General features: G+C 37.7%; 18 protein-coding genes, 1 non-coding gene and 1 pseudogene across 37 annotated transcripts; 16 read left to right on the forward strand and 4 right to left on the reverse strand.

The window, feature by feature from the left end:
* On the forward strand, positions 1,995 to 7,661 carry LOC18783030 (heat shock protein 90-6, mitochondrial). Its single transcript, XM_007214904.2, has 19 exons — positions 1,995 to 2,341; positions 2,437 to 2,625; positions 2,712 to 2,785; positions 3,024 to 3,149; positions 3,239 to 3,332; positions 3,422 to 3,505; positions 3,710 to 3,853; positions 3,962 to 4,075; positions 4,174 to 4,311; positions 4,404 to 4,508; positions 4,888 to 5,028; positions 5,127 to 5,219; positions 5,309 to 5,386; positions 5,621 to 5,875; positions 5,963 to 6,065; positions 6,177 to 6,351; positions 6,444 to 6,549; positions 6,647 to 6,736; positions 7,066 to 7,661. The coding sequence occupies exons 1-19, from the start codon at positions 2,234 to 2,236 to the stop codon at positions 7,288 to 7,290; spliced, it is 2,442 nt and encodes an 813-aa protein (XP_007214966.1). The 5' UTR covers positions 1,995 to 2,233; the 3' UTR covers positions 7,291 to 7,661.
* On the forward strand, positions 8,461 to 11,708 carry LOC18781692 (OBERON-like protein). Of its 6 annotated transcripts, none has more exons than XM_020559430.1 (4): positions 8,461 to 8,577; positions 8,855 to 8,943; positions 9,500 to 10,658; positions 10,879 to 11,708. In XM_020559430.1, the coding sequence occupies exons 3-4, from the start codon at positions 9,524 to 9,526 to the stop codon at positions 11,502 to 11,504; spliced, it is 1,761 nt and encodes a 586-aa protein (XP_020415019.1). In that variant the 5' UTR covers positions 8,461 to 8,577; positions 8,855 to 8,943; positions 9,500 to 9,523; the 3' UTR covers positions 11,505 to 11,708. The 6 variants fall into 6 exon arrangements, with proteins under 6 accessions (XP_020415019.1, XP_020415021.1, XP_007217170.1 ...); XM_007217109.2 differs by lacking the exon at positions 8,461 to 8,577 and adding an exon at positions 8,604 to 8,755 and having other exon boundaries at positions 10,879 to 11,504; XM_020559432.1 differs by lacking the exon at positions 8,855 to 8,943 and having other exon boundaries at positions 9,506 to 10,658.
* LOC18783541 (histidine kinase 2) lies at positions 20,818 to 30,798 on the forward strand. The gene is made up of 14 exons (XM_007217590.2): positions 20,818 to 22,030; positions 22,985 to 23,248; positions 23,787 to 24,305; positions 24,503 to 24,778; positions 25,376 to 25,545; positions 25,665 to 25,877; positions 25,972 to 26,158; positions 26,335 to 26,386; positions 26,476 to 26,705; positions 26,809 to 26,907; positions 27,279 to 27,943; positions 28,507 to 29,010; positions 29,568 to 29,981; positions 30,222 to 30,798. Exons 1-13 carry the CDS (start codon positions 21,722 to 21,724, stop codon positions 29,815 to 29,817), a joined length of 3,738 nt encoding a protein of 1,245 aa, XP_007217652.1. The 5' UTR covers positions 20,818 to 21,721; the 3' UTR covers positions 29,818 to 29,981; positions 30,222 to 30,798.
* On the forward strand, positions 33,476 to 34,990 carry LOC18784285 (glucan endo-1,3-beta-glucosidase 4). Its single transcript, XM_007217332.2, has 3 exons — positions 33,476 to 33,608; positions 33,904 to 34,155; positions 34,591 to 34,990. The coding sequence occupies exons 1-3, from the start codon at positions 33,542 to 33,544 to the stop codon at positions 34,623 to 34,625; spliced, it is 354 nt and encodes a 117-aa protein (XP_007217394.1). The 5' UTR covers positions 33,476 to 33,541; the 3' UTR covers positions 34,626 to 34,990.
* On the forward strand, positions 38,896 to 42,562 carry LOC18784027 (scarecrow-like transcription factor PAT1). 5 transcript variants are annotated; one of them, XM_020558896.1, is made up of 3 exons: positions 38,896 to 39,404; positions 39,516 to 39,621; positions 40,513 to 42,562. In XM_020558896.1, exon 3 carries the CDS (start codon positions 40,620 to 40,622, stop codon positions 42,285 to 42,287), a length of 1,668 nt encoding a protein of 555 aa, XP_020414485.1. In that variant the 5' UTR covers positions 38,896 to 39,404; positions 39,516 to 39,621; positions 40,513 to 40,619; the 3' UTR covers positions 42,288 to 42,562. The 5 variants fall into 5 exon arrangements, with proteins under 5 accessions (XP_020414485.1, XP_020414487.1, XP_020414483.1 ...); XM_020558898.1 differs by lacking the exon at positions 39,516 to 39,621 and having other exon boundaries at positions 40,446 to 42,562; XM_020558894.1 differs by lacking the exon at positions 39,516 to 39,621.
* LOC18782207 (WRKY transcription factor 1) lies at positions 42,614 to 46,695 on the reverse strand. 4 transcript variants are annotated; one of them, XM_020558899.1, is made up of 5 exons: positions 46,439 to 46,677; positions 44,899 to 45,654; positions 44,663 to 44,813; positions 44,403 to 44,561; positions 42,614 to 43,581 (listed from the first exon to the last, which is right to left on the reverse strand). In XM_020558899.1, the coding sequence occupies exons 2-5, from the start codon at positions 45,494 to 45,496 to the stop codon at positions 43,029 to 43,031; spliced, it is 1,461 nt and encodes a 486-aa protein (XP_020414488.1). In that variant the 5' UTR covers positions 45,497 to 45,654; positions 46,439 to 46,677; the 3' UTR covers positions 42,614 to 43,028. The 4 variants fall into 4 exon arrangements, with proteins under 4 accessions (XP_020414488.1, XP_020414489.1, XP_020414490.1 ...); XM_020558900.1 differs by having other exon boundaries at positions 44,899 to 45,697; XM_020558901.1 differs by having other exon boundaries at positions 42,623 to 43,581; positions 44,899 to 45,650; positions 46,439 to 46,695.
* Positions 49,650 to 51,707, forward strand: LOC18781992 (protein DGCR14). The gene has a single exon (XM_007215203.2). It carries the CDS (start codon positions 49,940 to 49,942, stop codon positions 51,449 to 51,451), a length of 1,512 nt encoding a protein of 503 aa, XP_007215265.1. The 5' UTR covers positions 49,650 to 49,939; the 3' UTR covers positions 51,452 to 51,707.
* LOC18781973 (probable serine/threonine-protein kinase WNK11) lies at positions 52,722 to 56,070 on the forward strand. 3 transcript variants are annotated; one of them, XM_020560700.1, is made up of 4 exons: positions 52,722 to 53,142; positions 53,839 to 53,965; positions 54,192 to 54,709; positions 55,376 to 56,070. In XM_020560700.1, exons 3-4 carry the CDS (start codon positions 54,206 to 54,208, stop codon positions 55,766 to 55,768), a joined length of 897 nt encoding a protein of 298 aa, XP_020416289.1. In that variant the 5' UTR covers positions 52,722 to 53,142; positions 53,839 to 53,965; positions 54,192 to 54,205; the 3' UTR covers positions 55,769 to 56,070. The 3 variants fall into 3 exon arrangements, with proteins under 3 accessions (XP_020416289.1, XP_020416288.1, XP_007215749.1); XM_020560699.1 differs by having other exon boundaries at positions 52,723 to 53,142; positions 53,839 to 54,709; XM_007215687.2 differs by lacking the exon at positions 53,839 to 53,965 and having other exon boundaries at positions 52,724 to 53,142.
* LOC18782418 (BTB/POZ domain-containing protein At5g48130) lies at positions 56,486 to 60,135 on the forward strand. Its single transcript, XM_020560954.1, has 4 exons — positions 56,486 to 57,629; positions 57,745 to 57,814; positions 57,914 to 59,059; positions 59,268 to 60,135. Exons 1-4 carry the CDS (start codon positions 57,532 to 57,534, stop codon positions 60,009 to 60,011), a joined length of 2,058 nt encoding a protein of 685 aa, XP_020416543.1. The 5' UTR covers positions 56,486 to 57,531; the 3' UTR covers positions 60,012 to 60,135.
* On the reverse strand, positions 60,237 to 62,100 carry LOC18782948 (thymidine kinase a). The gene is made up of 4 exons (XM_007215774.2): positions 61,772 to 62,100; positions 61,468 to 61,612; positions 60,885 to 61,006; positions 60,237 to 60,756 (listed from the first exon to the last, which is right to left on the reverse strand). The coding sequence occupies exons 1-4, from the start codon at positions 62,008 to 62,010 to the stop codon at positions 60,483 to 60,485; spliced, it is 780 nt and encodes a 259-aa protein (XP_007215836.1). The 5' UTR covers positions 62,011 to 62,100; the 3' UTR covers positions 60,237 to 60,482.
* On the forward strand, positions 70,882 to 76,554 carry LOC18782497 (heterogeneous nuclear ribonucleoprotein 1). 3 transcript variants are annotated; one of them, XM_020559817.1, is made up of 5 exons: positions 70,882 to 71,456; positions 71,544 to 71,664; positions 71,978 to 72,204; positions 72,558 to 73,752; positions 75,962 to 76,554. In XM_020559817.1, the coding sequence occupies exons 3-5, from the start codon at positions 71,983 to 71,985 to the stop codon at positions 75,973 to 75,975; spliced, it is 1,431 nt and encodes a 476-aa protein (XP_020415406.1). In that variant the 5' UTR covers positions 70,882 to 71,456; positions 71,544 to 71,664; positions 71,978 to 71,982; the 3' UTR covers positions 75,976 to 76,554. The 3 variants fall into 3 exon arrangements, with proteins under 3 accessions (XP_020415406.1, XP_020415405.1, XP_007215320.1); XM_020559816.1 differs by having other exon boundaries at positions 70,882 to 71,451; XM_007215258.2 differs by having other exon boundaries at positions 70,882 to 71,447.
* Positions 77,807 to 77,887, forward strand: TRNAL-CAG. The gene has a single exon. It is a non-coding gene; the product is annotated as a tRNA-Leu (tRNA).
* On the reverse strand, positions 77,941 to 79,929 carry LOC18782024 (cytochrome b561 and DOMON domain-containing protein At2g04850). Its single transcript, XM_007217670.2, has one exon. The coding sequence runs from the start codon at positions 79,505 to 79,507 to the stop codon at positions 78,308 to 78,310; it is 1,200 nt and encodes a 399-aa protein (XP_007217732.1). The 5' UTR covers positions 79,508 to 79,929; the 3' UTR covers positions 77,941 to 78,307.
* On the forward strand, positions 80,047 to 82,504 carry LOC18784363 (N-acetyltransferase 9-like protein). Its single transcript, XM_007215917.2, has 6 exons — positions 80,047 to 80,308; positions 80,552 to 80,623; positions 81,100 to 81,187; positions 81,401 to 81,533; positions 81,705 to 81,743; positions 82,204 to 82,504. The coding sequence occupies exons 1-6, from the start codon at positions 80,113 to 80,115 to the stop codon at positions 82,282 to 82,284; spliced, it is 609 nt and encodes a 202-aa protein (XP_007215979.1). The 5' UTR covers positions 80,047 to 80,112; the 3' UTR covers positions 82,285 to 82,504.
* Positions 86,078 to 92,526, forward strand: LOC18782626 (heterogeneous nuclear ribonucleoprotein 1). Of its 2 annotated transcripts, XM_020559818.1 has the most exons (5): positions 86,078 to 86,675; positions 86,799 to 86,917; positions 87,247 to 87,473; positions 87,831 to 89,025; positions 91,924 to 92,526. In XM_020559818.1, exons 3-5 carry the CDS (start codon positions 87,252 to 87,254, stop codon positions 91,935 to 91,937), a joined length of 1,431 nt encoding a protein of 476 aa, XP_020415407.1. In that variant the 5' UTR covers positions 86,078 to 86,675; positions 86,799 to 86,917; positions 87,247 to 87,251; the 3' UTR covers positions 91,938 to 92,526. The 2 variants fall into 2 exon arrangements, with proteins under 2 accessions (XP_020415407.1, XP_007215319.1); XM_007215257.2 differs by lacking the exon at positions 86,078 to 86,675 and having other exon boundaries at positions 86,682 to 86,917.
* Positions 93,431 to 96,669, reverse strand: LOC18782023 (putative MO25-like protein At5g47540). Its single transcript, XM_007217501.2, has 11 exons — positions 96,358 to 96,669; positions 95,793 to 95,954; positions 95,553 to 95,671; positions 95,387 to 95,464; positions 95,193 to 95,286; positions 95,036 to 95,095; positions 94,709 to 94,777; positions 94,469 to 94,567; positions 94,318 to 94,362; positions 94,106 to 94,208; positions 93,431 to 94,014 (listed from the first exon to the last, which is right to left on the reverse strand). Exons 1-11 carry the CDS (start codon positions 96,493 to 96,495, stop codon positions 93,896 to 93,898), a joined length of 1,086 nt encoding a protein of 361 aa, XP_007217563.2. The 5' UTR covers positions 96,496 to 96,669; the 3' UTR covers positions 93,431 to 93,895.
* Positions 97,660 to 102,396, forward strand: LOC18784196 (threonine--tRNA ligase, chloroplastic/mitochondrial 2). Of its 2 annotated transcripts, XM_007217578.2 has the most exons (8): positions 97,660 to 98,188; positions 98,776 to 98,922; positions 99,022 to 99,169; positions 99,608 to 99,861; positions 99,989 to 100,366; positions 100,447 to 100,755; positions 100,993 to 101,193; positions 101,607 to 102,396. In XM_007217578.2, exons 1-8 carry the CDS (start codon positions 97,868 to 97,870, stop codon positions 101,865 to 101,867), a joined length of 2,019 nt encoding a protein of 672 aa, XP_007217640.1. In that variant the 5' UTR covers positions 97,660 to 97,867; the 3' UTR covers positions 101,868 to 102,396. The 2 variants fall into 2 exon arrangements, with proteins under 2 accessions (XP_007217640.1, XP_020415363.1); XM_020559774.1 differs by lacking the exon at positions 100,993 to 101,193.
* On the forward strand, positions 102,807 to 104,553 carry LOC109947949 (exopolygalacturonase clone GBGA483-like). Its single transcript, XM_020559775.1, has 3 exons — positions 102,807 to 103,041; positions 103,180 to 103,491; positions 103,597 to 104,553. The coding sequence occupies exons 1-3, from the start codon at positions 102,910 to 102,912 to the stop codon at positions 104,353 to 104,355; spliced, it is 1,203 nt and encodes a 400-aa protein (XP_020415364.1). The 5' UTR covers positions 102,807 to 102,909; the 3' UTR covers positions 104,356 to 104,553.
* On the forward strand, positions 105,589 to 107,413 carry LOC109948203 (exopolygalacturonase-like). The gene is made up of 4 exons (XM_020560477.1): positions 105,589 to 105,742; positions 105,850 to 106,161; positions 106,341 to 106,859; positions 106,976 to 107,413. The coding sequence occupies exons 1-4, from the start codon at positions 105,608 to 105,610 to the stop codon at positions 107,219 to 107,221; spliced, it is 1,212 nt and encodes a 403-aa protein (XP_020416066.1). The 5' UTR covers positions 105,589 to 105,607; the 3' UTR covers positions 107,222 to 107,413.
* On the forward strand, positions 110,147 to 118,301 carry LOC18784273 (annotated as a pseudogene).

Below are 127,817 nucleotides of genomic sequence, written 5' to 3' on the forward strand. Positions count from 1 at the left end.
TAGACTAGCCTTTAAATCTTTCCCTTTGGATTTTTGTTGCACAGCAGCCGATTCTTATTTATATTACATCATCCAAAATAAACTACAAAAACCCAATTTGCACATTTTAATGCCAAACTGAACACAACCCTTGTGCTATATAAACACATCCAATGCATTTTGCCCCTTCAGCACCAATTATAGCAAAAAACAACAAAAACACCACCAACCCTTCAAGGCTTCAAAGTTCATCAAACTCTGGTTTTCAATGGGTAGGGAAAGTTCTGATCCCACTGTGGTTAGTTCCTCCATTGCTCTCTTACAAGAGAGGTTCAGACAGTTGCAGAAAGTGAAGGAGAGGAGGGAGGAGCAGCAGCTTCTGAAGATGTTATCTGAGACTGATCATCATCATCAAGGGGTTGGCTCAATAAGGCATTTTGAGCCTGCAAAATTCTCTATCCAATCTGATATGGCCAGGCCAAGCTCTCCTGCAGATCACTCACTCTCTCTGGGGCTTAATTTGCAGACTAGACAAATTGATCATTGTGCCATGAAGACACAGCCTACCACAATCTCATGGCCCAACAATACAACAGCTGCCTCAGCATCAAGTGCTTCAAAATGTTTTGACAATTCAGACCTTGACACCTCTCTTCATCTGTAGACAAATCCTGGGTTCACTTTCTTCGTGGCTTCTCCATGTTTCCTTTTTTTGTATGTAATATTAGAAGAGTATGTAACTAATATAACTAATGTTTATTCATCTGAAATAATGAGATAAATAAAAGAAGAAATGGAGCAGCAATATGCTAGCTGCTCTTCTCTTCAATTTTTTGGCCCTTTTGTTGGTTTTGCTTAACAACATTAACAAATCATGGGGACTATAGAGAGATTCATAATCAAGAAAAATGGATTGGGAGGTGATGGGTTTCTTTTGTTCTGTTAAAAAAAATAATAAAAACAACTTCTGAAGATTCATATCAACATATATATGTTCTTTTCTTATATTGATTTTGAGTTTGTGAAGACTGATGGTGATGAACAAAAAAGTCAGCAAGGCCTGCTAGATTCCTCATAAACTTACCATGCAGATGTACTCAGTTAGAAATTCCTAACACCACTGATTGTTTATGCTTTCTATGGATTACTTTCGGAGCAAATACTTGGAACCAGATATTATTATTAGAGTTCTAGCTCTTGCTAGTGTATTTTTAATGAACCTTTCCTATAATAAGCAAATTCTCATAGCAACATGGTCAGATCTTTTAGGAAAATGAAGTGCTAATAAATTGAAATCTCCTGATAACCAAGTTGTGAAGGTTAATTTTCATGTATATGTTAAGAATAGGAATAGCCTTTGAGAAAGAGAAATAAATCAAGGCATAGTGAAATTTCTATTTTGTTATATTGGAAGTTATCATACTTTAACCTATTCCAAAAGCCAACGGGCTTTAGCCCAGTAGAAAATGAATTTCACTTGTAGACCAGTGGTCTCAGGTTCAAATCCTTATGACACCTTAGTATTGTGCGTGCCATATTTGGCTCTCTCCCTACTATCGCTTGTATTAAAAAACATATTCAAAAAGAAAGCAACTATTACTGAGTCTAACTAGGCCGAGAACAGTTGTTATTACTGAGGTGCTCCCTCTTATTACTGAGATTTTAGTTGATGATGCTTGTATTTTGGCTAGGCCTAAAATGTTTGCTATTTATTTCTCCACTTCAATTTTATCCACTTACACTCCTTTTTTAGTTATAAAATGGAGTGTAAGTGGATAAAATTGGAGTGGAGAAATCACCACTCTTATATTTTTAAGTAATAATCTAAATTATACTAAATTAATTTAATTTATGAGAATATAAATTCGAACTTGGGGATTCGATTTTTTTTTTTTTTTAAAAGTGAAATAAAAAATTTCAGTCACAAATGATTGACCCAAACTGATCTGCAATCTGGGCAGGGTATTTAGCTGAGACTAAATGAGTTATTGGGCTCATATCAAAAGCGCCTACAAACCTAACCACTCAAAATACACAATAATAGAAAAATTTTAGTTTCATCATTTTATTGAAGTACCAAATTGCCCTTATCGTCTCCAGAACCTTCCCAAACCCCCTCTCCGCGTCTCTCTATCAGAAACCCCAACTAAAACCCTAACACCTCTCTCCACTCTTTATCCCTCTGTCACTCACAACTCATTGCTCTCTCTCCATCTCTTGGCCTTCGCCATCCATCTATCTATCTCAAACCAATATGCATAGGCTTCCTCGACGCTCCGTCTCCGCTATCCTGCGCCACGGCGGCGCACGTCACCGGACCACCGCTGCTCCAATCTCCTGCGCTTCTACCCACTTGGGTTCGGTGCGTTCTCTATAACTCTTGGGTTTAGCTTTTTACGCTTTGAGAAAATGATTATATATAAAAAATCATCTGAATTTTTATGTGTATTTGTGTAGGTGGGAGAAACTGATGCCAAAGTGAGATGGCACTCAGCGTTGGCCTCTGGGAAGTTTAACCCTTGCAAACCCACGGCTCAGTTTGCCTCCAACAATGGACTGTGCTTTGGCAACCGGTTTGAGTCCACTGCTGCAGCCTCTGATGCATCGGCCGAGCCTCCCGCTGAGAGATTCGAGTATCAAGCTGAAGTAATGTCATTTCACCTGTTGGGTATTTTTTAGATTGATTTTGAGGATCAATGGTTTTGAGAGTGTTGTTTTCTTCATGGTTACAGGTCAATCGCCTCATGGACCTCATTGTTAACAGCTTGTACAGTAACAAGGAGGTGTTTCTTAGAGAGCTTATCAGGTACCTATTTGGTATATCTGATATTATGTAGTATTGATTGTCATTTCTTTCCTATTGGGTTACCTTGAGAGTCCGAAAATTGCGATTGGACAGGTGGAGCCTGAATTGATCATACATTGGAATTTGAGTTAACAGTACTAAACACACATTGGAATTCAAGAAATAGTTGTTGTGTTTGATTTAGGTGGCACTAAGTTATTTAGCGTATGATATGTTGACATTATGAATTTTTCTGCAGCAATGCAAGTGATGCCTTGGACAAGCTCAGGTTTCTCAGTGTTACGGAGCCTGATCTTTTGAAGGGTGGAGGTGATCTTGATATCCGTATCCAGACTGATAAAGACAATGGGATCATACATATCATGTAAGCTTAACTGGTTTTTACAGTATTTTCTTTCCCTTAATGATTCTTCTTCACCATATCAATGGTGTGGTCTTTCCCTTTGTGTGAAGTGATTCTGGTATTGGTATGACTCGGCAAGAACTTGTTGACTGCCTGGGAACAATTGCACAAAGTGGGACCGCAAAGTTCTCAAAGTTGTTGAAGGTATAATAAGTCTTTGAGATATTGTAAGTTATTTGAATTTGAGATCCTGCATTGAGGTATTTTATATGCTTACAAATTTGGTTTATCAGGATAGTAAAGATGCGGGTGGTGACAACAATTTGATTGGTCAGTTTGGTGTTGGCTTTTACTCGGCATTCCTTGTTGCTGATCGGGTAAGTTCTTAACCAGAAAACTGTGAGCTCCTACGACTTTTAATCCGTTGCTTTCTTCTTTCAGTCAAGTGGCTGAATATATAATAGTGTTGGGGTAGTCCTCCCACTCCCCAAGTTTCTGCCTACCCTTTCCATTAAGAGTTGAAACTTGTGTATAGAAATATCTGAACTGCTCGATTGTTATGCACCTCCTGTGGGTTGTAGGTTGTCGTCTCCACAAAGAGCCCAAAATCTGACAAACAATATGTATGGCAAGGAGAGGCAAATGCTAGCTCGTATACAATTCAGGAGGAGACTGACCCTGAGAAGCTTATTCCTAGAGGAACCCGCCTGAGCTTGTATCTCAAGGTCAGTGTAAAACATTTTTTAACTTATGAATAAATAAATAAAACCCTGTATAATTTGCCTATGACTTTGATCTCCAAGCTAATTCTTTATCTGTCTGGCTACTTTCAGCGTGATGACAAAGGTTTTGCTGTTCCAGAACGGATACAGAAGCTTGTGAAAAACTATTCACAGTTTGTTTCTTTTCCTATATACACTTGGCAGGAAAAGGGGTACACTAAAGAGGTAAGAGTTTTTTCCCCATCTTCTCAATGCTTGTACTTTTGTCATTGGTTTTGTATGTTGTATGTTCAGGGAAATTATTGGGGACGATTTCATTTCAGGTTGAGGTTGATGAGGATCCAGCTGAATCCAAAAAGGATGGAGAAAATGAGAAAACCGAGGTACAAAAGAAAAAAACGAAGACTGTTGTTGAGAAATACTGGGATTGGGAGCTCACTAATGAGACACAACCAATATGGGTGAGCCTTAACAGTTTCTTCTTTGTATGTTTACTCTGCTTTTTATGGCAGTAACTTTTTTATGCTCACATGATTCCAATTGATATGTACAGCTTCGCAATCCTAAGGAAGTCACTACGGAGGACTACAATGAGTTCTACAAGAAAACTTTTAATGAATACTTGGATCCACTAGCATCTTCGCATTTCACAACAGAGGTATTTTATGACTATTAAGATCCTCAACAAATGCCACTTGTAGTAGAATTTTGAAGTAAATGTTGCATATTTCTGTATTATCACATGATGTCTGCTTCTTGAGTTGGATAAAAGTTGTGTGGAGTTGACAATAACTAAGTTAACTATGGGTTTTTTTGTTGTAGAATTTTTATAATTGCATATTTGTGGTATAGTGGCAACTATCATGATGTCTTCTTAAGTTGGGTAACAAATGGGTGTTATCTAAATTTGAATGACAATTGAAAATACAGCATTAGTGCCTGAAGTTAGGATGAAATGTGTAGTTCTGTTTGACAATGTACTCGTACTTAATTGCTCATATATTCTGCTTTTAAGTTGAAGAGGTTGGTATTTGCAGGGTGAAGTAGAATTCAGGTCTATTCTGTATGTTCCAGCGGTTGCTCCTAGGGGGAAGGATGACATAGTCAACTCCAAGACAAAAAATATAAGCCTCTATGTGAAAAGGGTGTTCATTTCAGATGATTTTGATGGAGAACTGGTAAACAAAATAAAGACATTTTTACAACAGAGTAATGCATGGTTCTCTTAAATGGAAGCTTATTGGTTCTAATTGCTTTTACATTCCCTTTTGAGTAGTTCCCTCGATACTTGAGCTTCGTCAAAGGTGTTGTGGACTCAAATGATCTTCCACTCAATGTTTCACGTGAAATTCTTCAGGAGAGTCGTATTGTAAGTACATCTAGCACACTGTCGTTTTAACCTTTAGGTTCCAATTAGTTTACTTTAAACAAACTGTTGTTTCTGTGATCTACTTGAAGGTACGGATTATGAGGAAGCGCTTGGTTCGGAAGGCCTTTGATATGATCCTGGGAATATCCATGAGTGAGGACAGAGCAGTATGTTTTTGCTTCTGTTTTCTTATCATCCTTTTTTGTTTGTATGTTTTCAGTCTTGTGGAATTATGGTACAAATTTCAACATCTTGGCAATTACTCCTCAGCCATGTCTTGTTCCTGAGTCCTGTAGCTGTGACTCTGAATCCTGATGTTTTCCAACCCCTCTGCTGCTTGGGGTAGCGAATGATATTGCCCCTCTACGTTCTTTAAAGATATCCTTTGTTGTTTATTGCAGGATTATGAAAAGTTCTTCGAAAATTTTGGAAAGCATTTGAAACTGGGTTGCATTGAAGATCGTGAAAATCATAAGCGTATTGCTCCATTGCTTAGATTTTTCTCTTCCCAAAGTGAGGATGTGATGATCAGCTTGGATGAATATCTTGAGAACATGAAACCTGAGCAGAAGGGTATCTATTACATTGCTTCTGATAGTGTAGAAAGCGCAAGCAATACACCATTCCTGGAAAAACTTCTTGAGAAGAATTTCGAAGTATGTTTTGCCTCTCAAATAATTTGATATATTTGATTATGCTGTTTTATGTATTTATGGATGATTTTTGTTGTGCTATTCTTGTAGGTGTTGTACTTAGTTGATCCAATTGATGAGGTTGCCATCCAGAACCTGGAATCTTACAAGGAGAAGAAATTCCTTGATATTAGCAAGGAAGATCTGGATTTAGGTTAGTTCATTGGAGCCCTTTGAGTTGATCCGATTGACTTGACATTCTTGCTTCTTTGATTATGTTTCCTTTGCTAAGGAAATCTGATATGTATGAATGACCTTTCTGCAGGGGATAAGAATGAGGAAAAAGAAAAGGAGATTAAGCAGGAATATGGCCAAACATGTGATTGGATTAAGAAACGTTTGGGTGACAAAGTTGCCAGTGTTCAGATTTCAAACCGTCTTAGCTCGTCACCCTGCGTTCTTGTATCTGGGAAGTTTGGTTGGTCTGCCAACATGGAGAGGTAGAGTCCCTCTGTTGCTGAATACATATGTCAAGAATTCATATTACAGAACCTGATTGTTATCCTCTAAACTTGTGATTGGACGTTTCCAGGTTGATGAAGGCACAAACTGTTGGTGATACTTCTAGCCTTGAGTTTATGAGAGGCAGGAGGGTGTTTGAGATTAATCCTGAGCACCCAATCATTCAAAACTTGAATGTACGTTTGCACGGAGAAAGCTACTCTCCCCAACTCTCCCAATCTTAGAAGACTATGGTTTTAGAAAATACAGTAACATTTTAATCCTGGTTTGCAGGCTGCAAGCAAGATCAACCCGGATGATGAAGATGCTATTAGAGCTATTGATCTTTTGTATGATACAGCTTTGGTGTCTAGTGGTTTTACCGTGAGTATTCAAGCTTGCTTCACATCTCTTGTTAAAACTGCTCTTAGGATTATATGATCTATAGCAACCATTCTTCATTGTAACTTGACCATTAAGAAATCCTAGGCCCTGAAATGAAAATGCACTTGACCTCGTGGTTTGGTGAAAATGAGAATTGCTTTTTTGGATTTGAAGGTGCCACTATTTGTTGGTTTGAGACACTAACGCTACAGACAAGTATCACTCTCTAGGAATCTGTTGTAGCCCATGCTAAGGATGATGATTTGCATGCTTATTTGATCAATGTTTGATCTTCTTACACATTCAACTTGTATGTCTTGTTGATGCAGCCTGAGAATCCAGCACAGCTGGGTGGAAAGATATATGAGATGATGGGTTTGGCTCTTTCTGGGAAATGGTCTACACCTGTCGCCGAGGTTCAGCAACCAGGACGCCAACACCACAACCCAGAGACGTTAGAGGCTGAGGTTCAGCATCCAGGAACCCCACATCACAACACCAAGATATTAGAGGCTGAGGTGGTTGAGCCTGTTGAAGCTGGTACCCAGAAATGAGGAGCAAGAGGCATTTTTCCTTTTTGACACTAAATTCTCTTTCTCATGCACAAAATTCAGTGGGTAGGTCTTTTAGTGGTGCAGTTGATAAATGTCTGGACATGAGTGTTAGATATATATATATTTGAGGGAGCTGGTGACCAGAAATAAGAGCACAAAGCAACTTTCATTTTTTGGTACCAAATTTTCTTACAAAATTTCAGTGGTAGGGCTGGCTGGTGGTGTTCATATATGGAGACGAGTGTTATGATATATTTGATGGACGTAGGCTGTTTGGCTGAACTCTATGGGATTACTTAATAATCTTATGGTTATTTTGACTAATTCCTTTCTCTTTAATTTGTACTTGTTTTAGTTTGTCTTTTATTTAACTAATGTGCAGCATCGGATTGATCTGCTATATTCACCCCAAGACTGCAGATATTATTTCCATATGACATCATTTTAAATTCCGAGCCTCTTTATTTAGCATCAGTGCATTTATACGCGTTTAGAAAAATCTAAACTCTTTAATTGATCTAATGGAATTTAATTATTTCACATCAGCACAATTGTATTAGATTAAAAAGTCTCCTTTTGCACTGTATCACTTACTCATCTATTCCCCCTTCTCTCCTGTAATCGCATCATAATTATCAAAAGCTGGAATTTGATCCCCAGATCAATTCGACATGGCTCATACCAATAAATTATCTTTTTTAATGTATTAATTTTGACTTAAATATGATATATGAATTAGTTCTCATAAAAAAAAAAAAAAATGGCTCAGAATCCTTAAAAATTGGTTCTCATAGATAGTCTGATTCTAATTTGTTAATGGTGCAGTTTGCAAGGAATATAATGTGAAACTAATATTTATTTTCAAATTTGATCAATCAAAATTATTCAAGTATTAAGTGAGATAAATGTTTCCTAAAATATAATTTTAATTTTCCATGTATGCTACGGCATTTGGCAAAGAAACATGTGCAAAAGTCAAGCAGGCCAAGCAGTGAAGTTACCATTTTGACCTTGACAGTACAACGTGTCGTGAACGACGTGACTGGTCAGCAAATAAAAAACAATACAAGAAACGTGCTAAGCCAGTCAATTCCAACCCAAGACCGGCTGAGCCGGTCACCCCCAACGTTAAAAGTCTTCACTTTCCCGGTAAAAACACCGTTGCCGTGTCCCAGGGGCAAAATGGGAAAACCACCTCTTCATAAAAAGTGAATTAAACTTCCCAATCTGTCTCCGCGTCTGCTCTCGTCTTCTCTACTGAGCTGAATTTCTCTCGGGCTTCGTCTGGTAAGCACTCTCTCTCTCTCTCTCTCTCTCTCTCTCTCTCTCTCTCTCCCCTTCTCTCTTTGTTCCTTCTGTTTGGTCGCTGAGAAAATCGTAGAAAATGAAAGAAATTTTGTTTAGTTGGCATCGAATTTGTTGCTGTTGATCTAAGAATTTAACGAAAAGTCCACACTGAACAAAGGCAAGTATTTATATTAGGATCGGTTCCGTGACCTCTGAATTTGCTGCTTAGCCTTCCATTTATTATTGTTGCTTTAATTCTCTCTGTGAAACGAAGCAGGTTAATCACCAAGCGAAGCAGATTCAACGGCATAGTAGACTTATTGTTTTGAAAAGAAAAAATTGGGGTTTTCTATTGTGTGCAAATTGGTAAAGGTCTGCCTTTTTGTTATATGTTTCTGACATGTTGCTGTTGCTAGAACGTTGTTTCATTTCGTAATTTGGAGATTAGAGGCTTTTCTGAAAATAGCATGCTTAATATTGATAGTCTTACGGCAAGAAAAAGCTTAGATTGGTAGTATTATTTTATTCAATTTCAGTACTTCTGTTGTGATGATTAATTCTCCGGAATCAGTACGACTGGCAGCTTTTAATAGATGTAGTAGAACCTAGATGATATGCTTCTCGTAGCAGTTTGGGTAATCACAGGTATCCAAGCCAGTTTGATGTAACTGAAAATTTGTCAAATCGTCTCACCATGTGCTGTGTTGCTTTTGGGATTTCATCTTAACTGATAGTTGTATATGTTTGTCTGTGCATGCACATGTCTTCTTTTGGGTGCTGAATGCGTGTTGTTAATTCTCAACGATGAGAAATCTTCTATATTTTTTAACATTCACTTTCAGATCTAATATGCAAAATGTCACGATAGCTTTCAGAAGAGTAAAAATGTTAGGGTACTTGGCTGATACTTCTATTTCTGTAGTTGCAGAAGTAGCGGATCTGGTGGATGGGTACATCATCTGGCTCCAATATACACCACCAACCTTCATCAAAGATGCTTCCTCCTCGTCAGCAACCACGAGCTGGGGGACTACAAACCTCCCTCTCCCTTGTCTCTTCAGATCCTCGGCTTTCCCCTGAAGAACCCAGATCAAATTCTGATCACAGGCGTGAGTCCCCTACTGAGAGTGCCAGTTCTCGAGAAACATGGCCTACTGCTGATGCCATAATGGCAAAGAAGATGGAGAATGGGAAAGCAGAAAATGATTGCCCGGAACAATCAGTCATTCGTCGTCTTTCCAGCGCTGATAAGATATCTCTTCGAGACATTGCAAGAGAGCGAGTTGACATAATCTCTGAAAAGATGCATCACCTACCTGATGAGTTTCAGGAAGAATTAAAGAACAACCTCCGAGTAATCCTTGATGGGAATGGTGGTTCGCAGCAGAGAGACGAATTTTTTATCCTGCAGAAGCTTGTTCAAAGTAGAACAGATTTAACAGCGAAGACTTTGATTAGAGCACACAGAGTACAGCTTGAAATCCTTGTTGCAATAAATACCGGGATTCTGGCCTTTTTGCATCCAAATATCAGTCTGTCGCAAACTTCCCTTATTGAAGTTTTCGTGTACAAGAGATGCAGAAATATAGCATGCCAAAACCAGATTCCAGCTGATGATTGTACATGCGAGATATGCACTAAAAGAAATGGTTTCTGCAATCTTTGCATGTGTGTAGTATGTAACAAGTTTGATTTTGAAGTGAACACTTGCCGTTGGGTTGGTTGTGATTTGTGCTCTCATTGGACTCACACTGATTGTGCTATTCGGGATGGACTAATATGCATGGGTGCCTCTGGTAAGAGTGGATCAGGGTCATCCGAAATGCTTTTTAGGTGTCGAGCTTGCAATCGGACATCTGAGCTACTGGGTTGGGTCAAAGATGTTTTTCAACACTGTGCACCTGCCTGGGACCCGGAGGCTCTGACAAGAGAGCTTGATTTTGTTAGTAGAATTTTTCATGGAAGTGAAGACCCCCGAGGGCAAAAACTCTTCTGGAAGTGTAAGGAACTCAAAGAAAAGATAGAAAGTGGACTTGCAGAGTCATCAGCAGCTTGCAGAGCAATATTGATGTTTTTCCAAGGTATATATTCAGTGTACATCCTAGGGAAGAACCATGTGTTCTGGTACTTTCAAGTCTACTGGAATAATATTTGTGGTTTATTAGGAATATTTGAACTCCAACTCTAGATAAATTTTCGTGGAATTTTTGTCTCAATTTTAGTAATCTGCATATTGTTTTGCCCTTTTTTTATTATTCATTTATCTATATTGTCCTGATTTGAAGTATCTTCTTTATGAAGAGCTTGAGGTAGACTCTCCAAATCCAAAGAGCCTGGAAAATGGGGAAAGTGGACGGCTGATAGCCCCGCAGGAGGCCTGTAATCGAATTGCTGAAGTGGTGCAAGAGGCCATAAGGAAGATGGAAATGGTGGCCGATGAGAAGATGAGAATGTACAAGAAAGCCCGAATGGCTGTTGAGGCTTGTGACAGGGAACTCCAGGACAAGGCCAGGGAAGTTCAAGAACTAAAGCTGGAGAGGCAAAAAAAGAAGGTACAAATCGAAGAGCTGGAGAAAATTGTGAGGCTCAAACATGCAGAAGCCGATATGTTCCAACTCAAGGCTAATGAGGCAAAACGAGAGGCTGAGAGGCTCCAGAGGATTGCTCTTGCCAAGTCAGATAAATCGGAGGAAGAATATGCCAGCAGCTACTTGAAACAACGATTGAGTGAAGCTGAGGCAGAAAAGCAGTATCTATTTGAGAAGATTAAACTGCAAGAGAGTTCGCGGGCATCCCAGAGCAGCGGTGGTGGTGGTGACCCATCTCAGTTGCTGATGTACTCAAAAATGCATGATATGCTTTACAATGCCCCTCCTAAGGCAGACTGCCTGCCAAACGAACGCCATCCTTTCAGAAAAAATCCTTGAGGAGTGGTTTCTAGTATGTACCGTGTATTATTTTAACTTCAGTAGTGGCAATGTTACTTTCTTTGGTGAACTAGTTTGAATGCGATGACTTGTTGATTATGACCTGTGGCCTGTGGGCATTTTTATCTATCTACGAAGGCTGGTAGCTTTTTAACTGTTTCCTCGTGTATAAAAATAAGTATATGTTTTGGTGGTGTTGGTTCAGTGTTTTGGGTTTGATTTATTTGATACATATCTTTTTATTATGTAAATTTGGCCTCGTCGTCTCATTTCGATGAAACCATGGGTACCATGGATTCCGAGCACGGAGATTGTGGGTAAGGTTTACTGGAACGAACATAAAGTTCTAAACGCCATAGTGGTGCTAATGCCATGACACCTAATTGTAGAGCTGTTAGAGACATATGGAGTGACAATTTTGGCATTGTTTAAGAACAAGCCCGATCTTCTGGAATGGGTGACGCTGATGATCTTGCTGGGGGTGCCTGATGGAACCAGAGATCCATTTGCAAAATGCAGCAAATGCCCGAAATTTAGTGCGGTTGTATCGAATGGCTGAGGATGAATTCTTGGAGATGATGCAGCACTTGATAATTCCTGATCATTTGGCATGAAGAAGGTTATATTCGTATTTCGCAGCGATTTGGGGATGCTGCTATGTACGAACTGAAGAGGATAACAAATCCATGGTAAGAGCTCATTCTCATGTCAGCCATGGCTGCCTGCAGATCGGTTTCGTTGATTTGTTTTGCAAGCTTAGACTCTCCAACTGCAAATAGGAGAGAGATGAAAAACCAGATGGCCATCGAGTACAACTTTGGGTGTAATTCTTTGAGCTGCTGATGTACAGGGATGGTATAAAATTTATAGACTGGTTTGCATTTCATTCTTTTTTAATCATCAATCAAAGATGATCGGTTGAATGTTTGGCTGCGTTCATTCTGTAAAGGGGTTCAGTTGGAAGGTGATTTATGCATGACGGGCAGGTAGTAATTACGCTTTTTTTTTATTAAAAAAAAAAAAACTTTGATCTACATTTTCTTTCTCTGTTTAATCTAGTGGTCCTAAGTTTCCCCTCTAGTTTGTTATAAATAAAAAAAACACAATTCTCTTTTTATGGTGCCCAAAAAGAGAGTGTTCCAATGATCAGACACAATTAATATCTCAACTGCTGAACAAAAACATTTCAAAAATAAATGTTATGGTTGATGCATAAAATAGCGTTCACTTGTGAACCCAAAGTCTTAAGTTTGATCCCCTTTGCCCAATATCGTTTGTGCTAAAAAAACATTCTTTTAGAGTAATAACAACACAATGTTGACCCTTCCAGTCAAGTGGGCTGCATTCAAATGTGATTAAACGGTTGTTGTATGATTGTTATCTTCTTCTGCTTAAGTAAATATCAAGCTTTGAACATCAATTTGGCTGCATTACAAAGTTTGAATTTGAAGCTTAAGTTTGACCAAAGAATATATAGGTCCAATTTGTTGAGGACAGAATTGGAGATTGCAATCTTTCAAACTCAATATTATAATAGAGCAAAGATAAGAAGAGCAAACATCATGCGTGAGAATGACCCAAAATGGACTGGTTGCCTTTCAACATTAACATCACATACAAATGAAAGACTTTTTAAAGCTATTATTATGGTCATATATCAACATTAATAAATGGAAACTACTTCGATAAATTGTTAATACCAAATTAGAGCAAATTGCATGCTCGAGACATGCGCAAAATAGCAAACAGATAAACGAAAACAAGAATCATGCCAAAGAACAATTGAGTGATTTGCAGCAACCTCAGTCAAAGACGATGTATAACCAAAAGAGAACATGAGCAGTGTTAGAGAGCGGATTTTGGGAGAATGATTGGATTGAGAACATAGCCTAAAATGGGTGGTGATGAACTTCAATCTGAGCATGGCTTAGAAGAAATCACCACAAGAGACTTCTTATTCAAAACGCCTCAGTGGACTTATTCACTAACCTAAAAGGAAAAGACGAGAAGAGAGGAGGGGGAGGAGAGGCAGTGACGCTTCTTCCTCCTCCCCCTTCTATGGAATTTTTCCTTTAGAACTCACAAAGAGAGAAAGCGGCTAGGATTTTTTCAACTATCCCAAATAGGCTTGTCACCTTCTACCTGGTAGTGTGTACTAACTATAAGTACAATAAGTAGCTAATTCTTCCACCTTATTGCGGCTCGCATTAACATTATTTTCGTGACTTTCAATTTAACGAAAGATTTTGTAAAATCATTATACCATGTCATCATGTTTGAAGTGATATTAATCTTTGAAGGTAATCTATTTGAAGCTAGTGAGTTTCGTCTCAATTTTTAAATAAATGACATTGTTTGAGTGGCTAATCATGCCATTTCAACCTAATTACATGATATGGCTGTGCAACAGATTTTTTTTTTTTTCTCCAGAAGAAGATATTGCAAATGTTAAGTTACCTGCTGCCTAATGGATATGGTTTTCACCAGAAAAGCGATGCATGATTAAAATATTTATAAAAATAAATAAATTATACTCTTGATGATTGTTGGTTTAAAGTTAGAGTTTTTTTATTTAAACACTACACTTCTCTTTGTTTACCCCAATTTTTAATTCAAAAATTTCACACTTTTTAAGAAAATTCCAATATATTCCCAAACTACCCCTACAATACACGCCCAGCAGAAAAAATAAAATAAAATAAACTCATCAATGTCACACCTCACACCCCACACCCGCTATCTTGCCTCTCACCACTCTAAGTTCACCTTAACCTCATATTACTTTAAAATATAATTAATAAAAAATAAAAAAAAATAAAAACACTGTTATCAAATGTATAGCAGCATTATTTTATTTTTATTTTTATTATTTAAAAAAAATTATTTTCTTGTTCAACAAAGCAAACCCATGTGGCAATTTCCAGATTATATATCAATCAAAGGTTTAGGCAAATACTGTTTCTTTGCTTCGCAGTCAAGGTCTGGTTTTTTTTCCTCAAGTTTTGTTTCTTTGATTATGATGATGATTATTATTATTATTTCTCATTTGTTTGTTTGACTATGATTTTCCGTATTTAGGGTTTGTGAAGAGAATGTGAGAGTGCAGTAGGTTTCTTGGATTAAAAGAGAAGAGTAACGGAGTTTGTGTTTTTCTAAAACTTAATATGAAGTATTAAGTTTGATGACCTTTTTTGTCTTTTAACACAATAAAAACTTAAGAGCTTAATGATTTAAGTATTGTGGTGAACAAAGAAAAATGTGAAGTTTAAATTAAAAAAACTCTTAAAATTATTCTTGTTGATAAAATAATTCTTCCAAAGTTAATAAATAAATCAAACATTATTGATAATAGCTTTAATTATAGTTGTGAACCTTTGGCTTGGCTGGCTGTAACGTGAAAATTAGGACAATATGCATTTTATGGAAGCTATTCGGACATTCCTTTTCATGGGAAACCCTGTATTAATCATCAATTCCTCAAATGAAAGTCATTTCAAAATTAATAATTCCGCGCAGTTAAAATAATTGCAAGGATACATCATATAATTCCGCTAATCTGCCCATGCTATAACGTGAATGTAGGATTATCATTATTATTATTATTATTTTCTTTATAAAAGACGATGTAATTTTATTAAATCAATAGGAATAACATTACAAAGACCGTAAAGGGAGCCATCCCAATAATAATATGACAGACTTGAATAAAACTTCTCCACTGACTTGAGCCAGCCGAAAAGCTTAAAGCATCTAGAGACAATTACTCTCGAAAGTAATTTTTCTATAATCCCCTCAACCGCCATAATTTTTCCGAATTTAGTCTAATGACATTAAGGACAAAAACTAGCAGCTAACCGGCATGACTTTTATAGAGAGATTAAGAACACCCATCAAACTCAACTAAGTTTCTGAAATCATAAAAGAAAAAACACAGAAAACTCATCAAGTTTCTGGAATTTATTGAACAAAATAAACCAAAATAACAAACTAAAATAACGCTGTCAAAAAGAAAAACCAACCGCACTGCTATTAATCTTCCTTTGAAACATGACATAGAGAACGTCACTTAATTGTTCTTATTTTTATACAAACGATATTTAAAATAAAATAAAAAAAGAATTCACAGAATCAATGATGCAAGAATAACGGCCCTTGATCCCTTAAACTACAAACATCATGCTCATTATTGTATTCTAGATGTTCTTTCAAGTTTCAATGGACAGAGCAACTTATTGTAAATTAATTGGGACATGCCATCAATTGGGAAGAGGAAAGGAACAGTTATGGATTTCTATAAGACTATATAACCATGCATGGGTGACATATATATAGATATAGGTAGGTAGGTAAGCCATGGTATTTATTTTATCAGACTATCATTTTATTTATTTTATTTTATTTTTGTTTCTTATCAGATTATCATTTGAGTTGTTGGAAGACTTTGAATGGTTTTGGAGACAACTAAAATTAATGATTGAAAAATGAGTAAACAAACAAACAAACAAAGGCACATTAAAAAACCCTAAGGGGTTTGTGATTACATAAACTAAGAAATTGAATACTATTAGAGTGCATTTGGAATGTGAGGCTTCCCAATATACAATTTTTAGTTATATTTTCATTATAAAATTGAAATGTTGACATATGAGCTCCTTATTTCATAGCATTTTATGCAGTTATAATTCCAAAGAGAACCATTTTTCTTTGTTTGCTGATTTAGCATGTTGCAGTCAATGAGGTTTCTCACACACACAATACCAAAATGTAAGTCAAGATTCTTTTTCATTGAGTTAGACCCCGTTGGCCAATTCATTTTTATTTTCATGGTTGGATTTGGGTGTTTATTTGTTCAAAGAAGCATCCTTATTTGTCCCTTTTCTTTTGCATTTTTCCTTCGAGTCCAAGGGTGCAAACCATTTTAATGTTATCTCAAACACACACAAGTAACATCATGTTGAACATGACCCAAATTCAGCTTTGCCATCACCCTCTCCACCTGCAAAATAATTAAAACCCATCAAAAGCACATAAAATTTTAATTAAATACACTCCCCTAAGCACCTATATTGGATCCTTCCCTTCAATTTTTGTACAACTCACACCCAAAAAAAAAAAAAAAACCCAGAAAAATTCTCTAATCTTAATTAGCATGTTCCCTGGTAGCTGTTGGTCACCTAAATTAATTCCATGCCTTTTGAAGCAAACATGGAGGTTGGAGAAGAGGAGAGCTTTTAATAAATATTTTGGTGGACGGTAAAGTGCGGCTATACCTATACTATCTACTATCTATACTATCTACAAAGAAAGCAACGGCTATGATTTTTTTGGACTTAATTTAAAGTGGATACTGTTTTTAGTGCTTTCAGACATCTTTTTAGCTTAAAGTCTAAATAATTTTAAAGATAACCTAATTTTGTATTATGGATCATGATTAACATTCATGCTACTGCAAAACCTTTTTTTTTTCTCTTTTTTTTTTTTTGTGTGTGTGGGTAATCTACCCCACCATGCATCTGCCGTCACATGCCACACAAAAGTAGATCGACCTACAAAAATACCTTTCTAAGACATATATATATTTTCAAATTTGCATCATTAATTGGATATTGCTAAAGTTTTTTATTCTCTGCTGCCACCAAACTAATTAAGCATCATCCCATCTCAGCAAGAAGAAACTTGTGGAGCTTCCCCTTCTCATAAATTCTTGACTGTATTTTTTGGGTTTGGTTCCATTATTGGTGAAGTAGGGAGATGCTTGAGAAAGTGTGTTACCTACCTTCTTCTCTTGGCTTCCTTTTGGCCAAAGGCAAAGCATGGGGATGTGGCTTTCCCAAAGTGACATTGCCATTGCTATCAAATTATCAATAGTGGGACATGGGATAAAAAGTGCACACATTTATTCATGCCATACACATACACAGCCACAAGTTCAATCATTTTAAACTCTAGAACACCTATACCACAAAATCCACTATGAGAATAAAGAAACGCTAAAGGCATACGACGAATTAAGTGTATTAAAAAATAAACTCAACATACTCAACTCGAATTTCTAATTCATATTCAACTCGAAACTTACTTTTGAAATAACTCTGTGAGTTCATGTTAACAGAATTCATTAATTGAGCTCAAACGACAATATCAACTCAACCCAAGCAAACAATTTTCTTACCTATTATCGGTGGTAGTATACAACTAGATGTTTATCTCTATCATAATATATCTAGCTTCAATCATATTGTCAGAAATATTCATATGATGTGGCCTTTTAAAAAAAATACTACTTACCTCATTCCCTGTAAGAAGATGCTCATTCTTCCTACGAATCATAATTTAACATATATACAAAAATAATTCATCAAAAACACATCCAAAAAAAAATTACACACATGTCACACTCATATTAACAAGAATTTACGAGCTCACTCATACAAAAGAATGAAGTATTTTTCATTTAAAAAGTAATAATATATAGCTAAAGCGTAAACTTGCCTCAATATTTTTAAATAGACAAAAAATATTTTAAACTCAAAGTCAACATCATCTTCTATTCTGATTTGTTTTTAGCGCAACAGACACATGGCTTTGAACACTCTCATACTCATAGCCCAAGTTACGAAATTGCCCATCATGTTTTCGCGAAAACAACAGTCACGAGATTTTGTCTCCCCAAAATAAGTAGAGACGAGGGAGGCCTGCCTGGTAATTTCAAACAGAGGGGGGAAAAAAACCGAAACGTGTTGTAGATTTTGTCGGGTAGTAAATGGGGTTTGTCTGTCGGGTAAGCCTTGGCCACATATACGGTTTTAAGTTATAACCGAACAGAGACGTTCAGTGGGACCCGCCCACCCCACGTTGTTGACGTGTCGGCCTCAGATTCTTTCCCGGGTTTTTTCTTGTGGGTTTTTATAATGTGCGGCAAAAGTTGGAAAAGATGGTAACGTTAATTTGTCAGAAGCAGCTGTCGTGGCCCCCACTTAATTTCGTCACGACTCTCGAGGATCTGAGCTCTAAATCGGAGCCGAGGATTTGGAGTTTGGCGCCTAGCACGCCGCTAAGACCATGTTTGGTTGCACAACCAGAAAAAGCAAATACCCATATTAAATTAAATTTTTTCTGTTTTTTTAAAAGGCACCCATATTAAAAAGAAATTCAAAATTAGAAATAATATGAGCAAATTTTGAATAAATTAAATTAAATTCTCTAAAATGATTTCATACAAGATTTCCTAACCACAAATTTAACAAAATTTTGTATGTGATCTATAAATACGGCAGAATAAAGAGATTTTTTTTTTTAATCCTCATCAGCCTTACCTAAAAGTTTTTTTTTTTTTTTTGGGGGGGTCAAGACCTAAAAGTTGTATTGGTATCTGAAGTTGTCCCTTTCTCTCTTGTTTAAGGTGCAAGATAAGTCTAAAAATCCACATAAATAAGTAAAAAAGGTTACAATCTAGACAAGAATATGCCATTTGTATAATAATGCTTTTTTTTGTTGTTCTTTTGCTAATGCATTGTGCAATGTATGATATATAAAAACAGTTGTCATATGATTAAAAAACAGTCCAATATCTCTCTCTCTCCCCCTCACATAAGTTTTAGCTTACCTAGGAAAAAAGTGAGAAATGAGGAGTTAAAAATCATTAAAATGAATGGCCATCAAAGTAAATCTTCATTGGAAGAAGAATACACACATAGTGGTGGGTCTAAAGTCCAACTGGATAAAGTAATTATTGAGCCTTAAAACTTGTTGCTTAATGTGGCCCATAGAATGAGGCATTTCTTGGATATGTACTTGGTAGTTTCTATCACTAACAAGTTAAAAAGAAAAGTGGAGAAGATAAAAACAGTGGAGCACTTGATGCCATTATGTCAAAGTGGCTTCAAGCATCTCTCTTCTTCTTTCTTAATTTTATTTTTTCACAAGGATATTTAAATTTAAATCTACCTTTACCTAGCTCCCCATCATCCCCCATAATGCAAAATATATCTCTTAATCAATAAAATACATATCCTATGCAGACGTCATCTATTTTCTATTACCTCTTTCTGCTTTCCTTCTTATTTATAATGGCATCCGCACGACATCCGGATAAGAGAATAAATGCATATATTGAGTAGGGGAGAATCGAATCTAGGACATTAGGTGCAATGATAAATTCTCTTAACCACTTGAGTTACAAGTTCCTTATAATCAACACATATATACTAATTATGAGAGAACATGTGATTTACAAAATTCAAAATTTTGTTTATATATATATGTATATATAAAAGATGGATGAGCCTACAACAATTTCTATTCCAAATCAAACTAAGCCTAGGAAAGTGTAATAATTTTTACAATGGAGCCAAAAGAAGAAAAAAATACAAAGGTGAAAAAAGAAAGGTAAAATGGGCAAAGGTCAATGCTTGACAAATAACATATGCCCACTTGAAATAAAAAGTAGTACAATGTAAGGACAAAAAAAGTTGGGGAAAGAGTTTGTACAATGTTTGAGTTTGATGGCTTGGTTTGGTTGAGTTGTGTCCCAAATTTATGTAGAGACTTATTAATTCTTAAGCATGAATATAAAAACTCCCAAATGAAGGTCAAACTAATCATGGTTTTAATTTAAGTGATTACTTTAAACACTGGTTTTAATTTAGTCCTATTGCTTGTGCATTTTCATAATGAATTTATTCCATTATATTACATTGGAGGGTAAGGTATATAGCCGACACACATATTCATAGATGCCCCCATCATTAAATATATCTTCGAAACACAATTGCAGATTAAGAATCTTGACACATGTACCCATTAACTCAGTTCCCGAGTAATTGCCGATTTTTTTGTTTATGTGTGGTAAAATACTAGACACAAAAAAAGAAATTTATTTATTTATTTATCTTCATATCTTTTTATCAGCAAATAATGTGGGTGGTAACACAAAACAATAGTAAAATAAACAATACTCCAACATTAGTTGAGATCTAAATTTCAAAATTTATTTTTGTTGTCTGTCATTTTCTCTCTGGAAAAGAAAAAAATAAGAAGCAAGGAAAGAAGAAAGAAACTGAAGCCTGGGTGGAAGCCTCTCCTCTTCATTGCCTATATTTACTGAATAAAAAAACACACCTTTCTCTCTCTCTCTCCCACACCTGTACGTCCGTATACCTGCATTGCAGCAGGGGGGCAGATACACCATCTTAAACACTGAATGCTGCAGTCTCTTTCAACTATTACAAAAGTAAAAGAGGCCCAGAGCAGAAAAATGAAGGAAAATTAATAAATCAAGCTTAAAAAAAATTAGAAAATTGGAAAAGCTCTGGTTATTATGTATTGTGGGTAATTTTGATATTGGGTTTTGTTTGCTTTTGCTTAACCTTCCCCCACTAGATGATGAGATAATGATGTGCCCCTCAGATCAAATGCTGGACACCAAAACTGAAGAGAGAGAATAAGAGAGTGTGGGGTTAGAAAAGAAAAGAAGAAGAGGGGCACATGTATTTTTTTTTTTCTCACTCTGATAATTGATTCCAGTTGGAATTTTATGGAAACCAACTCCGGTCCAATCCTTTTTTTCTTTTCTTTTTATTTTTGGGTTCAGGCTTTTTCTTTGAAAATGTATCACTCAGGATGCTTCTTTTTGGTTGCACAGAAGTGTGGGTGGTAGAAAGAGCCTGATATAGGAAAAGGCCAATTCTTTCTCTTATCTCCTTAATGATTTCCTCACAGGTTGCCCAAATAATAACAGGGGTTTCTTTCAGCTTGTTGTTTGGCATGATTGGTAGTACCCTTCAGTGTTCTCCAGAAAAGGTGTGGTTTTGATGGGTTTTACATGCTTCACAGATGTAAAGACATGAACTTAGTATTGAACTTGAAAGTGGAAAACCAGAGGAGGTCTGGAGAGAGAAATGGAGCTGGACCACTTACCTTTTCTGGATTTGGTGGTTAATTGGAGAGTTGGGCTTTAGAAACCTGAAGTGGGTTCCATGCAATTTCACATCTTTGTTGAGTCTCTGTCAAAGGTTTGCCATAAAGCATTGTTCTTGACGAGTTTAGTGAGCTGGTTCTGGTGAAAAGTATACTGGGTTTTCAGCAAATCTGTTTGAATTTCACTCTGTGGTTTCTTGGTGGTCTGGTTTTCATGACTTGTCCTGCTGGAGCTGGAAGAAGGTTTCTGTCAAGCTTTCAAGGATCTTTGTGAAGTTAAATAGGTGTGTTTTGGTATCATGTATCTGAATTTCAGGGTCTCTGGCTTTAATGGCATTTTACCTGGTAATTTTAAGTTGAATAAGGCAACGGAGCCTTTGCATGGGCCTAATTGTGTCAGAAAATGGAGAAGGAAGCTTCTACTTCTCGGACTTTTAGGTTTTATTACAATTATTTGGTTTTTCGTGGGTTTCAATGATGGAACTTTGGGGATGAGAGAGAAGACTCCAGACATGTCTGAAGGGAAGGCTCGGATCCTGCAGCAGCATTTCAATGTCAGCAAGGACCAGCTTCTTGCTTTAGCTTCCTTATTCTCCGAATCAGATCAGGTGCTGTATTCATAGCTCTTAAACTTGCATCTTTAAGCATTTTCTTCTTTTTTTCCTTTTGTTTGTTTGATTTGCAGCTTGTACCTTGTAGTAGAGGGTGCTTAAAGCAAGTGCTTGTCTTTTAAAAACTCCTTGTTTTGTTTTATCAATTTGGCTGAACAGACTAGTGTTAAAGTACAACATGGTGTTCCTTTCCAGAACAAGTTTCACACTTAAAATGATCTTTCAGTTGTATACGGTTTGACTTCAGAGTGAAGAGTAAAATAATTTCACATTAAGATAGGAATTGCAATACTTGGAAGACACGAGACTGAATTCAGGAAATTGTTTTCTCTTCTGGTTTTTGGATATCCTGTAGTTGGATTAAAGTCAATTTGTTAATCTTAATTCTCTACGAGATAGAAATTGGTGTGTGTATCTTCTTATGTTTGTTATAGCTTGATGGATTAATCCCTTTAATCAACGGATTTTCTAGCTGTTTCTCTGTACACTTCTTTTTTTTTGGTCTAAGTATCTCTGTACACTTCAGTATTCTTCTTTTTACCCCTTAAGATTTACAATGAATTACTGGGTTTTCCCAAACTTTAAGCTGCTATAAAACGATGAATCTAATGTACTTCAATACTCCACATATGTAGACTATAACAGCCCACCAAAATCTGTAGGTTATGCTGGAAAAGTAAAGCAACACAAAACATTTGTGTATCAACTATGAGTTATAGAATTATGTTACGATGCTATAGTTCTACTTTTGTAGCAAGGATATTAACTGTGATCAGTTGATTTCGCTATTTATTTTCCCGTTCAGATGATAACATGTCACTTTAAGCAATCATATGTAAGGTGCCTGAGCCGTCTCTATGCATCAAGAGGAGAAAACTACATAGTTACAAGAAAAAGCTTTTACACGTCCCCATTTTTCAACTTCTTCTCATTAGTCCCCATGTATTGCAGATAGCATCCCTTGAATGTACCAAAGAACCAGGACCTGGAATGACGTTAAGTGATGACATTACCTGTGCTCTGAAGGTGCTATGTTCAGATAGTCAGGAGTTTCAGAAGCGTCATAAATGGGTCACAGAAAATGTAGAAGCCAGGGACCAATGCCTGGTTCAAGATGAGAACATCCCCAGGGAGCTTCACCTGTCATTGCTGGAGGACAAATCCGTATCATGCACTCCGCAGTCTACAATTTCAGCTAATAGGATTTGTGAAAAGGTAGAACTTTGATGCTTAGATTGAACCATGGATGTGTCATGGTTACAGTTCAGATACCAATGTTACCATAGATGATATGCATACTGACTACTTGTGTGAATCATGATCAACCCCTTTCCCAACACATCAAAGGAAAAAAAAAAACGGAAGTGTTAATTAGGTTTAACGAGCCAGTCTGGACTGGCTTTTTTAAAACATTGGAAAAGAGAAAAACTAATTATGTGTAATAGGATTGATGATCAAATGGAGGAGATTGCACTGTGATAGATTTCGTAAAGGAACTTCCTGTCACAATTGCATAACTTCTTTCCCATTTGAGTTGTTGCTATGATTCCATGCCAGGATCATGTATCTAATACGTATACTAAAATTCAAACTTGTGTTTCAGTCTGTGAACATGTGGGTGATGGCTTTTCTATCTCTGTACAAACTCTATGTAAATAATTTGTACCAATGTTACTATTCTGGAAGGAACAAAACTCATCAGAGATGGCACAAAATAACTAAATGTTTTGTTTGTTTGTTTTTCTTTGATTAGAAAAATTTCGGATCAGGGGTTCCGGTGGAGTGTGCAAAAGATGATTCTCAGATGCGTTGCGTCATGGTAATACGATATTGGTGGGCTTTTGTTGGATTGATCTTGATCTACAAAATGTCTGGTTTTTCTTTGAAATTGTGGAGGAACCAAAAACAAAAGCTCGTTCATGAGTGGCCATTTACTTGGCAACTTAAAATGGTTCAAGAGCAGCCATTGGCTCGGAGGGTGCAGCCAGAGAAACAGCAACAGCAAGCCCAAAGTCCTCCTAAGGTTGCTGGAAAGTGGAGGAAGAATCTACTAATAGTATTTTTCGTATTTGGAGTCATTACATCATTTTGGTTATTTTGGCACTTGAATGAAAGAGATTTTTTGTGGAGAGAAGAAACTCTTGCCAACATGTGTGATGAACGAGCACGGATGTTGCAGGATCAATTTAATGTGAGCTTGAATCATGTTCATGCTTTGGCTATTCTTGTCTCCACCTTTCACCATGGGAAACATCCCTCAGCAATTGATCAGGTAATTTTTCATAACTAACTTAGGTTAGTCATTTATCCCCTTAGATATGCCCAGCTTAGTAGGCACTCTGAGGATGCAATTCGAGAATTTATATTTTATTGAACAAGGAAAGGAAAATATAATGAGTAACTTTACTCTTATGCAATGCTATGCGGTTGTGAAGCGGTGTTTAACCTTGTACATTATTCTTTCCACAGAAAACATTTGGTGAATACACAGAGAGAACAGCTTTTGAGAGACCCCTTACTAGTGGTGTTGCTTATGCTTTAAAAGTTACTCATGCTGAGAGGGAGCAATTTGAGAAGGAACATGGATGGACAATAAAAAAAATGGAAACTGAGGACCAGACTCTAGTCCAAGATTTTCTTCCAGAAAGCTTGGCCCCTGCCCCTATTCAAGATGAATATGCACCTGTGATATTTTCTCAAGAAACTGTCTCCCATATTGTCTCTATTGACATGATGTCAGGAAAGGTTTGCTTTTTTAGCTTTGGACTTCCATATTACTCTCTCTCTCTCTCTGCTTTTGTTTTAACTTTTTATTTCTTAGCCACTTCAACTGTACCATATGCCTCAGACTAAGCATTGCTATCCTTCATGCCGAATGAGACCTACAAGAAGGCAGAGATAGTACATCTTCTCCAGTTGTATGCATTGTATATAGTTATTTATTATGACTAGGTGTGTTCTGGGTAAATTTGAAGACAATGGTGATAATTGATGTCACTAGGGTGTCTAAGTGCCAAGGTCAATGATGTTTTGATTCTGTTACTTTGGCATTGTTATATGGTTTTGAAAAGACATTTTTATGCACCTGTTTGCATGCTCGAGACTGTTTGGTTTTTGTGGGCCTACTTAATACTGGTCAGTTATTTTTGAATTGTAGTCAGCCTTCTTGATTGAGAAGTGTATGTACCAGTTGAGATCCGACTATATGGTATCAGCAGATGCCAAGATTTTGTTTTCTTTGGAAAGATTTACATCTACAAGCTGTTCTTGCAGAAGCATATTCTGATATCCAATAACTTTTCTGATAATCTAATATGAAATGTTACTAATTATACAATGTAGGAAGACCGTGAGAACATCTTGCGAGCAAGGGCAACTGCAAAGGGAGTACTGACTTCCCCCTTTAAGCTATTGAAATCCAATCACCTGGGAGTTGTACTCACGTTCGCTGTCTATGATACTGATTTGCCTCCAGATGCCACGTCAGAGCATCGTAGTCAAGCTACTGTGGGGTAAATTTGTAACCATGGATTTTTCTTGATTTCTTATGGCCGTGATTTGTGTTTTTGAATTATTTTGTGTTAGTATCTAGAAGTTGAAGTTGGTTTTTATATGGGGCTTTCATAAATAGGTATCTAGGTGCATCTTATGATGTACCTTCACTGGTGGAGAAGCTCCTGCACCAACTTGCCAGCAAGCAAACAATTGTTGTGAATGTTTATGATACAACTAATGCATCTGCTCCGGTCAACATGTATGGTACTGATGTTATTGACACTGGCCTGTTGCACATTAGCAATCTTGATTTTGGTGATCCACAACGCAAGCATGAAATGCACTGCAGGTTAGATCTCATACATCAATTAATTTATATCAGCCCAAATATGTGGAATTGCATTTTTTTTCTCCAATCCAATACAGTTCTCTTTTGGTTGCAGGTTTAAGCAAAAACGTCCGTTTCCTTTGACAGCAGTAAGTGCATCAATGGGAGTCCTAGTCATTACCTTGCTAGTTGGTCATATTTTTCATGCGGCCATAAGCCGAATAGCAAAAGTGGAGGCAGACTATTGTGCGATGATGGAACTCAAAGTTCGTGCAGAAGCTGCAGATGTGGCCAAATCCCAGGTACATTTTGTTTATTAGCAATAAGAATTTCCTATGACTGGAAGGTTTTCTCATAAATATTTAGTCTTAGTCCCCTCTCCCCAAAGAATAAAGAAATTTGTTCAATTGTTTACTTATTTGTATATTACACGATGTTTCTGTATCATCCTGTGGCTGAACATCTCTCTCTTTTGCAGTTCCTTGCAACTGTTTCCCATGAGATCAGGACACCAATGAATGGTGTTTTAGGTAATTGGGAAGTTCTTTAGTGAAACAGTTAGTATTGTGCAAAACTTTGAAGATTACATAATCTGATAATAATTTCAATCAACATTCAGGCATGCTCCAAATGCTGATGGACACTGATCTAAAACCGAACCAACAGGATTATGCTGAGACTGCTCATGCTAGTGGGAGAGAGCTGATATCACTGATAAATGAGGTTCTTGATCAGGCCAAAATCGAATCAGGCAGGCTGGAACTTGAAACCGTACCTTTTGATCTGCGTTCAGTGCTTGATAATGTTCTATCGCTTTTGTCTGGGAAATCTAATGAGAAAGGGATTGAGGTAAAAAAAAAAAAACTAATTATAACCTTCTTAGTTGATTTCTTCTTCTGTGGTTGCTGATACCAGCTCTTGTGGTTTTGGGTTTTGTTTGGGGTGAGAAAAGTTGGCTGTGTATGTCTCCAATATGGTACCTGAGGTTGTCATCGGGGATCCTGGACGCCTTCGGCAGATAATTACAAATCTTGTTGGGAATTCAATTAAGGTTAGATAAGCTTCTTAATACTTGTTTGCAGATAACTTCCCTTTTTCTTTCCCTAAATTGAAATGAAAGACTACAAGGTGCTATTTGAGATGCTCTTGAAGATATAACTGATATGATTATGATGGTCTTTAACACAAATAAACTCTGTATTATGCTAAAGGTCAGAAATAAAACAATATAATTGGGAATTTGGGACTTTTACATGGTTAGGTCCGCAGTTTCCATGAATTATGCTAAAATTTAGGCCAATTGGATGGTTATGTTTAGAACCATCCATAATTTGTAGTATTTTACGCATATAAAAAATGTTACAGGTTTCATTCATTACTTAACTGTTGTGCTAATTGTCTGTTTGTTTGTTTAAATTGAAGTTCACCCATGACAAAGGACACATATTTGTCTCGGTGCATCTGGCAGATGAAGTGAGGGCTCCACCGGATGTTATGGACGAAGTTTTAAGACAAGGCTTGAATTTAGTTGGAGACATCTCAAACAAAACTTATAATACATTGAGTGGCTTTCCCGTTGTTGATAGATGGAAAAGCTGGGAATGTTTTAAGGCATTAAGCAGCACAACAATGGAGGAACCTGATATGATCAAATTACTAGTAACAGTTGAGGATACTGGTGTAGGAATTCCTCTTGATGCACAAAGTCGCATTTTCACACCTTTTATGCAGGCTGATAGCTCAACTTCTAGAACTTATGGCGGTACTGGAATAGGATTGAGCATTAGCAAACGTCTGGTAGATCTCATGAGTGGGGAGATAGGTTTTGTGAGTGAACCTGGCACTGGCAGTACCTTTTCATTTACTGGATCTTTTGGAAAGGGAGAAAAAAGTTCTCTAGAGACAAAGTGGCAACAGTATGAACCAGCTGTCTCAGAATTTGAAGGGCTGAGAGCATTGGTAATAGATAAAAGTATCATCCGAACTGAGGTCACAAAATACCATGTGCAGAGGTTGGGGATATTTGTAGATACAGCTTCCAGTCTGGAATCAGCATGCTCTTATCTATCTAATTCTGGCAAGACAAGGTAAGTTTTACCTTTTCAAGTATAGTTTATAGGGAGATTCACTATATACCCAATATAGGGGCCCAAATTATAAAAATACCCCTATAAAATGGGCTTTAGAAACACACCCAAAGCCCATTTACAACATAACAAAAAAGCTTTTAACTTATAAATTACGAAACTGCCATCTATTTCTTAAAACAAGCCCAACCCAAAATCTCATAAAAATTCCCAAAACACTCAATAGGGCATCAAAGGAATTTAATAATCAATATTAAATTCAATAAAGCCAGCTTTCATTTTTTGGGTTTTTTTGGGGTTTGTTTATAGAAATTCAATTATGTAGGGTTTATTTATAATATTAGTGCTAAGAATGGGTATATCACATATTTGAAGTTGCCTTTAAGTCCTGAAACACATCATTCAATACTCATGGTTTTAATATTCTTCTCTAGCATCTAATTACCATAAACATGACAAAAAGATTTTTCTTCTATTTAGTTGAATAATGTAAATTTTCTACTAATAACTTTGCAACTAGGGGTTTGATGTTGCTGATGCATTGTTAACTGTCTTGCGTGCAGTCTCTCCTCACAGTTGACCATGGTTCTTATCGACAAAGATGTTTGGGATAAAGAAACTGGTCTTACATTCAGTCAGTCGCTTAAAGAGCACAGACAAAGCAACAACGTGGAATCCCTCATAAACCTTCCGAAGATATTTCTCTTGGCTACATCCATTACACCTACTGAATGCAAGGAACTAACATCTGCTGGTCTTGTAGATGAAGTATTGATCAAGCCTCTTCGGTTAAGTGTCATAATTGCTTGCTTCCAAGATGCCCTTGGAAGTCGTAAGAAGAGGCTTCTAAATCTTAAAAAACCTACTCTGGGAAAGTTACTGAGAGAGAAGAAAATTTTGGTGGTGGATGACAATGCAGTTAACAGAAGAGTGGCTGAAGGTGCTTTAAAGAAGTATGGAGCAATTGTCACCTGTGTGGACAGCGGAAAGGCTGCTTTATTAATGCTTAAGCCACCACACAATTTTGATGCTTGCTTTATGGATCTCCAAATGCCAGAAATGGATGGGTAATCAATCTGCCCACTCTTGATTTTCAAATTCTTGTTTTAGCTTTGAATGCAAAGGAAGCTAGAGTACAGATCCTACATAGCTAAGGATCCTAGTATAGGTCTACCACCTTTCCTGGTTGACAGCATATAGAAGACCTGATGGCAGCCTCACTTGGAATCAATGAGGTCAACTTTCAGTGTATTGGCTGGTAACTTAGAACCAGAATTTCTTGCTTATTGGTCAATTGGTGGCTGATATTAGGTGTTTCTTCTATGTTAATTCTTCAAGTTTAGGAAGTACTAATAAATTGGACAGTGTTTATGTTATTGGGTCTCTGAGATTTTAACTTCATACTATCTTGTTCACTCACCTGGGTCAGAGAGTTCTACATTTTTGTTACACACTTGTATTAATATGATTGGTTGCTATGCCAGATGATCATTTTGTATGAAGGGAAAAGATATGGGTTAAAAATGAATGTTTTAGGTATTGGGCATCTATGATGACTGGTTGCCGATATAATAATCCCATTTTGAGTATTGATTGTAGTTTAATACTGTCTAAAATTGTGCAGGTTTGAAGCAACTCGGCTGATCCGTGGTATGGAGAGTGAGGTAAAAGAGAAAATTGCATCCAAGGAACCATCAATTGAGATGTTTGGCAATGTCCAAACTTGGCACACGCCAATATTGGCTATGACGGCTGATGTGATTCAGGCTTCAAATGAAGAGTGCATGAAGTGTGGGATGGATGACTATGTGTCAAAGCCATTCGAAGAAGAACAGTTATACTCAGCAGTGGCACGTTTCTTTGAATCCGGTTAATAGAGAGCGACTCATATGATTCGTGAATGTCGTTTTTCATGGCACCCAGCCAAGTGATCTCTGTTTTTATGGGATTGATGGCTAGAGTGTCTGCGCTCTTAGCAGCCCTGCCATGACCTGGTTGAGACTAATTCTATCCATATTTTTGCTGTCTTCCAACTGCGGTAATTGTTCAGCATTTTTCTTCACTGCATGTTGTTTTTTGGCATGGGACATGCATGTAAGCACCAAATGCCTCAAGTCTGCATGATGCATTGCAACAAATGCCTCTTTTTATTATATTATAAGTCTCACTGATGGGAGCAGTAGGGTTTAATATAGAATAAAAAACAGTATCAAAATATGTCAACTGTTTAAAAAAATTTCTTAACCATAACCATAACTCGTTCTTTCTTTTCTTTCAGGAATACTGAGCATCAGGCCATGGACAATGTGTTCTTGTATGTGTGTATACATGGAGACTGGCTGTCATCAGATCAATATTTACGATCTTCTTCCAAGCAAAAGAAGATAGCTGATGGCCTTCTGTACATAACCCTCTGCTCTTCGTTTGTAGATTAGTGCCTTCCACTTTTTCCTTGAATTTTTTCCTCACTCATTTGTACATTCTCCATTGAGTAGGTGTAGGTTGGCCAGAAACAAAAATGTTATAATGCCAAAACCATCCATTTTTTTGTACCTCTGATGAGTTGATGATGGCTGCTTTGACATTATTTCATTACATTTCTTGTCGACACATTGAGGGAGATCGAACAAAACACGAAAGATGGTGATAATCGGAGTTAGAGAACTTGTGTACCTAAGAGTTAGTCTGGCATTGTGGTAGCATGTTTTTGTTGAAATTCTTTCTAGGACATTACTGTTGATATTATGTAATGAAGATAATGTTGTAGGGTTATCTTCAGTGTACACTAAATGTAACATATTCTTTTACTATCAGTATCAGTGAATGCAGAATTGCTTGCTCAGTTGATATTGTCAGTAACTTATCTTCCAGCCTTATTAATTCTTGAGATATTTAATTATATACATGTTTTTAGCACTAATGATACCTTACATCATTTAATTTCCACAAATAAATTTACAAAAAACCCAAAAAAATGATAGTTGATCTTTTTGAATTTAATTTTGATTATTAAATTACTTTTAGCTGTATTGAGTGTTTTGGATTTTTTATGATATTTTGGGGTTGGGCTTGTTTTAAAAAATCGATGGCAGTTTTGTAATTTATAAAAAGTTAAAAGCCTCTTTGTTATGTTGTAAATGAGTTTTAGGTGTGTTTTTAACGTCCATCGTATATGGTGTTTTTATAATTTGGGTCTTTGTATAATAGTGAATTCCCCCTAATTTTTTTGCTCACTTGGCCTCAATGTAGACCAAAAAATTAGTTAAGTACTATTTTCTTTTAAAATAATTTAAAATGTTAAAAAACAAATATATTAAAATTTCTCCTTCTGTGAGCTCAACTCAAAATGCCATCTCAGCTCTCCACCGCCCCCAGCCTCCTTCTCTATCTCTCCGCCTCTGTCTCATACCAAATTTGGGATCTGGGTTTAGAATAAAACCAAAACTGGGTTTAGAAAAAATTTTAAAAATTTAAAAATAAAATAATCTTTTAGTAATTTTAATCTTCATAGAGCCCACGTGAGCAAAAACATGGGATCCGTGTTTGGAAAGTCAGAATTTACCAGACTTATTAACGGTTGACTAACAGATGGGGTATTTTGAAAGGTTTTGTGAAGTTTGTGTATCGGTCAAACGGGTTAATAAACGTTGAATATGCGTTTGTAATGACCTCCCATAATTTGGGGGGTTTACTATAGTTAATCCTTAATTTTTCCTTTTTGTTGTCTTGTTGTCAGAAAATTCGTTAAATGATGATGTGACACACATGAGATTTGAGCTTACTATTATGTTATTTCATTATCTATTTACAAATTTGGTCAGGAGCCCTCATGTTGGGCAGATGAACGTATGTGATACTCACTCATACTTTTTCATGTAGATTACCATCATTGAGTGTCACTTGGTGTTATTTCTAAACCTGTCAACACTTTGGTTCATGTACCTCATCATCTCTGATAGGTCATGATTTCCTCTCCTCATAGCTGAGTGTACTTCTTGTTCATTTCCGTCATCTGTATAAATTATGGATGGTTAGTGTATATTTAATTTGTACGGTTTGAAAAATAACTTTTTAGGTTATTGGTTATATCCATTTTTCTATTGTTATTTACAACTATGATCCAACATATTTTATTTAATTAAAAGGCCTAGTGTATTTTGGGAATCTTGAGAGTATAGCTCTCGGATCTAGGTGTTATATTTTTTGGGATCCTCAAGGTACATGCCACTTTCACATGTCTTGATTTTTGGGCGGCCTCGCCCGCCAAGACCGTTTAGGCATGACCTAATGGGCAGGCTCGGGTCTTGACATTTGAAACCTCAGTCTAACCCGAAAAATTAAAAAAATCCGCAAAACTTGGCCCAAACCCAAAAATTTCATGTCAAGCTGACCCAACCTAGCCGAATGACAAACACTAGCAGCACCTTGCGCGAGCAGAGCTTAGCTGCCGTATTTTTCGACCACTTTGCTTAACCCGAGCGAGAAGTGGTGCAAGATCTGAAAGGAGATGTTTAAACGCCTTTTTAAATAAATAAATAAATAAAAATCTTCTAACAGGCTGAATGATGATCCCACCCAGCAAGTTCTGAACCAACCACTGCCATTACCCCCTCCCTCAAATAAAGACCTCTCTCTCAATTTCCTGCAATACAGAACCAAATGCCAAGTCATAGAGGCTCCAGAACGCAAGAACAACCACAATATACCATCAACAAAATCCACTTTTTTTTTCTTTTTCTTTTTTATCAACACAAAGAGTCATTGTCCCCTATCTGCTGCCGATTGGGGTCTACCAAAAATCACAAACCCACCCCTAAGAAAAAGAGAAAAAAAGAAAAGAAAAAGAAAATGGCTTTGTCTCCTTCCTCCTTCCCACTCTCCCTTTCTGCGAGTGCCCTGTAATCTAATAATTTGAGTCTAATTTACCCCTAAAATTTTATATGAATTTCTTAATTTGTCCTTAATTTTGACAGAAAATTTAACAGAATTAACGAAAATACTACTAATGTAATGCAATATCTAAATAAAGGACGATCATAACAATTTTTGGGATTGAAAAATGAAAACTAAAGTGGGGCCTTATTTGAGAGAACATTGCTACAATTTTGCCTTTATTTTTTATTTTTTAGGTTACATACATACTAAAAACACTTCTGATAAAAATTTATCAAACACTTTGACTGTTCACAACACTTTTTCAAATACAGTTAACCAAATGTCTAGCTGTTTATTCTTGCAGCATAGCAAAATTTTTTTTTTTTTTAAAGCACAGCAATACCAAACTAGCCTTTAATGCAGTTGCTAAAACAACAAATACCGGGATTTGATACTAATCAACGATTTAAAAGAAACGTAAATATTACGATAATGTCTAAAAAGAAACGTAAATATCAAGAAAACAAACGGTGCCCATGATCCAAAACCCTCTTCAAGATGCACTGGCAACTCCTTAATTTATTAATAATAGAGATCTTCAAAAGCACCAATTTTCCAAGTTTTACACTTCACATTCTAATTCTATATATTGGTGGCTCGGGCCATGACATTTTCATTTGGATAAGCCATCCATACTGAAACCTCTCTCTCTCTCTCTCTCATATGTCGACGGTTCTGATATGGCTAATTCTTGCTCTGCTCTGTCTCTCACTTGCTCCACCCAAATCAGGTAAACAAACCATAAGAAGTTTTCTGAGTTCCAAGCCCATACATACATATAATCAGTGTATAAGCTTCTTATCTTATATGCTAAAGATAATGAACTCACATGCTTATGTGGCAAGGCATGCTGAGCAATTTACAGCACTCAAATTTAGGCTGAGCACTAGAATGTTAATTCTTCTAACATTTTTGCTCTTCGCTAATTATGACTCTCTAATAAGTAAGAACAAAATAATGCTCTTTTCCAGCAAGCATACAGTACTTGTTTTTAATGTGTACGCGTAATGCGTTACATTGATCAGGTGCGGAGTTTGAGCAATGGTGTGTAGCCGACGAACAGACCCCGGATGATGAGTTGCAGGCAGCAATGGATTGGGCTTGTGGAGGAGGAGGAGCAGATTGCAGCAAAATTCAGGTGAACCAACCTTGCTACTTCCCAAACACTCTCAAAGACCATGCTTCCTATGCCTTCAACAGCTACTTTCAGAAGTTCAAACACAAAGGTGGATCTTGCTACTTCAAGGCTGCTGCTCTCATTACAGAGCTTGATCCCAGTAAGTCCTTCAAAATTTCTCTGTTTTTAGCATAAACCCATGAACAGTCATGAACAATCACATTGTGTTTTACACAGAATTTTCTACTTTTAGCATAAACCCATGATTGATCACATGTTCTTTGAGTGGAGAAAGTGTTGGTGGGTTGGCCATGTGAGATTTGGATTTGCCTTTTTTTTACTTCTTAGAGAACATATGAAGTAGCTTTCAACAGCTGGGCTTGAGTTGTTGGACAGGCCATATATTTCTTTTCTTTTTTCTTTTTTCTTTTTTCCTTTGATCACGCCAAAAAGAATGTGACCATAATTCACATGGGATCTACTAAAACTTGTTTGCTTTGTGATGTGTCTGAAAATACACTGCAGATCACATGTGCACTACTTGCATAGTTGATGTAAGGATATAATAGTCATTTTTCAAAATGTTTGCTTGCAGGTCATGCCTCTTGCCACTATGAGTTTATTCCCTAATTCAAAGGAAATGCAAGATCCCAGATGCCCATCATCAAATTTTAAAGTAGAGATTTGCTGTTATGGGAGCATACAGTCCTGCAGAAATTGTACTAGTTGGCAGTAGCAGAGTAACACTTTTTTTTTTTGCTGTGCCTTCAATTGTAAGCTTGCTCAGAAAATCTAAGTGAGAGTTCATTTTTGTCTCTAGTTATATTATACTTCAGCTTTCCATCACCATAAAACAGATGTGATGCCTGTGGCTGTGGGTGGTAATGTTTTTATTTCAGTTGAATTTGGTGTCCTGGTCTTTCATTTGTTGGACTAGAATCTGATGCTCTTTTACTCGAACACATAATCGGGGAGGAACTTGCCTATCCTAGTTACATTGTTGTTCCGTTTTTATCTCACTTTCGTGACTAATCACGCAAGGAAAGAAATAGAGAGAGGAGAGATTGTGAAACGGGAATAGAATAGGTAAGTATTTTCTCCTTTGTCGATAATACATTTCATCCCGGATCAAAAGCATGAATGATTATATAGTAACTCCTCTATGAACATGAGCCCTTTTCTTTCAGAGTATAATATGGTAAGACCTCTGTTTGAATGCACATTTCAGAGCAGTGACATCCTTTGTTAGAGGTCGAGCTTCTGTGAATTCTCATGTGGGCTTTGGGGCTCCTCAACGTGTCAGGATTTTTGGTTCTTATTGGGCCTATTTGATCATCTTCTTAACTTCTTAGTTGTCAGGCTCTCACTAGCATACTGGGCTTTTCTATCTGAGGTTGGACTGTTGCTTTCTGTATTCTGACAACCAAAAAAATATAACTCAAAACTCTTTTTTTTTTGGTAAAAAAAATTTTCATTCACGCATGCAAGTTAACGGGGTCTAACCCATTAGAAAAGGACATTCACTTAAAAATTAGTGGTTTCAAATTCAAATTCTATTACATCTTAGTAGTGTGTGTGTGAGAAATCTCCTTTCCTTATAGTTTAAACTATCGCTAATTCACACATGCAAATTTCATGTTCATTACTTTCTTCTGCATCAAGACGATTATGAAACATGTTATCCATGAACAATTAAAAAGTTAAAGAGCTCAAGCAATTGAGTATTATAATGCAACAACTGGGTCCAAAAATATAGACAGATAATCAGTAGAAGGGTGTTGGCAAATCGAAAAGGGTGGCAAGAGGGGCCTACATGTGACCCAAAATGCAAAACAGAATTAGGGTTTGGACCCAATTTTGAGTTCGCAAACCCAAGGCCTGCTACTTTGGGGAAGATGAGGACAAAATCTGAAAAAATGCAAAGGCAGAAATTTTGGTGCTGTCAGTCTCCCAAAAGCCGTGACATGGTCGGCGTGATGATAGGGAATGTACACACAAAGTCAAGGTTGCATTATGGCTTTGGTTCGCTCATTTGCTTGCTTCATAGAACTTTGCAAAATTAAGATAGGGACATGGACCATTCTAGTAGGGACTAGCAATAAGGGTTTTGTACAAGTTCAATTTCTGATTGTTGATGAAATACGACCATTACATATACATAGTTAAAAATTAATCATAAAATACGTGAATGATTGACTGTATAGTCTTCTCTTTTTAATTGGAAATGACCATGCTCTTACGTAATTTATCATGTGAAAATTAATGGACTTCATGATTTTGCTCGAAGATTTGCTTTAGCTTTTGATTAGTTGACTTGATTTATGGGTGATGCTCAACTGTTTATCCCATTCCAACCAAGTTTTCTATTGCAAAATGTTGAGGAATTATTCCAAAACTATAGGAGCTTCCTCCACCCAAAACTAGCTTGCTAGCCTGCTAGCTAGGTATGTGGTTGGGGTCCACCATTACCATGTTAGACAGAACATGATTCACTTCAAGAAAGTGTTGATTACTTTTGCTTCTATGAGAGTTTATGTTTACATGTCTTGCTTAAACATTTTTTAGAATTGTGTATAAGTAAGGAGCATTTTTTTTTTTTTTTTCAGGTTTGAGAAAAAAATAGTACATGATCATGAATGCGAGATAATGTTGCATGTAAAGGTCCACGTTTTCTCATTTTAAAAACGGAATCTCAATTTGCACGAGAGAGAGTTGAACGATTCTCCCACGTTTCGTTAAAATAAATTCCCACTCTTGAAGTCATATTATGTGTGTATTATATATGTATATGTATATACATAAATCACTGTCTACTTGTTCAATTTAATGGATGCAAACGATGAAAGCACAACAAGAAAACCATTTGAGAAGATTACAGGTCCTTTTCACTTAAGCCATAAGCGATGCTTACTTGAAGCAAAATACAACTCAAGCGCTCTCTCTCTCTCTCTCTCTCTCTCTCTCTCTCTGTGGACAAACACAAAATGCCAAATGGGGCATCGAGAAAGGGTGACTGAAGATAAGAATGTGGGCCATTAGGTACACTCACTTAGAGGGGACAAGGAAGCAACAAGATTCCCTTTTAATTAGATTTTGATTCTGCAAATTAAACATATATATGTTTAAGGCTGAGAATAATCACTTAAACATCGATACATGGGATTCAAAGGCCTGAAATTCTTCTGGGGTGACCCAAATAATCCTTCTTTGATTCGTCAATTAATTTATGCTTCTTCTAGAATAAGAATTTTGTGAGATTTCTGCTGCCCTCATCTTCTTATTACTTTCAAAGAAAAAAAACATTTGTATCTTTCTATTATATATTGGCATGCGCATAAAGTGATTGACTGAAACAAGTACTGCAAATACCAAGTCCCAACAAGGAGGAAGGAAGAGGAGAAATAAAATGTGCTCCAAAATATTCTATTCTTTCCTTCCCAATAGGGTTTATGAATTATAAACCAATACATAATATTGCTCAAATAGTGTCAAGATAGGATATTGCGGCATTCCTACTTATTGCAAATTACAATTTGATACATATTCAAAAATAATTCATTAAAAATTTTAAAAAAAAATCTTTACACATGTTGTCGACCTGTGATTGGCAAGGAAGTAGAAGCTTCTACTTTCAGAGAAGAAAACAAATATTTTTCGGTCAAGATTTTATTGATACAAGTATAAATTCACATGAATGTCAAAAGAAATAGACCAGAAGAATTCCCATAAAAGTAGTTTACAAAATACAATTATAGTATAAGAGCAACTTGGTCTTAAGAAAAAGAAAAAGAATCAGCATAATAGAATACAATAAATCAAATTTACAGATGGGATGAATGGAACCAGAAAAGGGAAGACAAAAAAGGTGGAGCGTGTTAGCTGAAGTGGAAGCACTATTTTCCTACGTCATCTAAATGCGTGACTTTAATTTTACCCTCTGCTCTACGCTCAACCGCGTATGTCACTATCTCAGATAACCAGATCAGGACCCATCTGCTTCAAAAACTAAACCTAAATTCAACTTAATTTTCGGTTCTTAAAATAAAATAAAAAAATTTGAGAGAGCGTTTGGTGTCCTATTTAAATAGGAAACTCAAAAACTTTGATTTTTCTTAAAAACAATGAGTTCTTAAATCCATTTTTAAGATTCAAAAACTTGTTGGTATGCAACTTGAAAACTGTTTTCAAATTTTAAAAATTTGAGAACTTGTGGGTTGTTAGAAAAAAAATGAAAAAATAGATTTTTTTTTGTTTTTAATAATTGGGGTGTTTTTTTTTTGTTTCTTAAGTTTGAGTTTTTAAAAATAGGTATACTAAACAAATTTTCTTTGTTTTAGACTCAAATTCTATTTTTGAGTTTAAAAAATTGAATTCAAATTGAATACCAAACAAACCCTAAATATTTTGACGTAGAAATAGTTTCTTAAATTGCTTCAACTGACCATTATACCTAGGTACCTTCTGTCACATGTTCAAGCAAGCTGTAAGTGATGAGGAGCAAGGCTGGCTTACTTGAAGGACCAAAACTCAATTAATTTTAGCCATTGGATTAGTTGATGATGAGATCATCAAGAACCTCTTGGGCATGATGTCATGCTGACTTGCTCTCCATGTGTTTGTGGTGAGAAGGAAATTAAACCAGGTCAGAGTCATATCTATAATGAGGAATTCAAATTTAAGCGCGTCAAATGGGTTGTGTTAACATAAAGTAATATGATATTTAGCAGCTAATAATGATCTACACAGATTCTAACTTATCTTGCTAATCAAAGGGTATATTGGTCTTCATGTCATAGTATCTACATGAAAAGATCTCACTTGTACTATTTTAAGCTAGAAAACTCTAGCTCATTTGTGAAGGTAGCATTAAATGAACTAAATAAATATTTATGTAATTTTTTTTAGTATAAGCGATTGAATGAGGGGGGTTTACACAAATATTAATTAGGTGTCTCGAATCTTTGCCTGCATAAGTGGAAGTAAAAAATTCAACTAACTGAGTTATACTCTACTGTCAATATTTATGTACTTTGTTTAAGGAAATGCTGGTTAGGTTAGGTTTGTGCATCTATTTCTTTTTTTTTCTTTTCTTTTTTGGGTCTTTTTTATGTTGTTGGGTTGGAGAGGCTTGGAGAGCAGAAGGTGGTTGTAATAAAGGGTTTTTTCCTGTAATTTCCCCAAGACCCAAATGCGGCAACTTGCAAACAAATCATAGTGGTATGGTAATTATGTAATTTTGTATCAATTATAGGGCTTGTTTTAATTGAGAATTTTTTTATAGTCCACAGGTGGGAATTTCTCTAAAGAGGACCCTGATCTCTTTTGTCTGTCTCACCGAGTCACTCCCCCACTCTCATAAAAGACTCTGGTATACAGTGCAATTCCAAGCTTCAAATTCATTCAACCAAGGTATTCCTGTCAACAAGATTTGATGTTTTCAAAGTTGGAATTCTTTGTCAAACAAACGGTCTAGCATTTATTAATTTTCCATTAAAATCCTCTGTTTTTCATTTGTAATAGTGGTCTTGCTACACTAGTCATTTTTTTGGGAAAATTTTGTGCTTTAAGTAGTGTTGCCATGGAAGATTCTCTATTGCTCAAACTGGGGTGGTGACGTTTCTTCAAGGTATATCAGATATGAATTTTGTTTTCTTTTTGGTGGATTCTATGATGCTCTGTTTTCATGTTCTCTGTTTTTTGCTGGTGAGACTGGCGCTTGAAGTTTGAAATGGCTTTCACAAGGCATATTGTTGTTTTATGTTCTTGTTTCTGTTTGAGATTTGATGACCCTTTTTTTATGATTTGAATGTTTGTGGAAAGCATCAAACTTTATCATTGGCTTGAAACAAATGGGTTTCTCACAGAACGAAAATTTGGATTCCAATTTGTTGGTGTTGGAGCCAAAGATTAAGCGCTTTATGTTTTGCTGAGCATATTGATTGGTCATTATTTACTTCCTTTGCTGATTTTGAATTCATCATGGCAATTTCTTCTGAGATGCATTTGGTTGGAGAGGCTCATACATACTTCTTTTAACTTTCGAAATGGAAAGAATGCGGCAACGCAAGATCATTAAATTGGTCGAGCTATATTGCACCAGAAATTTTGTGATCATTATCGATTCAAATCTATGTTTGGCAAAACTTTTTTACTTCTTTAGTTGTTTGATCATATTTATGGAGATTGGCCACCTATAGGTTGATCGCTTTTCATGTATACCATTTTAGAATTTTATATATTTTTTCTCTGCTTATCTAGGTAATATTCTCTGTTGTAAATAGCTTACATTGAATGTTTCCCAGTTTGATAAAAAAATATTTACCAGTATTTCTAGTACAAATATTTTAAAGGACATAGAAATCGAGAATTGAAAACAAGAACTAGAATTGTCAGAGAACAATTAGGCTATTCTACACTAGGCTGAAATTGTCCTTTATGGTTTTCCTGCAGATTATGCTGTGTTTTGCCCTCTTTGTTCCAGATATCAGTGTAACCAAGGTCTCTTGTTGTCATACAGATTATGTTTCTGGCAAGAGAATTCAAGGCCTCCTATGCTGCTGAAATGGAGACTGAATAACACCAAATAGAGGGACCGGACAAAGTCAACAATCAGACTATTCTTCAATGCAAGCATCAAAGCATCACAGAAGTTCAGGCATGTCGAACCGGTTGTGTTATCAGCCAGTCCAAGAAGTAGAAGCCTACTGCTTGCCTCGGTTCCAAACTTTGGACCCCCAGGTGCATTACAACAATGAGAGCAGCCAAAGTACCGTCTTCTCAGCTCAGAATTTCCATATTAAGTACTGCACTTTGGAGTCTTCCGCAGCAAATGGCAGCTACACTGTCTATAACTCCCCATCAACTGTCAATTTCTCACCCAACGGAAGCCCAATGTCACAGCAAGATTCTCACTCATATCCACCACCTGACCAGTACCATTCCCCTGACCAGAATTATAGCTCTCCGATAAGCGGATCCTGCATTACCGATGATGCAACCGACTTCAAGTACAAGCTGAAACAGTTAGAAACTGTAATGCTAGGTCCTGATTCCAATATTCTTGACAACTATTGCAGCACCTTTCAGAATGGGACTAGCAATACCCTGCCAGAAACGGATAGCTGGGGACAGATTATGGATTCAATCTCTAAAAGGGATTTAAAACAAGTCCTCATTTTCTGTGCAAAAGCAGTAGCAGATAATGATCTTTTACTGGCACAATGGATGATGGATGAACTACGCCAGATGGTGTCGGTTTCTGGTGAGCCAATTCAAAGGCTGGGAGCATATTTGTTGGAAGGACTAGTTGCAAGGAGGGCATCCTCAGGGAGTAACATCTACAAAGCATTGAGATGCAAAGAACCAGCAAGTTCAGAACTCCTCTCCTACATGCATATTCTTTATGAGGTTTGCCCCTACTTCAAATTCGGGTACATGTCTGCAAATGGAGCCATTGCAGAAGCCATGAAGGATGAAAATAGAGTTCACATAATTGATTTCCAAATTGGACAGGGGAGTCAGTGGCTCACTCTAATCCAGGCCTTTGCAGCCAGACCTGGTGGACCACCTCACATCCGCATAACAGGCATCGACGACTCCATGTCAGCTTATGCCCGCGGAGGAGGACTAAATATTGTAGGGAAGAGGCTATCTAAGCTTGCCGAGTTGTTCAAAGTGCCATTTGAGTTCCATGCTGCTGCCATGTCTGGTTGCGAGGTTCAGCTGAAGCATCTTGGTGTTCGACCTGGGGAGGCATTGGCTATGAACTTTGCATTCATGCTGCACCACATGCCAGATGAGAGTGTCAGCACTCAGAATCATCGCGACCGGTTGTTGAGGTTGGTTAAGAGCCTGTCTCCAAAGGTAGTGACCCTTGTTGAACAAGAATCTAACACAAACACTGCTGCATTCTTTCCACGGTTTGTGGAAACACTAAATTACTACACGGCTATGTTCGAGTCAATTGATGTTACTCTTCCAAGGGATCATAAGGAAAGGATCAATGTAGAGCAACACTGCTTGGCTAGGGAGGTGGTTAACATAATCGCATGCGAGGGCGTTGAGAGGGTGGAAAGACATGAGCTTCTTGGGAAGTGGAGGTTGCGGTTCACAATGGCTGGATTTACTCCATACCCTTTAAGCTCTTTGGTAAATGCCACCATCAAGACACTGCTAGACAACTACTCTGACAAATATAGGCTTCAAGAGAGAGATGGAGCTCTCTATCTTGGCTGGAAGAACAGAGATTTGGTTGCTTCTTGTGCCTGGAAGTGCAAACCGAGCACAAATTAAAGCATTTTTTCTTGGAGTGGAGGCAAGGCAAGCTTAGAATAGAACATGTTTTTTCTTTTTCAATCTGTTTGTACACTTATTAGCTGCTAACTGCTTATGAGAAGGGTGGCATCAACTGTGCACCCTTCCATAAATTGAAGTTAGCCGTTTTCTGTGTCCATTTCATGCCATCAGACCTTTTGGTTTGGATGGCTGAGAGAGAGAACTGATTTCAGGAGGCATCGGGTTTGTACATGGTTGGAGTAACCGGCACAAATGCTTCGTTTTCCCCCCTTCTTTTGCTGTTGTTTTTCTTTTCGAGGCAGTTTAAATTGAATAGAGTCAAATAAAGAGAATTGAAAATGATGGAGTAACCATGCATACTCTAGTTTGGTCTTCAGCATATCCAAGTTACAGGATTTTGAATCAAATACTACAAGGGTTTGTGCACAAAAACAGCTATCAGATATCAAGTGCCACTGAGTACTTGCTTAGTCTAATCTACGTCTTTGAGTTTATTCAATCCATATAAATAATTTACACAGCTATTGTTAGTCTTCCAATCTGCAGTTGAACACCATTGCCATTCCACCAAATCCTACCCTCCAACCAAGAGTACATTCCCCCACCGGCATCCTCTCTCCCGAAAAGACAAATAGAGGATGAAAGAATAAGATATACCCCTAGCACCAAGCAGGTCCTGATACATTAATACATTATTTAGGGTCTAGATGAATGTGGATCCAGCATTGCAGGTTAACTTTAGACAGGTTCTGCTTTTGGATTTTTTTGCTCCGGTGAATTACTTTCTGGACACAGATTGCCGTGAACGACCGTATCAATGCAGGCGTTGTTGCCTTCTGATTTAATTCCTGACTCGCCATTTTGCAATTCATTAGCCCTAGGAACAATTATATCAGGGGCATCACTTTCTTCTGTGGTACATGCTTTGCCAACCACTTGCTCATTTAATTTTCTTTCAGGACCCAGAGCAGAATCAACGACCATATCACAGCCAGCAACATCACTTGATTTAGTTCTTGGCTCAACATTAAGTTGCTTGTTTGGTTTATCTTCGTGTTTTGGGCTAGTATCATGGCAGACGGCATTCCCATCTGATGTAGTGCCAGACTCACCATTACGGGCCGTCGTAATCACATTTGATGCTGCTGCATTGTGGGTCACAGTCCTTGTGGGTGGCATATCATGATCGTGTTGCCCCTCATATGTGGCTATAACAACTTTTGAATCATGAGACGCCCTCTCTACATGTTTCTTAACAGGGCACCCAGGATTTGAGCATCTGTAGTAACTCCTATGCAATGCAAGTGCAGAAGCAGAGCAGAGTGAGCAAAAAATTACACCAAAGAAAATAGGACAGAAAAATTAAAACCAAGGAGATTAATTTCAAATTTTCAAAACATAAACAATCTCGTCAACATCCTTCTCCAAGATACATACCAAGGAAGACAAAACTAAATAAAACCAGAAGCAGGACATGTTTGAACAAAGCTTACAGATGCATAGTGAATCATTTACCCAGTTGCCCTATTGTCTAAGAAGTAATCGGATCTACTTCTTCCGATTTATCATCAAAGCAAGATACAAGACTACAGAAGTATATGCAAGTTAAATGAAGGAAAACAATGCCTTATTTGGTCTAGGCAGTTCCTGCATAGGAAATGGTTCCATGGAGGCACAAAAGTCTCGGCACGTGTGTATTTTATGAAAATTTTTTTATTAAGGCACTTTGACAGACATTGGTTTGCACCATTAGACCATATCCTCAATTAAGTCCTTAGTCCAGATCAGGGGTGTCATAAAGCATGTAAATTACTTCCACCGGATACTATCATATTGCTGCAGTTGCAGTTTGATGCTACTAAGCAGTTGCAAACTTGCAATGATCACTACATTTAAAATTTTCTTCCTTCCCCTTGCTTGCAAGTATCAAGCAGAAATATTAGGCTCACAGGCCAAAACTCTTAATGTAAACTTAGCCTGCATAAGCAGTGAATCTATCAAAACCATGATCTATACATTATTATATTTCCAAAACAAGGAGCAGGGTGGCAAAATTCAGGTACACACCTAATATAAAGAGTTAATACATGCTACCATTAAACTGATATGTACCTTGGATTTGGATTGCCTTTTACTAACTTCTGCCCATATTTGCGCCACCTGTAGCCATCATTCACTATATCAGCCTCACTCATAGTCTGAACAACAACACGCGGTTCACCAGCTGGCTTATCCACCGGAATTGAGTTGCCATTATGCTTTTCCTTCTTCCTGTTTTTTTTTTTTTTTTTTTTCCAGAATGGCAGTTAAACAAAGGTGAATACCATATACCACTACACACGAAAATCCAAAATAGCTAAGAATGAACATACTGTCTTTTTGAGTCTGGATCACCATCTCTGGTTCTATTTGATTGAGAGAGCACTCTCTGCACACCTTCATTATCTGCAACGGTTGATAGCTGAGAGGGATCCACTGGCTCAATCTGGTTAGATGTGTGGCCATGCACATCCGATGGTTTGCCTTCAAATACAAGGTCATCAAATAAAAATCAAACAAGATTGGGTACTGTAACCAGAACTAGATAATAACTAAGTTTCATTCTCACCTTCGACACCAGTTAACAAAAGCTCTTCTGGTCTTTCTTCGACAATGGACACGAGAAAACTAACAGCTACAGGGACGCTAACTTGAGCTTTAGGATGTCCATGCTCACCAAAGTAAACAGTATCTGTTATCTGCCCATTATGTGTGCGCTCCACTTGCCTCTTCACTGGACATTTTGGATGCGTACATCTGTAGTAACTTCTTACATATGCATTTCCCTTAACAAGTTTCTGGCCGTATTTTCTCCAGTGATAACCATCCTCTAACCCTCTCTCTCGTGCTGTAGATGGAGTGCTTCCTTCTTGACCAGATCGCAAGACAAGGGCAGAGGTTTCAGGGGTTTGTGGTGCTTTCTCAGATGTTAAAGACGTAACACTTCCTTCTTGATTTGATTGAGATGCAGTACCAACACCATCAGGCAGCTGTAACGATTTCTCAGGTATTAGAGACTGAACATTTCCTCTATGATCTGATTGCAGGGGACAGATCCCATTATCAGGATTTTGATGTGGAGCATGAATTTCACTATTTGAACTCTCTTTCTTCGGTACTATATCAGAGGCAATTTTATCTGTCCCAGGTTCCCCTAGAGAAATCATGTGAGCTTGATTCTTGTATCAGATACAGAAGAGCCTGCACTTCAACTCACGGTGCCATCATCACAATTGACCTCGGCCTCAAAAAGATGCACATACCACAAGTTGTTCAACTCTGATCATGGAAAGTAAGGACACGAATGGCGGTCAGGACTTCCTAGCTTCAGAACAGATCAGAACAGTCATAAGGTCATGTCCCAAGACCTAATTTTATTTGAACAAAGATCATGAACAGCACAATTGTATGGTTTTCAGGGGAAACAAAATTAATGAAAGCGGACTCTCCTATCAATGTGAAGGGATGTGCACATATATGCATATTTGTGCGTGGGTGCTCGGGTGTATACACGAATATATACTGTTTCAATTTGGTTTGAGCGTATTATTAAAGTAGTAGTAGAAGCAGTACTGGTACTTATATTTCAAAATTTGCCACTTTTTAGAAGAAGAAAAAAACCTCAAATTTGCCAAAAGAGGCATGAGAAACCACCATAAACAAAATTTCAAATCTTTTGTTCCATCTATTACTCTTAGGGGGAAAAAAATTACCACTCAATAATTACCCAGAAATATTTTAGAATATACCCTCCATCACAGTCAAGGAGAAACAAAAAGTTGATGGCTTTAAAGAATTTAACTATTGAGTCAAACAATCCTACTACTACTAGCTCAGTTCAGGAGAAGTTTTGGGTAACTGGAAGTAAAAAGATGGAAAATCCAAGGACTTGGCTACCCTCTATTTTTCACACTTTCTCATCACCCAAACAAAGCATATGCTAATTAAGAGCTACAACTACAGCAAAACAATAAAATTTAACGACAATAAAAAAAAACCAAATCACATGAGCTCAGGTCAATTATATTTAAAAAATATGAAAAAAGTTTAAATCAAATAATTATAATAATCATCTGCAAACCATCTATTTTGAAGCTCAAATTACAAACCCTATAAATTTCGCGATCAGGTGCTCCAATTCCACGTGAAGCCGCCGGCTTTAGATTGAATCAGAGCCGTAGATCACGCCGTTGCTGGGGATTGAGCTGAAGGTAAGGAGCTGGGTGCAGTGAGAGACGACGAGTCGAAGCTCTGAGGTTTTCCAAAAGTCTAATCCGTAATACGATGAAGGGAGAAAGAGGGGGAGGAGAAATTTGCTGGCTGCGACGAGGTGCAGAGAGGAATCTTTGTTCCCTGGTTGTCTGGGGCTTTGATTGGTTATAAGCCGTTGGAATCTTTAAGCAGGGAAAGCATGCGGGCCATAGGCTGGTTCTCCTTGGACTTGGACTTTGGTTTTTGGACCGTCATAACGCCATTTCCGGTGTGTAAATAAAACCGTGGCGCTTGGCCCATTTTAAAATCACTTTGATGCCAAATTTTATATTTTCTTTTCTAACGACGTTAATTTAATTATTAATTATTATTTTAATACAAGTCATAATTTAAATTACTTTAAAAATTAATATGATTTATGGAGGGAGAAATTTGAATTTCGATGGAAGGTGGCAGGTTCACTATCATAGCCAATGACCTAACGAGAAAGATTTTATTTGAGAATATATGAGTTAAGTCAATTGATCAAGACAGTGTGTCACATGAGTTCAATTCATCTCTCTATACATCAAAATAATTTAGATAATAATTTGAACTTGGAATATAGCACTTGGAAGTGCTCATGTGCTTTGTGAAGAAAGCATTAACAATGTTTTTAAAGCATACGTAATGGTTGCTCAACAATTTATTTCAGTTCAGTTTAATAGTTCAATTTATTGAACTTTTTTAGTAGTTATTGAATTGAACTGCACTTTCACTTACAGTGGTGCAGTTCAATAGCTTACAAATTAAAAACTATATCTTTTTAAATAATAACATAAAATAAAATGAATAAAGTTAATTACAATAAGAATTATACAATGAAAATGGTTTCAAATATATCTTTAAAAAGAGACCAATTTTGAATATATAATTTTAAAAATTAGTAACAAAATTTTCTTTGGTTGGTGATAATATTATATTAACATTTTTTATACGAATAATTTGGAAGTTGAGATTAAATGAGAATACATCAAAGCACTTCTTTTTCAGGTTATTGCATAATAAAATTGAATATGAATAAGAAAAATTGAATATGGTTAAGCATAATGATTTGTACTTGGTATATAGCACTTGGAAGTGCTCGTGTGCTTCGTGAAGAAAGCATTAACAATGTCTTAGAGCATGGAGAACTTGAGCCATGACCTTTCTTCGAAGAAGTAATTGCTCCAAACCACTTCACTAATGTTTGCAGTTGATATTGTTAATTAAATACATCACACGTCCTATTGTTTTCTTCAAGTCCTGCCAAAACAAAGACTTGACCACATAGAAATCAAAACAAAAAGACTTGACCACATTGAAACCAAAACAAAAAGACTTGACCACATTGAAACCAAGCAAAATTCTTAATACAACTATAAACTCTAAAATCTATAAATACAACTCTCCTACACACTCTTTACTCACAACTCTTTCACCACAAATTTTCTTGCTCAGTCGCTCCATAGAGAGAGGCTAGTATACAAATCAGTGAAAACTTTGAGGAAAAAAAAAGTAATAGCTAATTTAAATTAAATGTAATGGAAAAATTTTAAAGTAAATATAATGTTGTCTATGTGTTAAAAAGAGAGAGGTTGTGGAGTTATTATAGTGAGCCAACTTATTAAAATGAATTTCATTTCATAGTTATAAAATGAACTAAACTTTGCCACTGCAAGTCCAAAGCTCAATTTATTGAAATAAAATTGAAATAACCCTCATCATTGCGGATTCTCTTAAAATTTTGTTGTCAAAAACATTTATAATTGTTTTTTTTTTTTTGAAAAAACATTTTTAATTGTTTAAATTCGTTTGGTACACAGGCTTGGCTTGGACTGGCTTGGACTAAATTTAATACCATGTTTGTTTCATTTAATTCTAGTCTTAGATGTGATTGCTAATACCCGGCCCACCAAAAACACCTCCTTAGGAGGGGACTACTAATCCCATGTAGAAAGGGAGGATTAGCTAGTCCTATGTTTACCAATGTATGAGATGCATATATTATATTGTAATACTAATAACATATATTACTATTATTATTATTATTACATACACATATACTATAATGTACATATATACATGTATATACACATATACAAGTATATATATATACACACTATATTATTATTATAATATACTCATATACACATACATATTAATATTATAATAATAGCATACATGTATATATGTAATATATATTATATTATATATTAATGTACATATATACACATATATACATGTATATATAAACACATATATACATATATAATATATAAATACATATAGATATATACACGTATATTATTATTATAATATACCCATATACACATGCATATTAATATTATAATAATAGCATACATGTATATATGTAATATATATATATTATTATAATACATATATATATATATATAAGTATATATACATATATGTGTATATATTATACCCATGTATGTATTATAATATACATATACACACGTATATACACATATACATTATATATTTATACTATATGTATATATATTATAATATACATATATACACGTATATACATGTATATTATTATTATAACATACCCATATATATTATCTATTATAATATACATATGTATATGTATATGTATTATACCCATGTATATATTATAATATATAGATACACCTATATACACATATATTACATACATGTATATACGTATATATATGTATATTATAATATATAATATATATACATATAATATACATATATACACCTATATACACTTATATATGTGTGTACGTTTATATTATTTAAAATATATAATATTATTATAATATACTTATATACATGTATATACATATATATATATTATATGTATGTATATATACATATATATTATAAAATACATATATACATATATATATATTTTTTAAATAAAAAAAATTATAGTCCTAGTCCAAGCATACACCAAACGCAGGATAAGTGTTATCCAACTTAGACCAAACTAAGCCAAGCCAAGCCAGTCCCTAAGTATAGTCCATGCCAAGACAGTCATGTGTACCAAACGAGCCCAGCCATTGCCTTGATTTAAAACCTCAACTATTGACCAAACATGCGGGTTAAAAATGTATTTCCATCATCTTTCCTTGTTATTCCAGGGAAATACCGTACGCGCGTCGCGCAATTTAGGACATACACCGCCACATAGATTTGCACGCGTTTCCTCCCTTTTGACAAAATCAGCCCCCAATTTCCAATCCAGGCACGGAGAGGAAAGAGCAAACCCTAAACCTAAAAGGAAAGTTCGTCCTTTAATTCTCGCCAAAACCCTCAATTTCACACTCAATTGCAATCTAACCTTCTCATTCTATCACAAATCGTAACCCCAATTCTCAAGAAGAATGCTTCTCACTCCGGGTCACTCTCCTCGCCACCTCTCATCCCCTTCACCGTCTGCAATTTCCGATAGTTCCGTCCAAACCCCAAGAAGTTCCGCCCAAATCACTTCCAGAAACCCTAGAGGCCATCCAACAGTCCTCGACGAAGACACCTACGTCGACGCGATCGAGAAGATCATCGAAAGGGACTTCTTTCCCGATATCTCGAAGCTTCGGGACCGCCTTGACTGGCTTGAAGCGATCAAGACCCGCGACCCGGTTCAGATCCGCGATGCCCAGTTGAAGATCATTGAGCGCCGCGGCAAGAAGGTAACTCATAATCCTGACCCTGATGGTAGAACCCCTGGTTCGACTTTTATGCGTAGTTTCACCCCTGCCGATGAATTTGATGGTAAAACCCCGAAAACTCCCGGTGTTTCAAATATGGGATTGTTTGGTGAGGTGGAGTCTAACGGGGCTGATGATGGGGTAGAGGCCTCGTTGTCGCTCGACCAGTTTTTTAGGCGGTATACGAGTGAGGACAATCAGAGTTTTTCAAATATTATGGAGAAGGTGAATAGGAAGAGGAAGGAGAGATATGAGTATTTGACAGAAGGAGAAAAGGAGGATGTTAAATCGATTGAGGATGCCAAGAGGGATAGGATTACAGATGGGTATGGGACGTCTGATCAGCCCCCCTTTACACTGGAAGGGTGCAAGTTTACGGCAAAGAATTTGCTGATGTACCATCCAGCTGATCGCGGTGAGGCCCCGTTGACAACAGAGGAACGGGCAGTTAGGATGAAGTGTTTGGAGAAGGAGATTAGTCGAGCCAATACTCGATTGCATGGCAAGATGCTGGATTCTAGGCCAAAGGAGGATGGTATGGCTGAGGTTCTTTATACCACAGTTGCAGGTGCAACCCCGGTTATTATGGATAGGGATGGGGATAAGTTTAAGAAGTATGATTTGGATGATTTGAGGAAGACCCCGAATCCGTTTTATGTGGAATCTGGGAAGAAAGCGGAGAATGGTTATAGTTTTGTGCGGACACCATCACCAGCACCGGGTGTTGATGAATCTCCATTTATTACATGGGGTGAAATTGAAGGAACGCCCCTGAGGTTGGACCTGGAGGACACTCCGATTGATGTTGGCGGTGGTGAAGGGCCTCATTATAGGATCCCATGTCCGCCTGTAAGAGATGAAAAGGCTCACTCACTGTCAAGAGAAGCTGCACGCAAATTGAGGGAAAGGTCAAAAATGTTTCAGAAGCCACCATTGCCAACGCCCTCTAGAGGTGGCAGTGCCAGTCCGAGTGTGCGGACGCTTTCTCCCGCTGCCCAGAAGTTTGTCAGGAATGCAATTGCCAAGTCTTCATCTTCTGTTGATGAAACTCTTCGTGCCAGTTACAGAGGTACAAGTCCTGGGTTTTCTACGCCTAAAGGTGGGAGGAGTATGTCGAGGTTGGGAAGAGATGCTAGTATCATTTCAAGATCACCATCTCCAAGGGTGGACTCTAATCCTCCTTGGTAATTGGGAGTTTTCTTTGTTTAGAATCAATGCTTCGTTTGGCACTGGAGAAGCCTTGTGTGTTTTAACCATATATGTAAAAATTCAGTAGTTTCTCTCTATGTTGATAAGTGGAAGATTATTATAACAAGCTCCAAATATTCTAGATTTCCATGCTTGTTTTTAACAATGTCAGTTTCGATTTCGTACTTCACTACTTGTTCCATTGAAGGTCTTTTATATGAAATGCAATAAATTTAGGATATAAGTTTTGTTCAAACTTCTGTCAGTATTTCAGTTTTAGATTGTGATATGTTGTATCGATTTCATCGTGTTCCTCTTCACAAAGTCATTAAGCTCCAATCCATATGTGTGTTTGGAAAGTTACTTTAAGCGCTGATGGAAAATATAATACAGAGAACTATTACTTGTTGAGTAGCAAAAATCTTAATGGTAACTAGCTACTGTTGTTAGTGGGGTTATGACTTGGTAGTGGATGTAGTTTCAAAATGTTGGATTAAATCTTGGTACCATTGCTGGATGATTCTTTTGGTTGATGTGGATTGCTTGTGTTGTCATTCAACATTTTGCTGTATTTCAGTATTGCAGCAGAGTCTTATCATGCTGTTGAGGATATGAACTTTGTCTGGTCATTCTGTAGAGAGAGAGATTCATAAGGTTTTGCTGGTCTATGGGGGATGCATAATCCTCTCGTCTAATATGGAGTTGGAGGACTCTATTAGAATCACTCATTGTCGTCGAAAAATCGACCTGCAAATCTTGGCTGCCTGAATCTGCCTCAACCTTTCAAACTTTTATGAACTGGTCATTAAAGTTGAGATCATTGTACTTGCATGGACTGAAGTCGGCATCTGCTATCCGTGCCTCTCGGAGTCCTTCTAAAAGGTCAGATAGAGTGTTTGGAAAATCTTGGCTGGGTTCTGGCACGGGTGCTACGTGAAGTTTGAGCAGTAAGGGAGGCTCTTTTAATTTGGTCACTCACATCTTTCATTTTACTTTTATTGCCTACTCTGTCTGCTTGACCATCATGGGAGCTCTTTGATTTGTTTTCGACTTCTTCATGGACCAGCCATCGACTTTTACAGTTGGATACTTTCACAAGCTTCACATGCCAACTGATTCTTCTATGTCCGCACAATAATGCTAAAAAAAAATTACCAAAATGCTTAACAAATTTGAACATTATTTGCAAAATGACCAAATTGAATACTTGTTTGACAGGCCGTAATGAGATATTTCCTCTCCTGCAAATCACATTTTAACATATGTATAAAAATAATTCATAAAAAACATAAAAAGAAAAACATTTATGCACATATGAAATTGTTATTGACAGTGGCAGGAATGTAGGAGTTTCTCGAAATATGTAAAGTATTTTTCTTCTCAAAATGGAAAAACAACCAAAATAATACATAAATAAACAAAAATAAAAGAAAAAGAAAGAATAAAAATCTCTAACAGCGTAACCTTCTTTATATTCTCGATACGAAACAACTGAGAAACTTGACCAGAAAAAACAGCTGAGAAAAGCGAAGTTGAAGTGGTTATTCGATCTACGAAATGACGTCGTTAGTAGAAACTGATCCCGCTTCAAGGCAGTTATAAATAGAGCCGTCCCTTTACCACCATTTCTCTCACTCTCTCTTCGCTTCACAGAGCTTCCCTGTTATTTGCCTTTACCAAAGAATCTCAAGGTACTCTCTCTCTCTCTCTCTCTCTCTCTCTCTCTCTCTCTCTTGAAGTGCAGGTAGTATGCATGTATGTATGAGAAATTGAGACCTGTAATCGTTGCTTAGCCTGCATAAGAATCTATTTGATGCATTTAGCACTTGCAGTTTCTGACGATCTTTCTAAGAATTGGATTTAAATTCATCTTCAGCATGATTAGCGCTTCAATTTCAGCCTTTCTTCTCCTTCTTTCGCTCTGATTTGCTTCACTGATTTCAATTTGCTATATAGTTCTCAAAACTCTGCGTTTCTTGGCAGTTTACATTCGTACATACACATAAGCACGCACACAAGTATGTAATTTGGTTATGTAACCCTCAGAAACTTGTTTCTTTACGTAGTGCTTAATTTTGTAGTAATCAGACTTCTTTTTCTCTATTTTTTTGTAATTTTGTTTTCTGTTTTACTGTGTGCTTGAATTGTGTTTCTTTGTGTTCTGATAGTTTATCTCCGTTTGTTTCTGAATGTATAATTGTGTATGAAGAGATTGAAATTATGTAACTGAAAACGTAGTTCTGTAATTAGGAAGAATCAAGATTCAGTTGGAGCTATCTTTCTTTACCTTACTATTGAAATTCAGTTGAGCCTTCTTTCTTCGCCTTACAATTTCTAACTGTTCTTTTTTGGCTTAATTTTCTAATTACCTGTTGATGATTTTGCAGTATAGTCGTATGGCTCTGTGTATCTGTGTAGAGAGTGATGGTTAAAATTCCTTCTTCAGTTTTGCTGCTGAAACTCCAGTTGTGATAATAATAATCAGAAATTAATTTTCTCTGCGGAACGCGTCGGGTGGCATTTGCATTTCTTCATTCAGATCTTTTTTTATTTTTTTATTTGTTACTCATTTGCTGGAAAATTTAGAGTTAATTAGTTCTCATGCATCACAGCAGTAGGACTAGTGTTCTATTCTGTTTCTCTTTGGATCATTTGGGTGAATTGTCTCATGATTTGAAGTCCCTTGTCCTTGTGAAGGGTATAGTTATTTAGAGCTTTAACTGGTTCTTTACCTCATCAGATTGATCTTTGAAGATGCCAATTGACAACTCAAACACGTCTGATCGAGATACTGAGCCATTTGTGGAGGTTGATCCAACTGGGCGGTTTGGGCGGTATGATGATCTCCTTGGTCATGGTGCTGTGAAGAAGGTTTATAGGGCTTTTGATCAGGAGGAAGGTACAGAGGTGGCCTGGAATCAGGTCCGCTTGAGGACTTTCAGTGAAGATCCAACTCTCATAAACCGGCTTTACTCAGAGGTTAAGCTATTGAGCACATTGAAGAACAAGTATATCATTGTTTGTTACAGTGTTTGGAGGGATGAGGCGCACAACACTTTGAATTTCATCACTGAGGTGTGCACATCTGGAAACCTGAGGCAATACAGGAAGAAGCATCGCCATGTGTCTATTAGGGCTTTGAAGAAGTGGTCAAGACAGGTGCTTGAGGGATTGGAATACCTCCATACACATGAGCCATGCATCATTCACAGAGATCTCAATTGCAGCAACATCTTCATCAATGGGAACACTGCCCAGGTAATTATAACTCATAAGTTGTATCAACTTGTTTCTCCTGATTTCTGTGAGCATAAATTGGGTCGCTCTCTTTTTCGTCAGTATGAATTTTATAATCTGTTTGGACTAATGAAATTGCTCTGCTATTCCCAAATCGGAGTTAATATATATAGCTAACAATAGGCAATTTATTTTTGCGGTCATGCAATCCAAATCTTTGATAGTGTTTTCATGTAAACTTGAAGAACACGAAGTGATGAGTTAGATGAGGGTTTTGGGGTAATTATTTAGACCTATTTTGTTCAGATGGAAAATGAATCTGAGTAGTGAATGCCAGTAAGATGAGGTTGGATTTCTCTATGTTTCCACTAAACAGACTTTTCCATCCTATTCTTGTAATGTTGCAGCATTTCTATATTTACATTCTACTCTGCATCACCATATAGTCCTTAGTGATTTTGGGTACATCTATTTTTCTGAACCCCAAAAGAGCCTTGCATGTTTTGATTGAAGAGTTGAATATCTGGTGTGAACTACAAAATTTAGAATTTATGTCCCCACTTCATGTACAATTTCCTAATATTATAGGAATGCAAATCCAATATCCTAATTCAGGTCTATCCTTTTTTCATGAACCTTTTCATAAGTTTCTGGCCCTGCCTGAACCATTATGAATTTGATTTATAGGTGAAAATTGGTGATCTGGGATTTGCAGCAATAGTTGGTAAGAACCATGAAGCGCATTCGATTATAGGGACACCTGAGTATATGGCACCTGAGCTATACGAGGAGGACTACACAGAGATGGTGGACATATACTCCTTTGGGATGTGCTTGCTGGAGATGGTGACAATGGAGATACCATACAGTGAATGTGACTCTGTTGCCAAGATATACAAGAAGGTCACGGCCGGTATTAAGCCTGAAGGCTTGAACAAGGTGACTGATCCAGAGGTGAAGGCGTTCATTGAGAAATCCATAGCCCAACCGAGGGCAAGACCTAGTGCCTCTGATCTTCTCAAGGACCCTTTCTTGTCTGAACCCAAATCCAATATTGAAGAGATTGAACAAATCCTCTGATGGCTTTTCGACATTAATCATCTTTTCGAGACCTCATTTGATGATGATCTAGGGGTTTGGCTCTCATTTCTGAACCATCACAACTGATCCATGGTGTTTCTGTTCAAGTACATGCCTATAGACTCTCTCTCTCTCTCTCTCTCTCTCTCTCTCTCTCTCTCTCTCTCTCTGTGACATCTGTAATGTAGATTCTAGTAATGGAGATATTGGTAATGCTGTGTAGTTGAATTTGTAGTAAAAACAAAAATATTATGAGAATATTATGAAAATTTCAATGAGACTGCTTTAGCAATAGTTCTCTCTCTCTCTCCCTATTTACACTAGCACCCCTAAGGTTTTCGGAATTTTCACATAGAATTTGCATCTCATGAAAATAAAAACATAAAAGTTTCTCATTGAGAATAATATTACAGCGATCCCTTGACAGATAAAAAACCATTATATTTATCAGGAGCTTTTAAGGGAATGTATTGCTTGAGCTAAAAGGATCATAGCTAAGGCTGGTACTTCTGTTCAGTCCATGACAATTTGCTGTCTTCCTCTATGCTATAAGATATTTGTTTAGACGACAATTGCATACACGCAATTGTAATCAGGACCGCACACTCAAACATGATTTTACCTATTGAACGGTCAGATTGACTGTCTAGCATGTTATGTATTTAGTATTATATACACACACAGATATACTATATATAATATAACGAAGTAAAAGTTGCATGGAAATACAAAGTAAAAGTAATTTTGGGGATTGGGGGTTGTTGGGAGAAAGCAAGCAAAGACCCCTTCATCCAAAGCACCAGAATATTGACAACAATCAGAAGCCGTGCCGTCTTGGGTGTTTGTTATGCTACGTAATACGCAAACACAAAGCTTCGCCCGCACTTCATCTTCTCCCTTTATCATTATTTAATCATTTCCTTCTCAACTAGTTTACCAATTTACATTGCCTCATTCTTCCCTTTTCAATTTCCCAACACATCCTTCGCAAATCTCCATGACTTCTCATCCCACCTCTTCTAACTAGAGTGTACATGGCCTTGCATCAATGGGTTTTTTTTTTTTTTGGTTCTTTTCCTTTTACCTTTCTGATCAACAATTGTCGTTCGTGAGATTTGAACTCGCAACTGGGAGAAACTAAACCAACATGTTGAGAACATGAATGAACTGATCTAATTAATGGGTACCAAAGGAAAGTCCAATCCAACGGTTAGGATTTGCATTCAATTTGATGGTGTTTAGTTTGGGTCACATACATGCATAGACAGCAAACTTGTTGTGCAAGCCTATGACATGGAAAGGAGTGGAGAATTACCATATTCTAGTGACTGGTAGCACCAAGAATTCAACTGCTCAGCACTCGAGAACGTTTTTGAAGCCTTAAAATTTGGACATTGAGAGGGTTTCACTCGTGTGCATTTGACTTTGACTAGAAAAAAAAAAAAAGCTGCACGAATGTGTGTGTTACACAATGTCTTGATTAAAATTTTAAAAACCACCTCTTTTGATTCAATCATTCTTCTATTTGATTCCACTGGTTTGCCAATTCTAGAAGCCTTGTGTGTATAGTTGTATACTATACTCTATTTTAATGTTCTTTGAAAATTGAGATAACTTCCGAGCATTTTATGGCAATTTGGCAGGCAAAAAGCATTATGTTATAAAGCACATGTCTATGCTTTGAGAAAAATCGACTGCCATTGCTTTCTCAAAGTTTCACTTCCAGTAAATCTCAGTCTGGGAGAATCTTATGAGCTCTGCCAATGGAAGCTGCAAGCCCATTAAAAGGTAGTTCTGTTTCGTCAAGTCCTTTCTCTTCACCAAACGTTGGAGCCTTGCTCAAGATTAAGATTTTGTCATGGTAAGTAAGATTGTTGGTTCATGGCTCTGTCATTTCATTTACATTTGTTAGCAACTTGCAGCATTGACTTTAAGCTCTCTTGTTTGAGTTTCTGATGTTTGAATCCTTGTCTCAGGACCCAAGAGACCGGTTTGCCTGTTTCCGTTAGCGTTCGAGTTCTTGGGAAGATCTTCAACCTCCACAAGGTCAGAGATTGAATCTTACAACCCATTTTTTTTTTCAAGAAAGTAACTGTCCAATGTTGGCCTAATGTTTACACTTACTGATTTTTTCTTCTTCTTCAGTTTCCACTATTTTCAAAGAGTGGGTATTTCAAGAAAAGATTGAATGAATCAACTGAGCTTGAGCTCCCACCAGACTTCCCTGGAGGGCCAGAGACATTTGAGATGATTGCGTTGTTCATCTATGGCTCCTCCACATTGATTGATCCATTCAATGTTGTAGCCCTGAGATGTGCAGCAGAGTTTCTTGAGATGACAGAAGATTACTGCTCTGGCAACCTCTGTGAGCGCTTTGATCTCTACTTAAACCAAGTGGTCATGCAGAGTTGGGATGACACTCTAATAGTACTCCAAAAGTGCCAAACTTTGCTTCCATGGTCTGAAGATTTGCTCATCGTCAGCCGCTGCATCGAGTGCCTTGCCTTCATGGCTTGCATGGAGATCCTTGATCCAGAGAGAAGACGTGACACCCCGGTGCTCACATTGGAGGCATTGAGCACCCGAAATTGGAGCTGTGAGATAGGGAGGGAGATTATGAGTCAGGACCTTTGGATCAAGGATCTGATTGCTCTACCATTTGGATTCTTTAAAAGGATTATAGGGTCCTTAAGAAGACAGGGTATGAAAGAAAAATATTTAAGCCCCATCATTGTTTTCTATGCTAACAAATGGGTGCTTTCAAAGAAGACCCTCCAATTTTGGGAGAACTCTGGTCAGAAAACTGGGGATGATCACAAAGTTTCAGTCATCCTACAAGGTGTTCTTGATTTGCTGCCCATGGGGGAGAAGGCTAGTCGATCAATTCCAGTCGGGTTTTACTTTGCAATCCTTTCTAGATCCCTTGAAGTAGGTTTGAGAATCGATAGCAGGGCAAAGTTGCAAGAGAAGATTGTATCTCTGTTGCACTTTGCCCAACTAGAAGACTTTCTCTTTCCAAAAAGTGGAACTGAGTCAATTTCTTCTAGCATGGAGCTGTCTACAATGGAGAGCATAATTTCAACATATGTGTCATCTAACATGGAGGCAGACCATAGTCTTTCAGCAGGCCATTCAATTATTGTTGCAGAATTGTGGGATGCATATCTTTCCTACATAGCTCCTGATCCAAATATGGAGCCTAAAAGATTCATGGAACTCATCGAAAGAGTGCCGATATCCTACAGACAAAGTCATGATAAACTCTACAGAGCAATGAACACCTTCCTACAGGTAAGTACTTTATGATCAACTCTACACTCTGCCAAAAATGTGGTTCTATATCATCCACTTAATTACTAGCAGAAGAGAAAAAAACACGATATGCTAATATGTAATAAAAAGATATTTTCAACTCAAACAATCTAACATGAATTAAAACCCAAACAAATTGGTCAGCAGAGATGTCAGTTCTCATACCAACATATGTTATGTTCTTCAGGCAAACCCAAATATATCCCAAGAAGAGAAGTGGGCAGTCTGCAAATACCTCAATTGCCAGAAACTATCACAAGAGGCATGCATTGAGGCTGTTCAAAATGAATTGATGCCGCTACGTTTAATAGTGCAGGCACTTTTTGTCCAGCAAATCAGCACTCACCAAGCTTTCAAAGAATGCTCAGATTCATTCAGATATGTACACTGTGGAGAGTTTTCCGGGAGCCTCTCAAGCTCCAGATGCCCAAACTCCAAAAGCCAGAATCTAGGAGATAGTCCATATGTAGATGGAGCAGAGCAAGGCAGCAGACCCTTGAGCTTCTTGCTACAAAAGGACAATGTAAATCAGAGACCTGAGTTATCAAGGAAGGAATATGAGTCAACAAGCTTCAGAATTCAGAACCTTGAACAAGAGCTCATGTCCTTGAAGCGAAGCCTTCAATGGCAGAGCATTTCAAAGAAAAAAGAGGCAATTTCAACCACAGCACATAGCATGAAATCGTATGGTAAGGAAAGTAGATCAATGAGCAAAAAGAGTAACCCTCTTGGACAAGTGACAAGTTGCATTGGTTCTGTGAATTTCACCTCGCAAAGAAAATATGCCAGTCGATTATTGAAGGTCTTCCGCCGGATTTCCTTGTTTGGAAGTAGAAAACCAAAGAGAAAGCCATGTGCCCCCAGCCCATGGCCCAAGCCAATGCAGCAGAACACTCATCAGCAAAAGATGTATGAAAATCAGAACCAGTAATGATCATATACAAGGCGAGAATAAGTGCTCATTGTGAAATTTTCCCTGGAAAAAGTGGTTTGCTCATTCACATACAACCAGGGCATCAATATATGAATAATTTAATGCTTTGTGCATTCTTGCAGCCATGAGCACATAGAATTACATGTCCATATATTCAGCAAGTAGAAAATGAAAATTTCAAGTAGGCTAACAAATTGGTCCCACAAGAAAGAGAAATTGGAATTTGTAAGAAATAACACGATTTCTTGTTAAGATTTTGATTGATACTTACACCTACAGAAGCGGTTTTGTAAAGCGAACTTCAGTCTATTAACATAATGAAAAGAGATGCAACAAAGTACACTCCAAGTTAGGTCCAAATCGCCCATATTTAGATTACAAAAGCAGGCAATAAGCTGAATCATTGCCTGATTACAATACATAGCAAACACAAAGACATAATAGGCTGTGAAAGATATACTATTGTTACTAAACAACTGCAGCTACTTCAGGAAAGGTGTCACTCTTAAATTTATGAGACTCCACAACAGTTCTTGCAGCTTTCATGAGAACTTGTCCATTGACATAGTGTTGGCGACAGACAGGCATGTAGACATCAGCCCCAGCAATCAGTTCGGTTCGTGTCTCTTCTGTCTTCCTCAGGGTAAAGAAAGCTCGTTTGCCACAGAGTTCACATCGAGCCGTCAACTTGGTCACAGTATCAGCCAGAGGTATTATTTCAAGCACTGAGCCAAAACTCCTCCTGCGAATAATAATCATACATTCATCAATGAGAGAGCAACAAAAACCAACTAAAGCAGCTAATAACACAAGCATAACTGCCGGGCAAGAAGACCCCTAAAAAAATTACAAAGTTTATTTGAAAGGCACCTCAAGTAATCACCATCCAGGCCTGCAACAATAATAGTTTTTCCATCATGATCAGCAGCCATGCAGCAGAAATCATATAGATCCTCGAAAAACTGAGCCTCATCAATACCGATGACATCAAGCTGCCAACATATCCCAACAAGGAGAAGGGAATTAGAATACATCATGTGTATCAAATCACAGACACTAACCATGACCTTAGGTAATTGGCCTATGCTAACCATCAGAACAAATTCCAATTCTTTCGTTTCAGTAAGTCATTCTGTGTTAATGAAATAATTCCATTAATTTGAGTCAACCCACTTCTCACAATTTGCCATATCTTACAAATCAACCATCAAAACCCAGATAGGTTTAGCATATCACAACATGTTTTACAGATCACCAAATTGTACATAACTAACACAACTGTACCCCCTCGGAACAGATCATCAAATTTTTTTAGCATATCACAACATATTTTACAGAAATCAAGGTCAAAATCAAATAGATAAACATCACTCAGTCATATATAATTAGAAAATAAAAAAATAGTTTGATAAAAACCCAACAAAGGTTGTACATTTCCCAGCTCCAAAATTACCTTCTCATAAGCCTCTCCTCCAAAATTTTGCCTAAACGACAACAGATCGGGCAGCGCCCAGCACGGAAACTTTGCCCCATCATGCGTCACAACCGAATCGATAGCATATCTCGTATCCTTACTGGATTTTATCATTGCCACATTTCTACACATAATATACAAACAACAAACTATAAATTTCTCATCTTTATCAAAATTAAATGAAAATTCAGTATCAATTCACCTTCCCTGGACCAAAGCTTAAATCTTTATTCAATATCCCCATAAATTCACCTTCGATTAGACATAAAAATTCGAAATTTACCTGCCGTTGTTGCCCTCGGACTTGATCCGACGAAGGAGGGCGGTGGTTTTGCCGGCGAACATGGGGCCCATGATAACATGTACCTCACCGGAGGTGTGGGGGGACGGGACAGAGGCAGCAGAATCGCTGGTCAAGGGAATTGAGGGCTTGAAAGAAGCCATGGATTTAGGGTTACACAAAGAGAAGGGATTTAAATTTTTGGGAGGGAAGAAGAGAGGTGGGAATGAAAGTGCTCTCATGATCAGAATAAATAGTGAGACGAGAGAGATGGAGAGACATGGAGCGTTTTGAGTTTGAAAGATTTGGAGGGAAATCACAAACTTTTGATTTTGGAGGTAAACTTTGATTTAGTGGGAGAAAAAAAAAATTAAATTTGTGTTTTTCAGACCAAGGAAAAATTAGAAATTACGATTATTGACCCCAAAAGAATAAAAAATTGGGGCCGAAATCAAATTATTGATTATTTGATTTGAGGCAGAAATTTAAAAATAAAAATAAAAAATTATTTTGCATTGTAGTGTTTGAGACGCTTGGTACCAAAAAACAAATTGTGTTTAACACGCTTCTTAAATTTTAAAATTCCTATTTTACCCCCATTCACCTATTTCAAATTAAATTTGAATTAAAAATTCCCTCTCATTCCTCTGGTGTCGTTTTCTTGTAAAAAAAACCCCTCTCTCTCTCTCTCTCCGTTTCCATGCTTTTAACTTCTTTGCCATTTACTCTTGTTCTCAAGATATCAACCCTTGTCATTCTATCTCTTCGTCTCCTTGTTCTCAAGAAATCAACTCTCTCCTACGTCATGATTCAATCTCCACATTTGAATTATCATTTAAGTGAGGAGATTGATATTTCACAAGCTTTTACGCAACGAAATGAAATACAAACTTTAACAAAACAACAGTTTACTAACTTTACTTTTCAATCCGGCCCTTCATAATTTTGCCAAGTCAACATATGCTTTATCAATTATTCGTTTACCACGATCGCATTATCGAAATATTAACTATTACTATTTTCATTTTTCACTTTCTAGTGTCTTCGATAGAAACAAAAGTTTTCATGAAGATAGAGAGACTGAAGCGATCTCCACTATGTCACATATTCAATCCACACACTTGGATCCATCTATAAAGTTCGTTAAGATATGTATATTCACAAACTTTATCCGCAACGTACTATAATGTGATTTTTGACAAAACAATAGTTTACTTTCTAATCCGTCCTTTGATAGTTTTTTCGAGACAACATATATTTGTATTTTACTAAATTTGCGCACTTAGTTATTTATAAGCATCTCCAAGGGCAACACATAGTGCTTTAACTTCGTGGAAAGAAACAAAAGCCACAAAATTTATCGACAAGGAAGTTTCTTTAACTAAAAAAGGACCTTGTTTTTCCGTATATACTTTATCAATTAAGTCATGTGTGGATACTATATGCACCAGGAAAGGCAGTACTTAATGTTTTAACTCTGTGACAAGAAGTAGAAAACAAGACTTGTGTATAGGAATTAAATAAAAAATAGGAATTATTTTAATTTATATATTTGATCAGAAATGCAACAGGAAAGAAAAAAAAAAGTATGATTGGATTTTCTCATAAAGGAAAACTTGGTGCGTATGCTCTGAATGTAAAGTCATTGTTTCCAACACATAACCTAATAATATATTAGATCTTGTCTTTCACCTTCCCAATCTTGCTTTAAATATTATTCTTTGCACAAAGTTTTCTTGGTTGTTAAATGTCGTCAATTTGTCATGTGCATATGACTAATGAATATTTTTTTTTATAGTAAATTTGGCTTACATTACACCCTTCAAATTTAATTTGTCTTGCTTGCAACTTTTCACTTTTTGTTCATATAAATAATATTCAATTTTTATAAGTAAAAAACATCTAACTTATCAATTCACCTTATTAAACTTAATGTCTGATTTATTGCAAAATACCCCTTTTTTAATGGAGTGGTATTTTAATTTTTTATTCTCTAATTTATTGAGGCGATTCCCTCTAAAATTTTTACCTGCAATTAATCATCCGTTTAATTATTAAAATTCATTATTAGATATAGTCAACAATGAGTTGGCTGGAAAGGGCTTAGTTTTCCTTATCTGCTTGCCTTTTTGAAATTTTGTTCCATCTTTCCTGGTTAATAATCTACCTATTTTGGAACTTGGATTTTATTTATTGCACATAGTTTTTCATGAATAATAATCTACCTATTATTATTTTTTAATAATAATGTATCTATTTCATGACTTTTTATTTAAATACAACATTTATATATTTTTTTTTATTTTTTTATTTTTATTTTTGTATGAATGATAGTATACCTATTAAAGTTTTATTGTACCTAGGTTTTCATGGATAATAATCTACATATTATTTTTAATAGACAGTAATTTACCTATTATTTTTATGGATAATAATCTACCTATATATTTTATGGACAATAATTTACCTATTATCTTTTATGAGTAATAATCTACCTATTATCTTTTATGGATAGTAATTTACTTATTATCTTTTATGAGTAATATTGTATCTATTATTTTCTCCTATGAGTAATATAATGTAATATATGTAGGCATGAAAATATTAACGTACTTATTTTCTCTTTGGCATTGTACCTGTTAGAATATATATTATACATATACAATTATAGATATAGGTACATATAAGGGGAGTGCTAGCAACTTTCTCTCTAACCTTCTCTCTTTTTCTTATGACAAGTGTAACTTTCCTTACACTTAAAACAACATCATTAATGCATCACACAAACTAATTTTTATTTTCCAAGTTTACCCTTATTAAATGTATTAATTTATTTTAATAACAAGTTAATTTTTTTACAACTTTCTTATCACCTTGTTAAAAAATTAAACAAGAAAATAAAAACTGAAGTTTAAAAAAAAAAAAAATTCCAAAGAGAATAAAGATGAGAACAATGTCATGTAACAAATTTTTTTTTAAAAAAATTCTAAAAAATGATGTTTTTCTTATTTAATTTTTAATAATGTGCTAAAGAAGTTGTAACAAAATTTGAATAAATTGAAGGAAATATAAAAGCCAATACATTTTAAAAGGGTAAACTTGAAAAACAAAAACTATCATGTGTGATGCATTAATGACATTTTTTTAAGTGTAAGAAAAAGGACACTTATCATGAGGAGAAGGGATAAGGTCCAAAAGAGAAGGTTAGAGAGAAGGTTGCTAGCATTTCTCTATATATAATTGAAAGATATTAAGTAAATATATATAATTGGAGGGTGTACGTATAAAAAAAATTCATTTATCCGACCTATAGAGGTTTGGAAGGAGTATTTGAAATAATTTGATTGTAGGCCATCATTACATGGCTGTAAACATAAATGTGCAATGAGGGGTATTATTTATTTGCATAAAATTAGGTGATAAAAACCGGTCAGCCACACCAAATAAAGATCTAGTGGCATGATTTGTAAATAAATCAACTTACATGGACACATTATCATTCAATTTTAAAATTAGGTTTTACTTAAATGTTGTATTATTAGTGGGTTACCGCCTATGATTTTTGAGTTACAAGGGCTATTTTAGCATGACCCTTTTTTATAGTATTTAATTTCTAAAGTAAGTTTGTATATACTTTATAAATATGGTTAATCGTTTTATTAGTCCTTAAACTTACACCCGATTTGCATTTGAGTCACTCTATTTTCAAAATCGCTCTCATGGTCCTTCAACTTCACTTTCGTTAGGACAAATGGTCGTGCCGTCAATTTTATAAACTTTCCTGGTAAATGCATAGGCAAAATGGTATTTTTGTATTAAATTGATTAAAATATAAATTAAAAAATTAAAAAATAAAATTAAACACACTCTCTCTCTCTCTCTCTGTGTTTCACATTCACACATCTTGTTTGGATCAATGATCGTGACCCTATTCATCTCAACATCTATGCTGCAACAACAAGCAGAGAAAAAGAAAAAGAAGAACCTCTTCGTTGAAGAAATCAGACTTTAGGAAAGTGGTTCAGGTAGCTCAGCTGGCTACCAAAAAGTGTCCATGAAAACCAACCCCAAAGATCTCTTGTAAAACCAAGTTCCCTGCAATATCCTCATACTTCTCCTTATGAAAAGCCCACGAAATTGAAGTAGAAAGCTAGCAAACAATAATAATTGAGAGACCACCGCAACACGAGACAGACCTCTCCTCCCTCATTCTGTTTTTCACCCATAAACCCTCAACCCCAAACCCACCACCTGCAACCTACCCACAGATGAAAACAATGAGAAGAAAATCGCAGAGGGTTCGTCGCAGACTGGGAGGAAATCGCAGAAGGGGTGGAGTGAGAAGAAAATCGCAGGGGGTGGAGGGAGAAGAAAATCACCGAGAGGGGGGGAGGGAAGAAACATACCATTTTGCTCCTGCATTTAACAAAAAAAGTTAACAAAATGGACAGTAGGATCATTTATTCTAACGAAAGTGAAGTTGAAGGACCACGAGAACGATTTTGAAAATTGAGAGACTCAAATGCAAAGCGAGTCTAAGTTCAAAGACTAATAAAACGATCATCCTTTATAAATAATACATGTGTATATATTTATTTTCAATAAGTAGTGAAAATATTCACGATAATAATTAAATGGTTAAAGAATTTTTAGCTTGATTTTTTTTTCTTTTTCCAGAAATGTTCATGGAATAATGACTTAGAAAACAAAACTGTTGCAAAGGACCCACTAGTGTAGTGGTTTGGAGTATTTACTCCCTCATGCAAGGTTCTGGGTTCGAGTCCTAGCATCCGTGTTGTGTGTGTGAATTTAATATACTATCGCCCCTTTCAATAGGAAAAGTTCTCAAAAAAAAAGAAGAAAAAGAAGAAAAGAAAACAAAACTGTTCGGTTCATGAGAGGACATCGTTGAGTTAGCTTAAATAAGTGGTTAACATTGTATTGACTTAATCCATTCCAATACCTTGGTTAGTTAAATTTCAAACTTCAAATGCATATATAGACATTAATATTGTTCCATGTATGTCGTCTGATATATGTGATATGACAACCGAAAAGTAAAATGCAAGTAAGAAGATGATTGGATGATCAGAATGAAGGGGACACAAGGCAGGCATCGATTCTTCTTTCAACTATGGAATTGTAGACCTTTCAAGAAATTGAAAATTCCAAGTTATTTTCCTCTATTCATTTTTTCATCCAAACGAAAGGTAATGTAATATAAATGTTATAATTAGACGTTGAAAATGACGTTGCCTCCTCTTTCCCATGATCACCAAAGCACATGCACCAACTAGTGGTTAATATAGCCTGGAGACCAAGACCAACCATATGCATGTAATCCACTCACCTAATTAAGACTAATTGCATCAAATCAAATTGTGTTTTGGATGATTAACCTCTACATTGTAATTATGTGGACATAATTATAAAAAATAAATAAAACACAAATACAAGTTGAGGACATAATTATATATGTATATATTTGAAAGGGACAAGGGTGGTATGATCAAGACTCTAATGAATTTAATGTAACAAAAGTGAAACTATAAATGCAGATGTGAGAGAATTTGATACATACAAAATATATGGTTAAAAAGGGGTTGGAGGAGTTGACATTGCTGTCATGTCATGGATGCCTTGCTAATTGCTAAAGAAGATAATAATGTGTCACGGAGTGCCTAGACAACAATCATGAATCATGGATATTGGCTGCTCAAATGCTCATATCAATGTACGACCACTAGGGTTTCCACACCATCCCACTGCATGCCTAGTCATCCAATTCTTGTCATTTGAATAACTTATCAACATAAGGGGGAAAAAAAAACTACAATTATATTAGGTGTAGGTCGTACAAGTAACGTTTGTTGTTACATGTATCATATTTATCGATCATATTGTATAAAGCGTCTTTATTAATTTCTAATTTAATATCAGAGATATGACATATAATATATATATATATATATTGAGAATATGCCACCAGGATCCATACATACGTGCACCTTACTATGCAGATTGTCCAAATGCATCATAAAAAAGAGCTCGAATTTTCTTTTTCAAAGTCAAATGGAGTTGGTAAATTTCACATTGAGAATAACCTTTTCATCCCAAAAAATGATTCTTATAAAAATAGTTAAATGCTTTGCCGCTGTGTTAAAAGAAAAAGAAATAAGTTCTTTCTTTTCTTGCTAAGTTTGATTAGTCGATGAGATTTGGGTCTTATTTGATTCATTGAACGGATTTGAGGGAAAATCACTTCTCATGGTAATGCCGGGAAAATAATTGTGAGATATCATTTTATTTCCTTTCCCATTTTTGTTTTGAGTAGAAATGGAAAATAAAGTTTGTATAATTTTTCAATTATATCCATATTAAATCAAATAAAAAAGGAATGCATTCAATGATATATTGTAATTCTAAATTGTTAATGGGGACAAAATGGTCATGAAAAATGTTCATTTAATGTTGGCTGATTTCCCAAACTTTCCCATAATGAGGGAAAACAAAACCCAAATTAGGAGGAGGACTTCACTTTCCCATTTACTTTCCCATGTGCCAAACAACTATTTCCTATGCATAGACTTACCAAACATGGGAAATTAATGATTTCTCAGCCTCAAGCCTCCTTTCTCATAAACTAAATGAGGTCTTGAAGTTTTGACTACAAGGGTTGCAAATTTCGCTTAAATGGCTGAAATCTGAGATAGAGATACAGAGATATGGAGATTGGGGGAGCATGTTGGTCTCGACATGTATGCATATTGATGGGGATCGGGGTCTGGACATAGGTCACCAACCACATACACGAGCACTGAAATCTAGGGCTAGTGCAAACTCACGTATATTGTAGCAAATTCATGCCACAAATAAACTATTTTATTAATTATCAACATATACCCCTCTACAACTATGACATTAGCCTTATTTATAGGCTTTACAAGACTTAGGGGCACCAAGGCTACTTGGTCCAAAAGTAAACTAATTAATTATAAAATCACAATAAGAAAATAACAATATATCATGAAATAACTAATTAAATGGTAAATATCTATCTTGATCCACCCCTATACTCCTGCATCACATATTGTATGAATATTGAAGGAAGTTGAGGTTTCACCCCAAAATTAATTGGCAATGAGGGGAGTAGCCTAACTCCTTATAAGCCCTTGCTAGGTTTCCCAACTTTCCAATATGAAACATTTTATCTTCACATTCTCACACGCCTCTGCATGTGTGATAAATTTTCAAGTCTAATGATTGGACAATACATATTAGGTGACGCGGAGCACATATGACCTTTGGGCTTTCACATGTGGGCTAAGAACATCTCCAACAGACTCCTCATCCTCTCATCCCTAGCTACTTTGGCTAAAAAGAAGGAAAATCCTCCTTCCAACAGACTCCCTCCTTGGCTCTCTATTTTGGAGAACTAACTTTTGACTCTCTACATCTAGCAAGGAGGAGAAAGAAATGGAGGCTCGCCAAATTGAAGAAAAAGAGAAAGAGAGAGGAAAGGGGGAGAGAGATAGAGACATTTGGAAGGTTGCTGGGGTTGGGTTTCTACTTTTCTTTTTAATATATTTGATTTGCAAGAGAAAGAGGGAGAAGGAGAAAGAGAAAATAATAAAAAAAATATTTTAGATTAGCCAAAATAGAGAACATTGCTGGAGGAAACACCTTTTAAATGGTTTGCTAAAATATGGCTAAAATTTGGAGACTCTCTTGAAGATGCTCTAACTCACTCTAATACTATGAAGGAAGTTGAGGTTCAACCCCAAAACTAATTGGCAAATTCTTTTTTATATATACAAAATATTCTTCTCTTCTCTTTTTAAACCATTATTTTTTTTCTTTACGTTTTCCCTTTCTTTTTCTTCATTCATTTTTGTTGGTTGAGAAAGTAAATATTGGCTGCAGTATTTATTGTAATTTACTTTGATCAAATTATGGTCCTTGTAGTTTGAGTAGTTTTTCTACTTTTATTCCGTAGTTTCAATTTTGGTAGTCGCAGTCATGTAGCATGCTTAATTTTGTTATTATAGTTCCTAAAACGACATTTCAAATTCACTAAAAACCCTTATATTGCCATTTATACGCTATTTTAGCAATTAGGATCATAATAGTAAAAGTAAGCAAACTACACGACTACAATTGCCAAAATTGAAACTAAGGAACTAAAATAAAGATTTGCTCAAATTATATGGATCAAAAGTGTGATCTGACTATTTCTTTTTTGGTACAATTTGACCTGTATTTCTTAAAGTGAACTTGTTTTTATCTTATTATTAGTAAGCTATTGTGGTATATCTTATTAGAATGCACACATTAATGATTAATATCTCCTTTTTGAAAAGAGCCATGAGTAGTGTTCAAATTACTCATGGAGCCATTGAGTGTTCAAATTCAGGGACTAAACCAAGCTGGCTTGGGTGTGCTCCAGCCCACCCCATATTAGAAAATATAGCCCACCCCAGTCTTTGTGGATGGGTCCGTGCACCCTTCTTCTTTCAGAAAAATGAAAATAATAATAATAATTAGGGTTTAATTAATGGTGTTTCTGGAAACAAAAGGGTGTGCTAAACAATGTCGTTTTTTTCTTAATAACTATATTCAATTTTCTTTTATGGCCCTCAAATATTTTTTTTTTAAATACAAACGATAGTTTAAATTAGAAGAGAGAGAGGGGGTTTCTCAAATATTATCAAGGTGCCATTGAAGTTTAAACCTAAAACTACGGTCTGTAAATCGATACCCTTTTTCACTAGGCTACATCCCGTTGACGGCCCTCAAATCTTATATACTTACAATAAATTTAACACTTGATCACATGCAATATCTACAAACTTTATACCAAATAAAAACGTCTTTCTCTCTTGCACTTAATGTTGAGTTCCCTTGTCAGGAATTGAATATGAAGTTAATTTAGAATAATTTAGACTATCGCTTGCATGAATTAAAAAAAAAAAAAAAAAGTCTACAAACAAAAACTGGGACCAAGCAAAACTCATCAGAATCAACGGCTGATAGCATTGGTTTAGGTCCAATGCGTTGTGGGTTTAAATTTCCTGCGGCGCCGCGCAGATTATGTGTAACACCACATAATGGAGATGTTTTCCCAATAAGTATAAAAGGAAGGAATGAGAGGACAAGTCACAAGCGATCCTCTTCTCATTTTATCAGATCGGAGTGAAGCAACATTTTTCATTACCAAATCTCCACGGTTTAATTTTCTTTTCGATTAAATATTGCTTGGGCATTTCTCGCTGCACATTTCTTATAAATTTCAAATCAGAAAAAACCTCGAAAAGTAAAAAAAACAGAAAAAAAAAAAAAGAAGGTGAAAATCTTCATCTTCCAATTTACAGAGAGCTATATATATATATATGTATATATATATATATATTCCTCACCAGACCTCCCAACACCTTATCTTTCTCTCTCTATAGCCTCTGTTTCTCTCTCTACCAAATACATTTTTTAATCTCTTACCCATCTGTTTGGTAACTGAATTTGCATTTGGTAATCAAACATCACCATTGAAAGAACAAATACGAAGGTTGGAGGGGGCTTATATAGAGAGGAGGTTGAACATGCCCTCTGTTCTTATTCTTTGAGTGCCTCCTCTCAGATCTTAGTTTCCTTCAAGGTTTGGCATCTGGGTTTTCATCAATCGGTGGGTATGGTGGGAATCTGATTTGGGTTTTTCATTTTTTCTCAATTGGGTTTGGATTTGGATCCAGCTGAATTTTTCTGATTGGGTTTCTTCTAGGTGCGCTTAATTCTGGGTTCAGTTTTTGATCGGTGAAGGATCGGATGTTTCAAAATTGAATCCAGTAATACTTGCTTTTGAATCGGATTACAATCTGCGTGTTTGCAATATTTCATATAAGGTACTGGTCTTTTTACTTTGGTGGGTTATACATATTTATCCACATTTGATTCCAATTAGGTGCGTGCTTGTTGTGGATAAAAGAGTGATTTTATTTGAGCTGCGGGTGTTGCTGGGAGATTGGATTGGATGGGATGATTGTTTGCATCTCATTATGCTGGAATTCATATGGCTTCTGTTTAGATTATGGAATTGTATTGGATCATCTATTAAAATACCCCTTTCTTTTTTGAATCGGCCTTGAGATTTTGGTAAAGTTTGCATATTTACTTTGAGTTTGGAGCATGAATTGATGTAGTACTTTTGACTTGTAGAGAAAATGCAATCCGATAGTGGTAAGTTATTTATTGGCGGCATATCTTGGGACACAAATGAAGAGCGCCTGAAAGAGTATTTCAGTACTTTTGGAGAGGTGGTAGAAGCAGTGATCATGAAGGATCGGACCACAGGCCGTGCTCGTGGTTTCGGTTTTGTAGTTTTTGCTGACCCAGCAGTGGCAGACAGCGTCATAATGGAGAAGCACAACATCGATGGAAGGATGGTAATCAAAATACTTTGTTTTGGATGAATGTATTTTTATCCTTTAGTTGTTTTCGTATACTTACATTGTGACCATGCATCATTGTGCTTCTTTTTTCATCGCTCCAAATGTAAAGGAAAATTCATTTTCATATAGGAGCTACTGGTCTGAAATTGTAATTGCAGGAATTCATTTTTACTGTGTTTCTGTGTTCAACTAAATTTCAAATTCAGCAAGAGTTAATCATGCTTCTCATTCTTTTACCTTTCTTTCTATCAGTTTTGTTAATGCACTTCTGTATTATTCTAAACTGATAATTTATATTGCTTGTATCATGTGATCCTTGTTTTTACTATTGTGTTCTCTATTCTCAGGTTGAGGCCAAAAAGGCTGTTCCCAGGGATGACCAGAACATTTTGGGTAGAAGCAGTGGCAGCATCCATGGTTCTCCAGGTCCAGGCCGCACAAGAAAGATTTTTGTTGGAGGTTTAGCATCCACTGTCACAGAGAGTGACTTCAAGAAGTACTTTGAACAGTTTGGGACAATCACTGATGTTGTGGTGATGTATGATCACAACACCCAGAGGCCGAGAGGCTTTGGGTTCATCACTTATGATTCAGAGGAGGCAGTGGACAAGGTTTTGCTTAAGACATTTCATGAACTGAACGGGAAGATGGTTGAAGTCAAGCGTGCAGTTCCTAAAGAGTTATCACCTGGTCCCAGTCGCAGCCCTATTGGAGGATACAACTATGGTCTGAGTAGGGTCAATAGCTTCCTTAATGGCTACACTCAGGGATATACTCCAAATACAGTTGGAGGCTATGGGCTTGGTAGGTTCAGTCCAGTTGCTGGTGGTCGAAGTGGATTTCCTCCATTTAATTCTGGTTATGGAATGGGTATGAATTATGAGCCAGGGTTGAGCCCAGGTTTTGGAGGAAATACAAACTTTAATAGTAATATCAGCTACCCACGGGGAGTGAGTCCTTATTATATCAATAATTCAAATAGATTTAGCAGTCCCGTTGGGTATGATGGTGGTAATGGAGGAAACACATCATCTTTTTTTAGCTCGGTGACTCGGAACTTGTGGGGCAATGGGGGGCTTAATTATGGAACAAATTCCCAAAGTTCCAGTGCTTACATGGGATCAGGAAGTGGGACCATTGGAGGAAGTACGTTTGGCAATACTGGAGTTAATTGGCGTTCTTCGGCAATTTCAGCTCAAGGTGGAGGAAATAATGTTTCTAACAATAGTGGGAATCTTGGTTATGGAGTTGGTGATAACAGTTATGGTTTGGGAACCGGAGGTTATGGAAGAAACAGTGGTACAAGTGTGGCCCCTACATCTTCATTTGCTGTGTCAAATGGTGGTTTCGATGGGTCCTTCTCTGACTTTTACAATGGTAATTCTGTTTATGGAGATCCTACTTGGCGATCATCGAATTCCGAGCGAGAAGGGTCTGTTCCCTTTGGTTATGGTCTTGGCGGTGCAACTTCTGATGTTTCAGCAAAAAGTTCGCCTGGTTATGTTGGTGGTTATAGTGTTAATAAGAGACAGTCAAACACAGGTAAGAAACACTTAACTACTATCTCATGCAACTTCTGTTTTTCATTTTTTAAAATGTTCTTTTTGTTGATATATAAGGAGCTTTATTCTAAAAAATTTGTTTGAAGTTGACTACGAGAGGATTGGATCCTGAATTTGGTTTGACCTACAATTCTAGGGATAAATTCTGTCCAAGTGTGTAGGTTTTTTGTGTTTTGGTCCATATTAACTGTATGAATAGGAAAAGCCCTTCTTAAGGTTGTGCTGCAAAATTTTATTGAATTTTGTGACTGGGTCTAGCTATTCGCATGTTCGCCACATGGCTAGGGATGTGATTGTTACATTAGGTACCTAGATGGTTCTTTACTTCATCTGTCATCCTCTAGCTGATTATCCACAGTGATGGCATCTTTTAACTTTCCTATATCTTTAACAAAGATTCTTGGGAAGCTAGTTATTTTTGCTGGTGAAGAGTGTATTTCTTTGGAGTCCAAGGGGTATTAGGATTTTATGTGAGTTAACAAGCAATTGGGAAACTGTGGGACTTTGAGATGAAAGGAAAAGGCTTTTAATGTTGGAGTACTGGTGAAATAATTTTATTTGGCTTTCTGGTGTTAGTAGAAGTTGTAGCTGGGCCAGTGAGCTTCTTGGCTATTTAACTAGATACAACCTTCTACCTTTTGGTAATTAGGGGGATGATTGTCCCAAATGGGTATTGATTGTGCAGGGGTGAAGCGACAGTGTACCGTATTTATATTTTGTGGTATGTTGTTGATAAGGCATTAGGGGATTTCCTGTGTTCTTGCTTATGTGATTTTAAAGAATCTTCTGCTCCTTTGCTTTTGATAGGAAGATTAGGCAGCTTTCATCAATTTCTCTTCTGTTCTGGAAGGAAAAGCATTATGAATCTTTCCGAGGGTTGGAGCTCTCTTTCCCTTATATTGCATTTCTTTCCTTTATTTCTTTGGCAGATTTCGAAGTTACTTCTTGTTTATTGGCCATTCTAGAGTTTGGATGAGCTCTCTCTTTTTACCTCTCTCTCTCTTTAGGTGTATGCGCTCGTTTAGGGTCATAGGATTTTGTTTTTGTTTCTTATATAGAAGTGCATGATTTTTTTTCTGCTACGCTGTAGAACTCTCTACTATGCGGCTCCATTCTCTTCTTGAGTCTTGACATTGTCTTTCAAGAGATTCAGCATATGTTTTTCACAAAATAAGACACAATAGTGAAAAGTGGCTTCATTTTTTATTATCACAACTTAAAGACCACAATATGTATACTCAGCAGTGCATTAAAGTTGAGTAGCATGATTCTCCAAGTTTTATCTCTCTATGTTGTTCTTTTAATTCAGTCAAGGAAGAAATTGAGAGAAATGTAGAAGTCTAAAGAAGTCTAATATGAATATCGTTGAATTCTAGCCTATGTTTAAAATGTGTCTGCGCTGGCTTTCTCCGTCTCTCTTTCCGGTGTGTGTTTGCTCTCATAACTTTTGTCCTTTTGTCCTTGTAACCAACCTTTTCATAATCTCTTTTTAGGACCTTTCTGAATCTGTTAAGTAATACAAAGCACTAGTCAAGGGTCTGAAGTGGAGAGGGATGATATAGTTGGGCAGTATGTATGTTTTTCTGTCTCATGGGTGCATATTCAAGTTCTGCAAGTAGGAGGGTGTATAACTAACAGATGAATAGAGGGATAGAGAATTTAGTCGACCATTGGATTCTCATTTTGTGAGTCTTAATTCCTTACAGCCTCTTCAAATTTGAGGTCAGATTTGTTATACAGTCTTGCCATCATTGAAGAAATCACAACTTAGTTTATAATGGCTGCATATTCCTTATTTATTTGAATGTTGCAGCAGTTATAAAAGGTGAAACATATTGTTGTTAGCATAAGCTTTCAGGATACTTAGCTTTTACCCATGAGTTGGCTGATAGCTACTCGCTACATAGCGTTTTTAATCAGTGTCAAAGTGCAAAGTATTCAAATTTTCTTGGAAGTTATTTCCGTGAATTTGATCCTGCATTGAAGCTGTTGGTAATACAATTATGTATATGTATATGTAAACACCTACACGTGCATGGACACACATACACGCGCCTGTCTACTCAGATGAATGAAATGGAATCTACTCATTAATGTAACGTAAATTTAACTGAAAAAGTGTTGCTCACTTCACTAATTTTCAATGCATATGCTGATACTTAAAAAGCTCGTTTCCAACGTTCTTTCAGGAATTGCTGCCTAGGATCTTCGTTTCTGATATCACGGCATTGTAGGTGAAAGATAGTCTGGTGAAGCAGGTGAATTGTGAATTTTGCACACCGCCCTCATTTATATATCTCAGTAAAAGAAATATGGTTAGTAAGAAGAGCTAACTGGCTGGAGTGCCTGTTTCAAGAATTAAGATTAGAGGTAGAAGTTAAAATGGATTTTGTGTTAATGCTTGAGTTTTGAGTTACCCATTTTAGGTTTTTATATTTTGGTCTTTGAGTGAGATGTAAAATCAGATTGCGGGATATAGTCAGAAGTGTATCATGCATCTCCGGTGAGGCGGCGATACCCAAAAGGCAAAAAAAAACAAAAATGGCAAGAAAGATAGACTAATATATATATATATTTTTTTCCTAGAGTTTTATCTGTAACATCTCTGGCAAAGCTTTGGGTTCTGGTCAGGGAATGCTTCTTTTTATTCTTTTTTTCTTCCCATTATTCTGTTTTTCTTTTTTGTACCTGAAATTACTGTCGATTTATTAGTGTGAAACGTTTAAGGGTTACCCATATAGGGACCCCCATTAATAATTATCGCATATTCTGATTCTTAGCCTTCGAGGATTTAGTATGCAACACTTTCAAAATCTTTTTTCAATATATTTTTTTGGGTGAAATGTAGTGTCTCATATTCATGTTGACAAGTTGATCAATTTGCCAAAACAAAGTAGGAACATCAAGTTCTTTTCTTTCTTTGGAAAGTTATTATTTTTTATTCTTAATAAATAAGTCCCGGAGGATTAAAAGTCAGCTGATAATGCAAACATGGGCTTAGCCAAGTTGGCTAGAACGGATGTACTCCTCACTTTGCACTCGAGTGCGAATCCCTCTCTTCGTAATTTATATTAGATTACACTATAATATTTGGTAATATTTTAATTCAAAATGATGTAGGTAATATTTGGAAGATTAGGAAATTAATAAGTCTCTCTCTCCAACATGGAACGTTTAAGTGGTTTCTGATTAGGCAAAGGGTGCGTTGAATGCATTATAAAAGGAAGGTATTATTTAACTTGGAAAATCTCTTTTTACATTGCAAAAAAAAAGAAAGGAAAAATCTTGTATGATAGAGGACCCTTAAAGAGAGACCAGCAATCCTGCCACTACCTTTTCTCCTTTCTGCTTTATATCATTCTGGATATCTCTGATGGGAAATTCAAAGAGCTCAAGTGGGGAGAGAGACTCGAATACAGCCCAAAAAGTACAAAGAAGGGAAAAAGGATAAAGAAAACGATTGAAAATACCACCTTTTATGTTACTTTTAGACTTTCTACAATGAGCTTGTGTGAATGATCAATCTACTTCAACTTTTACTGGCTATGGCTGCAGTAACTATTCAAGAATCAAGATGCAAATTCTACACAACCAAACAAATGTGTTAGCAACAAAATTGCCTAGTTTTCTCACTTACACGGTCTGCCTATGAAATGGCAAATAGATTAACTTTTGTGTCACTTGAAAGTGAGGCTTAACTTTAGTGATAGAACATTTGTCCCTAATTCTTCGGAATATATACAGTAAGCGTTCGACTCTCGTCTCTTTCCCTTTAGGCAAACACAGTCACCGTTCAATTGCATGCACTTGTTTGGAAAGGGATCTATTATTGTCTCATCCTTTGTCTAGCAAGCAAGGATCCAATAGCTACAAGCAGTTGTGACAATGATTGTAATTGGTCAAATACAACTAAGCATACGTACAAATTCAATCACAACAAGCTTAATTGGAAGGCAAGTAATCTTTACTTGTTTAGAAAGTGGGTGGAAGATAAGTACTTTATTTATTCATAAGTGGGAAAATTATCAACAAACGTCAAGATGGCCGAGTTGGTCTAAGGCGCCAGTTTCAGGTACTGGTCCGAAAGGGCATGGGTTCGAATCCCATTCTTGACAAAATTAACTTTTTGACTTAATTTTTTTTTTTTCTTCTTTTCTGACGATTCATCTTTACAGAAACTCACATCAAAAGGAAAACTTCTGTGTAAAATAGTTGAGGGAAACTGTGGTAATTGAACATACAGTACAAACTGTGGTAATTGTATACATTCAGGCAAAGAAGAAAGAAAAGGTTTCATCCATAAAAACAAAAAAAAGAAACTAAAAGCACAACTTTGTTCAGTTGCCCTACAGAAAAGCATGAAACATCCAAACCAAAATTTTAGTTTCTTTCCAGAAAAGCACTGTCTTCAACGTGTAGTTGGCTGGCTGGCTGGCTGGCTATAAATATGATCCATGACATTGCAAAGAGGGTTCTTCCTCAAGCATAATTTTGTGTAATTATGCCATCTTTATATGTATGTCTCTCTCTCAAGCTCAACTGAAGATTGCACTGCCTTTATCAGAGCCCCCAATTAAACCCTCCCTCCTCAGCTTCTCCTCCTTTGATTTTCTACAAAACACCACCCAAGAATTCACCTCCAAAGCTATACATACCCCAATCAGACTAGACAAACCCAAACAATAGGCCAGCTTAGCATAAGACCTGCCTTCTCCCATCACATCAAAACCCTGGAAACAATTCACAACCCCAAGCACCACACATCCATACCCTACAAAATGGTGATAAGATTTCCAGTACTTCCTGAATTTGTTTGTAGTTTTTGGCCTAAACAATAGTGCCAGTGTTTGAAGAGCACCTAAGCAAAATGCTGCAAACCCAAGCTTCCTGTGGAGCCCATATTGGACCCCAGGTGACAAATCCCCAAGCCTAATTCCAATGGCAAACCCCACAGTTCCTAAGAAAAAAGCAAACAGTTGGATCCCAGCATGCACATAGAACCATGTAGGCCCTAGTGCTTGGATGTGCCTAAGGTAGCGTGCAATCACTGCTCCAATGGGTAGCATGATTCCCCATGAAACAGCATTTATGATGCCATGCACTGATCTGAGTGTACCAATGTTGGTGTGACGTGCGGCCGTTGAGCCTGACATGACATCGAATGTCATTACCGACGAAAGGTCGTTTGCGGTGGTTGGGTGTATGGTTGGTGAGTAGCCTTGGACATAGAGGCCGCGGTTCCACACGTGATGGAGTTTTGTCTTGTTTGACGCGAGCTTCAATGTGGCGAAGATTTGGACCGCGGCGCCATTATGGACGGTGGCTAGTTTGCCACCGTATAGAGTGGCAGAGGAGGAGAGTATGCGGATGTCAAGAGGGCGAGAGAGGAGAGGGCGGCGTTGGAACTTCACGGTTGGGTCTAGGAGGTAAGGTAGGAGGACTATTTGGCCGGTACTAGGGTCCGGAAAGGCGACCAAAGCGTTTGTGCCGGTCATTTCGGGGGAGGTGGGGTTGATGCCCCACCCGACCCACCCGGAAGGGGATATGAAAGTGCCAAAGAAAACAAGGTCTAAGGTGGCATTGTGGTGGTGGAATGTCCATGCTATGGAGGCTTGTTGGGTAGGGAGGGTGATGCATTTTTGGAAGGTTTGAGTGGGGGTGGAGGTGGTGCAATGGGCAGAAAATGTGACATGGGGTAGGGAAAAGAGAAGGAAAAGGGATAAGAGGAAGAGCATATTGATGGGTTGGAAGAAGGATTTGATCAAAGAGAAATGGAGCTAGGGAGCTTGAATTGGTTTGGTTAGGAAGCTTTTGTTAACATTTATGTGTTTGGTAATGATGAGGGAGATAAGAGGGTGATGGTTGGTAATCATGGCTGTGGAGCAAGTGTGGGAATAGAATAGTGTGTGTGCGTAGCTTTGAAGTTAAGTTAAGGCACTCAAAGTGTTTGTTTGGTGGAGTAGAAAATGAAGGTTTCAAAGTGCAAGTGCAAGTGCCTTTTGTCGTGGAATATTTGGGTTTTATTTTGTCTTCTTTAATGAAATAGATCTTTGCGAGGATTGTGCTTGTCTTTGAAGCAAGGGAATGATGATAAGTGAAGCTAGCTCTTGACTAATTTTTATTTATTTATAAAATTTGCTCTCATTATTTAAATAATTAAATATTCTCCAACACTATTGGGAAAAAAAAGGTACACAAAAAATCTCGACCTTTGACTTCATCATCATACTTGAAACGACGTCGTTTGATGGTTAATCTATGTGATTGTTTTGTCCGTCAGTTTGTGCGAGAGAGTGAGAGAGAGAGAGAGAGAGAGAGAGAGAGAGCAAGGGAAGCAAAGATGGAGCAAGAGAAAGAGAAAGATAGAGTGAGCTTGGAAGGAGGGAGAGTGATACTGCTGCCTTACATGAAAGAACACGTTCCAAAGTACCATGAGTGGATGCAAGACCCAGCTCTTCTCCAAGCCACTGGCTCTGAGCCCCTCACCCTCGACCAGGAGTACCAGATGCAGCTCACCTGGACCCAAGACCCCAACAGTTCTCTCTCTCTCTCTCTCTCTCTCTGATTTTGTGGATTAGTTTGCTAAACTGAACTGGGTAATCTTGGTTTTGACAAATAACTTATAATTATAGATTCTGCTAGTAAAGGTTTGATCTTTCCGGGAAAAAAAGAAGAGGGTTCAATCTGGTTTTGATTAGTGATTGAGGTTTATTTGAAAGATTTCATTGTTATATTCGTGGTCTTGTGAGTGATTAAAGATTTGGAAATGGGTTTTGCAGAGCAGACTTTTATTGTATTGGATAAGCAGTTGGTTGTGGGAGAATTCAACCATGGACAGCCCCATGTGGAAGGTTAGCCAAATTTACACTCTTTCTTCACAAATTACTGTCTGTTTGGTTGCTGAGAAAAATTAAAGGAAGTTACTGTAACCAAAAAAAAAGAAAAAAAAAGGGGGAAAATCTCTGTTTTGCAAGTAAAAGGATCACCTTGAGTAAGCAAAGCACTTTTTATCTGGGAACAGTTGGTTGGATGGTTTGGAATGGCATTCCCGAGAAGGTTCTTATTGTTCAGCAAGTAAAACTGGGAATTATTAACTTATTCCAGTTTTGAAGATATCGTTTGTTCAGTTAATTTTTATTAGAAATCGAGGCGTTCAGAGAAAAACAAAGATAAATAAGATGTTTTTAAAGGAGTTGAGTGCCTGTAGCTATCTATTGAACATATTATGAAAATATATGCACTTCAAATCTTGAACTAGCTCATTTGCATGGTGGACTTTCTTTGTGTAATATAATTTATGAGTGAGTAATGGTATGCCCTTTGCCAGCCATGGTAGGTGATGTGAATTTATATATGAATGACCTGGATGATCCTCAAATGGCAGAGATTGAAATAATGATTGCTGAGCCAAAAAGGTACCAGCTTTTACTTTCTTCTGATGCCAACGAGGCTGAAGTGCTTGTGTTAGTGCGAATCTGGTTTTCCCTTTTTTTTTTGGTTAATTATATATATTTGTTCATTTGAAGCTTTCCAGAACCAAAAATTTATACCTCCTTGCTTGTTTTCACTTTAGGAACTTTTATATATACTATAATTTAAACTTCCAATATTTGCTCTTGCTAGCATAGTCGTGGTAAAGGACTTGGGAAGGAGTCTGCCTTGATGATGATGGCCTTTGCAGTTGAGAATCTGGGGATCCACATCTTCCGTGCTAAAATTGGAGAGCTAAATGGAGCATCTCTTAACTTGTTCCGGAAATTGGTCTCTCTCTCTCTCTCTCTCTCTCTATATATATATATATATATATATATATATATGAATTTATTTTATCACAAACTCAATTTATCATGCAATGTTAGTCGCTCATACTTCACTTACATTTTGCACTTGTTCTTCCTTCTGGTTCACCAAACTCGCATATGTTTGATGCAGGGCTTTGAGGAGACTTCTTATAGTGAAATCTTCAAAGAGGTGAGCACAATTATCTTCATGAAATATGCATATCTGCACAGGCTTTAGTTGGTCTATGTGAACTATAGATTTTTGGGATTGAATGTCTTTTTAATGTTCCTACTCTCTTTATACCTTGGAGTGGCTCTCCTAAATTATGGATGCTTCAATTACAACTTATGTACTGCCAGCTTCAAATCCAAATTTTTTTCAATAGTTTCGTGTTTTTAAAAAGGGGCTCGATACTCATATGAAAAGAATAAGAACCATAAAGAGTTTACTGGGCTATCAATTTGTGGGTAGCAAGTCTCCCTGCCTTTTTTTTTCCCGTTGATGATTTTGACTAATTTCTTGAAGATCCAGAAACAGTGGAAATTTAAATGTTTTGGAAGAGGAAAAAAGTTCAAATTGTTTGGTTATCAGGATTCAGTATTGGAGCTCCATTTATCCATTTTAACAAATTTCCTGTCATATATGACAGGTAACATTGGAGTTATCTGTAACAAAGGCCAAGCATGATGAGCTGCTGCAGTTGATGGGTAGTTTCATTACACATGCCTAGCAGTCAGGGGCCTATTTATTCAAGCTAATTTTCTACTTCACAATCCACATCAACTCTCACTCTAGTGCTTTGTACACAGAAAAGCTTTGAGGTTATTTAGACTCTACCATAAGATGTAAGTGTTAATCTTGCTGAACAGGGCTACACTAAAATGTTAGGTGCTATAAATATCCCCTTTTGAAAATCATTCTGGTTGGTTTATTAATTTCCTATCGATCTACATCCTTCTTTTATTTACTTTTCCTTTCCCCCTTCTGGTTTAGTAGTAAACATGATCATAGTAGTTCATGCAGACAGAAAATCAAATTTTCCGACAGATTGAATAATTGGCCCTGTAATTGGGCAAGTCTCAGGGACATCGTTTGAAACTGAATTCCCAGCTTGTCATACATGATTGACTGTGGTGCCATGAGCTAATGGTCCCAGAAAACCAAAGATGGGCCATGTGGCTGTTGGAATTTTCTGCAGAGATGTTAGAAACTTGAAAGCTAAAAGCTCTTGGCTGCACCTCTAGGTGTTGTATAAACTGCCATGACAGTAGAAGCTTGAGTTGCTCTGTAAGCAATTTGGATGCTTCTGGTGGATGGAATGTAATTCCAGTGGGGGCGTGTAGTACCAGAATGTCACTGCAAGAAGTGAAGATCTGGTTGGTCAAATAGTTGCCGTCTGAGCAAGTCTTTAATGAGTAAGTGAGCGCTAGATGGAGAAAATTGCAAATGATCAAAGCAGGTGTTATTTCCATGGACTGTTGGATATTTTGAACTTAAAGGACTTTCCAAGGCTTTTTGGGGATAATGGTTTCTGATTGTGCGTTGCTAAAGGACTTGATTCATGCTCAATTTGAAGGGACGATGTGATGGCATACAATAATACGTGTATGTAATACTTAAAAGGAGGAACTCCTCCATGCCTTATATTGCGGCTCAACCACAAAGTGACCTTCTATTGCAGCTCAACCACAAAGTGACATGTGTCCTCGTTTTTTAATTGTCAAAACATCTTTGTTTTTTTTCTTTTATTAAAATTCCCATTGTTCTTCACATTGATTTTTCTCAACCATTTTTAAAATAATAATTTTCCTTCATCAGTCAAAATAAAAAGTTAAGGTTTCAATAAAAATGAAAATAAAAAAAAACAGCATTCACAATTAAAACGGACAGGGCACATGTCGCTTTATGGTTGAACAACAATAAAAGATAAGGAGGGAAGTATTGTCTTCTAATATATGATGTTGCATGCATGTGATGACATGATATCAACACGTATATAAGATGACCAAACTAACCTTGTGACTTGTAACATTGTCAATATGGTACATACGATATTTGCTAAAAAGTCAATAGGCTTGTAGGTTGGGGTGGCCATAAAACCGCATGAACAGTTAACACTTAACACCAGTCAAATTAAACCAATTCAAATCGTCCAGACACTGATTTGATTTCTACACTAATGTACAGTTCGATTGTAATTTGAGAGTGAGAGCGATTTAAACCGGACCGTGCCCGTCCGTAGTTTGAGAAACTCAAAAACACAAGGAGTCAAATGAATAATTATATACCTCTCAAAGGGGCAACTACAAGGGTAGTGTGGTAAAATAATGAAATGCAAGAAAAGTGAAGTATTATATTATAATTTATGTGACGTGAGAAATAGCTGGAGCTTGCTTCCAGGCGAGTAACGATCGAGTGGAAAGACCAAAGTCCCTTTCGTGGGGAGCACGAAGAAAGATGCTGATTGTTAATCATATAATTCCATTATCCAGAATTTACCAAATCTAATCAATAATTACCTTTTCATCCCAAATACCCCCTCTTATAATAATAAGTATTTTGAAAGCGACCTCTTCTTTCATTTTAAATTTCATTGCAACTTCAAATGCTTTGCTTTACAACGGAGATGAAGGTTTTTTATACACACACTATCGAGGTGCTATATGAATTCGAATTTGAAATCACTAATCTGTAAATTAAGACTATTTTCCATAAAATAGACCATGTTGACACATTTTTTGTTGTTGATAAAGCAAAAGACGGTCTTTTTTCGGTTTGAAGTTTTTGTTTTCTTCGAGATTTTGAAATTAAGAGCATAAGGTATTATAATTTCGCTTACAAAAGCAGGAAATTTCGATTATATGTACCCAAAAGTTTATTTGGACCACATGTATTTCTTTCTTTTCCTTCTCCCCTTACTTTCTTTTCATCATTTGTAGTTGGTTGAAACGTGAAAGTATTGTTGGATGGCAAATGGCGGTGACGTCGAATAGTGAAAAAAGTTGGTGGTATTTTTGGGCGAAGAACTTTACGCTAATTATGTGTGTGTGATTATTATTTTTTTCTTTTCAAAAGAATGTTTGAATTTTTTTTTTTGGGGAGTGTTGAGCTATTATCAAACAATTAAACAATAATAGTGTTTATGTTTGACTAAATTGACTTCTATTCTAGTAGTGGACTTGTTTGATCTCATTAACAATATTTTAATTTGCTATTGATTCCATAATTTTTTTTTTCACTTCAATATATATGCTTACAAGTTGAACCTATATATTGTTGAATTCTACTTAATTAAAAAAATAAATAAATAAATAAAATTCAACATTATATTTATTTATATATGCAAAACGGGACAAGAAAAAGTATTATTATTATTATTTTTTTCTTCACTATTCCTTGTGACCGGCCATATATATATAAAAGCTTGGATAGATAATTACTCTGGGCTAAAGTTTTCAGTGAATGGTCACCAACCATTTCTATTACAAAACGAATAATTAAAATTCGATTGGTTTATTATATTGTGAAATAAAGTATGCTTCTCTTTCTAATTTAATATTTGGAATTTTTTTTTATAAGATAAGGGGATAAAACCTCTAAAAAAAACGACAACTAACTAATACAGACCAAGCGAAGCCTAGTAATTTTTATTTTATTTTAGTACTTTTCGTTAATTGAAATTCAACATTTGGGGTTGAATGACCACACTTGCATGTCAAGTTGTTGTAAAATCTTATGAGTGATGCTACTTACCAACTCCATGTTGCTCATTCATTCTTTTTAATAATTTTCATTACAAATTTACTTTTGCGTTCAATTATTTTAAAGCATAAAATTTCGGAAAATGTATATAAATAAACAAAAAACTTTGTGATTGCCTTGAGCCATAACAAAGATCGCTACCATGGCTAAAATATTGGTCACGTGGATCATTGCCATCAGCCATAACTAAAATAAAAAGAAGAAAAATAAATCAAGGCTAGACATTACGGTGTTTGTTCTTTTCAATATTAAAAAGGTCTCATTTTCGAATTACTTGTTCTATATTCATAAAAAAAAAAAAGTAAAAAAAAGAATTCATGGTGTTTTTTTTTCAATGGATTAAAGGGTGTGTTGAGTAATGCAACATATACATATAAAATTGAAAAAAAAGAATACGGGGTGAGTAATGAGTAAAATAGTGTTGTAACAAAGACATTTTTTTGAATTATTGGATTAATATTCAATAGTGGGTGACCATAATATCTTGAACTTCTGTGGTTTAAGAGATCGAGACTGTATGTATATATATTTGTTGTTGCTTGGTTTTTAAAAGATCAAATTAATCATATATCATGAAAAAAATCATATCATGCAATTCAAATAATGTATAATCGAAAATTAAGATAAAAAAAGGCAAGAACAAAATAATGAGTAATTTTTGTATGTTCCGGGCTGATGTACCATCCAATATCAATACGCATCGCTTGTAGGGTTATAGTATTGCATTGGGCCCACTGTACTGTGGGTTCAGATTAAACAACGTCACCGTTTTAGCCAAGTTACTATAAGAGGAATGATCTTATAGTGAGAAAAAAAAAAAAACTATTAAAAGAATGAACGGCGAACGGAGGACATGCAACCCTTACCATTTCATCAGAGTAGAGAAAAACCATATTTTCCATGACTAAATTTTGTCCAATTTTCTTTTTGATAAATTTGGTTTGGGCATTTTCAAACTGACACATTTCCATAAATTTTCAAATCAAAATTATTTCACAAAATAGAAAAAAACCTTAAAAAGTTAAAAAAAAGAAAAAGAGAAAAAACTGAAAATCTTCAGCTTCCCATTTTCATAGTGCCTATATATTCCTCAGAGACCTTCAATGCCCTCTCTTTCTCTCTCAAACTTCTGTTTCTCTCTCTAGAAATACACATATTTTAATCTCGTACTCATCTGTTTGATAACTGAATTTGCATTTGGTAATCAAATAATCACCATTGAAAGAACAAACAAAAAGATTGGAGGGGGCATATATGGAGAGGAGGTTGAACATGCCCTCTGTTCTTATTCTTACAGTGCCTCCTCTCAGATCTTAATTTTCTTCAAGATTTGGCATCTGGGTTTTCATTAATCTGTGGGTACGGTGGGAATCTGATTTGGGTTTTTATATTTTTTTCTAAATTGGTTGTGTGTTTGGATCCCGGTAAATTTTTCTGATTGAAATTTTTCTGGTTTATTTTTTTTTCTTCATCTTTTTCTAGGTGTGCTTAATTCTGGGTCCAGTATTTGATCGGTGAAGGATCGGATGTTTCAAAATTGAATCCAGGAATACTTGTTTTGAGTCGTATTACAATCTGTGTTTGTAATATTTCAAAAGAAGGTACTCTTCTTTTTAGTTTGGTGGGTTATATATATTTATCTGCATTTGATTCCAGTTAGGTGGATGGATAAAAGGAGAGACTTTATTCGAGCTGTGGGTGTTGCTGTTGGATTGGCTTGAATATTTCTCTGCACTTCATTATGCTTCAATCTGTTTAGTTTTGCTTATGCTATAGAAATGTATTGGATCCATTATAAAATGCTCCATCTTTTTTGAATTGGTTTAAGATTGGATTTAAAGTTTGCATTTTTCTTTGAGTTGGTTTAAAGTGTGATTTGCATTTGCAAAATTTTATCAAGTTTGAATTGATGACGTACTGTGGCTTGTAGAGAAAATGCAATCCGATAGTGGTAAGTTGTTTATTGGCGGCATATCGTGGGACACAAATGAAGAGCGTCTGAAAGAGTATTTCAGCAGTTTTGGGGAGGTGGTAGAAGCGGTGATCATGAAGGATCGGACCACCGGCCGTGCTCGTGGTTTTGGTTTTGTAGTTTTTGCAGACCCAGCTGTTGCGGACAGTGTCATAATGGAGAAGCACAACATTGATGGGAGGATGGTAATCAAAATACTTTCTTTTTGATGAATGTAATTGTCCTTGGATTGCACTTGTATGTTCACATAATGACTATGCATCATTGTGCTTTTCTTTTTGAATCAAAGCAACTGTAAAGGGTAATGCATTTCTTTATGGTAGTTTGGGTCTGAAATTGTACTTACTGGAATTCATTTCCTATTGTTCTGCATTTAACTAAATTTTAAACTCAGCAACAGTAACTCATGGTTCTAGATATTTTATCTTTCTTCTGTGGTTAGTTTAGTTAATGCATTACTTTGTTCTTCTAATGTGATTAATCAATTTATAGAGCTTGTATCATTTGAGCTTCGTTTTTACCAGTGAATTCTCCATTCTCAGGTTGAAGCAAAAAAGGCTGTTCCCAGGGATGACCAGAATATTTTGGGTAGAACCAGTGGCAGCATCCATGGTTCTCCAGGTCCAGGTCGCACAAGAAAGATTTTTGTTGGAGGTTTAGCATCCACTGTCACGGAGAGTGACTTCAAGAAGTACTTTGAACAGTTTGGGACAATCACAGATGTTGTGGTGATGTATGATCACAACACTCAGAGGCCAAGAGGCTTTGGATTCATTACTTATGATTCAGAAGAGGCAGTGGACAAGGTTTTGCTTAAGACATTTCATGAACTGAATGGGAAGATGGTTGAAGTCAAGCGTGCAGTTCCTAAAGAGTTATCACCTGGTCCCAGTCGCAGCCCTCTTGGAGGATACAACTGTGGTCTGAGTAGGGTTAATAGCTTCCTGAATGGCTACACACAGGGGTATAATCCTAGTACAGTTGGAGGCTATGGACTTGGTAGATTCAGTCCAGTTGCAAGTGGTCGAAGTGGGTTTCCTCCATTTGCTTCTGGTTATGGAATGGGTATGAATTATGAGCCAGGGTTGAGCCCAGGTTTTGGAGGAAATGCAAATTTTAATAGTAATATCAGCTACGGACGGGGGTTGAGTCCTTATTATGTCAATAATTCTAATAGGTTTAGCAGTCCCATTGGGTATGATGGTGGTAACGGAGGAAACACATCTTCTTTTTTCAGTTCTGTGACTCGGAATTTGTGGGCAAATGGGGGGCTTAATTATGGAACAAACTCCACAGGTTCCAGTGCTTACAATGGATCTGGAAGTGGGAGCATTGGAGGAAGTACATTTGGAAACACTGGAGTTAATTGGCGTTCTTCGGCAATTTCAGCTCAAGGTGGGGGAAATAATGTTCCGAACAATAGTGGGAGTCTTGGTTATGGAGCTGGTGATAACAGTTATGGTTTGGGAAGCGGAGGGTATGGAAGAAACAATGGAACAAGTGCGACCCCTACATCCTCATTTGCTGCATCAAATGGTGGTTTTGATGGGGCATTCGCTGACTTTTACACTAGTGGTTCAGTTTATGGAGATCCCACTTGGCGTTCATCAAATTCCGAGCGAGATGGGCCTGGTCCCTTTGGTTATGGCCTCGGTGGTGCAGCTTCTGATGTTTCAGCTAAAAGTTCTCCTGGTTATGTCGGTGGTTATAGTGTTAATAAGAGACAGCCAAATACAGGTAATTGTCACTTAATTAATGTCTTATGCAACTTATGTTTTTCATCTTTTTTTGTGCTCTTCTTTTAGTTCTTTTGTTGTTGAAATACAGGGACCAGGGACCGTTTTTCCCCTCATAATTTGTATGGATGTTCATAAAACACCTCCAAACTTCTGAAATAGAGTGGAATTCTGGGATCCCAAACCAATCTTTAGCTACCTCCCAATTTGTATTGAGAATAACAATCTTTAGCTGAAAGAAATACAAAATTTCTAGGAACGTGCAGAGTCAAGTAATTTTCAGCAGAAATACTATTTAATTTGTGCAGAACAATTTGGGTCCAGTTCATATTGGTAACACATAATCCCACTCTTTTCTTGAGCTTGCTTGATTTGGCTATCTCTGTCCAGCATCCACAAGATTTAACTAATTTCAACTGTTGAATCGAAGGCATAATTCATGAAATCTAACTCTTCCCTAGCTGATGTTCCACAAAGTGGAGTACTTTATTACTGGATTAAATCTGGTTTAGCATACAATACAAGAGAGGACTTCTGTTCGAGTGAGTAGGATTATTTGGTTATGGTCCATCTTGTTGACTATAACCATTTGAATATGGAAATTTATTGTTAAGCTCATAGTTGTTCTGTATAATTCAGTTGAATTGGGTGACTGTCTAGTTAGGGGTAGATTGAGGTAATCATGATATTACTTATCTTAAAGTTGGACTCATCTCAATTTATGAAGCTCAACTCGTGAACTCCTTTATCCTATTGATTACATTGACTACATCACTTTCTCCTCCTTCTATTTCTGTTGACATGTACACACATTACTTGGGATTTGATTGTTACTTGAGTTGCCTAGGTGGTACTTTACTTGACGTGTCACCCTCTAGCATATTTTCCATGCAATTCTTATAACTGCCTTATTTTGGATGATAAATGTCTTACCATGCAAATGATATTTTTTCACTTTTCTATATCTTCTATAAAGAGGCTTTGGTAGCCAGTTATTTGTGCTGGTCAGAAGTGTGTTGCTTTGGTGTCCGAGGTTTATTACGCTTTTATGAAGTTTACTTAAGGAATGGGGTAACCATGGGACTTAAACATAAAAGAAAAAAGCTTTTAATGTTGTTGTTGTATAGCTTGTCATTTTGTTTGGATTTTGTTGGTGTTGGAGTAGCTTGCCAGTGGCCTTTGCTACTTAAATAGATATGATTACCAACCTCTTGGTAATTAGGGGGATGATGGCCCCAAATGGGTGTTGAATATGCACTGTGCAGGGGTGTAGAGAAGATCAACCATGTTTTATATAGTGAGATGGTGTTCATACTTGATAGAGAATTTTGTGATCTCCTCTGTTCGTGTTTTTGTTGATGCCAAAGAATCTTCTTCTCCCATTTGTTTTTGATAGGAAGATTACGCATCTTACATCAATGTCTCTTTCTGTGCCCGATGAACATTATGACTCTTTTGGAGTGTGTAGCTCTCACAGTCTCTATGGGTGTGTGCGTTTTGGGTAATAAACGTTTGGTTTTTCTTTCTTTTAAGAAAAATACATAAAATGGTTTTTCTTTTGTGTTATTAATATGCTGTGCTGCTTGTCTCTCTATTATGTGATCCCTAGCCCTCAATGGTTGAAATATCTAGTAGATCCTGGTTGCAAGGAGTTCTTGACCTTGTCTTTATAGAGATCCAGCATGTGCCTTTCACAAAATAAAGTTGCTTCTTTTCTTCTCTGCTCTAGGATATCTTTGATGTTCATAATTTCAGCTTGAAGGCTCTAGGATATCTTTGATGTTCATAATTTCAGCTTGAAGGCATGCATTTTTAAATAGAAGCTTTCTTTTTCTATAGTTGGGGCACACCTTAAGTATACTCAATGGAGCATTGAAGTTTAATATAATGTAATTCGGTGCTATGAGTTTCGTCTTTGTATTTTGTTCCTTTAATACGATCAAGGAAGAAACTGAGGGAAATCTAGAAATCCAAAGGAGTCTAAGAAATAGACTATTGCGTCTACAGATACATATGCAGCTTAGCCTATGGTGAAATGTGTCTGGGCTCTCTCTACTTCTCTCTTGCTGTGTGTGTTTCCTCATATACTGACAATATTTTATTTTTTGTGTTCTATATATTCCACCAAATTGCAATGATTTCCTCTGTATCAACCTTAAATTCTGTGTGTTAGCTTAAGTAATAAGTCACTAATCAGGGGCCGAAATGGAGAGGGAAGGTGTAGTTGGGCTGAAAAGTATGGTTTACTGTCTCATGAATACATGTTTAAGTGCTGCGATTAGGAGTGTGTATCAAGGTAACAACAGAGAGATGAGTTAGAGGGACAGAATTTTGTTGATTATTGAAGATATCATTTTGTGAAATTTGTTATACGGTCTTGCCATCGTGTAACAATTGACAACTTAGATTATAATGGTTGCATATTGCTTGTTTGATGGAATCATGACACAGTTCTAAAAGAGAAGCATGCTGTTGTTAGTACACAGCTTAAGATCTCAGATGGGATGCCCATTCTAATTTAGTGAAGTTTTGTATTGTTTTAACATTCATTTGAAATGTTATTTCACCGTCCTAGTCAATATTTCAAAGGCTGTACACAAGAGTTGGCTGATGGCCACAGGCAACACATTTGTAATTCATGTCGAAGTGCCAAATATTTATATTTTCTTGGTTTGAATTTTGCTGGAAGTCATTGCCATGGATTTAATCCTAACTGGAAGCCATTGGTGTTATTACATGCACCTTTATACAATATAGTATGGATACTTGATAGATGGTAACTTGTGGAAAATAGATTCTTTTCAAGTATATGCTTGTGTGCGTGTAATGTGTTGCTCACTTAATTGTCGATATGTGTGTGTCAATACTTACAAGTTGCTTTTCTCCTACTGTTTTTCAGGAATTGCTGCCTAGGATCATCATTTCTGATATCACGACATTGTAGGTGAAGATAATCTGGTGAAGCAGGTGAAATGTGAATTTTGCACACCACCCTCATTTATATATCTCAGTAAAAGAAATTTGGTTAGTAAGAGCTAACTGGGAGTGCCTGTTTTGGAAGAGTTAAAGTTAGAGTTAGAAGTTAAAATGGATTTTGTGTTAATGCTTTTGAGTTTTGAGTTACCATTTTAGGTTTTTTTGTTTTGGTCTTTGAGTGAGATGTAAAATCAGATTGCGGGATATAGTCAGAAGTGTATCATGCATCTCCGGTGAGGCGGCGATACCCAAAAGAAAAAAGAAAAGAACCAAAAAAACAAAAAGAGATAGACTGATATATATTTTTTTCCCTTTAGAATTTTATCTGTAAAATCTCTTGGCCAAGTTGTGGGTTCTGGTCAGGGATTTTTTTTTTTTTTTTTTTTTTTTTTCATTCTTTTGCCCCATCATTTGGTTTGTTTTTATTGTACCTGAGATTAATGTTGATTTACTAGTGTGAAACATTTTAAGGGCTACCCATCTAGGGACCCCATGAATAAGTAATCGCATATTCTGATTCTTACTCTTTGGGAATTTTGTTGGCCAAAAATGCCTTCGAGATTCTGAATGCAAAAATTTTGATGCAGTCGCGGTGGGGGGTGGTGTTGGCGCGCGCCTGTTCTTGTGGTCCAGGACCAGGATCCTTCCCAAAAACTAACCTACTTTTCGTGAAAGTCTATGTATATATGGCCGATGATAAATAGAAAAATAAAAGAGATATTAATACCTAATTTGTGAGAAACTCTTTCAGAATTTTTCCCCTCTTGATCATTAATTTTTGGTTGGTTTTATTTAAACTCCAAATGATTCTTTTACTTCAATGAAAAAAACGTTGAGTATCTTCCTTTTATAATCTTTAAACAAAAAAATACTTAAAAAACAGAAATTAAAAGAAGAAATTAATGCTGCCATGGCCGCTGCCATAGTGGAGGCAGCTACGCCTCCATGGAAGCGGCAATGGCTGACATTAAGTTTGAACAAAATTAGGAAGAAGAATAAAATCTGTTGAAAGATCATTGTGAATTTAACAACTCTTAATCTATTCATAAGTTCTATAGGGAAAAGGAAAATTTGTGTAAAATAGTTGAGTGGAAGTGATAGAACAACATCATTGCAAATGTATAAGCAAACCAGAGAGGTACTCATTAATTCAACACAAAAGAAAGAAAGAAGAAAGTGTTCATCCAAAAATAAATACCAAAAAAATAAGGAAATTGAAAGTACATTATCTTTTTTATGATCATCTGTCCTTCATAAGTTTAAAACTTTCACACAAAATTGTTTTTGGTTTCTGAGACAAAGCATATGGCCCCTTGGTTTTCAACATTTAGGCTGCTAAGCTCAATGTTTTCCAAAAACGAATGCAGCTCTTGAAAATTCTCATACAAAATCTGAGTGCAAACGACAGCTTGTTTGGAATTGGTAAGAAATTGAGATAAACTTTTATTGGAATTTTAAAGAATATATAGGCCCATATGTGGGCTACATCTGATACAGTAAGTCGGTTTCTGGAAACCCAAGAGGGAAAAATTACACTAAAAAGCACATGTATTATAGGCCTTGTGGCAATTTGTTACCTGGAAAGAAAAATTAAGTCACATTTTCACCTCAATTAAAGTTTTGTTGCAATGTGCCATTTATGGCTAACTTGGTCTATTTTTCTGTCCAAAAAAATTGAAGGTGCTATACACGTGACCCTTCAAAAAAAGTGTGACGATAGTTTGACAGACGTCAAAATATCCTTAGAAAAGGGTCACCAACTTTTTGGACGGAACAATAGATGGAGTTAGGTCGTAAATGGTACATTGCAACAAAATTTTAATTGAGGTGACAATACGATTCAATTTTTACTTTCAGTGGCAGTTTACAACAAGGCCTATACTTCAAGAGTACAATTAACATTTGACCTCACAATTGTTTCTAAAGCTGAGGATTGAAGATATCTTGGGTTTGGGTTCAAGAACAGAAATCTCATTAATAACATCAGCTTTGGCTGTTTCAAACTGCTCATCCTCTGCAGAAAAAATTATAGTTTGATGTTGAAGTAAGAGTTCAAAGGATAAAGATGGAGTGACAGAAGATTTGAAGCGAAAAATGGTTCCTACCTTTCTCAATGGTGAAGTCATCAAAGAAACGGAGAAGCTTGGTCCTATTTGTGATAAGCACATTAACAATCTCAGGAGGCTTATTTTGGTTTGCAACAAATAGCTGTCAAAAGAACAAAAAACAAAAGAAGTTAATAACACTTTTAATAGATAATGCCTCAACTTGTTGTAATGCTGAAAAGGGTTAGAACTTGATATTGATCTGCACAAACCTTGAACACATGAAAGGTCTCTAACTTGATTGTCTTCTTTGGATCCTGCAAACATGTGATGCACAAACAAAAAAGCCATAGTTGAGTCAAATAAGTGACTTAACAAAAAGCTAATGGCAGGCATGAACATGATGTGAGAGAGAGTTTATACCCTAAGAAGGTTCATCAGGATTCTCATGTTATCCAGAGAGCAGACATATTGAACCATCACAGCAGAGTTGGAGCGATCAAGCAACACATCTCCTAACAGCTGAAACAATTATGACATGTATGTCAATTATTATGAACACAGAACATGGTTCTCATGATGAACATAAACATGGTTCATGCAAGAGTCTCAGCACCAAAAAAAAAAAAAAAAAAAAAAAAAAAAATCTGTAAATTGTAATACCTTGATGGCCTGGCGTTTGGTGATATAATTTGAAGACTCAAGCAACTGAGAATTGTACTCTTGGAAAAACTGGAGCCAGTAAACAGAGGGAAAAAAGTATTCAGATATTGACAATGATATCATTCTCTATTGGAACTTATGAAATGTAGAAAAACTAAAAACAAAGTAACTAGATTGAAAATTTCAATCATCAAATTCTCAGATTCCCCGACTGCCCAAATTTCTAAAAACATCTTCTTACACAATATCATCAGTCTGTAGTATTATGATACAAGATAAAAGCCACCAAAACAACTAGAAGATTTCATGTGGATTATGAAAACTTACCCACTCATAATTTTTAGAAAGAAATTGAGCAACAGTTGATTTGTGCCTTGTCATGAGCTCCTGTTCAAGTATGGCAATGAGTCAGTTGATTTGTGGATTGTGAAGCATAATAGTGACTGTTTCTTAAATTTTGATAAGCTGTTCAAACTTTACCAACCTTGAAAGTAGCTGCAGCATCTGATGCTATGTCGAAATTTGGAGTTTGTATATAATCAAAAAACTTCTTCATGTGGTCTGATTCCAAGACATACCTGTGAAATCATCCCGTTGAAAATTAAACATTGTTTGATAACCAAACTCACTTTGCACCATTAATTTATCAGGAGATGTACAAATTAGATAAAGGGTTACCTTGCAACATTCTGGTGACGAATGCATTCCCTTGAAATTGCACCATATGACAGAGCAACATCACCGCTGTCTTCATAGCTAAACCAAACCAAACCGAACTATTCATTAACATTTTGTTGAATTCAGTACTGCACATTTTCTAACTTCAATATTGATAATTTCTTACCCCTTTATCAGAATGTCCATAAGATCTATATTCTTTTCCAAGTACTCTAAAGCAAGCAATTGGGACTGAACTCGTTGCCTTAGCAAATTTGCAATGACATGAGTGGTGTTTTTACGAGCCTGCAGCATTTGCATACACAGTAACATAAATGTCAAATCTCTAAACCATGCAATTGGGTTACACAAACTGATTTAGGAAAACAGCTACATATAGTAGCTAAGCTAATATGCATATGCTTACCCCCAAGTTGAGCTTTGGAAGGCAAACAATGAGAAGCCTGAATGTGTCCCCTCTGAAAAACTCCTGAGTAAGTTGTGCACAAGAGTCTTTATTTGGCTCTGATTCCTCATCACCATATAAAACTGTTCTTATCTCCAAGATTGCTTTGCTCAGTTCATCCATCTATATAACAAATTTCAAAATAAATGCCATCAAAATCCTAGTCCATATAAACATACAAACTAAACAATTTCATTAATCTCAAAATCTCACTCACTCTAAATTTCTACACACAAGCTAACCTCCACAACCCCAAATTGAAAAATTTCATGACATGAAATATCCTTTTTTTTTTCCTTTAAAAAAAAAAAAAGACATGTAATATCAAATAGATTACATAACATGACAACGGGTCTAGCCCAGTGAAAAAGAGCCTTGACTTGCAGTGGTCTCAGTTTCGAATCCCATGACCCCATGTTCGTGTGTGTGAGATTCCCATCCTCTTGTAGTTTAGAGGATCGCTTGTGAAAACAATAGTACAATAGGAAATTAGCAATGTGAAAACTGATCAAAACAAAAACCAGACCTTTTCTTTGCGCTTTTGCTCGCGCGCATCCATGTTCCGATCAAGAAACATGAGAAGCTCATGCGTGTGCTTTACAAGCTCCAATGGGCTTCGCGCCTTTGGCTTGAAAAGACCCTTCATTGTCAACTTTTTCGCCATCAGACCACACACTTCATCAACCTCCTCGTACGTTTCCTACTTTGTATTTGGGAATCACAACTTGAGAATGTTCAGCGTTTTAAGAGGAAGACATTGAGATTGGAAACTTGGAATCTAACAATCCATGACAGTTTTTCGGGACGACAAAAAGTTGTTAGAATCTACAAATATAGCATCTGTTGCAAAAGGGTATTTCCACCTTTATAGCACTTGTACTCCACCTGCGAATCAAGTTGTGACACGTGGAATGTAAAAAGAGCGTGGGGCCCAATCCGCTTTGATGGATATTGGGCTAGCAATGAGGATGAGGGGCTCAGATGCTTTGGAAGGCTAGATGTAAATTGGATTTACAACTACTGCAAGCAGAAAATAGTAATACAAAGCTGAGACAGAGTTCAATTACACAAAGGATAAGAACAATGGCGAGGAGGATGCCAAAAATAGAAAAAAAAAAATAAAAATTCTTGTAACGGAGATAACGAACTGAGAGTTTCTCTCCAAAAATAAGGGAGCATTTGTATTTGTTTTCTTTTTGTTGTTGTATTGGTTATTGGTATTTTTAGCTTAAAATTATAAGTTACGTAACAAGAAAGTAGGATTATTAATTTATGTGTTGTTTTAAGATTAGTGTTAAACCTTTTGAATTTAGAGTTTATATTGAAAAAACAATTAAGCCATGGTCTAAAACAACGAAACTTTTTATAATTAGTGTCATTTTTTTTAATTGAACTCGATGTTGCCCTTTCTCAATATCACTTATAAAATAGAAAAAACTTATTCTTATTTAGATACGTAAATTGTCTCGAACATTTCATTTGTTTTTATAAACATTTGATTGCTAATTACAAATTGAGATTTGTAAAAAAAAAAAAAAAGATTTAACTCCAAGTTTACAAGTTATAGGCTAAACTATAAGGATATAAAGCTTTCTCACACACACATTATCAAGTTGTAATTGGGAGTTGGAATCTGAATGCTACGTGGGTCCTTTTAAATTTTTTTGAAATAAATAGTATAGCCGCGCGGCTATACTATTTTAATATTATATTTAAACAATACAACCGCGCGGGTATACTATTTATGAAAAAAATAATAAATAAAAGGGACCCGCCTATCGCCTACAAGCTTTGCCTTTTTCCACCCCGTTGGCAATTTGGCCCCAATTTTATTAATTTTTATTTTCGGTGAGAGTTGGCTCCAATTAGAAGTGTCTCAGTGCCTCACCCTTCAAGAAGGCGTCCGAGAAAAACGCAATTAGCCAAACCTCCACCACATACAAAGTCACAAACGCCACTGTCACGCTCAAACTCTCCCCGTAGCTCACAACCCTTTGAAGTATACATCTTCATACTCACTTTCAAAGAAGATCCAGATGTTAATTCTTCAGAGAATGGCCACTTCTTCTTCTTTCATTTCAACCCCTCTCCTAAAGGCTTCTTCTTCTTTTCCCACCCATTTCCTTTCCCCTCTTAAACACTGCGTTTCAGCACCCAGCACAGAGTTCAGGGCTCTTGCTCTTTACAGGAACAGAAATGGAGTCTCCACGTCTTCGGCGGCTGTGGCTACGGAGACTCAGGTTTCGACCCAAGACGACAAATTGAAAGAGACCCAGAAGGAGAAATCTGATAAGCTGGAGAAAGTCGTGCTTCCAACCAACGAGTCCTCTGAGAGCCTTCTCAGAATTCGCCACACGGTTTTGTACTTTGCTTTTGAATTTTTTCTTCTTCTTTTCTTTTGATGGGCCATTCTATTTCATATATTTTTTAATTGGGTTTTTGGTGGTTTATGCTGTTCTTTTGGTTGCTCTATTGGTTTTAGTTGTTTGGTTATTATGCTAATGTGAGTGTCATATTGAACTAGAGGTACATTCAGGTTGAAATTTCTGAACTTTTAGGTGCTCGGGAAGTAATGCTTTTTAAAGTTGTATGCTTTTGTACACCCACTTCCAAATTCCAATTCTGTGTTATTAATTGTCACCTAGAATAGTTCTATCCATTTTGTTATAGAAAAATGAGGAAGTGAGAAAGAGGGACCAAAAAAACCATAACTTTTGGGTAATTTGATTGTTTAGGACTGAAAAATATGGGTCTACAAAGTAGATAAGCTGGGGAAATTTTTTTTTTTTTTTTCTGGAGTTGGGAATTTGAGAAGATACTTGGGTTTTATGTCTTATGTATAGTGTTAACTATATTTCTTTCCATGAATGTCCTGAGAATTTGGTATCAAGGGTGCCTTTTCCGTTGTTATGAGGATGAAATGCTTATATCTGCATCACTGCAGTGTGCACACGTGATGGCCATGGCTGTTCAAAAGCTCTTCCCAGATGCAAAAGTGACAATTGGTCCGTGGATAGAAAATGGGTTTTACTATGATTTTGATATGGAGCCTTTGACAGACAAAGAGTTGAAGAGAATCAAGAAGGAGATGGTAAGCGGAATTTATGTATCAGTTATTATATTTTTACCAAACTTTTGGAACCATGAAAGCATTGCAAACTATTCATTAGCCTTTTTACGTCGTTTGTAGGATCGCATCATTGGTAAAAATTTACCACTTATAAGAGAAGAAATTTCAAGAGATGAAGCTCAGAGAAGAATAACTGCTCTCAATGAACCATACAAATTGGAAATTTTGGATAGCATTAAGGAAGATCCCATTACCATATATCATATTGGTAAGGGTTTCACCATTTTAAGCCTCAATGTAGAATCAAAGGTGATGATTTCATATGCGGAACTGTTCATAAATGATTTACTAAATAAAGAAAACAAATTAATCAGCTATTTCTTTTGACCTACACAGTGGTATGTACAGTGGTATGTTTTGAGAGTCAGAAGATAGAAATTTATAGGAAGACAAATTGGTGAAAGAGAAAAAGAGAGGACAGGGGTGTGCTCAGGGAAAAAGATGTTGTTGGTGCAAGTGTTCTCATTAAAATTAGTTACTGATATGAGGATCTTATCCAAGGAATTTGTTGCTCGGGCTAATTAAACTATGCATATGTTTATACATTCGCATGCACTCGGATTTGATTTTGTTTTGAACTAGCATCTAGTTAAATTAGAATGTCTTTTATGTCATAATCCCTTATGTTATACTAAATCCTTCATAGGTAATGAATGGTGGGACCTATGTGCGGGACCTCATGTTGAATATACTGGAAAAATTAACAGAAAAGCTGTTGAACTTGAGTCTATTGCTGGTGCTTACTGGAGAGGGGATGAAAAGAAACCCATGCTGCAGAGGATCTATGGAACTGCATGGGAGAGTGAAGATCAATTGAAGGCATACCTTCATTTCAAAGAGGAAGCTAAACGTCGAGATCACAGGCGCCTTGGTCAAGTACTTGACCTGTTTTCTATACAGGTACTCAAATTGAATTGCACTGAATCTCTTTATGCTGTTTATATAGGTTTAACAGCAGTGTGATTAATTGTAATCATCTGGTATGAGGATTCTTGCATTGAACATTTTAGTTGGTGAATTTTTACAGAATGATGCTGGTGGGGGTTTAGTGTTCTGGCATCCAAAGGGTGCTATTGTGAGGCATGTAATAGAAGATTTGTGGAAAAAGATCCACATAGAACGTGGTTATGATCTGCTGTATACTCCACATGTTGCAAAGGCAGATCTTTGGCGGATAAGTGGTCATCTGGATTTCTACAAAGAGAATATGTATGATCAGATGAATATTGAGGATGAACTTTATCAACTTCGACCGATGAACTGCCCCTATCACATCTTGATTTACAAGAGGAGGCCTCACTCTTATCATGATTTTCCTATTCGAGTTGCTGAGTTGGGAACAGTATATAGATATGAGTTATCTGGAAGCTTACATGGCCTTTTTCGTGTAAGAGGCTTTACTCAGGTATGCTGTTAGTTTCTCCCCTCCCTCTCTTGGCCTGTGCTATGAAGTGTATTTTGTTTAACCTCAGGACCATTTTGCAGGATGATGCACACATCTTTTGTCTAGAAGATCAGATTAAAGATGAAATCAGGGGTGTCCTAGATCTTACCGAAGAACTTTTACTGCAATTTGGCTTCAGCAAATATGAAGTCAATCTCTCTACGAGGCCAGAGAAATCTGTTGGAGATGATGATATATGGGTGAAAGCAACATCTGCCCTCAGAGATGCTTTGGATGATAAGGGTTGGAGCTATCAAATTGATGATGGTGGTGGTGCCTTTTATGGTCCCAAGATTGATCTTAAGATTGAAGATGCTCTTGGAAGGAAGTGGCAGTGCTCAACTATACAGGCAAGTCCTCAACTTGTGACAGGCCGAATTTTAACGTGTGCGTTTTTTTTTTTTTTAAATTGGCAGTCTCTCCATCTCTGTGTCTCACTTTGTAAAATGTTCATTGGAGATTCTAAGCATTTTTTTTTGAATTGATCATACTTCATGGATATGTTTAATTGACTAAAACCACTTTATTATTTTCTTTTTAAATTGTCTGATCTTTAAAAAAAAAAAAAAAAAAAAAAAACTGTGCAGGTTGATTTTAACCTACCACAGCGTTTTGACATAACATATGTTGACTCAAACTCGGAAAAGAAGCGGCCTATAATGATTCATAGAGCTGTTCTTGGGTCCTTGGAGCGTTTCTTTGGAGTCCTTATAGAGCATTATGCTGGGGATTTTCCATTATGGCTTTCGCCAGTACAAGCTCATGTTTTACCAGTTACTGACACTCAGGTACGCAAAGTAGGTTGCACATTTAATGTTTCAAAAAACTCAACCCTCAACACCTACATACTCTTTGGTTTCCCCATGAAATTTGAATGGCTGAACTTACATAGGATCAGTATACTTAATTCATTTATCTCACGAGTGATTGGCCATACCATGAATTACAAACTTGTAATTCATTCAAAATATATTGTTTACGAGGGTATACACTCCAACACTGCGAAGTGATGGATCGATTTAAAATGACGTGCAAAGGGGCCATTCAAATTTATTTACACAAGCAAACCAACGTTAAAGTCAATGTTCCTTGTGTTCCTAACTTCTATCATCTAGGAACTGAGACAGTCATTTTATTTTATTTTTTGTTGCTATGAGATGATTATCTTTGCATTGAAGCAAAAGTTTAAATTTCTGTACAGCTTGATTACTGCAAAGAGGTAACCAACAAACTGAAAGCAAATGGTATTCGCGGTGAACTTTGCCACGGTGAACGCCTACCAAAACTGATTAGAAATTCAGAGATGCTGAAAATCCCATTGATGGCTGTTGTCGGTGCCAAAGAAGTTGAAACTGGCTCTGTTACAGTAAGATCCAGGTTTGGTGGGGATCTTGGCACTATGGCAATTGATGATTTTGTCAGTACAATCAAGTCGGCCATTGAAAGCAGAGCGTCAATTTGAAGTGCTTGCAGTTGCTGAAGGGTGGTCATCCTATTGATTTTGAAAGGTGTCTAGTCACATGAAAAGGCAAAAACGAAGCAGAGTTGATAACTAAGAGCAATTTTGTTGCATTTGTCCTGTACCATAGTAGCATTGTACCCATTTATCGTTTAGTCAGTGCCGAGATGGATTCATCATATTGAAAGATTCATTTGCAGTAAGAGCTTGAAGTTGGCAACGATGCAGAAAGGTAATCAAAGCTTGAATCTTGTCAAAGAGCTCATGCTTCCCAAATTCATTACAGGTTGCACTTATATTTGTATATATTCACAGACCAAGGGGCAATAATGTCAGCCAGACGTCGATTAAAAGTTTACCTGGTTTGCGTTTGGAACTGGATGGCCTGATGAAACATTGTTTTTTTTTTTTCTTCTCTCTCTTTTCATACTTTTATACCTATCGACGTTGATGTTTTCTTGCTATACTTTGAAAAAAATTAACAGTCGATAATGACTTTTTAGTGGAAGGGTGATAAAAGATTGATTGTGCATACAAGGGGTTTGTGTGGCTCAATTTCAAACCTTTCATTTATTTGATCGAGTGGTCCTAACATTATTTATTAATGTCCAAGCCACAGAGCTTTCCAAGATAACCATTCAAAATATCCAATTTGCGTGGTGATATGAGACTTTCTAATGTGCATTAAATGTAATAGAGCAATGAATTAATAAGCTTTACCCTTTAAGCTCTTCCACACACGTAAGTTCTCAGAAAAAGCTAGACATGCATATTTGTACATGTGAGAGGTTAGAGGTGCAAAAGCCTGGTTAGCAGGTAAATTAAGAAACTATAGCACCTAAAGTTGGAGGATACTTTGAGGAGTTAAAGAAATCATCACCAAAAAAATGAGGACCTCATAGATTTAGTCCACATAAAATTAGGTTCAAGATTTTGTGGTTTTCAGCTTCCTTAACCACACTATATAACGAAACCCTTCATTGAAAAAGTACTCGAGGTTATTAGAATTTAGAAGCTCAAACTTGTTATACAAAAGAAGCCTCACATGGGTTCAAAATTTATTCTTGGAACTACATTCTTTTTGTTCTTGATATCATTTTCCATAAAAGCCAGAGCTGCAGATTTTGATATCAACAAGTATGGAGCCAAGGCTGACGGCAAGACAGATGATAGCCGGGTAAAACTTTTGTGCACATTATACAAATGTGATATTTCTCTTCCTAGATATTTAGTACGTTGTAAATGTTGTCAAACTATGAATGCGGGCGTATATCTTAACATCTTAGTAACCTTTTGAGTATGCTATTGATTTTAGGCTATTAATAGTGCTTGGAAAGAAGCATGCGCATCCACAACTCCGAGCACGGTTGTGATAGCAAAAGGAAACTACTTGGCTGGTCCAGTGAAGTTTCAAGGGCCCTGCAAAGCACCGGTTAGCATTCGGGTTGAAGGAACCCTGCAGGCTCCGGCAGAGCCAGAAAAGCTCAAGTCACAAGATGGTTGGGTTGTTTTCCGAAATATTGATGGGTTAACAGTCTCAGGAGGTGGCACTTTTGATGGCCAAGGATCAATAGCTTGGTCCAAAAATGATTGTGCCAAAACTGGAAAATGCAACTCACTCCCTATAGTAAGTTTTTGAAATTTGAAGTCCACGTTTTTTGGATCAATTTCTTGTGAGCTAGAAACAGAGGCTAACAAATAGAATTTGCTCAATTGGGTTCCTTGAACGCAGAACATAAGATTCACAGGGCTTACCAATTCACACATTCAAAACATAACATCTTTGAACAGCAAGCTGTTCCACATAAACGTCTTGAACTGCAAAAACGTGACACTTCAACATGTGATCATCACCGCCCCTGGTGAAAGCCTAAACACAGATGGAATCCACATTGGCCGGTCATCGAACATCAACATCACCGGCGCAGAGATCAAAACCGGCGATGATTGCGTCTCTCTTGGCGATGGAAGCCAGCAAATAAACATTGAAAAGGTGAAGTGCGGGCCGGGCCACGGTATCAGCATTGGGAGCCTAGGCAGGTACCATGATGAACAACCTGTCACAGGAGTCACAGTGAGAAACTGCACCATATCAAACACTTCAAATGGCGTGAGGGTCAAGACATGGCCAGCTTCTCCAAACGGTGTGGCCTCAGATTTGCACTTTGAGGACATAATTATGGAAAATGTGAAGACCTCCCCTGTTCTTATAGACCAAGAATACTGTCCAAATGGCCAATGCCAAGCAAAAATCCCGTCGAAAGTTAAGATCAGCAATGTGAGCTTCAAGAACATTAGGGGCACTTCTGCTGATCCTGTTGTTGTGAAGCTTGCTTGTAGCAAAGGCATTCCTTGCCAGAATGTGCAAATTAGTGACATCCATTTGACATACAATGGGAAAAATGGTGCTGCCACATCTGTATGTACTAACGTCAAGCCCACTATGACTGGCCAAATTTTTCCACCTGCTTGTGCAAAGACTGCAGCTTAATTTGCTGCAGCTTTAAGGTGATTTAATTGCATCTTAAAGAGATGATTAAAAGAAATTAGTAGGAATTTAGATGAAACTAATCTGCAGGGCGCCCCTTCCATGCTCAATTGGAATGGTGGGTGGTGGACTACACGCAACAGTATAGATGTTATCTTCTGTATACATGTATTATGGATTTAGATTAATGTACTATTGTTATTCATGGGAAAGAAATAGTAGAGAGATGTAAAACTTACTCACTGTTAATCATTCTCAACATCACCATTTACTTGATCCACCAATCAAGGCTCCTTCTGTTCCATTATTCGAAATCTCAAACTTGACATAACCACAATCAACCCTCAATAGCATTCTCTCTCTCGCAATGGGTTCACCCAAAAACCAATTGGAGGAGTAGCAGAGGCCGTTGAGCCCAACACGTGCCTTGCTATATAAGACATATGACCTCTTGGCTTTAATTTGAGCAGCAGATCCTACACGTGCACGTGTAGTCATTGTGCTTTCACACGTGGGCTAACCCGCTCTGATACCATGAAGGAAGTTGAGGTTCCACCTCAAAACCAATTGGCAATGGAGAGTAGCCCAACTGCTCATAAGCCCTTGGTAGGTCAACTTTCCAATATGAGACTTTTTACCTTCCCATTCTTACAGTAGGAATATAAGATGAAACATCTCCCAATTGAGTCTCAACTATTGGTAAAGCATGCCTTAGATAAGGCCCTCACTCGCTCCTTATAAACCCAGGCTAGGTTCCTTAACTTTTCAATGTGAATATAAAACGAATATCCAATAGTTATTTCTCTTGTCACGACTGCTTCGTTACAAATTATGGTCAAGAATTTATTAGTTTGATTAGTTTGTTCGGAAACAATTTTTGGTTTATGAAAAATCAATTTTGTGTGAGTATTTTTTTGTTAATCTTCGCACCAAATTGGATTAGAACAGGTTTAGTACTTTTGGTTTATAAGTCATCCATGTCATAAATCTTTTCTTTCTAATCTGACATAGTCTTGGAAGAAAAAATCTTTTGCCCAAATTGGAAACTGAGCGAAGAGCCATTGTAGGTAATTCATGTTCTAAAGCTGAGCAGCTTAATTAATTACTAATTATAGGATGGTTGACCTACATTCAACTTCTTAATTGGCCAAATAAATATTAACGGTGTTGAGCTTTCCGATGGGAGTATAAATTGGGCTGAAAGCAATGGAGTTTCATCATACTCCAAACAAAAAGGAAATAACAAAGTCTCAAGATGGGTTTGAAACTGAAAAATGTCTTGCCAATGTTTGTGTTCTTGTTGTTAGCATCCACAGCTAAAGCTCAATCTGCTGCCTTAGATGTGACAAGTGCAAAATATGGTGGAAAGCCAGGCTCTGATATTACCCAGGTAACAAAAACATTTGTATTCATATTCGGTTCTGATTAGAATTTGTTTCTACAATTGTTTGCCAAACTAAATCATTAACAGTTTTAAATTTGCGTAATGTTAATTAGGCTTTAGAGAAGGCTTGGACAGACGCATGTGCATCAACAACACCAAGTAAAATTGTTGTTCCAAAGGGAATATTCAAGTTTGTAGGAACAACTTTTAAAGGTCCTTGCAAGGCTGCTATTGAGTTTCAGCTCCAAGGAACATTGCAGGCTCCAGTAGATGGCAGCCAGCTCCCGAAGGACGACACTTGGATTGGTTTTGACCACGTCGACGGGCTCACCTTGTCAGGTGGTGGAACTTTTGATGGCCAAGGAGCACAGTCTTGGAAAAACAATGATTGCAACAAAAATAGACAATGCAAATCTAAACACATTGTAAGATGATTTAATCCTACCATGTTGTTTTATATACTTGAAAATCTACCTGTGTCACATAGAAGCGTTTGCGAAATCTTGCTCATTGATCAATTCTTGACTTGATGCTACGTGATCCAGATTCACAGCCTGACAATATAAACATATTTGTGTTTGATTGGTTTTCTTAATATATGCAGAATTTGAGGTTCCACGTACTCACCAATTCCAAAATTTTGGATGTAACTTCAAAAGATAGCAAAAATTTCCACGTCAATCTTCAGAAGTGCGAGAAGGTTGAAATCAATGGATTTACCGTCTCAGCACCTAAGGAAAGCATGAACACAGATGGAATTCACATCGGTCGTTCAACTGGGATCAACATCACTGCCACAACCATCGGAACTGGGGATGATTGTATTTCGATCGGTGACGGTACCAAGGACCTCACCGTGACCAACGTTACTTGCGGGCCTGGCCACGGCATAGCCATCGGGAGCCTTGGAAGGTACCCAGAGGAAGAACCCGTGTCCGGCATCAATATTAAGAAATGCACCTTGACTGATACAACGAATGGTGTGAGGATCAAAACATGGCCTGCTTCCCCAATAGATAGCACTGCCTCGGATATTCACTTTGAGGATATTACCATGGTTAATGTTGGTAACCCTATCCTCATTGACCAAGAGTACTGCCCATGGAACGAATGCAAAAAAGGGGTATCTATCTATAACAATTTATTAACACCATATATATGTTCCTTGTTAATCAAGTCATCATTTACTTAATCTTTAAAAAGATTTAAATTAATCAATTAATGAATGGTTTTGTGTAGGTTCCTTCCAAAGTTAAGATCAGCAATGTTAGCTTCAAGAACATCAAGGGCACATGTACCGACCCAGTTGCTGTGAAGCTTGCATGCAGCCCAGGCCTGCCATGTGAGAATGTGGAATTGAGTGACATTGATCTCAAGTATACTGGAGACAAAGGTCCTATTACCTCTGTGTGTTCTAATGTCAAGCCTACAATTACTCGCGTGGCACAGCCTCTTGCTTGTGCTACCGGCGCTGCTGCTGCTTGATCTAACAAGCACAAACCATGCTGCTGATGTTTCTTCAGAGATACATTGGTTGTGTGCTCTTCGATTTTGTGCTAATTGTACTAGGTGTTTTCATCTAAGAGGTGGAAAATATCTCAGTGCATTTTTTTGTTACATCTTAAATGAGATGAATAAATTAGTAGGTATTACATGAAAATAGACATGGGAAAGAGAAAGAAAGTTTTATTTGATTAAAAAAGAATGTTATTGGAATATGAATCTTCTTTGGATATTTGTTTAACCAAATTTACTCAATTAGCCTCTTTATTTAATTGTTTCTGTATGAATGACCACCTTGACCAGTGGTGTGCTAGGAAGGGGAAGAGGGAGGGGTGATTTAGTCCTATGATTTTTGTTTTTTATGCAAGAATAGAAGTAAAAAACTTCAAACAAAAAAAAAGAAGAAGGATTATTAATTCTTGTAATGTGTTGAGTTTAAATGCACTTTAAAAAAGGGTAAATTGCCGACTACCCCCTTGAACTATCATGCTTGTCGAAATCTCCACCATGAATTAAATTTTCAGCCAATTTAGCCCTTGTATTAAATTTATTCGCCAACTTCACCCTTGCGGTTAGCTTTTGACAATTTCCATCCAAATCTTTGTTAAAAAAGTACCATGTTAGGCGTATACTTCACTGTTGAATTAAAAAGAGTGCTGCTAAACGAACCCTAAAATTAACTAAGTACACCTTACTATTAAGGTATTTATTGAATTACTAATTTATCATAATATAAAATGACTAAAAAGGATATATTGAATTGTGAAACAAATAATTATAAATACACTATATTCAACCTTCCCTGTCTAAATGCTAGAATATGAATCTTAAAATCAAGGTAAGATGATATGATATTTACCGAGCTTTTACAAATCGCTCTCATCAATCCTCTCCTCTCCTCTCTAGCCACATTAAGGAATGGTTTTTTTTCTTTTGCTTCTCGTTTTTACAACTAATATTCAATCTTGCAGGAAGGATGCCTACTTATCAAGGATGTCTGTTTCTATTATAAACTACGTGAAGGCTATATTAAGTCAATGGCTATAAACTCATGGTATCAACCCAAGGCATTGAGAATTGGGCCCGAGTGCCGCCCTTGGCTGTACTCCTTCGTTTATAATGGATCTGGCAGATGCAATATTTTACTAGTCTTAACTTATATATCTTTCTTCTAGTTGATGGGTTAGTAAATTCGATCTTCTGAGTTTCATCTCTCTGATAACAAGGAAGCTAAAACAAAATCAACTAATTAGACCAAGCCCATAACCAAGACATGGTAACCATTAACATGTGAATCATCGACCTACAATCTCACTAGCACAAAACCAGGCAAAGCATTCCAAACCAAACAGGACAGCAATCCTGGTATCCTCCACCCTCAGCTCCTGCCTATTCTTCCATAGTTGTTTGACAGAATCAACCTCAGCGGCTTTGGTGGGTTAAGCAGCAAGTTTGGCAGCAAGGTGGGTTTGGTGTTTGTGATAAAGTGTATTAGGGTGTACTAGGGGTATTTTTGGTAGTTAAATAGGGTGTACTTAGGTAATTTCACATTTTGATTAAAATATTATGGTGTACTTAAATCATAGGGTGTACTCAGTTAATTTTAGGGTTCGTTTAGCAGCACTCATTAAAAATTGATATTTTTTTTTTCCTGTTGTTCTTCAAAGAGCTTGAATGGGGGAGAAATAAATCCCGAGGGTGGGGAAAGGGGGGTGGCTGAGGGGAGAGGGGATTCTGGTTTCTGCAAATGGGGGTTGGGAGGAAGTGGGAGGACGGGGGATGGATTTGTGGGTGGTGGTTGGTGGTTGGGATATGGGGGCAGAAGAAATCGGGGGAGGGGGTGCTGATTTAGGGTTTTGCGGGGTGGGGGGAATGGGGCAAATTAGAATTTATAAAAAAGCTGAAACTAGAAAAAGATCTCCAAGAACCAGCAAAACCCAATCCTTGTCAAGCTTTAACTTTATGTACCACACAAAATTGAGAACACCCAAGGTGGTTCCAACCGTGAATTCTTCACTCAATTAAAAACTCCATTTTTTTTTATAACAAAAACATTATCTGTAAAATTATAAATACTTATCTGCTAGTAAGCTTTAATATATACTATGTTAATTTGGTAGAAAGGGCATCATAAATTATTTCAACTTTTAATTACTACATGGAAGGAAGTAATTGGAACTTTTAATTATTTCAACACAATCGGGTGGAGGGGGGGAAGGGGGTTCTGGTTTCTGCATGTGCAGGGAGGGAGCAAGGGGGAGTAGTCTGTCGGTGGTGGTTGGGAAATGGGGGAGAAGAAACTGGTGGGAGGTTTTCTTTTTCTCTATTTGATTTTTTTTTTTACATTATTTTCCTTATTTTTCTTAATTCTATACCTTGTAAAATGTAAAATTTACCCTTATATTTGACGGGCATTTGGATGGAATTATGAAAAAGCTAACGGCAGGGGTGAAATTGGGGAATAAATTTAATACAAGGGCTAAATTGGTTGAAAAATTAATTCAGGGTGGAGATTTCGACAAGCGTGATAGTTCAGGGGGAATTCGATAGTTTACCCTTAAAAAAACTTAAAAAATTTGCCTTGAACATTTGTTATCTACTATCATCTGCATTTTATATGCGTGCCGTATTAATCATTCTTTCTTCTTTGGAGATGTGGATTAGGACAAAACAATGTGCCAATCCCCTTGCAATATGAATCTTCTTTGGATTTTTGTTTAACCAAATTTAGTCAATTAGCCTCTTTATTTAATTATTTCTCGTCCAAAATATTTAGTACATTGTAAATGTTGTCTGTGAAAGCGAGCGTATCTTAACATCTTAGTAACTTTTTGAGTATGCTATCGATTTTAGGCTATTAATAGTACTTGGAAAGAAGCAAGCGCATCCACAACTTCAAACACGGTTATGATAGCAAAAGGAAACTACCTGGTTGGTCCAGTGAAGTTTCAAGGGCCCTGCAAAGCTCCGGTTAGTGTTCGAGTTGAAGGAGCCCTGCAGGCTCTTGTAGAGCCAGAAAAGCTCAAGTTAGAAGATGGTTGGGTCATTTTCCAAAATATTGATGGGGTAACAGTCTCAGGAGATGGCACTTTTGATGGCCAAGGATCAATAGCGTAATCCAAAAGTGATTGTGCCAAAACAGGAAAATGCAACTCACTGCCTATAGTAAGTTTTTTAAATTTGAAGTGGACCTTCAACATGTGATCATCACCACCCCTGGTGAAAGTCTAACCACAGATGGAATCCACATCCCCGTTGATGTATATTTTCGAACACCTGAAAAAGAGTATCCAAAAATTACAAATTAAATTACTCACAAGTGAGGAGAGACGTGCTTCAAATATTAGGGTTTAGGTTTTTCACGTTCAACCGTCATTCCCTCATTAGCCTAACAATGCTCGTTTTCATCCATGTTTAGTCGTCATCGCCCTCCTCGACTTGACAAGGCCTAGTCAATTTTCTTATGTCGAGTCGCTACCGTCACTCCTCTCTTCGATTCTGCTGTGCTGGCCTCGTTGTTGTCTCTCTCATATTCTGGGTGTTGGTTTTGTCATTCACTTTCTCCTCGGTGCGTCAGCATTTCTGGTGGTTGTCTTAGTATGGTGGTTTCAGTGGGTCTGCTGCTGCTATTGTGCCGACAGTCACCAAGTCAACGATGACTATGGTGCAAGCCGCTTCGTTGGGGTCGGCGCTCACGGTGGAGGTGGCTTTCCTCATGCTCCCTCCGTCGTCCGATCTGCGATCTCAAGCCTTACCTTCATGAGAAGACAGCCGTTGTCCAAATATTTGGCGTGGGTGGCTCTTCACCTAGGGTCTATGGTTTTGGTCCCAATTTATACGGTGTTGGGCAAGGTTTTTGGCAACTAGGGTTGTTGGGTACCATCCTTTTACCCATATTTCCCCTTTTTTTTTTCATCCTGTTCGGTTCGGTGTTCCGATTTTCCTGTCCCGATGCCCACCCCTAGTTCTTATAGATTAAGAATATTGTCCAAATGGTCAGTGCCAAGCAAAAATCCTGTCAAAAGTTAAGATAAACAATGTGAGGTTTAAGAACATTAGGGGCACTGCTGCTGATCCTGTTGTTGTGAAGCTTGCTTGCAGCAAAGGCATTCCACGCCAGAATGTATAAATTAGTGACATCCATTTGACATACAATGGGAAAAATGGTGCTGCCACATCTATTTGTACTAACGTCAAGCCTACAAAGACAGGCCAAATTTTTCCACCTGCTTGTGGAAAGACTGTAGTTTAATTTGCTGCAACTTTAAGGTGATTTAATTGCATCTTAAAGAGATGATTAAAAGGAATTAGTAGGAATTTAGACGAAAATAATCTGCAGGGCGCCCTTTCCATGCTTAATTGGAATGGTGGGTGGTGGTGGACTACACATACGTAACAGTAATGATGTTATCTTTTGTATACATGTATTATGGGTTTAGATTAATGTACTATTGTTATTCATGGGAAAGAAGTAGTAGAGAGATGTTAAAAAAAGTTTTATTTGATTGAAAAAGAAAGTTGTTGGAATATAAAGCTTTGGAATTTTTTTTGGAACCAAATTTACTCAATTATTCTCTTTATTTATTTATTTCTTCTTGAATGACCACCTCGACCAGTGGTGTGCTAGCCAGGAAGGGGTTGGATGATTCGTATATTCTTATGTTATATATTTTTTATATGCAAGAATAGAAGTAAAAAACTTCAAAAGAAGAAAGATTATTTGAGTAAACAGATAAATTTGAATAGACCATTTTTAAAATTAAAAAAATTTTCCTTGATCATTTGTTATCTACCACGATTTGCATTTTTTATGCGCCAATTAATCATTCTTTCTTCTTTGCAAATGTGAGTTAGGTCAGTGTGCCAATAATCAAAATACCCATGAGAGTTAAAACAGGTTTCCCGAGTGTGTTTTGGGTTTCACAATGAGTGCATCCATTCACGTTGGTCAGAGCCCTTAGTCGAGGAGGTTGTGTAGTCGGGCTTGAAGGTGAGCCAACAACCGTGACATAGGACTGCATCTGAAGCGGCACAACGATAGAAGAAGGCATCTGGCAGGGGTGACCGGTCGCTAAGGTGTAGCCGACTGGTTGGTGAGCTCCCTTGGCTGCCAAACCAGTCGCAGTCGGTGCCTGAGTGCCCATCATCATAGCTTGTCGGAGATCTTCTCGTCGGACATAAGAATATGCTTGCTCCACGGTGGGAAATGGAGCCATCTGAAGGACATCACTTCAGGCCTTATCAAGTCGGTTATCCAAGCCATCCAGGAAGATATAAGGCTCGTTTGGGAGTGCTTCTTCCCGAAGCGCTTATGCCAGTAGCGCTTAGGACATAAGCGCTTCTACAAAGAAGCAATTTGTCATTTGGATGTCACATTTAAAAGTGCTTTACACTACATAAAAGCACTTTTGATATTTTGTTAAGTGTTTGGCTGACACAATAAAAGCGCTTTGATTTATCTGGAACTCTCCTAAATTGTGAGTCTTGTGGACTTATGATATCACTATCCATGCGACAACGACATCTAAAATTATCCCCAACCCCCTTGACACCATCCCCACCAGAATGTTGAAATTGGACCATTCTATTAGTGAAAGCACTGAAAAATGCAATGCATTGCCATAGTGCAACCCAGAACACAGCTTCTTTCTAAAGTCGATACAAATTGAGAGGGAGTGCTTGGTGGCACTCTTTGGGGGTTTTGAGCGCGCAATGCTCGTCCAAAACACTGCAGCCAACAAATCAAAAGGGTTGGCTTCAGGGCAAGTTTTGTGGATTTGTGAGAGGCCTTGCTTGATCATTGCACTGGAGAATTTGAAAGTGATTGTGCTCATTTTCTTTTCTGGTAAAGGGGTCTTTGCTGCCATAGACTTGGCTTCATAATAAGCCTCTGCTGATTTTGTTTTTATTATGTCTTGATCAACGGGTCTGCCTCCGAGGGCTGATGACTCCCCGACGAGAAGCAGGTGGGCAAATTCATTTATCTCCAAAACCAGGATTGATTCTTATGTTAATGCTTTTTTAATCAAGTTTGGTGCTACATATAATAATGTTTGTTTTCAATAAAATCGAGCACACAATATTATATAAGCAAGAGGCATACAAGAATGCAGAACTCATCTCCATTCTCTAGCAAGAAAGAGAGAGGAAAAAAGAAAGAAAGGGTATTTTGGCATTTAAAAAAAATTAAATATAGGTATTTTCGGCATTTTAAAAGTTTCATTAAAGGAAGCCAAGTGCTTCCTGTGTTTTTGTGCTGCAGCGCTTTTAAGAAGAAGCACCTCTCAAGTGCTTCTTCCAAAACCACTCCAAGTGCTTTTGGATCTCACCCAAAGCACTTTTGCAATTTTTGCCAAACACCATTTTTAAAAGATAGAAGCGCTTTTCGTTGCTCCAAAAGCACTCCCAAACGAGCCTATAAACACAGTCTTCCTAGAGAATGTCGTTGTACTGTTGGATATCAGAGTCACACTACATCCTACTCGGACGACGGAAGTGTATGTCTTGCCACAAGCCTTGAAGATTATTGTAATAAGTTTCAATCGAGCCACCTGCTTGTCGCAGTCGTTGACTTTGCTATTTAAGGTCGTACACCTGAGGGGTGTACGTGCCATCAAAGTAGATCGTGGCAATCACATCCCATATTGTTTTCGCCGCAGGAAATCAAATAAAGGTGCTAATCAAGCGAGGGTCCAAAGAATTGATTAGCCAGCCTTTCACAACTGTGTTTTGGGTGCGCCATCAGTTGAAACTCGGGTTGGTTTGAGTAGGTGTCCCAACTTGTCTTTGCTGGCAACATACATCTCGACAACTTGGGACCAAAGGGGGTAGTTGGAGCCATCCAACTTGATTCCAATATGTGCTGAAGCTTCATAGGTAATAGTTGGGGTCGGGTATACCATGCTAAAATATGAGAACCTATGAGTGAATATTGTTTGTGGGAATTTTCTGTGTATTCTTGTCCATGTAGGAGGCCATATTTATAGTACAATATATATCCTTGTAGGTTAAGGAACGTAGTAACCCCTAATTCAATTTACAGTAGGAAATCATGAATTAAAGTGACTCAATTACATTTAATATAGGAATTTTTGGCTTGTGAGAAAAATAAATGCAGGTCCACAAGTCATGCGAATATATACAACCATACTATTTTTCAAATTTGTATCAACTTTCTCACATGGAAGATGTCTACAACTTTTACAAATATTAATGAGTCTCATTAGCTAAATAATATACAGATAGAAGTTGCACAAAAACATCGTTTGCAACTAATTGATGGCTCTTTCAACGAAAAAGCTTATAGTTAGAGGGGAAAAGAAACAAAAAAGCTTACCTTGGACAAAAGTAGAGAGTAATTTGGTTTGATAATGTTAGTGGTGCGGTTGTAAGCTTCCAACCGAACAATATATAAATTGGGTCGAAACGAAAATGGAGTACATAAAACTTAACCCACTTTTAATCATTCTCAACATCACCATTTACTTGATCCACCAAACAAGGCTCCTTCTGTTCCATTATTCGAAATCTCAAACTTGACATAACCACAATCAACCCTCAATAGCATTCTCTCTCTCTCTCTCTCTCTCTCTCTCTCTCTCTCTCTCTCTCTCTCTCTCCCAATCTGTTCCACCCAAAAACCATGCCTTGCTAAATAAGAATTCAATAGTGAGGGCCTTATATCTAAGGCCCTTATATGATCACTTAGCTGTTAGATCAAATTGGTTAGCCGTTGGATCAAATTGGTTAGTTTGATCTAACGGTTAAGAGATATGACCTCATGGCTTTAATTTGAGCTGTGGGTCCAGTCAAACAATATGGGTAGAATATTTTTTAGGTTATATTTCATTCTCCAAAAGAAGGTATTTATAGTATAAGGATGTAACCCTAGTAGGGTCAAACTAGAAAACAAGATAAAGACCTAATTACACAATATTTGTACAAAAAGGAAAGAAATATAATCCAAATAAACTGGGAAATAAATATCCTAATTAAGCTAGGTTCTCGCTAACACTCCCTCTCAAGTTGGAGCAAAGATGTCACGTATGCCCAACTTGTCAAGCGTGTTGAGAAAGACCGTAGTAGACATAGTTTTCGTAAGAACATCTGCTAGTTGATACTCGGATGATATAAACGGAAAAGAAATAATTTCAGCATATCCAATTTCTCTTTAACAAAATGTCGATCAACCTCCACGTGCTTTGTACGATCATGTTGCATAGGGTTATGCGCAATTGCAATTGCCGCTTTATTATCACAATACAAATCCATGGGTTTGGAGGAAGAGAGAGAGAGTGTGTGTGATGGTTGTGGGGTGGTGGCTGTGGGAAGGTGAGTTGTTGAGAGAGAGATGGAGACTGCGATGGATAAATGGGTGGTCGTGGGTTTGGGGGTGTGTTGTGAAAGGGAAGGCAGCGACGGTGGGGAAGGGGGATGGGTTGCGAATTAGTCTTGGGGGTGAGTTGCAGGTGGGGAAGGGGTGAGTTGCAGGTGGGAAATGGGTAGTCAGGTTGGGGAAGAAAAAGAGAGAGGGGATAGGGGATCTGTAGGTAGGATAGGTTTTTGTTTTTGTTCCTTTTTCTTTAATTTTTTCTAAAAAAATAAATTTATTTTTAATGTTTTAACTGAAAATTAGATGAAATGTTGATGATTTAGACGGTAGGGGGGAAATTGGTGAAAAAGTTCATATCCTTAATTTTGTAAAAAAAAAAAGGATAGTGGGTCAATTAAAACCAAGGTACAAGTTCAAGGGGCAAATCACTAGTACACCCTTCTTAATACAATACCCTATAAAATGTCAAATTTACCCTTATATTTGACAGGCATTTGGATGGAATTGTAAAAAAGCCAACAGCAGGGGTGAAATTGGCGAATAAATTTAATACAAGGGCTAAATTGGCTGAAAAATTAATTCAGGGTGGAGATTTTGACAAGCATAATAGTTCAGGGGGGATTCGAAAGTTTACCCTTAAAAAAAGTTAAAAATTTGCCCTGAACATTTGTTATCTACTATCATCTGCATTTTTTATGCACGCCATATTAATGATTCTTTCTTCTTTGTAGATGTGGATTGGGACAAAACAATGTGCCCATAACCTTGCAATATGAATCTTCTTTGGATATTTGTTTAACCAAATTTACTAAATTAGCCTCTTTATTTAATTATTTCTCTTCCCAAATATTTAGTACATTGTAAATGTTGTTTGTGAATGCGAGCGTATATCTTGACATCTTAGTAACTTTTTGAGTATGCTATCGATTTTAGGCTATAAATAGTGCTTGGAAAGAAGCATGCGCATCCACAACTCCGAACATGGTTGTGATAGCAAAAGGAAACTACCTGGCTGGTGCAGTGAAGTTTCAAGGGCCCTGCAAAGCGCCGGTTAGCGTTCGAGTTAAAGGAACCCTGCAGGCTCTTGCAGAGCCAGAAAAGCTCAAGTCACAAGATGGTTGGGTCGTTTTCCAAAATATTGATGGGTTAACAGTCTCAGGAGGTGGCACTTTTGATGGCCAAGGATCAATAGCTTAATCCAAAAATGATTATGCCAAAACTGGAAAATGCAACTCACTGCCAATATTAAGTTTTTTAAATTTGAAGTGCACGTTTTTATTTATTTATCAATCTTGTGTGCTAGAAACGGAGGCTAACAAATAGAGTTTGCTCAATTGGGTTCCTTGAATGCAGAACATAAGATTCACAGGGCTCACCAATTAACACATTCAAGACATAACATCCTTGAACAGCAAGCTGTTTCACATAAACGTCATAAACTGCAAAAATGTGACACTTCAACATGTGATCATCACCACCCCTGGTAAAGCATGCCTTAGATAAGGCCCTCACTCAGTTCTTATAAACGAGGCTAGGTCCCTTAACTTTTCAATGTGAATATAAAACGAATTTTCAATAGTTATTTCTCTTGTCACCACTGCTTTGTTACAACTTATGGTCAAGAATTTATTAGTTTGATTAGTGCGTTAGGAAACAATTTTTGGTTTATGAAAAATAAATTTTGTGTGTGTATTTTTTTTTAAATCTTTGCACCAAATTGGATGACAACAGGTTTAGTACTTTTGGTTTATGAGTCACCCATGTCATAAATCTTCTCTTTCTAATCTGACATAGTCTTGGAAGAAAAAATCTTTTGCCCAAATTGGAAACTGAGCGAAGAGCCATTGTAGGTAATTCATGTTCTAAAGCTGAGCAGCTTAATTAATTACTAATTATAGGATAGTTGACCAACATTCATGTTCTAAAGTGCGAGAAAGTTGAATTCAACGGATTTACCGTCTCAGCACCTAAGGAAAGCATGAACACAGATGGAATTCACATCGGTCGTTCAACTGGGATCAACATCACTGCCACAACCATCGGAACTGGGGATGATTGTATTTCGATCGGTGACGGTACCAAGGACCTCACCGTGACCAACGTTACTTGCGGGCCTGGCCACGGCATAGCCATCGGGAGCCTTGGAAGGTACCCAGAGGAAGAACCCGTGTCCGGCATCAATATTAAGAAATGCACCTTGACTGATACAACGAATGGTGTGAGGATCAAAACATGGCCTGCTTCCCCAAAATAGAGCACTGCCTCGGATATTCACTTTGAGGATATTACCATGGTTAATGTTGGTAACCCTATCCTCATTGACAAAGAGTACTGCCCATGGAACGAATGCAAAAAAGGGGTATCTATCTATAACAATTTATTAACACCATATATATGTTCCTTGTTAATCAAGTCATCATTTAATTAATCTTTAAAAAGTTTTAAATTAATCAATTAATGAATGGTTTTGTGTAGGTTTCTTCCAAAGTTAAGATCAGCAATGTTAGCTTCAAGAACATCAAGGGCACATGTACCGACCCAGTTGCTGTGAAGCTTGCATTCAGCCCAGGCCTGCCATGTGAGAATGTGGAATTAAGTGACATTGATCTCAAGTACACTGGAGACAAAGGTCCTATTACCTTTGTGTGTTCTAATGTCAAGCCGACAATTACTCGCGTGGCACAACCTCTTGCTTGCGCTACTATCGGTGCTGCTCCTGCTCCTGCTTGATCTAACAAGCACAAACCATGCTGCTGATGTTTCTTCAGAGATACATTGGTGTTGTGCTCTTCAATTTTGTGCTAAGTGTACTTGGTGTTTTCATCTAAGAAGGGGAAAATATCTCAGTGCTGATCACGAAGGCTGGGTTCAGGCCAACTGCTTGAAGGCTTCTGAAAGGGGCACTTTGTCAGTGCTATGCCGACTTCTCAGAAGTCGTGGAGGAATCAGCGGGTGCTTTTGTCCAGCGATTGGGTGTCTCCATCGGGACAGCCCGTCCGTTTCCACATCCCTACGACCTTCCAAATTGTCGGTAGGTCAGATTGCCGATTGGTAGGTGGCCAATTGCTTTCTTTATGATTTTAACCTTATTTTGTTTCTGTTTCTGTAGGCAAACTAAAGCAACCGAGCCCCACGCAATCAGAGATTCGGCAGGTTGATAGAGTTAGGTTGAAAGTCCCTGCCATTGGGAGGGTGTACCCCAAGTTTTTGTTCACCGAGAACCTTATCGAAGCCAAACTTGCCAGCCATGTTGAGAGTAAGTGGACTTGTTTTTTCGTTCTCATTCATATTATATCAATGCCTTACCGATCTCCTTCTTGTGCAGTGACGGATGCCAGAAGAGCCGCCAAAGCCAAGAGGATGAATGAGTCCTCAAAGAGGCGCCTCATGATGGGCATTGAACGGAAGAAAAGATTCGGCATGTGGAGGCAGTGCTAGTTCCGTCGGCTGAGGTTGATCCAGAGGATTAGACCCTTGCCGACCGTCTTCGGCAGCTCAACGTCGGGTCGGAGCCCAGCGGTGCAGCCGAGGCTAATTTGGCATCGAGAAGAGTGCTAACCACGGAGGCCGCTGCTTTCTAGGCAGCCAGAAAAAGGCCGTTTATGGTAGACCTTGAGGCAGAGCCGGTGCCAAAGTGCGGTCGGCAGATGGAGGAGCAGAGGGCTGTCCTGGCTGTTGAGGACGATGACAATCCTGCCGATCCGGTCACCCTCACATGCCAATCGAAGACACTCCAATTTGCGAATCATGTGATCCTTGGTTTGCAAATGGAGTTGTCGGAGATAGAGGAGCTACCGAAGAAACTCCTTCAGGAAGAAGCCGGTCGAGCCTTCCGTCTCCAGGCCTCCGTAAGTTTTTGTCTTCTTTTTATTTCCCACTGTGCCACTGTTGGCTTCTTATTATGCTGACCTTTTGCTTTGCTTTCCAGGCGTCGATGGACATGTGACCGTGCATGAAGCGGGCCATCGTCGCTGCCGAGCGTGCCAAGAAAGCATACGATGATGGCTGTGCCAAAGTATCCGAGGCAGGCAAGGCTCTCCAAGACCACGCTCACATGCTGAAGGATAAGCAGGCTACCAAACGGCAAGTTCAGGCTTCTGAGGCCAAACTGGGAGAGATGAGAGTGGCTCTTGGGGCTGCGATGATGGCGGCAAGGGATGCTGAGGCGGCTAAGGAGGCGGTGTAGGTGGCCTTGGAGGATTTCGAGCGTTCTAAGGTGGCATAAATTGAAGCTGTTGTTCGGGAGGGTTCCATGTTGCTGTGAGAGGTTACCATTCATCAGAAGAGTTCATCGTCATGCTAGACAGGGAAGTGGGCTCGGAGATGGCTGATCTGCTCTACAGATTCAAACAGTACAACCCCGGGCAGAAGCTGAACTTGAACTTTATTGCCGATCCTCCTCCCCTTCTTGAAGGTATTACCAAGAGATGATCGAGGACTATGAGGGGGAGGACGCTCCGGAAGAAGCCTGTGCTGTCGGGGTCCCCGCTACTACCGACGTTGCGAATGAGGAGGCTACCACTTGAGCTTTAGCCTCATAGTTTTCTTTATATATTTTGTATCTGCCATAAGGCAGCTCTTCTGAACACCTTGATGCCGAGGGCATCTTTTAATTTTGTTTAATAACTTGTCTAACGACCAAGTGATCACACTGTCGGTAGATTTTAGAGTTTAATCATCTTAATTGCTGTGGGCTAAATGAAAGATTGACTGCCAAGTAACTTTCCAATGGTAAGGAGACTTAAGTGTTTTTCATTGACGAAGGCTAATAAAGGATCTACTTGCAATTGGCAAGTGCAGGTAGGATCAGTAGTACCGAACTCCAGCTTATCTGCTGCCGTAGGTTAAGTAAATGCTTAATTTATAAGCGTAGGGTAATACATGACCGATAGTCTCTACCGTATCTTTTTAATTAACGAAAAATAAATAAACACACCGAAGGTTGTGAATGTATAAGCCGAAGGTTTTTTCATTAACCGTTGCCGAAGGCATGAATACAGGTTCATTGTATTACAATTTCGCCCTACCATAGGCTAGGTGACTTCATTTAAAACAGTATTTCAAATGATCTACGTTCATAGGATGACCGAGGGTTTTGCCGTTGGAGTCTCTTAGCCGATAGGTTCTCGATCGAAGGATGCCGATAATCTCATAAGGTCCCTCCCAGGAAGGTCCGAGTGTCCCTTCCGTAGGATTCTTGGTTGCCAGAAAGACTTTTCGCATGACCCAGTCCCCAATTCAGAAAGAGCAGGTTCTGAGCCTTAAGTCGTAATACTGAGAGACGCGCTGTTTGTATGCTTCATTCCGAAGGTTGGCTTGCGCTCGACGTTCTTCGATTAAGTCGAGGCTTAGTGCGAGGGCTTCCTCGTTTGTCTTCGGAGTGAAGCTTGCCTTTCGGTAAGAGGGCTCACCGATCTCCACGGGGACCACGGCTTCAGAGCCAAAGGCGAGAGAAAAAGGGGTTTCTTTGGTTGACGTTCGGTAGGATGTCCGAATGGCCCATAGTGCTTCCAGAAGTTTCTCTGGCCAAGTTCCCTTGGCTTTGTCGAGCTGCCGTTTTAGCAGTTTCTTAATGATTTTGTTTATTGCTTCGACCTGATCGTTCGATTGGGGGTGAGTTAGCGAAGCGAAGAACAAATTGATCTTGAGGCGAGTGTAGAATTCCCTAAAGAGTTTCGAGTCAAACTGCCTGCTATTATCGGTGATGATTGCATAGGGGACATCGAATCGGCAGCAAATGTGAGTCCAGATGAAGTCTTCCATCCTAGCTGCCGTTATGGTTGCCAGAGCTTCTTTGGTGAAATAGTCCACAGCAACCACGACATACTTGACCTGGCTTTTACCGTGCAGCATTGGACCGATCAAGTCCAGTCTCCATTGGGCGAAAGGCCACGGGCTTACGATCGGTGTTAAAGGCTCGGCAGGGATGTGAGGTATGTTGCAGAAGCGTTGACATTTGTCGCACCTCTTTACTAGTGTGTTTGCGTCCTGGTGCATAGTCGGCCAATAATACCATTGCCGAAATGCCTTATGTGCGAGCGATCGGGATCCAGAATGGTTGCCACATACGCCCCCGTAGATTTCAAGAAGGACAGTCCCATTTTTTCGGTGATGATGTGTTTCAGATACAGTGTAATATAGGTGTGTTTGTAAAGGACGTCGTTGATAACTGTGTATCTTGCCGATCGGTACTGCAGCTTTTGGGCCTGTGACTTGTCGGAGGGCAGTGTACCGTTTGTTAGGAGACCGTAGATGAGAGACATCCACTTGTTTTCGTACCGTACGGTACATACGTCCGAAGTTGCCGTACTAGCTTGAGATAGGATCTCCACCGGCACCTTTCTGCCAACCTTGTTATTGATTGTCGAAGCTAGTCGTGCCAGTGCATCGGCATGACTGTTTTTCATCTTGGGGATTTGCCGAATCTCATAAGCCTGAAATGCTTTGAGGAGTCAGTGTGTGGTTGATAGGTAGGCTGTCATGGAGGCATCTCTAGCTGCGAAGTCTGCCGTTATGTGATTCACTATGAGCTGGGAGTCACTATGGATGTTGATTTGTTTTGCGCTCATGATCTTGGCTAGCCGAAGGCCGGCCAAGAGAGCTTCATATTCAGCTTCGTTGTTGGAGGTTCTGAAGTTATATCGGAGGGCATATTCGACCTTGGCTCTGTCTGGAGTAGTTAACACCAGACCTGCTCCACAACCTTGTTCATTTGCTGAGCCGTCGACATGCAGAATCCATATGGGAACAGAAGGGTGGAAGTGTTCGGCATTCTGCCTGCCTGGTTCCCTGGCATCAGTGTCTGAACTGGCTAGCTCCGGTGCCACCGAAGATGTAAGTTTGGAGATGAAGTCAGCGACGGCTTGCCCTTTCTCCGCGGGTCTTGGTTTAAACTGTATGTCAAACTCTCCTAACTCAATTGCCCATTTGATCAATTGGCCGGATGTTTCTGGTTTTTGGAGTACTTGCCGAAGAGGTTGGTTGGTTAGGACTGTAATTTCGTGTGCTTGGAAGTATGGGCGAAGTCTTCGAGCCGAGACTACGAGAGCCAAGGCTAGCTGTTCCAGGGGAGGATACCAAAGCTCTGCGCTCTAGAGCGCTTTGCTGACTTAGAAAATTGGTAATTCTGCCTTCTCTGGCTTCCGTATCAACACCGAGCTGACGACAGTGCTGGATACCGAAAGGTAGAGAAATAGAACTTCACCAGGAAGTGGTTTTGACAATAGCGGTGCCTTGCTCATGTAGTTCTTTAAGTCTTGAATTGCCTTGTCGCATTCGGCAGTCCATGTGATATGTTGTTTGCCCCCTTTCAAGGCTTTAAAGAGCGGTACGCACTTATCGGTAGCCTTGGAAATGAAGCGTGTTAATGCCACGACTCGCCCGGTGAGGCTCTGAATGTCCTTCTGTGTCTTTGGCATTTCCATGTCGATTATGGCCTTGATTTTCTCAGGATTTGCTTCGATCCCTCTCTAACTGATCATGAAACCAAGAAACTTACCCAAAGACACACCAAAGGCGCACTTCATTGGGTTTAGTCTCATTCGGTAATCCTTAAGTATACCAAACATGAGGGCCAGGTTGTCTAGGTGCTCCCCTGCCGTTCGGCTTTTCACCAACATATCGTCGACGTATACTTCCATGTTGCTGCCGATATGTTTGGCGAAAATTCGGTTAACAAGCCTTTGGTATGTTGCCCTCGCGTTCTTTAGGCCGAACGGCATGACATTGTAACAGTATAATCCACGGTCAGTGATAAAGCTCAGCAGGGTTCATGAATATCTGGTTGTATCCCGAATAGGCGTCCATGAAGCTCAGCAGCTCGTGACTGGCAGTTGCGTCCACGAGCTGGTCGATCCGGGGTAACGGGAAGCTATCCTTCGGGCAGGCTTTGTTCAGGTCAGTATAGTCTTGGCGCATTCGCCACCCGCCTTTCGCCTTGCGTACCATTACCGAGTTTGCCAGCCAGATAGGGTACGTTGCTTCCCTGATAAGGCCAATGGCTTTTAGTTTGTCAACCTCGGTACGCATGGCTTCGTACCGTTCGGCATCGTACGAACGACGCTTCTGTCTCATAGGTTTATAGGCGGGGGAGATGCTGAGCTTGTGGCTGATGACCTCAGGGGATATGTCTCGCATGTCATCATAAGACCAGGCGAAAACCTCGGCATGGTGCCGTAGGAACTCGATAAACTGCGTTCGGAGAAACGGGGCAAGTGTGGTGCCGATCTTGACGCACCGATCAGGTTGCTCTTCGTTCAGTGTCACCATTTCTAGTTCTTCGGCGGGTTGTGCCTGTGGTGTTGGGGTTTCGTCCCTGGGGTCGTAAATAGGCCCGTTACCGTTCGGTGCCCCCAAGACAGACATGGTCTCCTTGGGAGGTTTAGTGGCTACTGACCTTAGTGCCGTCACATAGCATGTTCGTGCACTAAGTTGATCTCCTCTGACACCGCCTATGCCGTTGTACGTTGGGAATTTCATCAACAACATATGGGGGGACATGTGTGCCTTGATTCTGGTAAGCGTCGTTCGTCCGACTATGACGTTATATGCCGTTGGGCAGTTGACGATAAGAAATTGGTCATATGTCATTGTTTTCCAAGGGGCAACACCGAAGGCGATGGGTAGACTGACACTGCCGACTGGCTGGACCAGATCCCTGGAGAAACTAAGTAGTGGTGTTATCTGCCGATTGACCTGGCTATCGGCTACTCCTATTCCTCTGAAAGCATCGGCGAAAATTACATTTACCGAACTCAAGTGTCGATCAGTACCCGTCCCACATCGTAGTCAGCGATTTCAACTCGAATGATCATTGGGTCATCATGGGGGTAAATGATCCCTTCTTTCTCTTCACAAAATGTGATGGGTTTCCACCCTACCTTTGGAACCTTACGGTGTCGATCAGCCTCTATGCCGAAGACTTGAGGGTAGTGCGCAGCCCGTTTATATTGTTTTACCGATCGATTGGACATACCCGCCAGTGTGGGACCTCCACTGATGGTGATGATCATGTTGATCTGTCGATTCCCGTTCGGCACCAGTGCTTGCCGTAGTCTGGCGATGTACTGATCCAGCTTTCCTTCACGAATTAGATGTTCGACGATTTTCCTCAGGCTTATGCACTCTTCAGTGTCATGACTGTTGTGCTGGTGGTATCGGCAGAATTTGCCGGTATCCCGATTGTCCTGTCGATTGGGCTTTCGACGGTTCGGCTTGGGTATTATCTCATTTTCGTTCATCAAAACGACCTCGTAGGTGGTATTCAGCAGGGTGAATACTTCCTGACCGTGGTCGTAATTCGGTAAGGGCGCCCGGTGGTCATTGTGACCGTATTGTCCTTTTCCTTTCTTTGAGTGCCCCTGTCGAGCATCTCGGTCATCTTTCCGTTTGTTCCCTGTCGAGAATTCTCCAGTTCTTTTAGGGGCGTACGAAGATTCTTTCCCGAGGTAACTCTTCAACGCTGGTTCTTCCTGCTGCACTGAAGGTCCGGACTTTGAGTTGAAATACTCGACCTTGCATCAATTGCCGCTAGCTTCATCAGTTCGTCATAGGTGGGCCAGTTGCTACTGTGCACAAGGTACCGAAAGTGTGAGGACCGAATGCCACTCTTGAAGGCGCCGTAGGCGGCCTTGTCATCCGTTTCCGGACACCTCGAGTATTCGTGACTGAAATGTGCAGCATATTCTCTCAAGGGCTCATCTTCTCTTTGCCGAATCTTGTACAGATCATCGGCAGAATATAGACGGTCAGTTTGAATCATAAAGTGGATAAGGAAAATCTGCTTTAACTAGTCGAAGGAGTCTATCGTTCCCGACTCCAGACGTTAGAACCAATTTAATACCGCCCCCGTAAACGCGTACGGGAACAGCAGGCATTGCCCTTCATCGCTGAGTCCCTTGCACCCTATCGTTGATTTGAAGGAATGGAGATGCGTTAAGGGGTCTTCCACCCCGGTGTAGAATGGCATACGTAGAGGCTGTATGTCTCTGTCATGCCGTGACCGCTTGATTCGTTTGGTAAATGGTCTTGACCGAAGCTTTCCCCAGTCCAGTTCCTGAGAACGAACTTGGTCGTTTTTCATCTTCTGGACTTTCTGGAAAAGGAGTCGGACGACGGGATCTCGGCTAGGTATTTCCTGGGAGCCATAGTCCTCCGAACGTCTTTATGGGCTTACCGGCCTGGCCTCCGAGTACCTTGTTGGTGTTGCCGAACTGTAGGTAGAATCGCTGGTATTGGAAGGAACATACTCAGAGTCTGATTCGGCGGTGGATTGTAAGCCCCGAACCTTCTGAATCGATGACTTACCTCCCAAAACCTTTAATCGTGAGTCTCGGAGCCGAGCATTGATTCTCATCGGAGATCGCTGTATGTCGACCTCCTTGTCGTTAAGACGATGACAACAATCCGCATAAACTTTCTTCGGTAGATAGGGCTGATCTCTGGGTGCCGGAACTACCAACTGCTTGGAAGGCGCAGATGTTGCCTTTGCCCCTTTTCTGCCGACTAGGAGTCTGCAAACTTTGGGAAGATTGGGTGGTTTGGATATTCTGCATTTGCTGTTGATTGAGCAACTGTTGGGTTTCGTCCACTTTAGACGAGAGAAGTGATTTGGCACAGAAGCTTGGCTTCAGTGGAGGTTTGAATCACGGGTGAATTACCGAAATGAGTGCAAGGGGGCAGTGCGAGGCTTGCTCTGCTTTGCCTTCCGAACGGTAATCCATCTTCCGACAAGAACGTTGGTACTGAAGTGGTCCCCATGTGTTCTAGGGATAGTGGGTCGATTCTTCTCGTTTCCCACATACGACGCTAAACTGTTAATGAGTAAAAATGGTTCGGCACTTTTCCTGCTCAACTTAGTGATGTTGGGCCTTCGGTATGCTCCTGGCCTCGGTAGAGCGCGTGATCTGTAGTATAACAAATGCTCGGCAAGACCTAGGACACCGGTGTGGTACTGGCCGAAGGCTCTCTGATGCTTAAATAAGTACGGATTTAGTAAACTTGAACTGACAGATCAATAGGCAGTATGCCGTAAGTTCTGATTACCTATCTTTTGGAGAATTGTGCTCCTCTTATAAGGCTTGAGAGGTGTGCTAGTTGAGTAGATTTCCGATGTGGGACTGTGGACATCGATTGTGGGCCTGTCACGTGTCCTGAAGCAGGAGGTTACCCTAATCAATGAATCGGTAGACTGGGTACCGAAGGCTATTATGGTCACGTTCAACCTTGCCCACGTGTCTGGTTCTCATTGGCTATTCATCTTGGTATAAACAAAATTTATTTGGCAACTTCACCCTTGCCATTAGCTTTTGACGATTTCCATCCAAATCTCTGTGAAAAAAATACCATCTTAGGCATATACTACACTGTTGAATTAAAAATTGATTTTTTTTTTCTCTGGTTGTTCTAATGTGGCAGAAATAAATCGGGGGGAAGTGGGGGAGAGGGGATTCTGGTTTCTGCAAGCAGGGTTTGGGAGGAACAGGGAGGACAGGGGATATATATGTGGGTTGTGGTTGGTGGTTGGGATATGGGGGCAGAAGAAATCAGAATGAGGGAGAAGAAATCGGGGGATGGGGTGCTGATTCTGGGTTTTGTGGGGTAGAGGGTTGCAGGTTGGGGAGAATGGGGGAAACTATAATTTATAAAAAAGCTGAAACTAGGAAAAGAACTCCAAGAACTAGCAAAACCCAATCCTTGTCAGGCTTTAAACTTTATGAACCATACAAAATTGACAACACCCAAGGTGGTTCCAACCGTGAATTCTCCACTCAATTAAAAACTCCATATATATATATATATATATATATATATTTTTTTAACAAAAACAGTATCTGTAAAGCTAGAAATACTTATCTGCTGGTATGCTTTAATATAAACTATGTTAATTTGGTAGAAAGGGCATCATAAATTATTTCGACTTTTAATTACTACATGGAAAGAAGTAATTGAAACTTTTAATTATTTCAACACAATCGGAGAGAGGGGGGAATGGGGTTTTGGTTTCTACAAGTGCGGGGTGAGAGGAGGGGGGAGTGGTCTGTAGGTGGTGGCTGGGAAATGGGGGAGAAGAAATTGGTGGGAGGTTTTCTTTTTCTCTATTTGATTTTGTTACATTTTCCTTATTTTTCTTAATACTATACCTTGTAAAATTTCAAATGTACTCTTATATTTGACGGGCATTTGGATGGAACTGTGAAAAAGCTAACGGCAGGGGTGAAATTGACAAATAAATTTAATACAATGGAC

The sequence above is a fragment of the Prunus persica genome, chromosome G3 (genome assembly GCF_000346465.2).
Source record: "Prunus persica cultivar Lovell chromosome G3, Prunus_persica_NCBIv2, whole genome shotgun sequence".
Lineage (NCBI taxonomy): Eukaryota > Viridiplantae > Streptophyta > Magnoliopsida > Rosales > Rosaceae > Prunus > Prunus persica.

Coding starts and splice junctions, on each gene's coding strand:
- LOC18783030 (XM_007214904.2), top strand. CDS start 2,234: ATGCATAGGCTTCCTCGACGCTCCGTCTCCGCTATCCTGCGCCACGGC. Junction 4,312..4,403: donor ATGAGACACAACCAATATGG/GTGAGCCTTAAC, acceptor TGATATGTACAG/CTTCGCAATCCTAAGGAAGT. Junction 5,876..5,962: donor TTCTTGAGAAGAATTTCGAA/GTATGTTTTGCC, acceptor CTATTCTTGTAG/GTGTTGTACTTAGTTGATCC.
- LOC18781692 (XM_020559430.1), top strand. CDS start 9,524: ATGGGTACATCATCTGGCTCCAATATACACCACCAACCTTCATCAAAG. Junction 10,659..10,878: donor AATATTGATGTTTTTCCAAG/GTATATATTCAG, acceptor TTCTTTATGAAG/AGCTTGAGGTAGACTCTCCA.
- LOC18783541 (XM_007217590.2), top strand. CDS start 21,722: ATGTATCTGAATTTCAGGGTCTCTGGCTTTAATGGCATTTTACCTGGT. Junction 26,908..27,278: donor TTGTTGGGAATTCAATTAAG/GTTAGATAAGCT, acceptor TTTAAATTGAAG/TTCACCCATGACAAAGGACA. Junction 27,944..28,506: donor TCTAATTCTGGCAAGACAAG/GTAAGTTTTACC, acceptor TCTTGCGTGCAG/TCTCTCCTCACAGTTGACCA.
- LOC18784285 (XM_007217332.2), top strand. CDS start 33,542: ATGTCGACGGTTCTGATATGGCTAATTCTTGCTCTGCTCTGTCTCTCA. Junction 33,609..33,903: donor ACTTGCTCCACCCAAATCAG/GTAAACAAACCA, acceptor TACATTGATCAG/GTGCGGAGTTTGAGCAATGG. Junction 34,156..34,590: donor CATTACAGAGCTTGATCCCA/GTAAGTCCTTCA, acceptor GTTTGCTTGCAG/GTCATGCCTCTTGCCACTAT.
- LOC18784027 (XM_020558896.1), top strand. CDS start 40,620: ATGCAAGCATCAAAGCATCACAGAAGTTCAGGCATGTCGAACCGGTTG.
- LOC18782207 (XM_020558899.1), bottom strand. CDS start 45,496: ATGATTTCTCTAGGGGAACCTGGGACAGATAAAATTGCCTCTGATATA. Junction 44,814..44,898: donor TTTGTTAACTGGTGTCGAAG/GTGAGAATGAAA, acceptor TTGTATTTGAAG/GCAAACCATCGGATGTGCAT. Junction 43,582..44,402: donor AAAGGCAATCCAAATCCAAG/GTACATATCAGT, acceptor TGCATTGCATAG/GAGTTACTACAGATGCTCAA.
- LOC18781992 (XM_007215203.2), top strand. CDS start 49,940: ATGCTTCTCACTCCGGGTCACTCTCCTCGCCACCTCTCATCCCCTTCA.
- LOC18781973 (XM_020560700.1), top strand. CDS start 54,206: ATGCCAATTGACAACTCAAACACGTCTGATCGAGATACTGAGCCATTT. Junction 54,710..55,375: donor TCAATGGGAACACTGCCCAG/GTAATTATAACT, acceptor TTTGATTTATAG/GTGAAAATTGGTGATCTGGG.
- LOC18782418 (XM_020560954.1), top strand. CDS start 57,532: ATGGAAGCTGCAAGCCCATTAAAAGGTAGTTCTGTTTCGTCAAGTCCT. Junction 57,630..57,744: donor AAGATTAAGATTTTGTCATG/GTAAGTAAGATT, acceptor TCCTTGTCTCAG/GACCCAAGAGACCGGTTTGC. Junction 59,060..59,267: donor CAATGAACACCTTCCTACAG/GTAAGTACTTTA, acceptor TATGTTCTTCAG/GCAAACCCAAATATATCCCA.
- LOC18782948 (XM_007215774.2), bottom strand. CDS start 62,010: ATGAGAGCACTTTCATTCCCACCTCTCTTCTTCCCTCCCAAAAATTTA. Junction 61,007..61,467: donor GAGGAGAGGCTTATGAGAAG/GTAATTTTGGAG, acceptor ATATGTTGGCAG/CTTGATGTCATCGGTATTGA. Junction 60,757..60,884: donor CTGGATGGTGATTACTTGAG/GTGCCTTTCAAA, acceptor TATTATTCGCAG/GAGGAGTTTTGGCTCAGTGC.
- LOC18782497 (XM_020559817.1), top strand. CDS start 71,983: ATGCAATCCGATAGTGGTAAGTTATTTATTGGCGGCATATCTTGGGAC. Junction 72,205..72,557: donor ACAACATCGATGGAAGGATG/GTAATCAAAATA, acceptor CTCTATTCTCAG/GTTGAGGCCAAAAAGGCTGT.
- LOC18782024 (XM_007217670.2), bottom strand. CDS start 79,507: ATGCTCTTCCTCTTATCCCTTTTCCTTCTCTTTTCCCTACCCCATGTC.
- LOC18784363 (XM_007215917.2), top strand. CDS start 80,113: ATGGAGCAAGAGAAAGAGAAAGATAGAGTGAGCTTGGAAGGAGGGAGA. Junction 80,309..80,551: donor CTGGACCCAAGACCCCAACA/GTTCTCTCTCTC, acceptor TGGGTTTTGCAG/AGCAGACTTTTATTGTATTG. Junction 80,624..81,099: donor TGGACAGCCCCATGTGGAAG/GTTAGCCAAATT, acceptor GCCCTTTGCCAG/CCATGGTAGGTGATGTGAAT.
- LOC18782626 (XM_020559818.1), top strand. CDS start 87,252: ATGCAATCCGATAGTGGTAAGTTGTTTATTGGCGGCATATCGTGGGAC. Junction 87,474..87,830: donor ACAACATTGATGGGAGGATG/GTAATCAAAATA, acceptor CTCCATTCTCAG/GTTGAAGCAAAAAAGGCTGT.
- LOC18782023 (XM_007217501.2), bottom strand. CDS start 96,495: ATGGCGAAAAAGTTGACAATGAAGGGTCTTTTCAAGCCAAAGGCGCGA. Junction 95,287..95,386: donor CGTCACCAGAATGTTGCAAG/GTAACCCTTTAT, acceptor ATGATTTCACAG/GTATGTCTTGGAATCAGACC. Junction 94,209..94,317: donor AGACCTTTCATGTGTTCAAG/GTTTGTGCAGAT, acceptor TTCTTTTGACAG/CTATTTGTTGCAAACCAAAA.
- LOC18784196 (XM_007217578.2), top strand. CDS start 97,868: ATGTTAATTCTTCAGAGAATGGCCACTTCTTCTTCTTTCATTTCAACC. Junction 98,189..98,775: donor TTCTCAGAATTCGCCACACG/GTTTTGTACTTT, acceptor GCATCACTGCAG/TGTGCACACGTGATGGCCAT. Junction 100,367..100,446: donor GTGTAAGAGGCTTTACTCAG/GTATGCTGTTAG, acceptor ACCATTTTGCAG/GATGATGCACACATCTTTTG.
- LOC109947949 (XM_020559775.1), top strand. CDS start 102,910: ATGGGTTCAAAATTTATTCTTGGAACTACATTCTTTTTGTTCTTGATA. Junction 103,042..103,179: donor GCAAGACAGATGATAGCCGG/GTAAAACTTTTG, acceptor TATTGATTTTAG/GCTATTAATAGTGCTTGGAA. Junction 103,492..103,596: donor AATGCAACTCACTCCCTATA/GTAAGTTTTTGA, acceptor CCTTGAACGCAG/AACATAAGATTCACAGGGCT.
- LOC109948203 (XM_020560477.1), top strand. CDS start 105,608: ATGGGTTTGAAACTGAAAAATGTCTTGCCAATGTTTGTGTTCTTGTTG. Junction 105,743..105,849: donor CAGGCTCTGATATTACCCAG/GTAACAAAAACA, acceptor AATGTTAATTAG/GCTTTAGAGAAGGCTTGGAC. Junction 106,162..106,340: donor AATGCAAATCTAAACACATT/GTAAGATGATTT, acceptor TAATATATGCAG/AATTTGAGGTTCCACGTACT.